This window comes from Miniopterus natalensis, chromosome 9 (assembly GCF_054644295.1).
Source record: "Miniopterus natalensis isolate mMinNat1 chromosome 9, mMinNat1.hap1, whole genome shotgun sequence".
Taxonomy (NCBI): Eukaryota; Metazoa; Chordata; class Mammalia; order Chiroptera; family Miniopteridae; genus Miniopterus; species Miniopterus natalensis.
Window position 1 is genome coordinate 11,207,469 of NC_142089.1, and position 125,797 is coordinate 11,333,265.

The 125,797-nt window shown below is 48.0% G+C and overlaps 1 protein-coding gene across 1 annotated transcript; it reads left to right on the top strand.

Annotated features, from left to right (window-relative positions):
• The first annotated feature begins 7,317 nt into the window (after positions 1-7,317).
• On the top strand, positions 7,318-120,663 carry CAPZB (capping actin protein of muscle Z-line subunit beta). The gene is made up of 9 exons (XM_016214617.2): positions 7,318-7,407; positions 53,916-54,005; positions 81,148-81,269; positions 86,093-86,206; positions 104,209-104,350; positions 104,740-104,856; positions 114,673-114,738; positions 115,466-115,542; positions 119,825-120,663. Exons 1-9 carry the CDS (start codon positions 7,318-7,320, stop codon positions 119,910-119,912), a joined length of 906 nt encoding a protein of 301 aa, XP_016070103.2. The 3' UTR covers positions 119,913-120,663.
• Positions 120,664-125,797: the final 5,134 nt, after the last annotated feature.

The following is a 125,797-nucleotide window of genomic DNA, read 5'->3' on the forward strand; positions in this document are numbered from 1 at the left end:
TCTTTCAAAAAATTTTAAAGTCCTATGTGAGTTTAAATAATACTTTATGGCTCTGAAATTGTTATCTTGGGAAAAGCAGACTTTTGTTATTTTAATCAAATCCAATGCATTGATTTCTTTTTTAGCTACAGCTTTTGTATCCTGTCTAAGAAACCTATGTCTACCCAATATCATGAAGATTTTTTTTCTCATGTTTTGTTCTAGAAGTTTTATAATTTTAGCTTTTATGTTTAGGTCTACGATCTATTTAGAGTTAATGTTTATAGATGACATGAGGTAAGGGTCAAGATTCATTTTTTTTCTAAATGGACCTTCAGTTGTTCTAGCACCATTTGTTGAAAATACTGTTCATTGAATTACATTGACACCTTTGTCAAAACTTACGTGACTGTACATATGTGGGTCTATTTTGGACTAATCTGATCCATTGATCTATGTGTCTATCCTTATGCCAATGCCGCACTGTTTTAATTTCTGCAGCTTAATTGTAAGTCTTGAAATCAGGTAGTGTAGGTCCTCTGACTTTTTTCCTTCTTTTTAAAGATCTTAAGATCTTTGCATTTCCATACATATTTTTAAATCAGCTTGTCAGTTTCTACAAAACAAACTTGCTGGGATTTTAAATTGGATTGCATTGAATCTGCAGACCATTTCAGGGAGAATGAACATCTTAATAATATTGAGTCTTCCAATCCACAAATAGGGTACATCTATTTATTTAGATCTTTAATTTTCCTCAGCAATGTTTTCTAGTTTCCAAAATATACAGGATTTGTACGTCTTTCATTAAATGTATCCCTAAGTATTTTATGCTTTTTGACTTTATGGCAAATGGTATTTTTAAACTTTTTCTAATTGTTCGTTGCTCTGATCTTTTATTATAGCCTTTCATCAGACTGGTCTCCAAGTCTTCCCACTTTTTCAGCTCCTACGTCAGTTCTGCATCTGGTTTAGTTTCATTTGGAACATTGCCATGTCTGATTGGAATGAGGGATATAGTGCTCGGGAGGAGCTGAGGATGGCCTGGGTTTGCATCCTGGATGAGTGTGCTTGGAGTGCCTCTGGCTTCATTCATAGTGCACCATATTCCAGGTACTATGCTAATTGCTTGTGATATGACGCACAGCCCCTGCCTCAAGGAGCCCAGAGAGCAGCAGGGTAAATTACAAGTGAAAAAGTGATTCCATAAGACATACTCAGTACAGGGTTTCCCTGGGAACACTGAGCAGGCCCCACATAGCTTTTGAGGGGATTGTCAGAGAATGCTCTGAGGAGGAGGCGATGCCGATTCTTCTGAGTCTGAAGGGTCACGTCAGCCTTAGACACATTGCAGAGGCCATCCTGAGCCTGGTGGGCGGTTGGCTGGCCAGCTTAATAAACTAAACATGAATTCCCCCAAATATGCATATAAAAACTCCAACAGCTGGCCCGCATGTGAGAAGCCTTTCTATAACTCTGAGCAAGACCCCACAGATGGTCAGGATACAGATACTTCTGGTCCAGCAGGAGGCAGCTGTAAGTTCTCCCAGGTACCTATTAGAAAAGCAAAAATGAAGCCATGAGACGACGGTATCTAACCTCAGACTAAAGTATCCTCTTGGCACCGAAGACTTTGGCGATGTATTAAAACAAAGTGGGTTACTAGTGGTCTGTCTACCTCCCCCTTCCTGCTACATGTTCTTTCAAGATGCTGCGGGGTGGAGAAAGTTGATCTAAGCTGTCTAGCCGAGGCTGCCTCCTCGACAAACCACAGTGTTCTGTCTTCAAAGGAAATCAGCAGTTTTTGTGCCGTGTTCATTCCTGTTCAAGGTTCCAATAACTAGAAATTTCTGAGCCCCAGGAGCCTGTGTCATTCATTCACTTGTATGAGTTTACCCAGAATGCATGCGTGTAATGACCCTGTGTTGTGGATGTTTTTTTTTTCTATTCTTCAACGTCTTTCTCCTACTTTTGGTGATAGTACCCTGATTCCCTGTATCAAGGAAATAGCTCTCCTCCCCCTTTATCAGGTCCCCATCTCTGCCAGCTCCAGGGGTGGGCTCATGACTGAGTAAATAAAATCATGAGCGTGGATGAGCTTGTCTAAGGAGAAAGCACAGAGTAAAAGGCGGCGAGTTCCCATGATGGAGCCTTAAGGAGCCCCATCGTTTAGTGGTTGTGTAGAAGAGAATGAGTCTGTAAAGGACACAGGAAAGGAGCCACCACAGAGGTAGGATTAAGACCAGGAGAGTCATGTGATGTCATGGAGTCAATGGCAGATGTTTCACGGGGGTGGGAGGGGCCAACAGTGTAACATGCTACTGGGGAGTCAAAAGAAGTGGGGATGAAAACCATCCATGTGGTTCTGGCATGGAATGGGAAGTTAGAAAGTGGGGAGAGGAAATACTGCCCATTCTGTAGCTGCAAAGGCCGGAGATGGTGGTAGGCGGTAGGCTAGAGGGGGTATGGGATTCATGTAGGCTTTTTTTTTTTTTTAACATAGGTCTGAGACACTTAGGCATGTTTAAAACCACAGTAATCATCTGGTTGAGAGGGAGTCGTTGAACAATCTGGGGAGAGACAGGGTAATTGAAGTGTAAGGATCCTGAGAAATAGATCCCCAAGAGGTAATATTGTTTACAGCATTTCCCTAACTTACTTGATGAGCCACCCTCTTCAAACAGAGTTTATTTTCATCAGTGTTCCGTAGAAAATACTATGGCCCAAATTATGTCAAGGGCCCATCCCCAAACCAATTAGTATAGCCAAAGCCATACTTCAGCTTCGGATAATCAGAATCCTCTCTCTGGAGTTGGGGTTGGGCTCAATTCCACCCAAACTATAAATAAGGATGAGGGAAGGGTTAAATTGCAGAAAAGAGAGGGTGTGCATATGTGGGAGATACCCCAGAAGTGACCTCTGAACCAGCTGAATGATGGGGAAGATGGCATTACCAGGTGGTGTTCTTTCCCTCCTGGTCTAGGGAGGGGTTAAAAGCTGGCTAATTCTAGAGTTCTCGTGTCTCCAAAGACAAAATAAAACATCTAAAACCACTGTTAGTAATCCGAGATCCACAACTCAGGAAGCAGTCCCAGGCCTTTAAGTCAGAGGTGATTTAGGAGCTAAGCAATCCCCAGCCCTTGGACACTTGTGCATTTATTAATCCAACAGTTGCAGCTGCGGGGACTTAATTGAAGAAGGAAGGATAGGAACCATGTTGGGTGAACTTCTGGGTAAGGCCTGCTTTAACGTGTCCTATAGTAGCTGATGAGCATCACAAAAAAATTAATACTTAGTGGAAGGCTGTTTCACCAAGGTTCTGGAGATTGTTTCTTTTCTCAGGTCGTGGTCCTATTTGGCTCTGGGCTCCCCTGCCACCCTGCCTCAATTCAGCAAACACATATGGGCACCTACTGTGTGCAAGTTGTTGTTATATGCTGGAATGTAGTATCATCTTTTGACATTTAAAAAGCATTTTCCTACATATGATCTCAATTTGAACAAGTCTTCCTTTCAATCTTATTTCTTCAAGTAAATAGTTTAAGTGTTGTTTCTTTCACAAAACTTTCCTGTGTGCCCCGATTTATCCCTTGGCTTCCAGAAGGGACACCACCTTCTCTGGTCCTCCTTCTTGGTTGCCTTGCTGGCTCCTCTTTACCTTCTTGACCTTTCTCTTTTACATTCACCTCTTACATGAGCTCACCTAGTTGTCTTGTGCTGTTTTTCTTGTTAAATATATCTTTATTGATTTCAGAGAGAGGAAGGGAGAGGGAGAGAGAGAGAGAAACATCAATGATGAGTCATTGATCGGCTGCCTCCTGTACACGCCCCCACTGGGGATCGAGTCTGCAACCCGGGCATGCGCCCCGAGGTGGAATCGAACCTTGATCTCCTGGATCATAGGTCGATGCTCAACTGCTGAGCCACACCTGGCTGGGCTGACTTGTACTCTTAAGTACCTTAAACTATCATTTATTAGCTGATAGTTCTCCTAAGTTTATCACCAACTCCAGCTTCTTCTCCCAACTCCAGGCTTCCATGTCTGATTATTTGGCATCTCCATGTATATCTCCAATAGGCAATTTCAAATATAACTTGCCCCAAACTGACCCTTATGCCACCCCCAAATCCCTGTTCCTCCTATAATCTTCCACAGATCAATAAATGGCAAGTCATTCCAATGTTGATCAGGCTAAAAATCTTAGAATTATCCTTGACTCTTTTCTTCTTCTCATGACCACTACCAATCCATCAGCAAAAATCCAGAATGTGATCTCTCCTTGAGACCTCAATGTTACCGCCCCGAGGGAGACACCTTCATCTTTCTTTGCTGTGTGACCCTGGGTTACCTCTTCGGGTCTCTGTTATGAGGATTAAATGACTTACTATTTGTAAAGCGGTCAACAGTGTCTATCACATAGGAAGCCCCAAATACTGTAAGTGCTTTTTAAATAAAAAATGCCTTGAATACAGAACTAGCTTTCTAACAGCCCTAGTCCCCCTACAGTCCATTCAGAACACAGCAGCCTCCCGATCCTTTTAAAGCACAGGCCAGAGAGATCCTGTTACTGCTCTGCACCTCTCTGACCTCAGCTCCCACCAGTCTCCCTCTGCTCAATCTAGGGCAGCCACCTTGTTCCATGAACACACCAGGGACTGTCCCCACCAGGCCTTTGCCATTGCTTATGCCTCCTTCTGATGAAATGTTACTTAGTTAGGCCTTCTCTGGCCTCATTTTGCTAACCGGCTGCCTGCCTATTCCCTCTCTCTGATTTTTCTCCACATCTCCAATCACCACCTGACACTCTGTCTACTTAGTAGCTGATTGTCTCCCCTCCAAAGTTCAAGATCTGCAATAACATGGACTGTCTTGTTCATTGCTTTATCCTTAGATCCTTATGCTTGTATACAGTAGGTGCTCAATAAATACTTACCAAGTGAAAAGAATCTGTAAGGACCATTCCATAATACAGGTCTGAGTCATTCTTGGGGAACCTACTTAGATCACCTTTGACACCAGTGGCAGGTTTTACTCCACTATGAGTTTTCCGGGGTGAGGGTGGGGGGGTGCTAGGACATGGCCTACCTCCCGGTAATCATCCCTGTCATTTATGCAACACTCCAGCTTACAGCCCCCTCATAGGTGACCTGGTTTGATTCTCCCAAGAGAGCGAGCAAGCTAGGGAGGGCAGGGCTAGCATCCCAGGTCTCCTGCCTTCCAAAACAAGCTCCACAAATATTTACTGAATGACGAGGAATAAAGAAAAAAGAATTTGAGTCATTCTGCGGAGTGGGGAAGCCCCACTGGACAAATGGGTTAGTTCTCTGTGGCAGGTGTACAAATACACCGCCTAGCATTTACTGAGCCCAGTTTTCTGATCACTGCCTGTGTCGCCCTCACAGCTACCCCGCAGTAGGTGGCTCAGGCGACATCTTGACGTCTTGTCCACCTGTTCTCTTTCGGCGCCTCCAACAAGGCCTGGTAGGTAGTAAGCGCTCAATAAGTGGTGTGGCCCAAGGCTCTTTTTTAAGAGATCGGGCGCGGGCGCAGCCACTAGCTCCATCCAGGTCGCACCCGAAGCGGCACCGGGTCCCGGTCCAGGCTCGCTCCCCGCGCGCTCTCCGAGTCCGGCAGGGCCCGCGGGCCGCACCAGTTCCGGGTCCGGGTCCGCCGCGGGAGTGCGCGCGAGCCCCGGGCGGGGCGGGGCGGGGCTGACCCCTCCCAGTCCCAGTGCCTTCCGCGTCCCCGCCCCGGAGGCCCGCGGGCACAGTTCCTCCCGCTACCCGCTTCTGCAGCCCCAGCGCCCACGGCTGGGTCTGGGTGCGGGAGAAAGTCCTCCCCGGCTGTCAGCCCCGGTGCGGGCCCAGCAGCCACGCGGGCCCCGGCCGCCGGGCCCGCCCACCCCGCCGGCCGCCGCGCCCCTGCCCGCCCCTCACTTCCCTGATCGGCGCCCCGCCCCCCCGCGCGGCTCTCCATACTTGGCGATCGCCGCGGCCCTGCGCGCTCATTGGCCGAGAGCCGGCTGCGTGGGGGGCGGGCCCGGGCCCGGCCGGGGCGGGGAAGGAAGGTGGCGGCGGCTCGGCGCGGGGGGAGGGGGGCGCTGACCCGGATGTTCACTCCTGGGCACCCGGGGAAGTGGAAGCGCCGGGCCCTGCTGCTGGGGGGAGAGCCACAGACGCCGGGACCGGGACCGCCGCCGACGCCGCCACCATGGTAAAAGCCCGGCGTCACCCTCCCTCAGCCCCCGGGACCCCCGCCGGAGCTCACGTCCGCCTCCCTCCGCCGACCCCCGGCCCGTGAAGGGTGGGTGCCCCCGGGTGGGGGAGGGGCGGGGCCCGGGACCTCAGGTAGACACCAACCCCGCGGGCTCTGGAGGGGGCGGCCGGCTCGGGCGGCTTGGGTGGGCAGCGACCCCTCCACCCCTTTGCAGTCCCCGCCCTTGGTTCAAGCCGGAGTCCCACTCTCCACCTCGGGGTGCAGGCTGGACTCCTCCCTAGTCCAGGCTGCACCCTGACCCTGCTGGACCGAGGGGCCAGGCACCCCCTCGGGTAACCCAGGAGTGGTCGCCCCTCCTCCTCCCCAAGGCCTGGGCTGGGCCCCCTGTCCTCGTCCCTACAGCCCCAGCTAGGCCGTCGTTTCTCCCTCCCGTGGCCCGGGCTAGGCCTCTGTCGCCATCCTCCGTGGCCTCAGCCCGGACCCCGTCAACTCCTCCCGTGGCCTCAGTCTAGATTTGTTTCCCCTCCTCCAGGGCTTCAGCCTGAATCTCCTCTTCCCTCCCTGGTCATTAGCCTGGACCTCCCCCTCCTCCGCCCATGCCTCCGCCTGGACGTCCCCTCACGCCACCCCCCGTGACCCCCTTCCCTGGACTTCCCGCTACTCTCGAGAGTTGCCTGCGCCGCCCCCTTCTGTCCTGGGCTTTACCCTCCCTCCAGGACCCTGCTCTCTGCTGGGCCCCCGACCCGGGGGGGGGGGTCCCCTCCACTTACCTTCTTTGCCCGTCTCTAGGAAGCGAGGGCACCTCTCCAGCCCGGAGTGGGGAGCGGGGTGGTGTCGGGGTTGTGCCTCCTCAGGTCTGAGGGTCGCCCCTTCTGGGGAGGCCGTCTGGGAGCGAGAAGGAAGGGCGGGCATCTGGGCCCGGCAGGCAGCGCGGCGCTGTGCGGGCCCTTCCGCGGGTGCGGTGCTTGCGGGGCGTCCTGCCGACGGCCAGGCCTGAGTGAGAGCGGAGGCACCAGGGTGGGGGAGCCCGCAGGGCGGGGATGAACGCACAATCGCCCTTGTGAGGCCGCAGCCCTTGGCGGGGCCGGGCGACCCCCGGGCCAACATACGGCCTGAACACGATGCACCCCAGCAGGCGCAGCCTCCCTTTCCCCCTGAACTGTCAGCTCGTGAGGGTTGGAACTGCTGATTATGGAGGTGTCTTGGATCAGGTGAGCCAGTCTCGGAGGGAGAAGCTAGCCCCACGCGTGGTGTTTGTTTTGGTAATGAAGGCAGGTCCTCTCTGGGCGCTCCGGCTGGCTTGAGGTTTCACAGAGGCCGGCACGTGTGAGCCTGCTCCCCTGTCCACTTTGGAACCTTCTGCAGAGAGGCCCAGCACCTCGGTTGGAAGGGCCCGAGGGCTTCTGTTTCACATGGCCAAGGAACCTTTGGGGAGTGAACTGACAGAGCTCTGGCTGTCCACCTGCTTCTCCCACCCAGATCTGGGCAGATCTGTGCATGTGGACTTTGAGCCCCAAAGGGTTTTGAGAATCTTGGTTCCTTGTTTAATTAGGGGATGTTGCTGCTGAACTAGGGTGACTAATTCAGACTGCCCAACTTTTTTCTTGATGCCTTCCTGTATATTAATTTGAAATGCAGCCAATGGCATTTTTCATGCTATTGACTTCTCTTCATTGGCTGAGAATTGGCCCAAGGGGTGGTGGCCCAGCCCTAGGCCTGGGTGGGGAAAGACACTTGTAGACAGATTTGGGTGAGGACTTTAAAGTGGAGTGTGGTTTTGTAAATTTGTTCTTACGGTGAAAGCAGGGAGAGTGGGTGGGGTTGCCTGGTGGGGCTACTCAAGGCTGGGAGGGGCATCTTGCCTTAGCCCTGGGTGCCAGGTTCTCCAAATGTGATGGGAAAATGCCCTTAAATAACCCAGGAGGCTTCTCAAGAGGCCTGTGTTTGGTCTTGTTTGGACAATCTGAAAGGACTCTGGGAAGGTTGGAGGAAAAGGGCTGCTGTTTCTTGAGGGGCTGTGAGCTTCGCCTATGTGAGCTCATTTAATCCATACTGAGCCCTTTGAGGAAGTGCTGTTTCCATTTTACAGGTGAAGAATTCTGCTGAGGCTCAGAGGGTTGAATAACTTAATCAAGGTGTTGCTCAGTCAGTGTAAGTGCACCTGGCAGGCTCTAAACTTTGTCGTCTTTCCCATTGTCCCAGGTTGCTTAAGTGTGGGAAGATATAAAGAACACACTTAGAAAACATAATAATGGGGTACTCAGAGATGCAAGGGAGGAGCAGCATGTACAGTCCTCTAACCAACTGAGCTATTTAAGGGAAGCATAGGAACATTTATTGACTGTGGATTGTGTGCTGGGTCCTTTGCGTAGGACACCTCATTTAATAGTGAAGTAGTAGTATGGTGATGCAGGCATACTTAGCCTGTGCCAGAACGGGAGCCCTTTGAGGGTAGGGATTTTTGTCTTGTGTTTTCCATGGCTGTATACCCTGGGGCCTGGAAGAGCACCTCGCACTGAAGGAACTAGCTTGGAGTGCTCTTTTTTTGGGGTGTGTCTATGTCCATGAACTTAGCCTCTTGGAGTTCATACTCATTCTCTCAATAACTTGTTCTTAGTATCCCCTGGGTTGATAAAGTGATTTCTGACTGCTTATTGTCAAATTTATTCCCTACCAGAGTACTCTAAGAAACTGTGTAGACAGCTGGGATAGGACAGAGGTGGTGGTGTGGGGTTGCAGCATAGGTAAATGAATTGAGAACACTGTGGTTTTTATTTTCAGCAGGTTCGATGGTAGAGGAAACAGTTAGATCTTGGCTGTCCATGGAGGGAAGTAGCAGTTTGAGAATCTAAAATGCATTGGACGTTGAGTAAATTCCATGATTTTTGTTGGCATCGGCTAAGAATGCATAGGCAAATGGAATTTTTATGCATTCCCTTAGCAGGTAATAATCTTACCACTGTCTGTAAGTGCTTTACAGTTTAAAGCACTTTTCCTTACACAGCTTGAGCTTCTAACTTAGGAATTATTCTAATTTAGAGTTACGATTCTGGTGCTGGTGGTGGGGCTGTTGCAGGGAGACGAGACAGGTGAGGGCCCCCCTCATGAATTGGCTCTCCGACTAACAGATGGTTTTGCCCGACAGGAACTGATAGGTGATGCCTGTCATATTGTTACAAAGTGAAACAATATAGTTAACACTAATGTGTCATGGCTGGTCTCCTGGTGTGAGTGAGGTACAGGGCTCAGCTTGGATCCCTCATGTACATACAGCCCTGTTCATTTAAATCCAGCTGGCCTCTCTTTGGTGGAATGCTTGAAAAAGTAGCCAACGATTGATAGCTTGAGATTAAGGAGATGATAGATAAATGATACATTCGAAAGCAGATATTCCTGTTTATAGCTTGGAAGTCCTGTGTTTCACATTCTGTGGGGAAGGGAAGAGGACAGATGACAGACAGCGCAAGGAAGTGGCTGGGGAGGTACATGGACCACTGAGACTCCTGTTTCCCGGTTGGGGAAATGTTTGCTGTTAGGCAGATACAGGTTAGGCGAATGCAGAAGTGTGTTGGGGGCTACCTGAAGCTACAGGGTAACAGTAATTCACTGTACATTTGTTAACTGCCTCCTCTGTGCTGCTTTATGTGCGGAGGACACAGTGATGAGCAAGACAGGCAAGGGTCTGTGCCCTCTCAGCTTGCATTATTGGGGGTGAGGGAGGGGTCTGTTTAATATGCCTAAAGTTTAAGGAGGAAGAGCCTTATTTAATATAATTGCAAGCACATTTGTGTGAGATATGGCAGGAGACGTAAGAGAAAGTTGGCGCTTGTGCCAGGCTTCATTCCCAGACCTTGTGGAGTGTGCCTGCCCTTCTCTTTGCACACCAGAAGCTCTCCCATCCAGGAACTGCTCCACACCTTGCACTGGCTGCCTGGCGCTTGGTAAGCGCTTCATAAGCACTGAGTGAATGAAGGGTGTAAGCGGAGACGTGGCTGTGTTTTGTTTGCTGCCTGCTTCACAGAATGTGGGCTTGGCAGATTTGGGTTGGAGTCCTGTCTTTGCCACTCAGTACGTTACCTGAGTGAGGATCCTAATCTCCCTTGGCCTCAGTTTCCTTCCTTCCTTCCTTCCTTCCTTCCTTCCTTCCTTCCTTCCTTCCTTCCTTCCTTCCTTCCTTCCTTCCTTCCTTCCCTTTTTTTTTTTTTTTTAAAGAGAGAGAGAGAAAAACATCGATTTGTTGTTCCACTTATTTATGCATTTATTGGTTGTTTCTTGTATGTGCCCTGACCTAGGATCGAACCTGCAATCTTGGCTTATCGGGTCAATGCTCTAGCCAACTGAGCTACCTGGCCAGGGCCTCAGTTTCTTGAGGATAACGTCTTATAGGGGTAGCAGGAGAAAGAAATTAAATGTGTAATATACTTAATCTGGTGCTTAGCACACAGTAAGTGGTAGCTATGATTACCATTTTCCTTATTCTGCTTTCCATAGAGGAAGGGACACAGATAGAAGCCATAATCTCCTTTTTCTAATCCACAGGGGGAGGCAAGATGCATCCAGGAAATTAAGTGCAACAGGGAGGAAGTGGTACTAGAAAAGACTTAAAAGCACCTTGTCTGCCATCCCTGCAGGCTTGGCTTGCATTCTACCTCCTCCAGGAAGCCCTGCAGCCCACTCCAGCCAATATTCAGCATGAAGCCTCTGGAGACCTGGCCCAGGCAGAGAGAATGGGGTAGAGGGCAGTCAAGGAGAGGCCATTCTAGGCAGGGGCCTGGGACAAAAGCAAAGGTCAGGAGGATGGTCAGCCTTGTGAATTTGGGGACCAGTCATGGAGTAGAGAGAGTGCGTTTGGGTGCCTCAGTCTAGGAGGGAGTTGTGGAGCGCCTGAGTTTCTAAGCTAAGGAGTTTGCATTTGATCTGAGACATGAGACAGTGTGGAGCCAGTTACATTTTTGACAGGGCAGGTAGAAATTTGAGGAGGCTGGCATAGTAGCGGTATTTTAGGAAGAGTCATTTGGCCATGGTGTGCAGGAAGGACTGGGGAAGTCACAGAGCATTTGCAGGCATCAGCTGTGAGGCTACGAAGGACCTGACACTGTGCGGCTGAGGATATGGAAAGGAAGGAATGGTTGAGAAAGATAGGAAGGCAGAGTGAGATGTTGTGATTTACCACCTCTGGGGCTGAGGGTGATGCTTCTGTCCCCAGAGCTCCCCCTTGAAGGCATTCTGATAGGATGGTTTATCATAGACCCAACAACTATTTCTGGTCAGTTTAAATCCTAGATAGTGGTGTTTGTAAAGCCTTGATATCCTATTAACAACTGACTGGGGATTTCATTCTGGATAGCCCAGTGATCCATCTAGGCAGCCATTCTGTGTCCACTGTGGCTCCAAGTTTTGCTCAATTTGCATGGCAGTAGGCTCTGGTCAAATAGACGCCTAAGCTGCCCAGTCTGCTGAGGGGGCAGAGACCAGAGCTGCAGGGTGAGGTGCTGCATGGTGACTTTAACAGTGACAGGAGCTCTTTTTAATGAACCACTTTTACATACCCAGAGCACCCCTGTGCAGCAGGTTCTCACGTCACCCTCAGTCCACAGACGAGGAAACCAAGTCCTTCCTGGGTAGTGACCCTCAGGTACTTCTGCCTCTAGTGTTCTTTCCGTTAGGTCACTCATTCACGGACGCTCTCTGAGTGGTCAGAGAGGCCTGCTAGAATGTGAGTCTTAAATCGAGGAGGCAGGTGGAAGCAGGTATTTCTGAGATTCTAACCGACTTTATCATACGTGCAGAGCCAGGGTGGCGGAAGTCCACGACACAGTGGGCTTAGGGGCCTGCTCACTTCTGGACATTTGTGAAAAGGAGCCTTCACTTACAGCTTCCTAGTGATAAATGTCCAGTCCAGCAGTCGTATTTCTTTCAAGGCAGCTACCTTAGTGGTTACCATCCACTTGCCCTATAGGGGTTATCGTGAGGATTAAGTGAGTTTGTATGTGGAAGGTATAGACCATGCCTGGCACTTTGTAAGTATGGCAGGAGTGTTGGTCATTACATGGTTATTTTATCAATATGGATGGTTGATAGGTGGTGTTTCATTTTGCCTCCCAGCCAACCTGGAAGGCAAGTGATAGCCCCTTGTTCTGCTGAGACCCCAAAGAGGTAGAGTCCCATGCCCAAGGCTGGCAATCTTAAGGGTTTCCTGGTCAGTGTTTTCTGGCTGAAAAGTTCTTACCATGCTGCAGATAAAGCTGTCCTTACCACTGGCTCAGACCCTGAACTCCACCCACTGCTTATAGTGCCCTGTGAAGCTTCCTCTTTTTGCAGTCAACTCAGCATGACCCTTCTGAGTTAGCATCATTTGATCTGAAACCATTATGCTATTTAGCATTATTTGGACTTACTGTCCGTAGAAGATTTAGGCATAGGACTCACTATATTTATTTACCAAGTGAAATATCATGAAAACATGCTTTTGTACATACCCTTCTTCTGGGGTATGTGAATAACGAGCAGCCTCCTGTTGGAATTGAGCATTTCCTGGTGATGCCAAATGCCCCCTTCCTTTCCCAGCCATAGCTGTGATTGGTAGGTAAGTGGAGAGTTCAGGTCTGGATTGCTCACATCTGATGTTGCTACTCAAGGCTTCTCCATTGTGAGGCTTTGGCCCTGATGGTGTACATCTGGCTTCACTTGGATGGGCTTCCAGCATGCAATCTTGTGCTGGGAAGCTGAGAAGAGGAGCTTTTTATCCACTGCACACTCCTGGTGAAGTCTGACTTCAGGCCACTATGGCCACTGAAGGAGGTGCCCATGTTCCCCTGTCTTATCTCTGGCTTGGTTTTGCTGAGCATAGCTTACTGGTGACTTCTGGTCAATGTGTGGTTCCTGGGGCTGGATTCGGACCTGTCACTGAGGAACACAGACCCCGGCACAGTAGTGGCCAGGCTTGGCAACTTAGGAGCTTTCCGCTGCTGACGATTTCTGAAGTGCACTGTCCTTGCTTCCTTGTGTATCCTCCAGACAGCTTCCGTTTTGAAATCTCTTTCAGCCACAGTGGGTCTGGACCCTTGGTAGTCCTGAGGTTTGATGTCTCTGACCTGGTATTAAGGAGTGCGCTCATGGACCAGAGGTTGGAAGTGCTCCGAGATAGCAGTCTTCATCCCCTAAGTTATTAAGTAGTCCCTCCTGGATTCTCGGTTAGTCACAGCAATACCACCTTCCTTCTGCCAGTGTTTCTGCTGGATACTCAGTCACTGTCTCATTAACTCTCAACTCCAGCCCCATGAAGATGTTTCCTCATTGTGCAGTTCAGGAAACGGGCTCAGAAAGATTTAGTGACTTGCCTACCCCAGCTAGTTAGTGGCAGCTAGTTAGAGGATCCGGGTCCATCTCACTCAAAAGTTCATGCTTATTCAGCTCTGCTCTCCTGCTCTCATATGTGTGGACTCACCAGGACGCCTATTTTATGGATGAGGAAACTGAGGTTGAGAGAGGTTCACCTATAGGTCCGACTGCAGTGGCTGAAGTCGGTTTAGGTTAGAAGTTAAAGTTTTTTTGGTTCAGGTTGTTGAAATGAAAGCAGTTGGAACTTGCTGAGCTATGGTCTCTTTTTAGAAAGAAATCTACTAAATTTTCAAATATTAGATATGTCTTAGGCTGACATCGGTAGGGGCTTGCCTTGGTTTTTGGCACAGAACAGTTGTTTTTTTGTGCACATTCTTATCATTGTGACAACTTATTGACAACTGTTGGTTGTCAAGTGAAGGAATGTATGAGTGAATGAATGTGTGTATGTCTGTCTGTCTGTCTAGTAGGGCCTTAATAAATGGAAGAGCTTGCCCTAGCTGGTTTGGCTCAGTGGTTAGAGCATCGGCCCGCGGACTGAGGGGTCATGGGTTCGATTCCGGCCAAAGGCACATATCTTGGTTGCAGGCTTGATCCCCAGCCCAAGTCAGGGCGCGTGTGGGAGGCAACCAGTCGATATGTCTCTCTCACATCAATGTCCGTCCATCCGTCCTTCCTCCCTTCTCTCTCTCGCTCTCGTTCTTGCCCTCGCCTCTTCCTGCCCCTCCCTCCCACTCTCTCTGAAAGCAGTGGGTGATGATTAAGAATAAATACATAAATAAATGTAAGGATTCCTCCCCCATTAGATTGAACCTCGTGAAATTGCTGTTTTTCTACTTCAGAAGTGGTTAAATATCAGCATTTCATGCAGTTCAGCCTAAAACAGACTAAACACTAGGGAGGGATGATTCTGGTGTGAGACTTTCTAGCCGTGTCCAGATCTCCCTTTGGGCTTGAGCCCTGGGCCACATGTGGCTTCTCATAAAGTCAGTATGGGCTTCTAGTCAGTCACTGTCACTTCAGGTGAGGACACGAACAGAAGAAGCTGAGTGAGTCTGCCTACGAGATGAGGTCAGCACATTCTTTGTCTGTTCAGGCTTCTCCTGGCATTGAAGACTGTCTGGAGGTGCTGGCAGTAGCAGGCTCAGGGCTTGGGGAACAGTGATCCTTATTACACTGGCATTCACTGGTGGCTCTCTACATGGTGGGCACTGGGCCCTTGGCCCAAAGTCATACAACTGTCCATCCTGGGAGCTTCTGGAAGATCCTAGGCAGCTTTGATTCCAGAGTCCAGGAGCAGTGAAGGGCAGGTTCTGGAGCCAGATTCCCTGCACACTCAGGCAGCTTCCTTCACACTCTGCTTCAGTTTCCTTGTGTCACAGTGAAGTGATGAGAATAAAAGTATCTATTTCTGATAGATTTTATGAGGATTAAGTGAGTTAATACATGTAAATCCAGGTACCTGGATGGTAACATTAACTATTATTATTAACATCAGTAATAACACTATGTGATTATCAGTGACATGGACTCTTAGCATGTTATGAGAGCTGAAAGAGACCTCAGGTGTGGAAACTGTTGGAGGGAGTTTGGACCCTTTGATGCTTTATCTCACAGGGGAGGCATTGCCTTTCCCACAGCTCAGTGGAAAGCCTCGTTGGTTATGGGCCTCATAGAGCATACACCTGTGTCTCCAGGAACACGTTGTTTGAAATGGTGCTTTTGTTCCAGGTTATAATAAAAGTTACTCTTCTGGAAAATGGCTTAGTGTTGTTTTTTATTTTGGCATGAGTGGCCAACCCTGGAGTGCCAGTTACATTTGGTACCCAGGGCTTTTGAGGGGAGCAGGGCATGGTGCTAATCAGTGACCCTCATCTCAACCCCCATGGCCCCAGGTCCTGTGCTTATTTTCTGATCCATTTTCTGAAGGTGGCAAGTTGGCTTAGGTACTCTGTCACCTTCCAGAGACTGCAAGACTTTGCTACCTCAGGGGCTTAATGTTTTATTTTGAGGGTATGTGTTTGATTTTAAGGCATCTAGAGTGTTGGGGTTTAGGGGTATATGGAGGAGGAAAGGTAAAGGAAATGGTAAAAAAAACGAAATGCAAAACACTTGTTGGAAGTATCCAAACACTTGTTAGATACTTTATACAAAGTATCCACTTGTATAGGATAGTGGAAGGAGACTGTGGATCTGAATCCCACCATGGCTGCTTCTGTACTGTGTGAGCTTGAACTAGTTACATCATCTCTCTGAGCCTCACTTTCCTGATCAGTAAAATGGACATAATATCCTCCTCTTCACAGGGTAGTCGAGGGGATTAAATAAGAGTAATGTACCCGGCCCAGCTGGGTGTGGCTCAGCGGTTGAGCATTGACCTAGGATCCAGGAGATCGGGGTTCGATTCCCGGTCAGGGCATATGCCCGGGCTGCGGGCTGCAGCCGGTCAATGATTCTCTCATCATTGATGTTTCTATCTCTCCCTCTCCCTCTCCTTTCCTCTCTCTGAAATCAATAAAGATATATTAAAAAAAACACACACAAAAAAACCTTTAAAAAAAAAAAAAGTAATGTACCCGGCCTGGCTGGCCGTGGCTCAGCGGTTGAACATTGACCTAGAATCCAGGAGATCGTGGTTCGATTCCTGGTCAGAGCACACATACCCAGGTTGCGGGCTTGATCCCCAGTAGGGAGCGTGCAGGAGGCAGCTGATCAATGACTCTCTCATCATTGATGTTTCTATCTCTCTCTCCCTCTCCCTTCCTCTCTCTGAAATCAATAAAAGATATATTTAAAAAGAAAAGAGTAATGTACCTGAAGTGCTGTAACTCAGGCACGTGTGGGCACTTAATACAGGCTCATTATTTGTAGGAATTTCATCATTTGTCAGGCAAATGAGCACCATTATACAGGGAGGAAAACTGGATTGAATCTAAAAAAATCCTTGTAGTAAGGACTACCATAAATATAAAAATGTAGGTGTAATGCTCACTCTAAGGAGATGCCCTGACTTTCTCACTTCTGAGGTGGTTGTTCTTGGGCCACTGCACATTTGCTCGGGATTTATCACAATAGAGGACTTGGACTACGCCAGCCCCTGTGTGATGAACATTGTGGACGCTGTCTCATGGAATCTTTACCATAGCCCTGGTCGTGCCCCGGTTTTGCAGATGTAGAAATGGAGCCGAAGAGGTTCAGAGGTATCTTGTATAGAGGTGACCTTTAAACTGGTCCTTCTGATTCCAAAATCTAGCTCTTAATACACACTGGAGGCTGGTCCAAAGATGTTTTTATGTACAGAGGAAAGTGATTTATGTTGATGGTTCTAACAAATGTTCTGTAGCATTTTTTTTAAGTCCTCACCTGAGGATATTTATAATAATTCCTTTCAGAGTGAGTGGAAGGGAGAGGGGGTACGGCAGGGGGGAGGGAGAAAGAAACATTGATGTGAGGGAGACACATTGATTGGTTGCACCCCGAGTGGGCCTGGGAATTGAACCTGCAAGCAAGGTACATACCCTTGACCGAAATTGAACCCAAGACCCTTTAGTCTGTGGGCCAACTCTCTAACCACTGAGCCAAACCAATTAGGGCATGCAGCATTTTTTTTTTTAACTTTCACAGCTCAACACAGACTATTAAGTGGCTGCCCCTAGTTTTGCTTTTGACTTGGAGCCCATGTTAAAATGTGTCAAAAATGAGCTTGCAGCTTCTCATTTAAAAGGAAGCCTTGAGTGCCATCCCATACACTGAAAGGTTGTGGGTTTTATCCCCCGGTCGGGGTGTGCGCAGGAGGCAACCAATCATTGTTCCTCTATCACATTAATGTTTCTCTCTTCCCCCCTTCCTCCTCTAAAATCAATAAAACACATCCTTGGGTGAGGATTAAAAGTAATAGTAATAATAGTAAATAAAAGGGAGCTTCATATCCCACATAGTAACTCAAACCCACAGTCGGGGTTTGGAATCACTTTGGAGGCCCTGAGTACTGTAGAGTCTTTCCTTCTCTGCCCTGCTTCCTCTTCTCTGTACATCCAGGTGGACTCAAATAACAAGCGTAGTATGGAGGTAATAGTTGTCAGTGACCATGGTAGCATTTGAACTCGGGGCCAACTTACTTCTTCGCCTGGCTGTGTCACACTTGCAGCTAGGGCCAGAAATAAGAGGCCATAATTAACTGCCTACCTAGATAGCCAACAGAAAACTAATTAGTTCAACCCCAGGAGGTGCAGCAGCCACACAGCGGTTTTTGACCTCAGAGTTTAGAGTGCTGGGCTGTGGATGCCAACACCTGCTTACAAGATGGGCAGGATCTCCACATCCTAAGTTCATGGCAGCCTGTATTGCTTTTCATCTTATTTGACAATAGGTGAGATTCCTGGGAAACGGGTCCATTATTCACATTTCCTTAACCACTTTGATGTCTTCATTCCTTCCTTTAAATAACTTCCTCCGGAGCTGTTTATTGGACAGGGAGAATTCCCTTGTCTTTTGCCTACTATAAGACTGGCTGGATAGGTTTCTTTTCTTCCCATGTTGATGGACTATGGGTTCTGAGCTTGCCGAATTCCAGGTGGAGAACACACAGAAGCATTGTGGGAATTTCCCCCAGGATCCTGTTTTTATTTTGATTCCACGGTATCTGTTTGGTACATATTGATTGTTGAGGAAGCATTTCTTGAGATAACAGACTAGAACTGGTTGTCATGGTCCCTAAGGAAGGGCCCTCCCATCATGTGACTAACTGGCAGAACATGGACACATGAATGGTGTTGCACCTTTCTGGGATGCGCTTAGAGTGCTTTGTGAGGCTTGACTGTTACTCTGGCACCCTTGTGAGGCATTAGATTAACAAATAAAATTCTGTGAGTTGAATTCCATTACATGCCAGATTCTCTAAGGAAAGGAAACATTATTTCCAAGCCTTAGGTGATGGTCTATGTGTTGGAACAAATAAAACCAGATTCCAAACCATCTGAAGCATTCAGTAGGCCCTCAATTAATAAGAAAAGGAAGGCAGTAGTATCCATTACTGCATACTTTTTATAAGTTGGCACTTCACATGCATTATCCTATAGTAGCCCCCTGTCCGCTGGGGATACGTTTCAAGACATCCAGTGGACATGTGAAACGGGATGGTACTGAATCATATATATATGCCTGTTTTTTTCCTACACATGCCTTTTCACTTAAAGGAAACACTCTGTGGCTTCTCTTTGGCATATCTGAATTACTAGCATCCCTACTCTTGTGTTTTGGGGTCATTATTACTTTATTAAGTAAAATAAGGGTGACCTGAACTTAAGCACTGTGATACTTCTACAGTTGATCTGATAATCGAGGTAGCTACTAAGTGACTGATGGGCGGGTAGCATATATAGTGAGGAGATGCTAGACAAAGGGATGATTCACGTCCAGGCAGAGGGTTTCATCATACTACTCAGAACAGTGGGCCATTTAAAACTTATGAATTGTTTATTTCTGGAATTTTCCATTCAATATTTTTGGATCATGGTTGACTGCAGGTAACTGAAACCATGGAAAGTAAAACTGTGGATAAGGAAGCACTACTGTATTTTTAGTAGTTTAGTTCCCAGAGTTCTCCTAGCATGGCATCTTACGAATTTAGGATCTCGTGACCCTGTGACCTTATGTAAATTATAAATTATATATTTAGAAGCTTATGTAAATTGTTAGTAAGTCACAGAGCCAGTTGCTCTGACTTTAAACCTTATGCCTTTGACCTCTGTTGTGCCATGGAATTTTACTGCTCAAGCAGGGCCTGTGGCTTGTCCGGATCCCACAGTAAACCGCCAGGCAACTGGGACGAGGGTCCTATGCTTAACACTTTAGAATCTGGACTCTACACTCTGAAGTAGGCCAATGTCTCATCTCCACATAAACTTAGGCCCATTTGGAAACATCTTTGAAATACTTCTCCAGGGATGCATGGCAAGACTGCACTTCCAACATGACGTTGTGAAAGAACTTCCTGGTGATTGGAATCTTTCTGGTTGATCAATCCAGAAAGCCAGTACTCTGAGTACGGACAGGTCTGGATTCAAACCCAGGTCCCTTTGACCTATAGCTCCTATTTTGTTACAATGTACATAGGAGACATGAGTCGCAGTAGCAAGTATTCACTGAGGAAGTGGATGTTAACTAGTAGGTTGAAAATTGATGGTATATTGAGTTGTATTGCAGCTCTTAAGATGTGAAATATGAAGACTGTAACAGTGTGGAAAAGGTTTGTTGAATAAAGCAGAGTCCTCTTGGCTCTGTAAAATATTCATATTAGAACATCTACCTCATGGGGTTGCTGTGAGGACTAAGCAAGCGAACAGTTTATAAGCTCTTTACTCTTTGTTGGTGGCAGTGGATACCTGTATCTATCTATGTCTGTTTATCTGTGCACACACATAGGTTTGTATATGTGTTTCCCTTCTTTTGAGATACTTTCTTTTCTTTTTTATTTTTAGGGAGATTGGAGCAGAGGGAGGAGGGGGACAGAGGGAGAGAAACATTGATGTGAGAGAGAGGCATCAGCTGGTTGCCTCTGCATGCACCTCAACTGGGCCAGGGATTGAGCCCACGACCGAGGTGCGTGCTCTTGACCAGGAATCAAGCCTGCAGCCCTTTGGTCTGTGGGCCGACGCTGTAACCACTGAGCCACGCCAGCCGGGCCCATGCTTATATTTTTAATAAATGGTTCCACCCGCATGGATGGTTATCTGCCTTTTCTGGCCTCATATTTGTTTTCTGGGCACAAGGAATCGGGACCATGTTGCATAAAATGAGCCTTGTCCTGAAGAAAAGGGAAGCGACCATTCTCTGAGGTGCTGGCCTTGAAAAGGTGGGGCCTGGTCGAAGATGGAGGAGGCCTTTGGAAGGACGGGCAGAAGGGAGGGGGAACCCAGGAGGGGTGACACTTCTCCCCACCACGTGCTCTTACAGAAACCGTCCAGTGTCTCACCCTACATCCTGACTTTCGTGACCTGGCTTTCTGCCCTGTGAATCTATAACGTAGGAGAGCCATCTCCATGTAGTAGTGGGGGAGAGCCTGCCTGCCGTTCAGAATTGGGCTCTGAACATGGTGGAACTGACTTTCATTGGCTGTTTTCTTCTTAGCTGTTTCACATGCTCGTAGAAGGATCTCTACTTTTTTGGATTACAGATTTCTAAAGATTGGCTTTTAGACTGATTGGCTTGTTTGCTCACATGTGTGCCATGTTTCTTTATATCAGAGAGTAGTGGGTGGTAGTATAGATTAAGGACAAATGCTGTGAATGCCTGAAGTACTTAAAACTTATTCTAATTATAATACTACAAGGTTGAACCATACGAAATTGCCGTGTTTGTAGGCCAAAATAGTTGATCATTGTCAGTTTTATATGGTTTAACTTCATATTCATTGTGCGAAGTTTGGATCATAGAAGGAAGAAATCACTAGTCACAGTTTCATTTTTTTATAAGTCCTTTTATTTTATACATGTAATTTTTAAATTAGTTAAGGCATAGGCTGCCTATAATTTATCTTCCTTTTTAAAGATTCATATGACCAAACAATGAGATACCACTACACACCTATTAGAATGACCAGAATCTGGAACACTGACAGCACCAAATGCTGAACAGGGTGTGGAGCACTGGGAACTTGCATTCTTTGCTGGTGGAAATGAAAAATGGTCTAGCCATTTTGGAAGATAGTTTGGCAGTTTCTTTGAAAACTAAACATTTTATCATATGATCCAGCAATTGCACTCCTTGGTATATACCTAAATGAGCTGAAAACTTCCACACAAGACCTGCACACAATGTTTATAGCAGCTTTATTCATAATTGCCAAAATTTGAAATTAGCCAAGATGCCCCTCAGTAGGTGAATGGATAAACAAACTAGTACATCCAAAAAGAAATAAGCTGTCGCCCGGCCGGGCGTGGCTCAGCAGTTGAGTGTCGACTTGGGATCGATTGAGTGTCGATCAGGGTTCAATTTCCGGTCAGGGCATATGCCTGGGTTGCAGGCTCGATCAATGACTCTCTCATCATTGATGTTTTTCTCTCTCTCTCTCTCTCCCTCTCCCTTCCTCTCTCTGAAATCAATAAAGATATATTTAAAAAAGGAAAAAAAGAAAAAAAAGAAATAAACTGTTAAACCATGAAAAGACATGGAGGAAACTTAAATGTGTAGTACTGAGTGAAAGAAACCAATCTGAAAAGGCTACATACTGTGTGATTCTAACTCTATGAGATCTGGAAGAGGCAAAATTATGGAGACAGTAAAAAGACTAGTGGTTGTCAGAGGTTAGGGGAGAGGGAGGGATGAATAGGCAGAGCGCAGGGAGTTTTTATGGCAGTAAAACCGTTCTGTGTGATACTCTGTATGGTGGATACACGTCACTATGTATACATTTGTCCAGATCCATAGATTGTAGCCAGGAGTGGACCTTAATATAAACTTTGTACTTTAGTTGATAGTGGTGTGTCTATAGGTTCATCAGTTGTAGGCAACTGATGGGGCATGCTGATAGTGAAGGAGGCTGTGCATGAGTGAGGGTGGGAGTTAATGGGAAATCTCTGTCCCTTCAACTCAGTTTTGCTGTGAACCTATAACTGCTCTAATAAAGTCTATTAAAAATAATTTATGTGGCCCTGTCTGGTTTGACTCAGTGGCTAGAGCATTGGTCCTCGGACTGAAAGTCCCTGGTTCGATTCCAGCCAAGGGCACGAACCTCGGTTTCAGGCTTGGTCATGTGTGTGGGGTGTGCGGGAAGCAATCAGTCCATGTGTCTCTTTTACATTGATGTTTCTCCCGCCCCCTCCCCCTCTGAAAATCAATGGAAAAAACATCCTGCAGTAAGGATGAAAAATAACAATAATTAAAAATAATTTCTATGCCCTAAGACTTCTGAGAAGCCTTCCATCATTCCTTAATGGCTGCCTGATACTCCTTAGAGAAGGTGATAGACGCAGCATTAACTTCCCCAATGTTCCATCTTTAGGTTACTTCCAGTTTTTTGCATTATAAACAATGTCAAAATGACTGTTCTTTGTGCAGTTTTCCATGTATTCAGATTCTTTTGTAGGATGGACTCAGAGCATGAACACTCTTATACCTCTTGACAAATATTGCCAAATTGTTTTTCTTTTCTTTTTAAAAAAATTTATCTTTATTGTTGAAAGTATTACAAATGTCTCCTTTTTTCTGCCAAATTGTTTGTCCAAAGTGTCATGCCATGTCATAATGCCACCAGCAATACAAGTGTGCTTTTAATGCTCCCATGTCAACCTTGAGTGTTTATCCCTTGATTTCTAATAGTATAATAGGTTATAAACAGGACCTTGTTTTTCGTAGGTTAACAGAGTTAAATATTTTTGCCCACATACGTGTTTGCCAGTTTCACTTTGTCATTTCTCCCCACCTTTGAGCTGTGTGTGTGTATATGTGCTTTTAACAAATTAGAGAATTATCAGTAAGTAGTATTGTAAGAACAGAGCTCTCCAAGTGTATGTGGTGGATTACACAGTGCCCTCTGAGCCATTGTTTGGGGAATTAGGGGTGTCTAATTAGTGCGGATCAAGGCAGGAAGCAAGTGCTATGGGCCTTGTCTGCAGTCCCCCGGGCCCAGGGGTGATTTCTGTGCCATCTTCTTCCTTCAGCTGTTCCCTGAACTTAGCTGAAATTCGATCACATTACAGTATGGTTAAGGGGCCTAATTAGCCATAAACCTCAGAAATTTGAAAATTAAAGAGTCCATTAATCCCAAGGCCCCTCCTTTTGTGAATAGCTCTAATTCCCCTTGGTTTGCTTGATTTTCCTGCTGTGCTTTAGTTCCAACAAGACTTGGATAGAATGACAGCCTTTTTGCTGGAACTTCCTGCCTTTCTGGGGTTAAGTGTAGCCTTTAAACTGCCCCTTCCCTCCTTCCCCCCACCCATAGTGCTAATCTCTAAGTAATAACATGGAATGTTGGTCATTGTTCCATTTCCTGGATAAAAGTTCTCAAGCATGCTTTAAAGTGAGCATAATGACCCTTGTTAGTGCCTCTTACCACCTTGTGACCTAGAGGAACAAAGATGACCCGTGCAGTTGCACCTCTCACTGAAGTTGCCTTTTAGATTAAGCACTCCTGTTCCTTTTCCCTTTAAAGTGTTAGTGGTCTTGGGTTGTGTCTTTGATGCCTGTAGTCTGAGCAGTTCTCGTCCTACCTAGATTGTTGGGTTCCCCTTCCCAAGGAGACCAGGGGGCAGCCCAGTGAAATACCCAAGGTTTGAGGATGACATAAGGATGGAGGGCTGTGAGCTGGAGTCCCTCTTTCTATCCAGTGTAGTGGTGCATGGGTAGGGGTGATTCTGCATTCTACCTAAGGCCATTTATTTATGAACGTTTAAGGGAACTCAAGACTGGGACCTTGGAAAGATGTTACTGTATGCCGGCTTTTGTGTGAAACTGGAGATGTATCTTGCATGTGAGTTTTTCCTCCCTGTGGAATACTTAGTCCTGCCTTAGATTTGCAACTGACCCTCTTCTGAGAGGTTTTAATAGTATTCAGATTATTTTTGTATTTCTTTATGTTTCAGAGTTTTTCTTCAACTTATTTCACTTACTATAGCAGCAGATTATTGGTTGCTCTTAAGATTATGAGCCTCGCATATAAAACCATATAAGATGCAGGAAGTTGGTCTTCTCATGCAGATAACTTGCTCAGAGATTGTGACGTCTTCATGGCTTGGAAAGAAAGCATGTGGTAGCCTTTGTGGTGCCAGACAAATGGCAAGTGGCAAATAGATGATATGAGTGAACTGGCTAGGCCAGAGAGACCAGGCTGTGGCAGGGCTGTGGCAGACAGGAGGGCACGTGCCGTGGGTGCCCTGCTTGTCCTGAGCTGTTCATGTGTTACAGGGTCAGTTAAATCACTTATGTCGAAGACTAACTGTCCCAAACCATAACGTGTGGATCATTGAGGGTGTCTTGCTTGCCTGGACTCCCATCACCTGCTGGGCAGACCCATCTGGTGTCACAAAGAAGTCCTCTCAGATCGGCCTGTTTCAGCAAGAAAGTTTATTTATTGAGGTAAAACATAGAAATGGAAACAGCCCATCCCTGAGTCTTTGATGCTGAGAGCCCTTGGGGGTCCCAGGCATCCTGGTTAGCAGTTGCTGGTGTTGAATGCTTTCGTTACCACCTCCAATCTCGTTGGCATGTACTCAGCACAAATACGGCTTTTCATATTTCTTAGATGGCCGGCCACCTTTGTTTCCTCGTCACGGGGCCACCAGACAGGAGGTGTTAATTGCCTCCATCTGCCCTCAGTCCTGGGAGCCCGCCTGCTCCTTCCTCTGGGCCAGGCTGGGGGCTGTCAGCCCCTCTGGGCCCTCTGCTTCCTGGCTGCTTGTTCTGCAGTTTGGCTTCCTCTTTTCAGTGAAGTTCCCTGAATTCACATTTGAACTCACCACTCAGCCCCTCCTCCTTCCCTTTACTGAGACTATCTTTTTCGCTAGGGTACCTGCTGACTTGTGCAGTTTTCTTGCCAGAGGAGCTTTAAGCAGTGGTGGGCACTTTAAAACACCACTGCAAAGAACAGTACTTTCCCCCAGTTGCCTTGGCCTCCAGCCTCGAAGCTCACTTCTTGAAGGAGTACTTTTAAGTCATTTGGAGAAAATTGTGGCAACTTTCTGAAATGCATTATTGAGGCTTTTGCCATTGTGATGAAGAGTGAAGTTTGCAGTCAGCCAGCCTGGTTTTCCTGCCTAGCTGCTGTGTGGCCTTGGACAAGTTCCCTCAAATCAGTGAACCTCACGCAGCTGGTGTGGCTCCATGGTTGAGTGTTGACCCATGAGCCAGGAGATCAGGGTTTGATTCCCAGTCAGGGTACATGCCCAAGTTGCAGGCTCGATCCCCAGTTGGGGGCGTGCAGGGGACAGCTTATCATTGATGTTTCTCTCTCTCTCCCCCTCTCCCTTCTTCTCTTTGGAATCAATAACAACATATTTAAAAAAAATCAGTGAGCCTCCTTATCAATTGGGATGATCATGCGAGCCTCACAAAGGTTGGAAGGATTGAAGGAAGATAGTGTGTAAATGTGTAACATACAGGAAACAACAAAGTTCTTAGTGATTGTGTATAACTTTCTGAAAAAAGCAGTAGGGAACCCCCTCCAAATGTCATTTGCTTAACTTCCTGTGGAAGTTTTTTTAAAATGAGGGTATAGCTCTTTATTATAGGGTGACATAGGTGGGTGACCTTATGGGATGGACTTGCTCTTTGGGGGTATATCTTACGTGGCCAGCACTTCGGTCCTCCTTCTACCTGTGAGTGTGGATGTGCATTGTAAACACACAGGTGGGTTGCCAGTCTTGCTTGTATTTTATACAGCTTTCCTCTCCAGGGCTTCCCTGATTCCTTCCTTCTAAGCTTTTATCCAGGACCTCCTATGAGAGCCTTACCCTGGGGAAACCAGTGCCACTAAATGTGGTGCCTGCTCTCCAGGAGTCCCTGCCCACTGTTAGAGACAAATCTGTAATCCAGTAAAGCTGCAAGAGGCAGCACATCTCCTGGTCAGCAGTGCAGATGTTGGAGCTGGCTGCCTGGATTTGAATCCCCATGTCCTGTTGTCCTGTTTCTCACTTTCCTCACCTGTAAATGGGAATAGGCTTGTTGTTTGGGGGATGAGTTGATGCATCTCATGTGCTGCTTTGGTTGCCTGGTTCCTGCGGGGGGGGGGGGTGCTCAGTAATTGTTTTCTATTAACATTATAAGGCATTGATTCAGCAAATATTCACCCATTTGGTGAATGATACAAACTCCCTGCTTTCTTGGAATGAGACAGATCATAAACAGACCCGAGCATTTCCAGTAATAAGTGCTATGAAGAAACAAAGCAGGGTGATGTGCCAGGATCTGAGAGGAGGGGAAGGTCCCCGGGATAGGGCGTTCCAGGTTCAGTGAGACTGCTGAGAGGGAGTCAGTGCGGGGAGATCTGAGGAGGGACAGCTGGTGCTAGGCCTTCAGGTGGAGGAATAGACAGAAGGGTCTGCTAGTGACAAGGTGCCGGGTCAAGCTGCCAGGGTCAGCATGGCCAGATGATGCCTGTGCATCAGGTTTTGTTCTGGCAACAAGAAGCCCTAAGGGTTTTAAGCAGGGGATACTGTGGTCTTATGTTAATAAAAAAAGGTATTCCAACTGCTCTGCAGGTAAAGGATTGCGAGAGGCTAGGGTGGAGGCAGCTGGGAGTAGTCGGGACATGTAGTGGGAGAGGGTGGTGTAAGGAGTGGACAGAATTGGGGTGTGCTCACTCAGAGGACTTGCGTGTTCAGTACTGATTCCAGCCACAAGGTGCCTGGGGTCTGTGTGGTTGAGTGGCGTTCACCCACAGGAACAGTCACCATCAGGCCTCCTGATTTGGACGTGCTGACCCCACTTCCAGTGCTCTTCCCATACCTCCTCGAGACCTCTCGCCATCCTTGCTGTTCATGTGATGGGAGAAGGCCCACCTAGGACTGGGAGCCAGCTTGCAGCCCCCTTTCTTCTCTGTTTGTTCCATGAATAGTTATTCCCTGCCCATGACATAAACACTGTGCCATGGCAGGCCCTGGTAATACAGAGGTGACCAAGGAGAACATCATCCTTGCTCTCCTGGAGCCTGCAGGAGATGGATACTAAACAGATGATCATGGTTCCCAGAGGTAGGTATGCTGCCACAGAGGCCAGAACAGGGGCTTTGACATAGGGATGGTCAGGAAGGGCTAGGCTTTAGCTGAGGGAATAGCAATCCAGGTAGAGGAACAGCATGTGCAAAGCCCTGCTGCAAGGAGCTCAGTGATATGAGGGGCTGAAAGAAGACAGTGGGGTCAGAGATCAGAGTGGGAAATAAAAATGAAGAGGTGAGTGGGACCTTCCTGTTAGGCTCCAGTGCGTTTTGTTTTGTTTTGTTTTGTTTTTATCCTAGGAGCCTTTGAAGGTGTAAGCAATGAGGGAGTGATCAGGTTTGCATCTTGAAAAGCTTGCTCTGACCCATGTGTGGAGAAGGGAGGAGGCTGGGACAGGTGTGGGTCAATGAGAAGATAACTCTGGTAGACCAGGTGAGACATGATGGTGGCTTGACAAGGAGGGAAGGTTGGTATTGGGGTGGAGAGAGATAATAAAATCATAAATTAAGATGCTTTATAGCTTCACTACTGGCAGAGAGTAAATGCTCAGTAAATGTTAGCTATTATCTACATATAATTGATAGGTTTGGTGGGAGAAAACCCTAAGGTTGATTTTGAATATGTTGAGGCCTAGGTACTCTGGAGGAGTGGACACAATAATAACTAGATGATTTGGGTTCAGACTGACCTGTGCAGAAGTGTGCTCACCCAGTAGTCCCAGCCTTGTCACTGAGTAGCCATCTGACACTGGGAGCACTACTCTCCCAGAGCCTCTGCTTCCTCTTCTGTATAGTGGGGATGGCATTATCTACCTTACCCTCTGTCTGAGGGTCCAGAAACTGAGGTAGAAGCACTTTGCAGGCTCTTAGGTGCTACACACATACATGAAGGGTGATATTAGTATTATTTTATCTGTTACTATATGTTCCTCTCCTTCCTCCACCACATATTAGTTGGAATCAAGAAAAAGGCTTTTCTGTTTTGCCAGTTACAGGATTCTACACTGCCACTCTTACAGGCTTGTGTGCCACCTGTGGCAATGCGCTCTTTTTCTCTCACCCTGTCTTTCCCTGCTCCTCTCCTGTTTCTGTCCTCTGCCCCCACCACTCCCCTTCCTTGTGCCAGCATCTGTGGGAACTCATGCTGACTCTGTAGGCATTTCTGAGCCATTCAACTGCTGAGGTTGATGAGTTCTTGCATCATCATGTCGTTAAGGCCTTACAGTAAAATAGCAACAGCTGGTAATAATGAGAGGAACAATAACAGTCCCTCCCCAGAGCTGATTTGGTGCCTATCAGTTTGCCCTGCAGTGTGACACTTATCGGGCAGTGATAACTTTTGCAGACTTTCTAATTTAGCAGTCGTTCTTTGGCACCAGAAGAGAGCAATCCTAGCATGCAGGAATGAGTCACGTAATAGCAGAGATAATTCTTACAAATAATAAACATCCCCTTCTATTATTCCAAAAACAAACATTGGTGGTGGTACCATGGGGGGTTTTCGTGACTTTTTGTGGCCTCTGGGCCGGTTTTGTCTTTTCTAAAGCAAACGTGGTGTGTTCCTGCACTTTAGATCCTTTCCCTCCCCTGCCCCTTTATCCTTCAGAAGGGCAAGAGTTTTCCAACACAAGGCTTGAAGGTCAGCTGATGTTGAAAACCTGTAAAAGGATAGTTTTATAGGTTTTAGCTTCCAAGGGTTCTTGTGCAAGTTCCTCAGTTTTCTTGTTTGTGAAATGCTGGGGTGAGCCTTGATCATCTCCAAGTTCGCCGTCCCCTGCTGCTTCAGGATGGGTCCAGTCGAGGTAGCTTTTGCTCTTAGACTCTAGAGACACTGCTGCAGTGTGTAGTAAGTAAAACAGATATTTTGTGTATCAGGTCCACACCCTGAGGGACCATATGATGAACTTGTTTAAAATTTTAAAAGTAAAACATTCTCCTGATTAACCCTTGCAGGAAGTCTGTTTGGGAAGTTGGGAAGTGACGAGAATGCTCATATGATTGGTCTAAAGCAGGGCCCACCTCTGACAGTGAGTCAGGTTGCATCACTGAAGCTTGGTTCTGCTTCAAGATGGCTTACCGCCGGCCTTTGAGAACCTCTTTGGAAGTGCCCCAGTGTCCACTGTTGTCCAGCTGTAAACCACAACGATGCCATCTGAGCCTCCTGAGGTTGAGCTTTTTGTCCCCTTTGAGACAACTGGCAGAGTGCATATTTAGAGACCACCTTACCACTCTCTCACCCAGAATCAAATATACCAAGATGGCAACCACAGTCTTTTTCTCTTGAATTCAGTGCTGTAAAGTAGACTGTTGCTATGCATGGCTTTAGGATAGGAGGCCTGAAGCTTGTTCCCAAGACTGTTGGAGAGTTAGAAAGAGTTGACTCAGTATGTGTTACATGCCTAGTAGGGCATCAAAAAGTGGTAGTTGTTGTTATTATGAATAATATCTGGAGCCCCTGGAAAGGATGTAATTATTTTGATGCCAGATTTTGTGCCAGGAGCTCCACTTCTGCTCCCATTCCATCCTAACACGTCCCTGAGGTAGGGCGGTGGAATTCCCATTTCACAGGTTAAGAACCGTGGGTGGTGGTGGTGGTGGTGGTGGTGATGGGATTTAAGTAACTTGTGTGACAGTTTCACTAGAACTGCCAGGGACTAATTACTGGGACTCCACTTCCACACTGAATATCTTTCTTAGATGAGGACTTGAAAATGCTAATAGTCATGGTCTACTGATTTGGTAAATTGTAGAAAATTAGCAAAGTATAAAAAGAGCAATTACCTTAATCCCACTACTTAAAACAGTTGTTATGTTGAAGTATTTCTCTCTGATCTTTTATTATTATAATTTAATTTTATGGTGGATGAATACATAGATGCTGTCATGTATGTATTATGTTGTTATGTATATGTTATGTTGTGTTATATTGCATTGATTCATATATTATGCGTGGCGGTATTGCATGGCAGTTCAAAACATGGCTCTGGGTTCATACTCCAGCTCTACCACTTACTAGCTTTGTGATCTTTGATAAGTTCCTTAACCTCTCTGTATCCCAGTCCTCTCATCTGTCTTTTAGGCATATTATGAGGATTGAATGAGATCACACATGTAAAGCAGTTAGAGCAGCATCTGGCACACAGAAAACCCTTTGTCGGCATAACTTTATTATAACCTAATCACCGTTTTTGTATGTTATTACTGTTTTCTTTATAAACCTGATCCTAGCTGTTTCATAATATTACGCTGGCTCAGACATATCATAACTCACATTGATGACCTGCCTGTTCTTTCATTATCTTGAGTGTGCTAGCAAGTGACTTGGAGGTAAGGTCCGGTATACTGGCGTCTTCAGTGTGAGACAGATTGCAGGACATGTAAGAATCCTCTCCCTGTTTCCTCTGCTCCAGTGCCAGGGTTTGATTCACATCTTGTCAGACCAGTGCATTTCTTTTTCTTGGCTGTCATCAGCTTTTCAAGCATCAAGACCCCACTTTCTTCTTTTACCCTTGGTTCCGGCTTTGGAAAGTGTGGCCTTTCAGTCCTGCTCAGTGATACAAGTGCACTTTGTGCCTGTCAGCCATACATCGACTCCAGGGTCAGGAGATTTGTGGCCGTGAAGCTGCTAGTGTTTCATCTGCAAATGAAAACCACCTGGCCAGCTGCTCAGGTCAGATGGAAGCCAGATGGGAGAAGTCAGGAGGGGGCACTGGGCAGCCTGGAGCAGCATCCAAGTGTCATGTCATCTTCGCATGTCCCCGGGCCTCTTCAGCCTTTACCCATCATCTCCAGTGTCCACATAGTTCCAGGATATAGAGTTCTCCCACTCAGGCCATGGCCTGGTGAAAAGAAGTGACCCAGAACCTAGAGAGGTGACATGCATGTCAGATCTGACGGAAGAAGAGGAGCAGCAGGTGGCTAAGTGGCCATCAGAGTGGAAACTTTATGGTGAGGGGAAATGGTAGGGAAAGTAACTTACAAAGTTAGTTGGATCCACATGGCACACAGTAGAAGTTTTTGGATGTGAGCAAGGCCAGTGATTAAACTGACAGAAAACAGTCCCCCCTCCCCATTGTCTTGGCTAAGTGACAACTTGTTGCAAACTAAGGATTAAAATTGAGTAGGTCACCAGGCAACTTCTAAAGTGAATCATTTGCAGTTGAATGAAGGAAACAAAATTATCATAGGTAAGAGGTGGCAAGATATACTTACTGTTTTTCTTTGGTCCAAATTGTCACAACTGCCACCAGGTTTTGATTGTGGTTCAGAGAGGGAAAAGTTTGGGAGTGTTTACCTCTGGGCTCTGTAGATGAAGGATGTCACTGGAGTGTGAAGTAATGTATTCATTTCAGTCTCTAAACACTTCAGCTTGGGGCAATGAAAGTAGAAAAATATTAATCAAATACCCGATAGAGTGGGAGGGAGAAGGGAGGAGATGCCCACGCAAATTGATTTACAACCTAGAGTAAAAGTTCTGCTTTGAAAAGGAAAAACCCTCTCACAGGTGGAAAGTGCCAGGAGAGAAAATCGACATTCTGGATATTTACTTTCGCTGTTGGAGCTGCCCCAGTGTCCCGTTCCATACCAATGGCACACTGCCCACACTGTGTAAGCGACAGGCTCTGCCTCCCCAGATTGGCCCTGCCTTTGATTCCTTGGAGGGTATTTGTCTTCCATCTCTGTGGGCCATGCCCCACCCTGTAACACTTACTTGATTGGCTGACAGGTTGACTTCCTGTTAGTCCTCCAAAGGCACCCCCCAATCAGTGCCTGGGAAGCACTGGGGTGCCCACTCCATGGCTGAGGAGTTTACATAGCTCCCTCTGTTAGCTGTCTCCACCCTTTTTCTCACATTTAACAAAGCTTATTAGAATGCAGGTGTGAACATCATAATTAGCATCGAATCTGTTCTAATTCTTAAATATAAAATAGGCTTTCTCCGTCAACTACAGTTAGTTGCAAATAGCTTAGTGGCACAAGCTTATTGGAGTGGCATAGTGTTCTAGTAGCGCCCACTAAGCACAGGAACAGAGGGCTTGTGAGGTCCTGCGGCCAGTTGGCTGTGTGCCCTCCTCCACCAGTTCTCAGCTGAGCTCTGGCTGGACTGCTCTGACCCTGGACTTGGGGTGGTATCCCTGGGGCATGTTTGTTAAATTAACCTCTAGCTACAAATCATTTAGCTGGATTGCTGCATCCACAAAGTACTCTGAGGGAGGCACAAACAAAGGTCTTGTGGTTCCAGCTTCATTCTAGGTGATACTGGGTTGCCTCAAGGATTAGGTCTGCTCTGGCTCAGTGACTCTGTCTAGGGTAAGTTTTAAATTCATCAGTATTTTTCTTTTCCTTTTTTTTTTTATTCCTCACCCAAGGAAATGTCGTCTTTATTGATTTTGGGGGGGGGGGGAAGAGAGAAACATCAGTTGGTTGCCTCCCATATGCCCCGACAGGGAATCGAACCCACAACATTTTTGGTGTAGGAGATGACACTCCAGCCAACTGAGCCACCCAGCCAGGGCCATCAGTATAATTTTTTCCCACGTTAAAACAAAGCAACATCAAACAACTACAAAGTCCTTATTGCCCAAAGCCTGATAGATGAACATGCTCCCAGCAGAGATTATTCAGTAAGGGCTGGGAGAGGTGGCACGCCTCCTGGGGCTGCTGTGATCTTGTGTGTGGTGCTGTCTTTTTTTAAAAATTGATTTTAGAGAAGGAGAGGAAGGAACACAGAGAGGGAGAGAAAGAGAGAGATTTGTTGTTCCACGTATTTATGCATTCGTTGGCTGATTCTCCTATGTACCTGCAACTGTAGGGTATTGGGATGACGCTCTAACCACCGGAGCTACCTGGCCAAGGCACAGCTGTCAGTTTTTGATTGGTGGAGTTGTAATTTGAGAAAGCCTATTCAGAATTAGAATTTTATGTCTGGGAAATGAAGTAAAGCCTAGTTTCTACATAATACAAATCCTAGAGGTTCAAGTTAAAATCCAGTTGGCAGACAGATTTTTAGAGATTGAGAAATGATTTTATAAAAAATTTGGAGAGTTCAAGACAATTGATAAAAGGAGAAAAAGAATCACTTAATCATTGTACTCAAAAGAAAACACTCTTTACATTTTGTATATTGTTTCTCTTCAGGATCTTGGCATTTTTTTCTTAGTTGAGATTAAAATTTTATCTCCAAGTTCGCTAATTTAACATAAAATAGATAACTTTCCCATGCTTTTAAGGACATAGCAAACATTGTGATGGTTACAAACTATCAGTTGCCAATTACTTTCTAAGAGACTTATACAGTTGCAGACATCTTAACTGCTTTTCTATTCTATAGTCATTGTGCTTCCAGATGGCTTATTGCCATATGGTTCACTTTAACTCTGGCTCGTTTTTTTCCACCTTTGAGTACCTCCAGGGAGTAACATCTTGCCACCGGCAGCTTTAAAGTTTCTGTTGAATGAGAGCCTCCTTCTAGGTTTTCCTGCCCACAGCGCATCCTGGGCACTTGGGCCAGTGTTCTGTTTCCACCACTTGTCTTTGAGGCAAGCCTGGCCAGTGCTTTCCTGTGTCCTGTCTCCACTGGAACTGCCCCCCTCATTACCGGGTGAACCTCTTCATGAAGGCAGCATGTCCAGTGATTCCTGCAAGGCCTCTAGCTTCCTCTGTTCCTACCACATGGTCTTGCCATGTACTCTTGAGAAAAGCAGGACCAGAGCCCAGGGCTGCCTCCCTTACCCTGCCAGGTTGAGCTGCCCAGCACTGTCGGTGCCTCTAGTCCTGGCAGTGTTGTGTTTGGGCCTTTCAGCCGCTTTATAGAGGTATAATTTACATGCCATAAAAATCCCTGGTTTCAAGTGTATGATTCAATTTTATAATTTTTTTAGTAAATTTAAAGAGTTGTGGAACCATCTCCACAGCCCCATCTAACAGCATTTTCCTCACCCCAAATAGATCCCTTGCATCCATTTGCACCCCTGCAACCACTGATCTTTCTTCTTTCTGGATATTTCCTATATATGGAATCATATGGATTGGTTTTTAAGGAAATTATTTGATTCTAAGAGAATGCTTGTTGGAACACAGCTGGAAGACTGGGAGCCAAATTAGTAGTAGTAGTTACCTTTGGGGAGTAATTACCTCTGGGTGGTGGGATTATAGGAGAACCTTTTGTTTCTTTAATACTGTCATTCTCTGGGGAGAGGATCTGCAGCTTTCATCGCTTTTTCCCCAGCCTACAGGGTAGGAACCATGAACTTCCCCTAGAGGGTTTTGTGTCTTCCTTAAGAGGAAGGCCACATGGGGCACACATCCCATGTTGCAGCTGCCACACACCTGCTTTGTACTCTGCACCCCAGTTTCCTCATTGGTGAAGTGCTAGACACTCAGGAGGCACTCAGGTTCACGTCAGAGTTATTTGAATTTTGGCTCATGAAGCTTTTAAAGGCAGCCGTGGATCAGAAACTGACCTGAGCATCCTTGTATCTCCTTACAGCTGGGCCCTGAGTAGGTGTGGTTTTTTTATACAGTATCTTATTTTGAAATAGGAACAGATTTTTAAAAATCCTTTTGTAAAAGTAAGCAGTGCTTGTAGAGGAGAGTTAATTATTTTAAATGTTTTGGGGGAGTGGGGGTAGGGGGGAAGGTATGAGATCAAACCAGTGCTAGACATTTGCACATGAACCTCTGCACCCCGAGAGAGTGAATGCAGGTGATGAAGCCCTTTTCAGTGCAGTTAGTGTAGATTTCCGCAGCACAAAGGAGCTGTATCTTTATGGTGTGTAGAAGGCAGCCAAGCTAAAGCCAGAGCAGCAGGCCTTACCTAAAAACAAACCAGAGCTTTATGAGAAAACCAATGAAAGCAAAGCTTTCCAAGTTGGGGTTTTGGTGATTTCTGAGGACCCTGTGTTTTTCAGTCCTTTAAGCACCTGGCTGCTGCGAAGCTTCACTTAGGCTTTCCTTTTGCTCCCCTTCCCTTAGAGGGGCTTCCCTGGACCGAGTGCAAGTGAGAGAACATTTCCTGATGTCCGGTAAACATTAGACTTACACAGGCCTTGAAGCCTGCAGCAGCTTGGCTTAGATGGGGCTTAATTAAAGCAAGGGAGTGTTGATGTAAATTTTTTTAAAAGTTTATGGAAAATTTCAAACAGGTAACATAACGAGCCCCCAATTTACCTCTCAGCACGGCCAGTCACCTTTCACCTGCACCCACCCACTCCATCCTGTCCTAGCTTAAATGAGTCTGAATCAGATCCTCTGGTTGAATTTTAGTGAGTGGCCTGGGCCTCTCCATTCTGAGAATGGAATTCTACCCTGTACTGAGATCTAAACAAGTGCGATTGCTGCCTGCCCATTGTCATTGGAAATCCCAGACAAAGTTCAAAGACTAAAGCCCCCCTGTAATTCCAGCACCTGGAGATGTCTGCGTCTGCTATGGTGAGTTTGAAGGCCCCTATGGATACTTCCCATGTGCTCTTGTGCAATTGGGGGTACTGTCTTCTCCTATGTTCTGGGTCCTCCCACATCAAGCCACCCCTCACCCAGCATCACCGTGTCCTCTGCCACTTTGGAGCCCGAGGAGGGTCTGAAGTGGTTCTCTCTTTAGTTCTAGAGTTCTGAATGTGTTGGTAACATACTGTTGCATATTGTGAAAAGGGGCGACCATCTCCATCACCACCCTCCAATCAGTGGCTTGCTCTTTATAGACACGCTGGGTGTTCAGTGAGTTAAATGAATGTGCTCTGCCCACTCCCAACGGGGCCTTCTCTTTCTGCCTTGAAATGCTTCTCTCCCCGGGCTGGTTGGGCAACAAAGCTGAGTCCCAGAGAAAATGCAGTGCTCCTGAGTACACCTCCCACTCTCACTTTACTCCCAAGGAAAGTTCTGAAGCAAATGAACTCCTGTGTGCTCAGGCCACCAGTGTGCCATGTGTCCCCACCCTCTGAGTGCCAGGAGGGGAAGAGACCCCAAGCTGTGGCTGGGACTCAAGCTGCACAGCCAGAAAATGCAGGGGGAACTAACTGGGATTCACTCTTTTAGAGTTTTCATTCCTGCTTATTAGTATATTATGTATATTTTCTAATTGCATTAACTATTCTTGGAAAGCGTGGTTTTTAATGTAATAGTCTGTCTTAAGGATGAATTAGAGTAAATTAGTAGAGTTGGATGCAGATACCAATGCAGAGACTAAGTCACTGCGCTTAGGGGACCTCAGTGTGGCTGTCAACCAGTTTCTCCTCACGTTGCTCATTGGTGCTCATACCATATGCTCTAGCAGTGTGGCTGCTCCTTGCTTTGGATCCAGTGGTTGCCATCCAGAACAGTTGGCATTAGGCTGGACTCTGAGGAAAGGTTGGCTGAGCTGCCAGGGTTGGATTTCAGAAGAAATGCTTAATCTACATAAGAGAGCAGATTGTTTTTACTTCATCTCTCCCAGCATCTATTTCTAACGCATATTCATTACAAATGTATCCTTTACTAAAGTGTTTCCTGAATGATTATGCCTGGAAGTACTTTCTGAGCAGTTTATTGGACTTGTCATTAATACATGTATGTTTTACTTCAACTGTTGGCAAAATGGGTAGCAACCCCCTGCCTGGTTGTGCTCTGGCTCTGTCCTGCTTTCTTATTCCTGGGCAAAGGATGTGATGGCAGCTGGAGGAGCTGCTGAAGTGCTAGATGTTAGGACCTTGATTCCCTCAAAAACAAAACAAAAGCCTGACTCCAAGGGCTGAATCTAACAGTAATAAGACAGACAAGAGCTGCATAATAAGCTCCTGTCAAGTCAGTGGACTTAACCCCAGGAGCACCCTGATGGCGAGTGGTCTCGGAACTGTGTCCTGGGCAGGACTTGGACTGTTAACCAGGAGGTAAACTGCCTCGTGAGGAAGGATGCCATGACTTGCCTCGGGTATTTGAAGGGATGTTGCGTGACCAAGAGCTTGCACATCTTTGGGTTGGCTCTAGAGGATAGAAGGCCTGTCAGCGGGTAGAAGTCGAAGGTGTAACGAGGAGCACTTCACAGCCAGTGCTGTGGAAACAGCTGCCTTGGGCCTGGAGAGTTTTCCTCCTCTGGTAATGACCAAACAGAGGCTAAAGGACACAGGGCTGCCCTGGCTGGCGTGTGCGGTGGTTAGAGCACCGGCCCTCGGACTGCAGGGCCTCTGGTTCATTTCCAGTCAAGGGCACGCACCTGGGTTGCAGGTTCTATCCCCAGTCTCGTCGGGGTGCGAGCGGGAAGCAATCGATGTGTGTCTCTCTATAGTCTATGCCCCCCCCCCAAAAAAAAGCAATGGAAAAAATATATTTGGATAAGGATTGAAAAAAAAGACAAAAGCTGTAGGGAATGTGTAAGGGGGAAGTGGATTCTGAGGTCGCTAAACTCTGAGATTCCCTGATGGCTCAGACTTCACTAGCTGGTACCATCCTTTCCCACGTGAATGCAGATGTGTGCTGTTGTGCAGTCCAGGAAGGAGTTGCAGTTGTCTAGGGTGGTGTCACGACTTCTGTTCACGTCAGCATAGAACATTTACGTGAATGAGGCAGCTCTGTACTTGATCTCACCTCTCCATGTGGGAGGGTTTGGAACACCTGCCAGGAGGCGTATTGTTCCGGTCTCTCTAACGGGCTAGTCCAAGGCCAGGAGACTTCCTTCCCACAGGCATCTCTTCTCCAGGGTGTGCCACCACCCTCCATACCTCCTTGAACTTTTGTGGTCTTGTGTGGAACTTTCTGATTTTTATATCCTGCAAGAATGAATCCTGGCTGATGAGTAAATCTGTTTTCCATCATCGATTGGAAACGGATGCCTACCTCTCCTCCCTTGCTCTGGATTTAATCTTCCTACGAGAATCAGCTAAGCCATTTTCCCCAGTCAGAAGATGTCCGACTTTGTCCAGTTGCCCGCTGTTGGTTATAAGGGAAACCAAACAAAAGAGAGTGGTCAACCCTTGCTAATGACCTTGAAGGCTGTTCAGGGCCTGCCAGCCTCTGGTGGGGAGTCAGGCACACGTCTGTGCTGTTACTTCCTTTGGACAACTTGATGTATTTGAGAGCTGAAATCCTAGTCCTTTAGGTGGCAGGTTCCTCCTATGCAGAGTGTCACTAGTGAAGCAGCACAGGAAGCCGGGAAAGAGAACAGACCTGGGTTCAGATTCTATTTCCACATGTCAGCTCAGGAGAGCCCCGTGGCCTCAGCCGTGGGAAGCTCCAGTCATCATTTTTCAGATACCTTGGTGTGCTGCTCGCACGGAGACGCTTGGGAAAGCCTCCTCCTTCCACTCAGCACACTCTGGGTTTCCTTAGATTTACTTCCTAATTGAATTTTCTCATTAAAACCTGCTTTCCCAGAGCTGTAGGCCAGCAGTACACTTCTGAGGTGGGAGGAGACTGGCCAGCTCTCTTTTCTCTTTTCTCAATTTTATTTTTGTAATCAAAGTCCACGAAGCGGCACATTTAAAGTGGACATCTTGATCGGTTTTGTTTGTTTCATGATAACGTGTAACATCTGCCTTGCCACGCTCCCATTCCTCCTGTGTCTGATCTGCACTCCCCAGCTCTCCAGCCTCAGTCAGCAGCGGTTCCAGCTGGCAGGGCTGTCATAAGTGTTTCCATTAGCATTCCCACGATCCTCTGAGTGAGGAGCGTGACCTCGGAACCATGTGCCCGGTCCCCTCCCTGACGTAGGAGGAGGTGGGAGGTAAGAACAATACTTGGATGGATGGATTCCCTGTCTGGGGCACTGCCGGAAAGCTGAGCATTTGTAGGCCATCCAAACATTGACGTTCTCCTGGGATTCAAGGGTTAGGAGGGGAAAGTGAATTGATTTCTACCTTCACATTAGAGGAACTTGCCTAGCAAAACAGCCCCTCTGCTTTTCTAAGCTCTCCTGTGGTGCCTCGCATTCGTTTTGGTCATGGAACTTATGAGCTCAGTATAAGAAAATTGGCAAACTAAAGCAAAGATGTTTTCTCTTTGTGTCCTGACGCTCTCCCACTGGTGAGTTTGGAGGCTGGCTCTGCTGAGGACCCTGGTAAACAGCTTACTTCCTCTCCCCGGGCTGGTGGGAATATGGGGAGAATGCATCGCTGGTTTTGGAATCCTAGAGAAGTATCTTGCTCTGACAGCACTGGGAATAAGTCCCACTGCCCATTGTGTTTTGTCCCTGATTACTTCCAGTGGTAGAGATTCTCCATTTCAGATCAAGTCTTTCATACTGTGCAGAAGGCGCACAGCTTCTTAGGCTGGCTGATTTTGCATTCCATATTCACATGACCACAAGATAGGAAAGGAGTCGATGTTACCCTTTATTTCCTTTATTGGAAATTAGCAGCATTCCACTAAAAAACATACTTGGCGCCCAGCCAGCATGGCTCAGCGGTTGAGCATCAACCTATGATCCAGGAGATCGCGGTTCGATTCCCAGCCAGGACACATGCCTGGGTTTTGGGCTCGATTCCCAGCAGGGGGGGTGCAGGAGGCAGCCTATCAATGACTCTCTTATCATTGATGTTTCTTTCTCTCTTTCCCCCCTCCTCTCTCTGAAATCAATAAAGACATATTTAAAAAACATACCAAAAAACGTACTTAGGGAAGTGTGTCTCCTGGGGCTTAGTTGTATCCTATGTGGCTCAGACTGTAGTGCAGGTGAGGAACTTAATGTGGTGATTAGGGTAATGAGATGCCAGCCTGGAGTCGGTCAGCAGCATGTCCTCAGATTTCTCCCTGTCAAGCTTTCAGAAGCAAGCTGAGAGGGCCAGAGTGACATTTCTTATATTCCTGGAATACCTTACTGACTAAAGGTCCCATATTACAGGACTCTTTGCTTTTAATAACAGTCATTAGAGAATTTATATGCCTGGATGAGAAACAGTTTCATCTACCATGGAACGGGAAAATACTGTTCTGAGAAATTGAGCATTCAGATTGATAAAGAATCATCATGTAAACCATCCTTGGATTTCTGCTTTGTGGAGGTATGTGCTGAAACAGGCCCAGCCCAGATCATGGAGCCTAATGTAGCCCTCCTTTGATCCAGCAGTCACACTGGACGTCAGGCTCTGCAGGCCCTGAGGACTTCCTGGTGCTCAGTTGCCGCCGTGCTGTGGATGCACAAAGTCCAGCACTGTTTTTCTAGAGGTTGGCGGAAGGCCAGAGGCCTTTGTTTTGAAATTTTAGATTATATCCTACCTTTTTTTCCTTCTTCTTCTCTGTTGACTTAACATGCAAAATTTATGGAGCATTGACTATGTCCTAGGTATGTGCTCAGGGCTGTGGAAGGATTACCCCCACTTGATCCTTAAAATAACAGTATGAAGTATGTGCTCTTACTGCCCTCATTTTATAGATTGGGAAACCTGAGGTCAGAAGAGTTTAGGAACTTGTCCAGGCTCATACCGCTAGAACTGGTAGAGTCAGGATTTCAGTGCAGACAACCTCTCAGACCTGTACCCTTATCTAGAGAGCCACACCACTCCCTCACCTGCCACTCAGCTGGGCGAAAGTGGATGCTAAATAACTAGCTTCTCTTCTTTTGGGGAATTGTAAACAGAGGTGGCTGTGGTTCTTAGAACAAGAAGGAGAGCAGTGGGCTGGTTGCCAGGCAGAGCAGGGTAGTGATTAGGTACATAGGCTTTGGGGGCAGGTAGACCTGCCTTCAGTGCCACCTCCACTGCTGATGACACATGTAACCTCACCACACTGTGTGCGTCAGTCTCCATACCTGACAGAATACCAGTACTTACCTCCTAGCATTGTTTTTAAGATTAAAGGAGATGTTGGCATATAAAGCTTTTAGACCAATGCCTTAACAAGCTTTAGTTATTATTTATATTAATACATTTTAAGCCCTTATGTCTGAGCCTGCAGTGGAGTAACAACTCAGTAGAAGTTGTATTGTTGTTGGGCACAGCCTGCTTTAAGGTGGCAGTGTGAGAGATGGTAGTAGTAATACTGTTCAGTGTTTGGGTGTAGTTCCTGGTTATCAAAAAGATATTTTAGAACCAGAACTTGTTGCTTCCCTTTCTTTAATTCTTTTTGCTCACTGGAGGACTTTACGCCCCTTACTCAGCCACAAACTTCTTGAGACGCAGCACTCAGCATTCAATTGAGGATGGAAGGAAAGAAGGCTTTGAGCTTGAGAAAAGATGTTCACTAACTCTTAAGGAAACTTGTCTGTTGATGGAGGAATAGTGCTATTGCTTGTAAAGATCACTTTTGTCCAGTCCAAAAGTACTACAAAGGAGTGGCCTTGACTGATTTGACTTTCAGCCTCTGGTTCCATGGCTGTCCACTTGCATGCCTTCAGGCAACGTTAACCACATAAGTGTAGGTGTGTATGTGTTTTCATTCTATTTAGGAATTAGAATCTTGTGGCCTCTGGAACTACACTCTGTAAGAGCATGGTGATCATACCTATTTTTATTGAACTCAATGTTTTAGGAACTGTGCTGGTTGTTTATTATTTTTTTACATACATGTACTTTATGCTGTTTTCCTCAAAACAACACTGCAGGATAGGTGGTATTATTATTATTCCCTTTTAACAAATGAAGGAATTGAGGCTCGGGAAGGTAAAAATCTTGTCCATATCTCCATTGTTAGGAAGTGGCAGATGAGGGATTTAAACCTCTTGTCTGCCCTACTTCCAATGTTTTTTTTTTTTGGTTTCGTTTTTGCCACCATAGACTGGCAAGGTGGCCTGTGTTAGGTCTTAGATATAGAAGGACTTCATTTTTAGGCATCACCCTACCTAGTGGGCCCTGACACCTGGAAGTGGGGGAGCTTTGTGACAGGTCTCAGGTTCAATTTACAAATTTATCACAGACTATAAATGTGGCATTGTGCTTTTCTGTCACCATCATGTATTAAAGCTTTGGTGTTATATTTGGGAGTGCCTGAGGGCTGGTGCTTGTTGCAGGAGTCTGTTGTATCTGATGTGCACCCAAGGTTGACAGTGTGGACTGTGATACCATAATACACAGCAGCCCTTGAGCTGGATAGGGCAAGCAGAAACTGAGGGAGTCTCCACATTCATAGGCATCTGAAACAGGAGCTCTGGACCTGAGGAAAGAGATGGGCCAAATGCTTTGCTTGATGCATAAACAGTGTGTTCTTTTCCTCAAGCCTCCCTTTGGATATAAGTCACAGGCAGAGCTTCCGCCTTCCAGGTGAAATACTGTACTTGGCTTGCTGGAGCCTTTATTTCCCCTCCTCCATCCTTTAAATACTGCTGCTTTCCCATCAAGACTTGTCCATTTGCGCTGTTTGTAGGTGGGACCCAAGGTCTCCCCCGCAGCTTTCGAGGCCACGTGCGGGGTGTGATTGGTGTGAACCGATGGCCAAATGATACAGATTTCATCCAGGCCATCTTATAAATCAGTTTGGGGAAGGTTTATGTGAATTGACTTCTATTAGGAAAAAGGGAATTTACTTTTCTTAGCTGTTGTCAGTGAACATGTGGATGATGTTTTTTCCAAACTTTATTTTTAACTCTTATTTGGAGTCTGGGGACACTCTGCTTTCATCATCTTTGTCTTTCGTGAAGGGCTTCTTGAATTTCCTGTGCCATCGAGGTAGACATGGGCAACATGTGTCACATCCATTGAAGACATCTCAGGATTGCCCCTAATTATGGGTCTGACTACCAGTTGACAAAGTGGAGGCATTAGTCACTTGTTACATGAAACCAGCCAGGACCATGCAGAGGCAGCAGCCGTAGATGTCTGCAAAACATTAATGATCAGACCATAGGTAATGGCACCTTGCTGATCATTTGAAAGGGTCGGGGAAGCTGTCAACCAGAGAAACTGTCTAAAAAGGGCTGTAGTGTTTTTGAGAAATCTACCCATCAGTAGTAGTGTTTGTGAGAATAGAGTCTGTAATTCAAGGTGACAGGAGATTTCAGAATTTGGGAGTCAACAGAATTTTTCGTAGTTTGCCCAGCCTGGGGGAAGAGGCTCACTTCTCCTTTCTGATTTTGTGAGCTATCAAGTTGTTCTCCAGAAGTTATTTGAAATTAGTTTTATTTTAGTTTCTCTAGGGACTGTTTGGTCATAGGAGACAGACCTTTGTATTTGTCCTGTGTCCTTCTCTGTCATTCAGTGTCCAGGATCTGGGACCAGTCGGTTAACTTTTCTGAGCTGTGGTTTACTTATCTGTAAAACCGGGATAATAGTGCCCATTTCATGGAGCTGTGGTGAGGCTCTCCCAGAGCCACACATGTATGCCTGGTTTATGGTGTGCCCTTGGCAAATGTTAGTTTTCTTTACTTTCTCTTTGGAAATGCGTTTGCATTTTGGATACTTAGTATTCTTGATAAAGAACAATTAACTTGGAAAATAAAATTATGTAGACAATATATAGTATACTTTAAAATGCCAGTGTTAACTATAATACAGACTGTTATTTAAAATACTGTTTGTTTTTTTAATCCAGTTCTATTCTTAAAATTTTGACTTGATTACACTGTAAGCAGATGGAAAGCACCAAGCTGTATGATCAAGAAGCTTGTTTTTGCGTCCTAGTTCATTTGCTATTTAGTGATATGATAAATCTGAGTTATTGTTAAGTCTAGCCTCAGTTTTCTTCATTTTAAAAAGGAGTTGCCGAGTAGATGGTTCCTAAGGTCCCTTTTAGCTTAACATTTCTATAATTCTGTGTTTTAAAGTCTGGAGAGGTAGAGGGAGGCACACCCAAGATAAAATGCTCATTCACCCAGCTGGCTCCGTAGCAGAGCCAAGAACAGTGCGTGAGAAATCTGGCAGGCAGCATCCGGAGCAGTGGCCTTGTCAGTTGTCATCTGACCTGGGTGTTTCCCTGCGTAAAGTCATCCCCTCTGCTGTGCGCGGCAGAATCATAAAGAACAGCAGAAGTTGCCTTTAGATTGAGTTCTGACTGGGAAGCAGGTTTCAGGGCCTGGGACGGGGCAGCACGCTTTCTGAGGTGTCATTGTGGGGGACGAGTGGGGGCTGCAGGAGAAAAGGGCACCTGCTTATGGGGAGGCAGAAGAGCGCCAGGTGCACGTGCTTCCTGCTTCCTCCCTTGCTGACCAGTGGTGACTCTGCGTTCCCATTTAGAGGTGCTCGCACAGTCACGTCTCCTTCGTTACCCCGATTCCTAACCCCTTTAGAGAATGTTTGCTGTTCCATCCAGTTTACTAGCAAAACCGATCCCAGAACACAGAGAAACAGCTCTGTGTTCTGCAGAGTGTTTTGGGCCATAAACGTTGAATCTTTTATCCAGAACCTTTTTCTAACCCACACTAAAGCAAAGAGCTCTACCTCCTGAGAGTGATTCATTTTGGGTCTTTCACTCCTTGAAGGGATGTGTAAGGGAAAAATCAGCTGATGGCTGTTGTAGTACTCAACACAGAGCCTGTATGTAGTTGCTAAGTTTTACTCTGGGATAAATATACCAGGAAGAGAGGTGGTTGGAAATTCTCATTGCTGGGTGGGGAGTTGAGGTAGTTTGGGGACTCTGCTACGGCTGTCCCATTTGTCTGGTTTCATTGGCCTCAGATGGGCTTGGCACCACCAGTAAGTAGGAAGGTGAAAGAGTGGAAATATTTCTTGGTGCTGTCCTGGGCTAGAGAGATGGGTCAGAGGGCTTCCCAAAGAAAGCTCAACAAGGTGAGAACAGTATAGAACAGAACAGAAACACAAAGCGAAGATCTTTTGTGGGTCAATGTGGAACTTGGTGTCAGCTCTTACTGTTTTCTGCTCAGAAGGTCCTCTCCTTTCCTCTCACTTTGGCTTTGGGGCACCATTAGTCCCATGCATCCCCTTGTGAGCAGGGCAGGGGCACTGTGTGCGGTGAGAGGTGTGGAAGTCTGCCCTTCTTTGTTGGTGCTTAATGACTTGGAAACTGAAATAACACCCCGCCTACCTTTCTAGAGACTCCTGGCAGCCTAAATGGAAAACCTGCGTCAAATGAGCAAATATCAGGGAGGAAAGGGCCCTTGAGCACCCAACATGGTTTATGTGAACAGCCCAGCAGATAAGCCATGTGCTTTTCACTCAGGGAGAGTCCTACCATTTATGGAGGTTGGACTGTAGGGACCCCTTTTGGGCCAGACACTGTGCCAGACATATTACCTCATCCTCAGTGGCCCAGCGAGGTGGAGTGTGTTGTTAGGCCTGTGTTTTAGTTTTCAAAACAGGCTCCAACGGATTAAGGAGCGACTTGCATAGTCCCACCCTGCAGGGGAAGTGGGCAAATAAGAATTTTTATTATTAGATCACATCCATGCCTTTAGAGTTTCAGACTTTGAAAAAGGAATGAAAGCTGTGGGCCCTTAGTCTTGAATAAACATGTGCTTGCCGTCACCTTCACACACTGTCAGGGCATTGACACTGTGGCTGTGATACTGGTCCCCAAGTTAGGTTAGGAACCTGCAATCTGTTCCTTCTCTCAAAGCCCCCTTTTTTTGGAATAGTTTCTAATTTCAGAACTCATAGTAGATTAGAAGCAACATTTTAGGTGAGGAGTGTAAGCTGACGGCCTGACAGAGAGGCAGAAAAATTTAAGAAGCAGACACAGGGCCATGTTCCAGGAGTGCTTGCTCTTAACGGTGTTCCTTGGCGAAAGAAAAATGCTTTGACCTTGTAAAACATTTTAGAGCGATTACCATCTTGTGAGATTTAAAGAAGATTGGTACTTTGGTTATCTGGAAAAGTCCCTGGGAGGAATTCCCAGTTCCTCAGTGATAATGGAATAAGTGGCATGTCGGTTGTACTGAGTGCAGAGTGCATGGCATTGCCCTTTTTTCCTGCTGTTATTTTCTGGCTGTCTTCTTCCTGAGGTCACAAGCCCCTTCAGGGCCGGGACTGTGACTGACCAGCTCCTCTGTGTCCCCAGTGCCTATGCTGTCTCTCACACAGTTGCTCAGTGTCTGAATCAAGCAGAAAGATAGAATGGGGTATAATAGAAAACCTCTCAACACGAAGATGTGGGTTCAAGTGCTGATTTTGCCACGGACTGTGTGACTGTGCACAGTTTTCTCTGAACCCCATTACTCATCCGTAAGATGAGGAGTGAGGGGGCAAGGTTTGGATGAACTTGAAAAGTCCATTCAGATCTAAACTTCTGTGACCCTGGCAGAATTTTTTTTAAAAGCAAAACGAATACGTTTAAAAGTAAAGTGAATATGTTTTCATGGTGATCAAAACATTGACTCAGCCACTGAATTGTATACTGTAAAATGGTTAGCCTTATGTTGAGTGGTTTTCACCTCAGTTTTTCAAAGATGACATTGGCCCAGCTATGAGCTATGATGATGTACAGTAGACCCCAAAAGGTTAAAGGAGACTTGACCAGCCAAATGGGCTTTCACTGTGGCTTTGATTCACTGGCTGTAGGATATTGAATTTTCCCATGGGAATGAAGTCATCCAAAAGGAATGCTTGTGTTTGTGCTTGGTGAGCCATCTCCTTCCCGTGTGTGGCTGTCATCCCCGTGATCCTCCCAGAAGATTCAGTCAGAGGGCATTCTGTGGAAGGAACACTGTCTTTTCATTAGGACAAACTGCAGTTTTCCTAATGAAAACTGCAGAGTGACCTACAGATGTGGTTGGCTGGGCTGGCCAGTGAATCTCCAAATCGCCCCCAGCACAAATTGTTCCTGAGCCACATGGCAGAAAACATATTCAATTTTTAAACAAAGTTGCTTGTTGGGTCACAGATTACACAAGGCAAACCATGGTTAAATTAGACTCCATAAATTTGTAATAAATCAGCCTGGGCTCCAGGGAAGTTTACCTTTGTGTTGTCTGTGAAGTATTTGCTAAGCCTTTGGGGAATGTAAACGAGTAGAAGTCTGGTGAACTTGAGAACAAAACTGTAAGGGGCCTTGAAGCTTTAGTTGGTTGTTTATGTGTAGACAGATGCTATTAAGCACAAATTTGCCACAACCAGTCACTAGAGCAGGCCAGAGCAGGACTTTTGCCCTGAAATCCGAGCAGTTGGAGTTACTGCTTGTCCTTGAAATTACGAACACTTGGGGGAGGGGGGAAGCACACTCAGACCATATACATGCTAATGAGACTGTGGCCTTATCTTCCAGCAGGGGGTCCACGCTGGAGCGCTTAGTTACCTCAGAATTTTTGGGCTGCCTCGCATTTTCAGGAGGTCGCCTTGTCCTCTCTGTCTTGCCTCTTAAAGTCTTTGACCCTCCTGTCCTCTCCAACCATACAGCCAGAGCCCTGGTTGCTGGGGAGGCTCTTCTGCTGGCCCTCCCACCCCTAGTTCCACATCTGGTCAGACTGTCTCCCTCAGTCACCAGACGCATCCTTCTGTATCAGTTACTATTGCCATCTAACAAAATCAGCCCAAAACCTAGTCACTTAAAATAACAATAATCATTTCACTATCTCAAATGGTTTCTTGGGTCAAAAATTCAGGAGGGCCCTGGCTGGGTGGGTGGTCTGGCTTCAGGTCTCGTGCTGTTGGAGTCATACAGCTAAAGCTGGAACAGTGGGTGCCTGGAGCACTTGGGGGCTGGCCAGGTATCTCACTTCGGGAGTCTCAGGGTGGCTTCTTGTGGCCTTTCTGCACAGGCTGGGTTGTGTTTCCTCACAGTATGGTGGCCTTAGGGCAGTTGAACTGTTTACATTGCAGCTTGGTGCTCCAAGCAGGAGTGCTTAGCAGGCAAGATAGAAGATGAGTTATCTTTTATGGCTTGGCCTCAGAAATCACAGAGCATCAGTTCTGCTGTTCTCTGTGCTAAAAACAATCACCAAAAAAACTCTCCCCATTCAAGGGGAGGAGACATGAACACCGTCCCACAATAGGAAAACCGTCAGAGTCCCATTGTAAGAGGGCATATTGGGTGGGAGAGCTTGATGTGGCCATTTTATGGAAAATGTCTGCTTCACCTTCTGAGATACAACAATATTCCTGTCATTTCTCTGGAAAAATTTTAGGGGCTCTCATCCCCTGGAGAAGTAGATTTTAGAGTGTGAACAGCCAGACAGCATGGCACAGGAGTCTTCCATAAAGTAGACAAAAGCAAAATGCTGGGTAAAGTGAAGTTGAGCTGGGGCCTGGAACTCAGAAAAGCACTGCCCTCTAAGCAGTTTGGGCACAATCTGGCCTTAGGACAGATCCCTCATGACAAGGGCCACACTCCAGTTTTGCCCTTCCTCCTGAGCACCTCGCTCGCGGAGCGCGTCAGCATGCTCTGCCCCTCCATACCTCTCCCTCTATCTCACTGCACTTGTCTGGAAAGGCCCCTCTGTGCCTGTCTGGGTGCTCCTGCTCAGCTAGTGGTAACCAGTTCATGTACCCCCTCTTCGGAAAATCTTTTGAGGTTCCCTGTACCTTTACTATGGAACTGTTGTTCATTTTTGTGAATCGGTGTGTTCGTCCGGTTAAACCTGGAGCTTAGTTGGGACATGTCCCAGTCTTTGCATCCTCACCTAGAGGGCTGAATAAATTTTATTGGATGATAATTTCCAAATGTGTCTTTGTGCTCTTAGTTCATTTAGTAGGCCAAGTTATACTGTATGCAAATGATGAAACACTATCAGGTGTCTGAAAATTCCTTAGTAGATTTTTTAAGCTATGCTGTTTTATTTGCCTATTCTGAAAAACTGTTCTAGTTTGTATTAACAGTTTTTTTCTTTGTTGTCGGGTGATTTAAGCAGTTTGTGTTTTTCTTTGAGTCATGTGAAAACCAGCAGAAAGTGAAACATTCCCTTGTTCTGTTTATATACTTAAAAAACACACACAGCCAAACATCTAAACCGACCCCTTGGAGCCTCAGCGGCTTACAGTGGGGTAGCTGTTTCTTCCTTATGCTTTGCCATCCTAACAAGAACTTGCTTTTTATTTTTTGGGCCATATGAATTTTGACTACACCATAAGTTCCTGAAGACAGCAACTTTGTTGTGTTCACTATTCAGCATCCAAAACAGTGCTTGTTACCTAGTAAACACTCCAATAATCATCGAATGACTAATTGAATGGGCAGAGAGTTCTGGAGAGTGACCTGAAATGGTCATTCTTTTACTATTTACCTTTCAACCTGGAAACCACCACGAGTGGAAGGTGGAACTGGTAAAGCTCATTTTCTGAAGGAAGTGTCTGGGATCAGTGAGGATTTTGAAGGAGCCATCACGTGGAGAGCCCTTAGTCACAGGATGACAGTATACAAAATAAATAGGAAGCCACTGGTTAAAAGTAACCAAGGCGGGAAATCCTAGGTAAAAATGGACTCCCGAAGAAGTGCAAAACCAGTGTACTATGAGCTCTGCTTTGTCTCTGTACCTCTGTGTCCCCATTCTTGTACACAGCACACAGCCTTGTGATTATGTGCTATTTTGTGGATGGTTCTTTGAGGGTTGGAACTAGGTTGCAGTCATTGGGCCTAGTTCAGGGCCTGGCCCACAGGGCCTGGCACTCAAAGAATGGTTGTTCAATTGAAACCTAGTTGCAGGCCTGCAGGGGGCTGTTGAAGGATAGGGCAGGTGGGACCCTGTGGGTGCATCTGCCCTTGCTGTAGGATACAGGCCCAATCTAGAAGGAATCGTAGAGGCCGTCTATCCCAATCCCAGGCCACAAGGATAAGTGAGCAGCCCAAGTCTCACAGACATCAAGTGATAGGGTAGACCTTGGACTGAGCTTGTCCTTGTTTTTATTTTTTTAATTACCTTTAAAAATATTTAATAAAGTGAAACAATGACAGTGAGACAGAGTAGAGCCTGGAAATAAACCCATGCATAGATGGTCAATTAATTTATAACAAAGGAGCCAAGACTACACCATGGGGAAAGGATGGTCTCTTCAATAAATGATGTTGGGAAAATGGGATTCCATGTGCAAAAGCATGAAACTGTACCCCAATCTTCTACCATACACAGAAATCAACTTAAATTTTTTTTAGCTATCTGACCCCCTAAAGGAACATATTAACATATATGTAAGATTTAGCTTTGTGATATTATGAAGACCCTCGAACCCACCATTTTACACAAGATCTACATGAATATCAACATTCGTTTTCCCCTAGTGCCTTTTCCCCTTAAAATTACTTTTTTCTCCCTCTTCTATTTATCATTCCCTTGTCTTGGCTAATAAGAAAAAAAGCCTTGCTGTATTAGCTTAAAATACACACACGTGTACGCACACACGTGTGTTTTTCCTAAATTCTAGTTCAGTGTTTCCTGTTTCTTAGCTTTGTAACAGCGGCAGCACCCTGGGTAGAGCCCTGGCCGGGTACTTACTTCCTCACTCCCACCATCGTTCTGTTTCTGGGGTCACTCATGTTGCATGGAGCTTAGGTCACCCATGTTTTCCTCATTTGCTGTGCCATTTCCTGTTCAGACCCCTCGGGATTTGGGACGACTCCCACGCATAGGGTTCCAGTTAACTCTAATTTTAACTTTTTACAAGCTGTCATTAAGTTTTCCCATGTTGCTTGGCTTATGGGAAGCTTTTAGTCATTTACTAATTTAATGAAAATGAGATATCCTTAGCCTTAGAAATTTGTAGTGAAATATGTCTAAGATGAATTGGGATTAATGCAAAATGTGAGCTAAGCCATTTTTACAGCAGTATTTTAGTACTTGCAGCTAGTTACAGAGGACCATCGGGAAGGAAGCCTTCATGCTGCCCACACCCTTGTGGGGTGAGGCTGAGATCAGCATATTGAGCTTGGGGGTGTGGACAGGCTCCGTGGAAGGGTTAGAGCAGTGCCTTGTTGACCTCCTGTCAAGTTATGGCACTGCTTTTCCTAGATAATACAGTGCTAGGATTCTAGTCGATCCCTTCTAGATCCCAGCATGTTCTGGATTAAAGCTTCACTGTAGCTAGGCTTTCTTATGCCTATATATTTTTTTGTAGTTCTCAGGAAGATTGTTAATATCCAAGTTGAGAATATTTCCAAAGACTAGAAGTTTTTAGGGGTTGTGAGTGGTCTGTGAATTAGAATTATATGTGCAATTATTTGGGGCCTTAGCTTTGATTAGAGCCTGGGAGTCTTAATCCCCAGAACTCATTGTTTTAAGCTAGGGTTTCTCAAACTTGACTCTACTGACATTTTGGGCCAGGTTGTTGAGATCTGTCCTGTGCATTGTAGGATGTTCAGAAGCATCCCTGGTCCCTACTCATTAGATGCCAGTAGCTTCCCCTGTCCCAAAATGGTCTTCAAACATTGCCAAATGTCTTGTGGGGCTTTGTGGCAGGGGCAAAATCAGCTCCAGTGGAGAAACGCTAGTTCATACCTTCTAAAAAAGTTTTAGGTTCATAGCAAAATTGAGCAGAAGGTACAGAGGCTGCCCCTGTAACTCCTGTCCTCACACATGCATATAGCCTCCCCCACTATCAGCATCCCCCACCAGAGTTATAATTGATGAACCTACACTGACCCATCATCGTAATAACTTAAAATACGTATTTTCCACTAAGGTTCACTCTTAGTATTGTACAGCCTGTGGGTTTGGATAAATTAATAATGACACATAACCACCATTTATAGTATCATACAGAGTATTTTCACTGCCCTGAAAATCCTCTGTGCTCTGCCTATGTATCCTTCCCTCTCCTCCAACCCTTGGCAACTACTGATCTTTTTACTATCTTTATAGTTTTGTCTGTTCCAGAATGTCATATAGTTGGAATCTGACAGTATGTAGTCTTTTCAGGTTAATATATTAGTATATTAATATTCTAATAATAGTTTACATTTTAAGGTTCCTCCATGTCTTTTCATGGCTCAGTAGCTCATTTTTCTTATTTTTAAGTTTTATTTTCAGTTACAGTTTTCGTTCAATATTATTTTGTATTAGTTTCAGGTGTACAGCATAGCCATTAGACAATCGTATACTTTACGAAGTATATGATTTTGGAGTTTGAACACCTGGCTCCAATTTAGAGCAACAGGAAGAGAAGACTTCAGGGTTGGGTTGAAAGGGACGAATGTTATAAAATATTTATATTTAAAAATATTTAAAACATGTATTTGCATACATGTAGAAAATACTCCCAATTAAATACATACCTCTATGAATTAAACAGTTTACAGGTATTAACTAAATGCAATACGCTATGAAGTAGATACTCTCCATTTTCAGTAGAGGCTTGTAGAGGCTAACAACTCTGCCCAAGACCATAAGTTAATGAATGGCAGAACTGAGAAAGGAGTATGTCTCTCTAGTGTCAAATCAGCTGATCTGTGTTCTGGACCTTAGAAGCGGTGTTAAAATGTCTTCCTGTGCCAGTGGGCCAGACCCATGTCACTGTGGCCTTGGCTGGCATAGAAAGCATGGCACAAGTAGGGAATTCATGGTTGCTACAGTGTTTCACTAAGCTAAACAAGTGCTACAAAGTTTCTGGTATGTGTGTGTGTTTCTTTGCAGGTAGCCAGTTGGTTGTGTGTCCTAGAAAAAATTGTCACAATCATCTTAAGCAGGAGACAAGTATTTTTTTTTCTTTTTAAAAAACAGCCTGCTGTATATGCCATATTAGTTATGAGATTGCTTCCAGTTAATGTGTTATGTCTTTGATGAATATAAAGTGGATCCTTGTCTCTGAGCATGTTTAAGTTAATATATTGGGATTGTAGATTGCCATAGTCAAAGGTCATATTCATTACAGCCAGATGTTGCATTTCCAGGTTTACTTTGTGTATTTTATGATTCTTTAGCTTCTTTACTTAGGGCTTTTAAAAATCCTGAGATTGGTCTGGCCAGAATGGAATCGGGATGCAGATCAGATGGTGCTCCTGACTGGTTGTTTTGGGGCCTCCACCTGCCTTTTGTGCACTTCTTAGAGTCCTCACCATTTTACCTGGCCTGCCTTTCCCACCTTACTTCTTGTTGGTCCTCCTGAGGTCTGGCCGTCTCTGTTAGAGCCCACTTTGCGCTGAATTCACTTTGCACTTGAACAGTCTTGCCCCCACTTAGTTCCTTCCTTCACCCTCCATCATTCATTACATATTTATGGTGCCTGGAACCGGGTGGTCTCAGTAAACATTTGCGTCATGAAATTAAATGAGGAGGATGTTGTGAGGCACACAGGGCTGGAAGAAGGCTCCCTGTAAAACAAGATCTTTACCCTCCCAGGCCCCTGCTGCAGCAGTGATGCCAGCGTATTGCCTCGTGGTCCACTTGGCCAGCTAAAGTGAGCTCTTGTCTGTAAGTGGTTCGGTTCAGGTCCTCGTCTATTTTGCAAGGGCCTGGCACCATGGAAAATGTACCCAGCTGTAGTGGAATAACTGGAGCACTTAACCTTTGCGCACATTTTGTCACTTGTTCTTTGCCTGGCTTTTTCCCTGGCTTGGAGCTCACCAAGGAACCTGGCCTGGTGATGCTATCTGATGTTACCTGTTTAAATCCAGGTTATAGCAGAAGACAAAGCTTAATCTGCTATTCAAGCATGCTCACTACAGAACCAATTGGGAGTTAATACATCTGCATCTCCCATGGTCTGCTGAGTTGGAGAAGGGAAGCCCATAGGCTTTGAGATGTGGATAGAACAGGGTCACTTTCTGAACTATATGGCCTGCTTCCTACTTCTCTGATTATCTTTTGGATGATTATCTTTTATCTGTCTTTGAGACAGATGCTGCTATCAAAGAGACCAGCAGCCACCCTCCAGGAGATGGGGTGGAGGACCTACTGCAGGCCTTCTTGGTCTTAGAATACCCTGGGAAAGCTGAAACTGCAAAAATGCTTGTTAAAAGAGGTTTTTTGGTGTTTCTATGGGCAAAATGACTTAGACACTTTTATTTCTCTTTTCACAGAGTGATCAGCAGCTGGACTGTGCCTTGGACTTAATGAGGCGCCTGCCTCCACAACAAATCGAGAAAAACCTCAGCGACCTGATCGACCTGGTACGTACCTTGTTCATGTGCTTTCATTTGGGGCTGTGGCTCATACTTGGTCACTTTCGTGTACCCTTTTCCATGCATAATTCAAAACACACAGGAAATCTCTCTCTCCAGCCAGACACCACCACTGGGCTATGAGATTCCTCCAGACAGAGAGAGGATGAGTTTCATATGGTTGTCTTAATTTCAGCACCACCTGTGTTAATAGAGCCTGACACAGGAGTTCTAAAGTTGATTACATCTTTCTCCTCCCCCCACTGGCTTGTTTTCAGTTTCTAGAAGCTCACCTGTAGGCACGAAGGGACAGCCACACATCCAGCAGGTGGTTAGCAGTGGGTGGTGCCAGGCTTTCGTAGTCTCTCTGCCACTGTGGAAGTTTCTCCCTCGAAAGCAGTATGAAAACCGACCCTATGAAATGCTTCAGTGGCTTCATTTCTAGTTTGAAACACAAAAGTCGGCTTTTGGAGCTGATCACATTAAAAAATATATATTATTTTTTTTAAGATTCAAAATCATTGGTCTCAAAACAATGCCTCAGATTAACTGGCACCATATTATTATTTGAAAATGCCAAAAATATTCGAAAATATCTATAAAGCTATGGGAAATATTGAGAAAAGAGGTAAAATAAAATAAAATCAGGCCTCCAGAGGCCAACTTAGTTACTGCATCACTTGGCCAGTGAGCTCTGGTTCTGGAACCTGGGCCCTCTCAGTCCAGGTCCTCTGTCCGTTTCCTGTGTCCCATGTCTTCTTAGATATAATTATTCGTTGACAACGCTGGTTCATCGGTGAGGTTTCTTTTTAAATGGTGGTTTGAAAACTTGTTCATGTACTGTAGTGACATACTTGATATTGTATGAATTCCAGAACAGTTTTACTAGGAAAGAAAACATGACTGCAGGACACCCATGTCATTTACAGATCAAACTCTTCATAGCAGTCTGGAGGGTCCAGAGTGCAGCTATTTTATGTTTATAGGGATACAAATTCTTAGTTGAGAGGCAGTTATGACACAGAGTGGAGCCCTTTGAAGGAGCTTTGAACTTGCTATCCTTTACGTGTAATAATGGAGGAAGTGGGAGGAAAGAGGTTTCTGGAGGTAAATGGCCTGGCCAAGAGCGCCAGCTACAGGTGCTTGTGCTGGAAGTGAAGAGGAGAATGGAAAATGTGATGGTTCCTGGCTAGACAAATACATACTTTAGATGCGTATTAAAGAAAGAAGGTTGAATTATGATGCTCAGAATCCAGGATCATAAACCAAGAGCCAAGGAGGTGACATACATCACTGAAGTGGACATGGTGTAAACAAGGGCTCTGGCTGACAGGCTCATCTGAGAGGGCAGTGGCCCCTCTGCTCCAGTCACTCAGTGCCCTCTGGGAATATGGTATCTGTTGCTTGTTTTCACATTTTTCTGGAGGAGCTGTACATTTGGAGTTGGATGTGAAATACCCTGATTTTTAAACATTGGATTGGTTAGATCTGATTTTGTGTCAAATTTGGGTATGTCCCTGGGAAATGTGAGTTGTGGGGATGGGGTCAGTGAAAACAGTCTTTGTTGGGAAATAATGAGATATAAAGTTGGATAGGTAGGAAGTGTCCCTGAAAGTCAGAAGAAGGGCTTGAATTTGATGTGCTAATTGCTACCATCAACCCCCTTACTAAGCTTTGTAGCAACACTTGTGCTAAGCAGTTTACGTGTGTGTGTGTGTGTGTGTGTGTGTGTGTGTGTGTGTGTATTTAACCCTCAACAGCCCTGTAAGGCAGCATTACAAGGTGCAGTCTGGAAGTGCTGCATGTCTGCGTTTTTCTCGGCCGGAGGGTTTTGATGGGTCATGTGTAGACGAGGTGGGCGAAGGTCGAAGGTACGATCAGATCCCTAATTCGGTCAGCTGCAGAGGCTTTTTCTTTTAAACTCTGCATGAAAACGTGGTTGGCTGAGTTTCAGTTTAGTTTGCCAATGTAGTTATTACTGTGTTTTATGAATAAACCCAACATAGAATGAATGACGAGCAAATTGTTCTCAGTAGACCCTGTTGGTGTTTCAACAGGTTATTTCGTCCTTATGGAAACTGAAGAGTTGTACGACAGCTGTGTGCTTTCTCTGGATTCCCTCGCCATCCTTTGTTTCAGAGATGTGTGCTGCTTTTATGGAAACCTGGTTGGCTTGTTCTTTTGCTGCTTATGCCCAGTATACTTGGGCTCAGCAGGGAAACTGCAGCAGTGATGGTGAATGAAGGAACCCAGTATTGGGTGGGAGAGATCATCTCTGAGGTTGAGCTTGCAGGAGGTTGCTCAGACCCAGGTTGAAGTGTCATAGTATGTCTGTCCCCGATAAGTGATGTCGTATGTGGTACCCCATAGATTACTGTGAGTGTGCACTGCTTTTCCACATTTAGCTTCATCTTCTGTAGAATGTGGCTAGAAAGGAGGTGGAGGCAGGTGTAGATTGAGGGACTGAGCTGGGTGCTTACTCCCTCGACTTTCCATAATGTATATATAACCACTTCACTTTTTTTAGGTGATTGACACTTGGAGGAAGAAGCCAGGGTGCTGGTGTGGCTAAGCAGCACCAGGAATCCCAATTTCTTCTGCTGGGGTAACTGCTGGGTACCTTTGGGTCCGATCACTTACACTCAGCAACAGGTTAAATATGGTGCGTCTTCCTGATGATGTGTCAGTCTTACCTGTTTGGGGAAAAAATGTTAAATATATTTAACTCATTAGTATTATAAAATATTAAAATAGATGTATTATGGAGAATAATTTAAAATTCACATAATTAAAATAAAAACACCTAGAGACTTGAAAGATATCCCCTTTTCAGGGACAGGCCACTTAGTGTTATCAGTTCACTTTTGCCCATTGCTTCACCGGGAGGCTGGAGGGGCACCGACTTCCCCTCATTGGTTGTCTGGAGGCCAGCCTCGGGGCCCATATACCTGCCAAGGCTGAACAAGAGGCCATAATAGGTTTCCATCATCCAGAATGGCCTGGGGAATTGGCGTTCTCATTAATTTTTTTCAATTTGAAGTATGATGTGTGTCACAATGCAAATGAAGCATGGCTTGTCAGTGAATTAGGATCTGGTAAAGCACGCCTCATTAAAACTGTATTGACACGCTTCAGAAGCCACTTGTGATTGATGGTCAGCTTCAGGGTTCTCGCTTTGCACTGAGTTGTGTAGGGGGCATTTAGGCTGGTTTTGTACTGGATCTTATGGCTAGTCCTAGAAGTTACTTCTTTGAATGTTTTTCTTTAAGCGCTGCTATTTTTCTTCTGTTTTCCTGGAGAATGACTCTTTTTTCCTTAACTAGATTTGGAAAATTCTCTTCTTCTTGTAAGAGTTGGTCCTTGCTGAGTGTACTGCTGTGGCTCCGAAGTTCACTTGCAGTTTTAGTTTCTTCCCAAAGCTGTAATTTCAGAAAACTCATAGTTACAGGTCTGTCTAAAAGCAATGTATCCGGGCCTTTGTTTCATGTAATCTGGGATCAGTCAGGTGCTTTCGAAGCCGCTAATGCACTGCTCGGTGTGCAAATTGCAGTCATTCCTCCCATGCTCACCTGCCTAAAATAATGAAGGGGAGGTGGTTGTTTTCAAGACAAGTCTCCAGTTTTAAGGCTGACAAGAACGTTGGGATTTGCCAGCATTCCCCATGAAGGGAATGGCCTCTTAGATGTCGGAGCCAGAGAGCTGTAGGCAAATGTGCCCGGTCTGCCAGTGGTCCGATTACAGAGTAGTATTAAAGAGAAATGTGGCGTATGCTTGGCAGCTAGGCCTCCGCAGCCCAATTTATCATGCCAGATCAGCTTGCTTTTCTTCTTTTCTCTTTCCAGCATTGGAGCTTTTGCTGCCTTGGGATTATAGTGCATACTCTGATTGGTGGGAAATGACCTTCTTTTGCAGATGGCCAAGACATCATTTTATTACATATTAATCCCATTGTACTAGAGTAAAGCCAGCCAAAATCCATTGTTAAGCTGTTTCAAAAATACCCACAGGTCCATGCTGGCCAAGAATCCTGTGATGTTAAGATGCTCCCTTGGCTTCCTAAACTTTGACCTTCTATGGCTTTGCTCTGCAAACTGGCAGCAATAGCTGGGGTGTATTTTGAGCCCTGAGCTGAGGAAGGAGTTTGTTTCTGCAAATTGGCACCCAGCGGGCCCTCCATCCTTTGCCTTTTTAAGAGCAAACCAAAAATAGCCCTAAATCTGTTTAACCAGGCAGAAAAGTCTCTGCTCGCACTGATCACTTTATTTTTTAATTCCTTTTCTTTTATTTGCTATAGTCACCCAAAGGTCCAGCTCTTGAGTGTCCCCAAACTTAAACCAAGCAGGGGTAAGACATCAGAGCTGGGAAAAGCACCTAAGCCACCCGACCAGGCTTGTGGCCAGGCTTGTGTGCTGGAGGTGAAAGAAACATCCTGATGCTCTGACCAGGGAGGGAGTTAACAACTTGATCAGTTTTCATTTCTGCATATTCCTCTTTTAGCAGCTTGAGTTGCCCTCCAGAAATAGAAAGGGCCCACTTAGTGCAGGGCTTGCACTGGCAGCCTCAGCAGTACCTTTACTTTGAACAGCTCTAGGAAATTGCCCTCCTCTAGTCCGGGTAATGTGATGTCAGCAAAGGAGCAGGAAGCCTTGACAGATTAGAAGGCTGGAGTGCACGGGGTGCACTTAGGCTAGGGGCTCAGTGAGCAAGTGAGTGGAGACACAGCTTACGCTTCTAAAAACCTGCTCATCATGAATATGCTTATGGAGCCAAGCTCCCACTCATTGTGACTGGTAAAATTAAGGCTAGTATTATATTTAGTAGTTCATTAAGATTACTGATTGTCTGAGTTCTGTTAAGCATTGGTACTCAATTTCAGTCTCTTAATAGTTGAACCAATGAAATCTGGAAATTATTTTTCCCATCAGCTCTGTGCAATGTGGCATCAAACTCAGTTCTCTGTCCCTAGGTGAAGATGTGCTGGCCCTTGGGGGTCTGAAGGCCAGATGTGATGTGGTTTAGCTGTGTTCAAGAGTGAACAGGCTTGTGTTTTCTTGCCTGGCTTCCCCATTATCATCTCCATTTAAAATAGTCTCATACCAGCAATTTTTCCTGCTTAATTTCAGAGGCAACATCTAAAATGTCTTCTCCTTTCCAAAGGGGTCTTAGCTGAAGAAGGTGAAAAGTTCATGGGTTCAGTCGACATTTACTGTGAATGAGGCACTGTGCTCACCCTGAGAAGAAATGCACTTTATTCCTTGACTCCCCTTTCACAGGGGGCAAAAAATCAGGCACCCTAACCACTTGCTCCCTGATAGGATGGCTTTGGTTGGACTCTCAGCCCATGGTCTTCCTGATGACTGTCAATCTGTAGAACCAAGTTATTCTTTCTGTATTTGACATCATGTGCCAGACACCGTTCTAGGTGTTGGGGGTGCAAGATGAAAGGTCTTGCTCCATAGTGCTTCCAGTTAGTGGGGAATTCAGAGAAGATTAAAAAAAAAGTCCTCACCTGAGGATATTTTTTCCTTTGCTTTTCAGAGAGGGGGTGGGGGGGGGGAGAAACACCGATGTGAGAGAGAGACATTGATTGCTTGCTTCCTTACCCTGACGGGGGCTGGGGATTGAGTCTGCAACTGAGGCACACGCCCTTGTCCGGAATCGAACCCGGGGCCCTTCCATTTGCAGGCCAACACTAAGCACCGAGCCAAACCGGCCAGGGCAGGGAAGATTTTTCTGGAAGAAGGAAGACTTGGCCATGGTTATGCACTGTGTTATATATTGAACACATACATAGCAGGTGTATTTATTAGGGAAGACTTGGCCATGGTTATGCACTGTGTTATATATTGAACACATACATAGCAGGTGTATTTATTTGTCTTTGTCTTTGAGTAAAGGTATTCCAGGCCCTTTAATGATTGTGTCCAGCTAGCAACGAGTTTTGCTGTCTCTTCTGACTTGTTACTGGCCGCCTTTCACCTGGCCTCTTAATGCTTCTCAGATCCTTTCCCCAAAGTATTCCTAACAGTAGAGGGGAACAAATACATGTTCGGAGTTTTGTGGACGAATCCAAAAGTGGCTGCCTCAAGTAGAGAATTTTGTTCAGACTTTTTTAAAAATTGTATTCCAATTCATAACATGTTCATATGCAAGACATTTTAATATAAAAAGAATGCTTTTCCACCACAGTCAAGTTGATGTTCCAGGAAGCAGGGCCCTGTCCCCCTGGGGACATGGCTTTGCTGAGGCTCATGACGCATACCAGTGATGCACACGGCTGGTGCCTGTGGAGCCGGGGCCTGCTCTGTATCCCTGCCAGGCCAGGAGGGGTTTGTGCTGCACCCCACTCGCTATACCTAGGGAAGTGGCCTGTGGATTTCTTTTGGGGGTAGGGGAACTTGGCTTCCCTTTTCCCGTTTGTCAGAGTTTCCCGGGAAGTGTTCTGTCCTAGGCTGGATACTGTCTCTGGAGCAGGAGCAGGGGAATGGGTTGAATAATTGGTAATTATGCAACAATCCCAGCAGTCTCTGTTGGACTGGTGTTCCTGAGCTTTCCTGCAGGCGACACTGTGTTGCAGTCCCCTTTTACAAGGGAAAAAGCATTCTAGCCAAGGGCCTCCAGCAGTACTTTAATGAACTCCATTCCTTGGAAAGTTGTGGTGAGCTTTTTCATGCAAGCCTTTGCTCTCTGAATGGACTGCAGCTGTGGTGACTAAAGCAAGGAGAGCCAGAAAGCAGACCCATGGACTCGGGGTGCTGAACTGGCCCTCTGCTGCCTGCTCAGGGCTGCCTCTCCGAGGGTGGGGCCTTTCATGACCCCACCTTGTTGCTGAGGCGAGTACCCTGCCACCTAATGGTGCAGCTTCTGATTTGTGTCAAGGTGGCAGCTAGGTAGCCCTTCTAAACTAGGACGGGATGCCGTGATTTGCTTAGAGGAAATGGGCTTCCTGGGTGCCCTCACCTGACCTGCTCCCCTAGGGATATGGCCTGAAGTTACTTGAAGTTCTTATGAGTTCTGTTACAGCAGAATAATACCCTCATTTGAATCCATTAAGAATGAGATGAATCGCCTCCTGCGCAAGCAGTTCAGAAAATTAAAACCTGAACCCAAATGAAGGAAGAAGTACAGGGGCCATTTGCTTTGTGTGTGTGATGTTCCATGGGGAGCAAGGCTGTTTCCAGGAGACTAATGAGATGTGCACTAGTCCTGAACAGGTCTAGAACAGTAAGCTTCCCAAGGGCGAGAGGGCTGTCTGTGAAGATACCGCAGAGCTCTGAACGGAGGGCGGAAGGAATGGAGTCGGATGGCTCAGAAACAGGCCCAGTGATGTCATGATTCAGGATAGAGTACAAGTGATATTCAAATTTCACTGTGAGAACATAATTGATTATTGAATAAAACGGCTGAAACAACTAATAACTTTGAAGGAAAACAAGCTAAATATCTATTGCACAGCCTGTACCCATGCTCCTAGTGGGCTAAAGAAACTAGTATTAAACGAATGAAGGAGCCAAAGGGAAAACATGTCAATCTGGGGGAGACTTTTGTATGGCATAGACGCTAATATCAAAAGGATGGCTTTGGTATATGCAAATTTAACTTACAAGTTTAAATGAAATAAAATTCGAAGGCAAAGAACAAACTCTGAAAAAACATTTGCAGCTCATGGCAAAGAACGTATCTCCTAAAACCTTCAGAAAACACCTTTTGAGGTTGTTAGTGTCATTGTCCCCACTTTTAGTTCTGAACTAACAGGAGAAGGGGCTTTTGCAGCTTGTCCAAGGTCACCAGGTAGTGGTGGAGCTGCTTTAAACCTAAGCGCTCTGACACCAGGCTCCCAACCACTGTGTGCAGTTGCCTCCACTGATAAAGTAGGAATATGCTGTGGGAACAAAGAGCTAGGTACACAGACAGGTGACTCACAGAGGAGGCAGTGCACACAAACCTTTTGTCTTTACTAGTTAGGGAAGTGCACAGGGAAATGAGAGGATGGTGGGGAGCGTCCTTCACCGATGCCCCTTTCTGCTCAATGGACAGATTGCATCTGCTCCTGGAGGTAGCCTACCCTGTTCCTGGCTTTCATAAAATTTGTCACTCACCTTGATATGGAGTCTCTTGAGGAACAAAGACAGTGAGCAGCTGAGGAAACACGGCACTCTAATTGCTCTCCAGGAGCTTCACCATCCAGATTGTCACATTAAAGGTTCTGAGAAGTCCTGCATTTGAGAGAAAAGAAACTGTTCTCCCTTACCTTAGCATTTTTCTAAGTTATTTTCATGGAATCCACTTTGGAAAACATTGGTTCCTGGAAAGGTTCATAACCTACACGTCAGATGACCTGGATTCTAGACCCTTTTTGGCAGTAGCCTTAAGTGTGGTGTTAGCCAGGTTTTAAATTTTCATAATTGTTTGGTAAAACGGCATAAAGAGAAACATAGCTTTTCTTATTGTGTGGTTTCCAAAAGAGAACTGTTTCAGAAAACTTGAAGCTCCTTCAGTAGGAGAGAAAAGGTGGGTGGTAAAAAGCACTGCGTGCATTAAGCAAATCTCACTGGAAGTCGGGAAACTTGGGTTGTAGTTTTGGGTCTGCCACTCAGTGGCTGTGTGATCAGCAGGTCTCTCTGGGTCTCTGTGAAGTGAGGGCCAGATGGTCTCAGTATCTGAGTTCTTTTACTTAGAACTAAAACAGCATCACCTTGGATACCCTTAGGTTGATTCAGGATTCCCTTTTGCTGGCAGAAGAGACATTGGTTTCTCTCATGTCTGTGACCATATAACTGCCCCATAGGGCAGAGTTGAGCAGGGTGGGGACTCTGGCAGGTTTCCTCTGGTCAGTCTCCAGTCACCTTCCAGCTTTGAGACCTCAGGCAGGTCAGTGTACCTCCCAGAATTTCCTCCGATATATAGGATTGGGATAAGAAAATGGTATTCTGGGAGCAGTTGCCACGATTTGGGAGTGTGTAGAAAGTGCCAACATGTACGTGTAAGACAGGTGCTTAATAAATGCTAGCTGGTGCTTTCATTAATTACCTTCACAGGCTTCCTAGGACCTGTTTGTTAACCCCTGGGTTCTGCCTGCCCAGGGGTTGTGCCCTGACGCCACAGGCAGCCTTCCAGGCTGTGTTTTCACAGGTGGACACAGCCCCAGCCTTCACTTGCACAGGATGGAGTTTATAACCCAGTACAGGATTGTAAGGACTTGGCTTATTTAACCTGGAAGGGGGGAGATTAGAAGGCTGTGCATTGAGGCATTTTAGATGGTCATAGAAACTGTCCCCCTGCCTTCCCTGAACTATCAAGGTTGGGAAACGCCAATGCCTACCAACCCAGAGTGAATAGAGGAGGTCAGTCAGACTGGCTGACTGGTTTCATGGCTAGTAAGGACGGTTGTCATTTCAAAGAGATATCTAATATCATGCTTTGTGTCCTGCCCTTGCAGGGGGTGGGTTGGGCTCCCTGGATGGGGTGGGTCTTCCCCGCCCCTCGCTGATTGCTTCAGCAGGTACTCTTCCCCCTGCCTCAGTTCCCTGAATGCATCACTGCTCCCAGACTCACCTCTCATCTTCACCATGGCTTAGCTGTGTGACCTCCGAGCCTCAATTTCCTCATCTAGGAGCTCGGAGTGATGACACTAATCTTGAGTTCTAGCATAAACGTCTAGTGTAGTACCTGACTTGTAGTAGCTGTGTGCATGGGGTTCTGAGGCCACCTAAGACTTGCACGAACTTGATGTAACCATTGTGCAAATGAATAAAAACCCTACCGGCCTCCTGGTTTTTCAGTGATAACTGTCAAATGCCAGATACTGTTCTAGACCCTTTACATACTTACTTTATTCAAACGGGACACCACAAACCAAGTCTTCTACCGCCACTTTACAGATGAGGCAACTGAGAGAGGTTTACTGAGTTGGTCACAGCCTCACAGCTAATTAGTAAGTAGCCAAATCAGGATCATCCCCAGGCGTATCTGACTCAGACTGAGCCTTTTCTCCCACCATGCTGTTGGTACCCACAGCTTCTGCAAGAACAGCTCTCTCCTTGTCACTTGAGGCTACCAAGCAGATGGCTGACTCTGAATGCAAATATCGTCACAATAATTAGTACCAGTAAGAAGTTACTCAGTTTCCTAGAGTGTAGCTTTCCCCTTTCCATGTTGAAAATGTGTCCTGTTCTGGCCTTCCATTGCTAAAGATGAAATGCTGATGGAGACAGAAGCGGCCATGGTAATAATCATGTGGCCCCAGGTCCGAGGCTGCTACCACCAAGCAGCAGCACTGTCCTTGTTCTTTTTATATTGGGAGATTGGAGGTGGGGATGCCTTCCAGTACACCCAGAAGCTCCCATGCCTTACATGGAGGCAGAGCTTTCGAAGGGTGCAGGGCTGAGGAGGGATTCATTCTCCTCTGTTTTGGGGTCATTGGCCCTTATTATGCCAGTCACTTTTTAGTTGTTAGATGGTTTGCGGTTGTCCCTATGCCACTTGTGTTGCTGCCTTCCTGGACCTGTGGCACTTACAATTAAGATTCATTAGAGGCCTTGTTAATCACAGCATGCACAGGACCTGCCCGTGGGAGGCCTCATGAAGGGGCAGTCCAGCCCGTGCCTCTCCCCGCCCCCTGTGTGCCCCAACAGGTGATCACCGTCCAAATTCTAGGTGCTTGAGATGAGCAGCACCTGTGAAATCCAGATTTTCAGGTCCTGTCGGGCCTGTTACCTTTTATGTAATTGAAACCTTCGAGTTAAGTCCAGAGTTGGTGTTACAGATTGTGGTGGTGTTTTTTCAGGTAGAGGCTTTGGAATAAGTGTCTGACAGCAGGCCCCTTGGAGGAGAGACTCAAATGCAGAGGAGATTTAATTACCACTAATCTTCCTCTCTGCTCTTTCTGGAGTGTATGGGCACCTTAATTACTATTGACCGGAAGCTGGAACACTCCTGATTCAGAATGAAACCCCGGAGGAGATCTGCCCCAGGCTGAAAACAATTATCCTCCACACTAGCGGACTTCCCTTTCTGTCTGTGCGCTGAACTAAGGTGGGAGCAGAGAGGTAGAGAGGTGTGCCAGGCACTTCACAATTGCTTACCACCTCTTCCCCGGTGTGTCCACACCTGTGTCATTGACCTTCCTACTTCTGAACACCCTATGAAGCCACGTCTCCAGGTTGTGTCACTCAGCAGGGTTTGCTTAAAGCATTTCCTGTTCATTGTGTGCCATTATTTAGTATTATTGTCACCAAAGAGCCCTCTGGCTTCCAAGCACCTTTGGAATGAAATAATGCTCATCCATATCCTGGAGTCCATACAGTGGTCACATTGTTGATGCTAAATAAGTATTAATGACCCCATAAACCCATCCATCCCCAAATTCTGAGAGGACTCTCATGTTATACCTTCTAAGCCGTGTGATCTGAGGCAGAGAGATGAAACAGGGCTGAGATGTTAACTCAGGAGACCTCAATCCCACGTCTTCAGAGCTGGTAGCCCCAGCAGGTGGCAGTGCATGGAATAGCAGTAAGTCATTGTGAATCTTCAAGATCACCTGAGCTGGGCATGGGAGTGCCCTGAGTAAGCTTCTTAGGTTCTCTCTGCCTCAGTTTCCTCATCTATACAATGAAGAGAATTATGAATTTACCTCATTCTCAAAGAGGGCAGTTAGGAGGAGTAAAGGAGGTCATGTGGGTGAAGTGCTTTAGTGCAGTGTTGGGTACAGACAAGTGCCCAATGGATCAGTGTTAACCACTGTGTTGAAGGAAAAGATGATGGTGGTGAACTTGCCTTATGGGCTTTATGACAACATGCAGCTTGAATTCCTTGCCATTTCCATTATAGTTCAGCTGTTCTTTTCAGGAGGAACATGCCCTGTGTTTTCCTCTTTGGCCATTTGGGTGGGTGAATGTTTCCTGATCAGGCTCTAGGAGATGGTGCTGTCTTCCAGCCAGGAGTGGGGCAGTGAGTCTGCTCAGGTCTTCTTGCAATACCAAGTGAACCTTACCTCTTGGGTCTTGACAGTGAAGGCATTAAGCCAGGCATGTGACATGTAGAAGAACTGCATGTGGGAGTCCAGGAGAAAGGCAGGCCCCAGGGGCATTGGGTGCAGCACAGGCTGTTGGAGGCCAGTGGAGACATGGTTGCACACGCCCAGTGTGGTGACGTTTAGAGTGCTGTCCACCCGCATCCAGCCTGTCAGGGGAAGGTGCATTCATCCTCATTTTAGAGCAAGTCAGTGAGCATTTATTGCTCTTCCCCTCCCTGGGTTATTGGATTATTCTAACAGCCTCTGGACCTCCCTGCCTGTAGTCCCCACCTACCCATCTCCCTCTCTGCAGCCAGAGTAACCTTTCCAAAATGTTGTCCTGATCATGACCCTTTGTGGCCCTTCATGACTCCACTTTGTCATATGGATCAAGCCCAGAGAACATCCTGGGTTTAAGAAATCTTGCTCTGGACTTGTCTACCCTTCCTGCCTCCACAGTGTCCCTTTACTCCAGCCATACTGGCCTGCTATAGGGTCTCCCAAAGACCCTGTGCCCTGTCCTGTTGCATCTTTGTACATGCTGTCCCCTGTGCTAGGAGCACATCTCCACACCAGCTCTGCTGATTTTCATGCCTCTGCTTGGACCTCATTTTCCACCCTGTCCCACTTCATCACCCAGGCCATGGCACTCGCCTCTACTCTCTGTTGGAATTGCTTGATTACACAACTCTTTCCCTGCCTGTTAAGCTCTCTGAGGCAGGGATCCTGTCTACTTTGTTCATGTTCCTATTCCCAGTGTGTGGCATGTAGTGGGCACTCCTGAAGACATTCTCTAGCCCTTCTGAGTGCTGGAGCCTGAGCTGGGGCACTGGGTCAGAGCGCTAAGCAAGGTAATGTTTGTGTCTTTAAAGAACTCATAGGCACAGGAGAGATACCCAGGTGGCCGTAATACCAGGATTCCAGTGGAGAGGAACACAGCACTATGGAAGTACCACGCACCAAGCCCACACTGGTGGGTGGGTTTCAGGGAAAGCTGCTTGGAGTAGGTGAAGCCTGAGATGTCCCCTAATAGGGTAATAGGAAGGGAGTTAGCTGGGCAAAGATTGAGTAGCAGCAGTGTGTTCCTGTCCAGATTACAACCTGTGAATTGATGCCTAGTAAGCTTTGGGCATTGGTTCAGACTGCAGGGGTCCCTTGCCAAGAAGCAGGTGCTGGGCACACACTCCAGTTTGCTGAGGATCAGCTACTCGTTGCCGGTCAGACTTTCTAAATGGATAAGGGAAGGGACAGAGGTCAATTGATTATCTGCAATTTTAAGATTAGAACTGGGAAATGTGCCTTTTTCCTAGATTATTCCATGTATGCACGTGCCTTGGGAAAAGCCCATATCTGTCCTTTCCTGGGAAGCCATGACCTGCTGGCTCTGTGGAAACCAAGTGCTTTATGGAGCTGTTGGTGCCACCTGCCTTTATCTTGTCTGATCTCACAGGGACCTAGGACTTTCCAAATCAGATCATCCAGGCGCTCTGTGAAGTCCTGGTGCCTCTTTCACAGCTCTGGTCTGTAATAGCCGTGGCTCCCAAGGGAATCCAAAGTAAACTCCTGACTTTTTATTTTGCCTAAACTCTTAGAATTTGGTGGAAGAAAGGGCTGCAGGGTCTGTGCCTAATCTTTGTTATCCCTAGAAATAACTTAAAATTTGGCAACTCTTCTCTTAACTGCTAGGCGACCCAGGGTATCCTCCATAGTAGAGTTAAGTTGCCTGTTTAAAAAGACTGTGCCCCAGTGCTGCCCTGATGTCCCACAAAGAAGAGCATCCCTGTGGTGTAGGCTCTTTGGGGAAAACCACTGATTGCTTATGCTTCCACCACTTGGGAGTCAAATAGACAAGTGTTCCCTCTGGATGGATCAGGAGAATATCATTTCTCTTTTAGTACAGGTCACCTGCCCAAGTGCAGAATGATTCTCTTGGAAATACTTGTGCAAGTGCTGTATAATACATGTAAATGAAAAATACAGTCCCTAGGTCTGAGGGGGTATTTCGTTTTCCCCTGAATTATGTTTCTGCCTCAAACACCTTCACAGCAGAGCTTTCCTGCATGCTGTCTGTGGGAAGACCCTTAGAAAGGAGAAAATCCGGCCTGTCTTCTCCCAGGTGGTCCTCTTCTGTTGCTTTAAGGGATCACCAGGAGTACTGAAAAGGTAGCAAGGGACAAGACCACGTGTTTCATTCTTGGTGAGAGCAGAATTCCCACCTGTTGATTACCCATAGGTTTCCACATTCTTTCCATTCTTGAGACCACAGGGAGATTTGCTGATGCTCCACGGGCTCTGCAAATCTTTCCCCAATTAAAGGGCCTCCCAGCAGTGTGCATAGCTCTTCTGCTTCCAATCTCTGCCCTTTTGTGTTTGTATTTAAAATTCCTTCTTTCCAAAATGTTTGCCACTCGGCAAGTCTACTTGAAAGCCTCACTTTTGTTTGGGGAAGTTTTTTTCCTTTTCATTTTGTATTCTGTCTGTGTCCAGGAAATTTAAGTCTCTTTGGACTTATTTGTGCAGATGCTCTTTGGTCATTTTTTTGTTACCCTTGATGTGTGTATCTTGCCACAGCATTGGGAGATGGCAGTGGGTGCTCCTGGTGTCGGTGCTGTTGCAGTTTCTAGGTGGATGAGGGACTAGAGGATCATTTGGATTTCATTCTGGGTAAAGTGAACAGAAGAGCTTAGTCTTCCCATGGTTCTGTTTAGTGGTAGGGAGTACTTCAAGGTCAGGGAAGTACTTTACAAGGAATCTGACCTTGAAGGATCAGAGTACTGCAGCAGGAGGCTAAGCTCTGGAGATGAAGAGGATACTTGGCTCTTGTCAGCTGTAGCCGGAGACGTAATTCATCTGAAATGCACAAAGACCCCCTTCCTTGGCTTTGCCCTAATAGAATTTTCTAGTAGGAGGTCTGTCTAGCTCCTGCATTTCAGGAACTGTATGGCAGCCTGTTGCTGGTGGACCCTATGAAAGCTTGGAGGTCAAGAATATCTCAGTTAGATCCTTCCTTCTGGTTGATGAGAAATGTGAGACATCAGAGTGAATTGGAGAGAGAGTCCACTTCCCCAGAGCTGCCTGGTGCAGGTTGGTAGGCCCTGACCCTGGATGAGGAAACACTTGAGCAGAGGGTGGTTTGCTCAGCCTGCTCTCCCTGACATTTGAAATAGGCCAGAAATGTGGACTGGGACCTAGAGGAGCCTGTGAAGCCTGCAGGGTTTTCTGGTTGAGGCTGTCTGGCAGGCCCTGGGGTTTCTGATGCCTGCCTATCGCCAACCACTTTAGAAGCTGATGGCGTGCTAACTGCCATTGGTATTTCAGATAAATGAGGCGGGCACTGAAGTTGATGGAGATCTATGCTTTGGGTAATAGGAAAGACTGGGCTTCCTGTCAGTGAATAGAATTGGGGGTGGGGGCTTTGAGGGGTAGGAGATCACTCTTGGAAGAGAGAAGAGGTAATCCGGGTTCTTTAGATAAATAAAGAAATTTCCTAAGAACTTTACATTTGAACATGGAATTCAGGGAGAAGCTCGTGCAGTCACAGGCCTTTCATTCTTTCTCGTGTTGTGGGTAATTCGCTTCTGCCGCTGTGTGTGTCCATGTCCTCGACTGTGCACCTTCCAGGCAGGCCCAGGTTTTGGTCAGTTTGGGATCTCACACAGACTTTGCTCAGCATGTTTCATTTTGCTTTGTTTTAGGAAGAACTCCACAAAGTTTTGATTAGCTTGGAAAGCCATTTACTGGATGGTGATAAGAATAATAAGTATTTTTTTAAATTTACAGTTTGCATTCAGCACTGTTTTGTATTAGTTTCAAGTGTGCAGCACAGCAGATAGACATTCACATAGGTGACAAAGTGTCCCTTTCAATGCTTCGGGTGCCCACCTGGTACCATAGATAGCTATTACAGTATTATTGACTGTAAGATTCCCTATGCTTTACCTTACCTTTACCCTATGCCTGTTTTGTGACTACCAATTAGTACTTCTTATTTCCATCACCTTTTTTCACCCTGCTCCCAGTGACCCCCCCTCTGTTTCCACTGCATCCAGTACTTGCCTGTCCTTAGCACATAGCACATTGGTATTTCATTTGTGCCCCTCTCTCCCCTTAGACTTTGAGCTCCTTGACAGTGGGGCACTCTATTTAATCCCTCAGACATGTAGGTGGATTTTATCTGGAGCCACAACTTTGTTTTGTTTTGTTTTTAATCTTCACCAGAGGATATTTTTCCCCTTGCTTTTCAGAGAGACTGGAGGGAGGGAGGGGGAGGTTGGGGAGAGAGAGACATCGATGTGAGAGAGACACATAGATTGGTTGCCTCCTACACTCACCCCAACCTGGTGGTCGAGTCTGCAACCAAGGTACGTGCCCTTGGCCAGAAACAAATTCTAGATCCTTTAGTCCACAGGCCAACGCTCTAATCACTGAGCCAAACTGGCTAAGTCTGGAGCCACAACTTTGAGTTTTTGCTTCCTAATGTGCCAAAGTGGAGAAACAGAGGCACACTCGGTAATGAAAGACCCAGACAACCCAGGGGATACACTGCTTGCTTCGGAGGAGAGCTGACTGCTTCCCCAGTAGGAAGAACTTCAGCTTTTTTTGTCCACGCATGGTCATTTTCTCTGGATGATTCAGTGAAATTAAAACAGCCTGATGAGACATCCATTCAGTGGAAGGAATTCATTGTGAAACATTGCGGCCTGCAAATCAGGATGATTTCTGTGCCAAGGGGGGAAAAAGCCACTGGCTTGTTCTGGGTGCACCTCACATAACGTGGCGAGCAGCGCTGGCCCCATCTCCACTCAGACACACACTCACACGGCACCCACAACGCCACTTGAAAGGCACAGCAGCATCACTGGAATTTTGGTGGACTCTTGGGCTGTTCAGAAGTTTGTGGTCTTGAGAGTCTGGGGAGAGCATGTGGTGGAAAGAGCCAGGACTCTGGTTTGTGACTCAGTGGCTGTGTGGCTCTGAGCCTCTGCTGCTGCTTCACAAGGTCATTGGCCTCCTGGGATGGCTATCAGAACCCCTAGTGTGAGGTGTACCCAGCCTGCCCTGGTGTCAGCCTGCTCACCATGAAGCCTCAGAAGTGGTGGTGAGATTGCTTATTTCTGTGGACACTTGCTGACTTTGGAAACCTCCTCCCTTGTCTTGGGATCTGGGAAAACCCTCTTGTACTTCCGGGTGTTTTGTAGGCTTTCAAAATCCAGAATGCTTCCTGAGTTGCCATTGCCCATGTTTGGCCTGGCTTTGCGATTCCTTGTCACTTTTTGCCATGCTGTTCCTTTACTGCCAACTGAACACATGGTTATCCTGGAGTGTCCCCTCCACTGTGACGCATGAATAATGTCAGGTGTCTGTCCTCCTCAGCATGAGGAGCCCTCCTCGGTCAGTGGTATAGAGCGGTTGTTTCTGCATCCCCTTGTCAGAGAGTTCCCGATCAGAATCTTTCTTACATATTTCCATGGTAGCAGTTCATTCCAGCTGTGAGGGAGGCTTAACTGTGGTTTTACATGTTTTATAAAGCCTGAGGCCGGCCCTACACCTGAGCGCCAGTGATGAAATGGACCGGTTTTTCCATTACTGGCGGTTTTTAGGAGGTTCACACTGACCTAATCATGAGAACCCCCCTTTGCCAAGTACTCCTCTCTGCCACCATTCAGTTAGTTGATGGTTCTTTCAGCTTAAATATTTTTGTCTCTGGGTTACTTGCCAGGCAACATGCTAGAGGTGGGCCCGGCTGAGTGCTTGAGGGCTCCTGCTCTGGGGGATTGCCATTGAATCTGGCACAGAGATACAGGGTGGAGATCCTGTCTGCCCATGAAATTACAGTGTCTTAGCCAAAAGACTGTGTTATAAGTGAGCTGTTCTCACGCATTTTTACCTGGCCTTTTTCCCTGCAAAATTTGAGGTGACATAAGAATGCAGCCAATGCAATGATACAGCATCCTAGACTGAGAAAGCAGGCCCTAGGGCCATCCAGGAAAGGGGATCGATCGGGGCTCTGTCCCCGCTCTCACAGGAAAAGCTGCCACTGGACTTCAGGTGGCACCACGAGGAGTGTGAGGACAAGGCCATTCCACAGGCTGCAGCAGAGTGGGTGCCCATGCCCCTAGGGTACGAGAGCTTGAGTCTCCCTCCAACTTGGGGGCCTGGACTGGTTGGTCATCGTGCTGCAGCTCCATCCCAAGACATTGGTTGTGTCTGTCTGCCTGTCTGTCTCTCCCCCCCCCACCTCCCCGTGTCTCTTTTTCTCCCCTCTCTCACCCACCCAGCCAGTCTGCAGTGCCATCTCTAGAAGAGGCACTGGAGAATATTTGGGGAGCTTGCTTCCCTCTGGACAGGCACGAGCTTCAAAAGGTCAGAACTTAACCTGAGCGACCCTACTTTTGCACAAGTCAACATGATTTCTCCAACAGTTAGGAGGCCCTACCCATACTAGGCCTAAGGTGGTCCAGGTAGCTCACCCCTTCCCTGAGGAAAGACACCCTTCTTGGATCTGTATAGAGCTGCAGGAGCTTAGGTGAGAGGGAATTGCCTCCTTTTAGGCAGCTTTGAAACGAGTGGAAGAGGCAGACCTTGAAGGACACTGAGGGTCATTGGGTGGTGTTGGGGGAAGAACAGATGTTCCTGGTGGAGAGAGAGGCCATGGTGTGGAGAGACTGTCCAGACTATTGGGTGGAGGGACAGGGGTGAGACTGTTAGACTGCAGAGAGGGGCATAAGCCCAGTCTGTGAGCCTCCCTGCTTGCTGCCCTTAGGCTGAGGCGATTGCCTGTCTAATATGTGGCAACTTCTAATATCAGCCTGGTGGCTACGTGCAGTTCTCAGCACCGAGTCCAAAATAGTGTATCCGGTGAACGTACCGCCTCTGGCTTCTGAAATCGTTTGTGTATTGTGCTCTAACCCTCAGGGACCAGCCCTTAATTAAGAGGAGCAGGAGTTTAGCAAGATCCTTACGTCTCTCTGCAGACACAGGTGATGAGCTGTGCTTCTGGCCAGGGCATGGTTAATTTAATTAGGCTCCCAGCCCTAGTTCATCCCTTCAACGAAGCATAAGGTTACATGTGGACAACAGAGCCTTGTGTGTGCCTGTGGTTGCCTCACATATAGTGATTTTAATTTCTCCTTTCAATTTGTCTTCTTTGTTCTGCCCCTTCCGGCCCCTTCCTTTAGAAAGCTTCTGGCCTCTTACTCCAGGCTGCGAACTTCCAAAGGGCAGATAACTTTTGAGTCTTGAGTATGAATGCCTGAAACCTAGCCCAGGAAGTTTGCCTTTGTTTATTATTTATCTCTGGGGTGGTTTGGGGCACCTGCCTAGGAAAAGAAAGGGAGAGGTGGGTTTATTGTTTCTTGAGAAAGTTCTTTGTATTTAATGGCATGTGAAAATTGATTTCTAAGTAGAATAAAACAATTTCCTGATACCGGCATTGTTGTGTTGGCCAGCTTCCTTTGTGTTAGACCCGCAGTAACTGCAATCCCAGCTCCTGTTGGAAACGAGAGCTCAGTCTGCTGGATATACATCAGGTGCCAGCACCTCCAGTCTGAGGTGTGCAGCCCACTCATTTTAATGTTTCCGAAACTGGGAAATTGCCCTTTACACTTAATGTGCACATTAATGATGTTCTCATTAGTGGTACATCTTACAGTTTATAGTCTTCAAGTGAAGACTGCAGTCTGTACCTAAAGAATATTGTTCTCAGAGTCTGCTGATAGCTTAACTAGAATAGAGGCTGGGTCTCATATCTTAGGACTCCCCTGGCATGTACATCTGTAATAAACATTGTACATTTTCTCCTGTTAAAAAATGGGGGGCTGGATCTGAAAAAGGGCCCCTCCTTGTGTGTGTTGTTGAGGGTGGAGGCCAGGAGGCCTTCGGTCCAGTAGGGCCAAAGTGCCCGTTTCTTGCCAGGCTCTGTGCTGGGTGGTGGGCACAGGTCCCTGCCTGCAGTTCCAGAGTGGCTGCAGTGCAGCCCCTTCCTGGTGCCAGCTCCCTGTGTCTGCTCTGGCCTGGCACCTGGAGGGAGAGGCTTTGGTCCATGTAAACCTGGAGTTCTCCCCCACTGGCTTCTTTTCTCACCCCTCTCCTCTGAGCCTGACTGGATGAAGGGAGTTTTGTTGACCTGGTGGATCCCAGCTTTGGAAGAGCTGGGTTGGAGTTTTGAATTAGATTCCAGTTCCACTCCACCCCTCGGTAGCTGTGTTGACCAACCAGGTCCTGGGTCGTGCTCCAGTCTTACCTCAGAGCAAGGTCCTCAATAACATTAGCTTATGTGGCTTTTATCCTGTGGTGACATGAGTTGATGCCTCTGGCTCCTGTTTCCTGTCCGTAGGGGCTGGACCCTGCTTTGTGAGAGCCAGGGCCGTGTGTGTCTATCTTGTCGGCGGCTGACTCTGCTGAACAGGTGCCTGGCGTGGGCACTCTGCATTTATTGAGTGGAATGAATTCTCTTTGAGATGGGTGTTGTAGCTCCCAGTTCTGAGATTTGGGAAGTTTGCACTCAGCCAGGAAGTGACAAGCCAAGGATTTTAACACACATTTGACTTCAAGGTTGGTGTTTTCCAGAATGTCACACTGTAGATTGTTTCTGACACTAGCACATGTATGTTGCTGAAAGCAAAACACTGTTTTCCAAAAGGCAAAAGTTTTGGGCCTTGGAAAAAATAAAAGGAACAGATTGTAAGCAGAGACCTCTGCTGGCCACCGGGAGGGAGTTCCAGTACCCCGATCCTTTGCTGCCTCCAGGGAGTGGGCTGTTGTGACTGACTGGGGGGAGTGGAGCCGGCCAGGACTGCCCAGCCATGATTTCACCAACATTACTCATCTGAGTGTGCGACCCGGGGAACAGCGCCTGGTTTTGATTCTTATCTCTCTGGTGGCGGGCTCTCAGCCAGCGGGCAGATCAAAAGATGGAATGTGTTCATTTGGCCATTTTTTAAAAAACCGAGGTACAAGGGTGCACTTCTTAAAGACGGGGCGCCGTGGATTAGATTATCTGTGGAGTTGGACTGGTCTGGCTTGTGTGCTTTTTTTAAGGGTTCGTCTCAAGTTTCTTTTTCTGGTTGAACAATTTTTTTCAACATTAATAACTAATGGAGAAGGGAAGAGGCAAAGTAGAACCATATGGCGGCACAAACACAAACCCCACTTGTGGCCGGAAACGTCTGATTTGTATCTCTTTTCATGTGATCAGCTGTTGGGTTAGATAGTAGAAAAGTATTCAGTTCTGGGGCAACAGCAAGATTTGATTTTTATTTTATTTTTAAACCTAACTGTACTGTGTCTCACATGGCCTTTCTTAGACATTGGCTAGAGGCTCTGGGGGCAAGTTATTTCTCTAAGGCCCTGCTTCCCCCTCCTTAAAATAGGAATGGTAACTGACTCTATATCTAGGGCTTTGTTAGGGACTGAAGGAGGGCTGCAGGTAGAGTTTATAGTGCCACAGTGCCTGGCATACACTGCCAGCTGTTGGCTATGACACCCTCCTCATCTTTGTCCTCATTATGATTAAAGTGTCACTGAGGCCTTTGCTAATGGCATCCCAACTTCTTCTTACTTCTGGGATTTTTCTTTTCCTGCCCACGTTCACTTTATTTCCCTTTCCCTCTAATATCTTTCCAGTGGCCCCCTGGGTGCAAGTGACCCAGGTAAGGGTATCAGTGAGGAAGGGCGTGGTGGTTCCTGCTCCCTGGGATGTTGTGGCAGCAGAGAAGTTGATGGAGCCCTGAACCCCACCACCAGACCCGACGGCAGAAACACCGTCCTGACCAATGCAGCATTGTTTATTATTCCTTGTCACTTGGAATTAAGTTTAAAATCCCCCAACAGCCTGAATTGGTTTGACACCTTTGGTGTTATCTGAACACTCCTTACAAAGGTTGTTAAGCAGTTCAGATGAGGAGTTTGGACAGAAACCGTTCGCTCTGGGGTGTTCGCACCAACCACGTGTCCTTGCTAGAGGCCCTCCTTGGCTTGGGAGGCAGTGAAGCTGATGATACAAGCACCCCAGAGTGCTTGGACTTGTCCTTTCTTTTAAATTGCTGTGCAAACTCATGACCCATGAGTCTTAATGTGATTTCTTCCACTGCTCTAAGCATTTGACGTGACCAGGAGGCAGGGGTAGGGTTGGGGATGAGTGTAGGGAAGGGGTCATTCAGTAATTTACTAGATTACAGAGGTAAATGCCTTTATTCTGGATCTATAATGTGACCTCAGGCCACAAGATTAATACTCACTTCCTCAGAAGTCTGCAAACATACTGGAGCACCTACTCCGTGTTGGGGTCGCTGGCTGGGTTTAGGGGTCCAGTCTCGGCCTCTGTAGAGAAGGTTAAATAGTGAGGAAGTAGTAGAATAGTAGCTGATAATATTAGAACAGCATTCCCCAAAGCACTTGGAGTTCAGCTGGCATCAGCATTACTGCAGCAATTCCAAAGAATGTGACATCTTGATAAAGAAATTAGAGTTTGGGCTGGGCCCTAATGGATGGTAGTATTTGAGAGAGGAATGGGGGATGGGGTGCCAGATTTAGCAAAGAAAATATAGGTTCCATGTAACATTTGAGACATACTTACACTAAATGTTATTCATTGTATATCTGAAATTAAAATTTAACAGGCCAGTCCATTTTATCCAGCAACCCTAAATGGAGATGACTTTTAATGGAAGAATGTATGTGCAAGTGAGTGTTCAGGGACCAGTGAGTAGAGCAGTGTGGTAGTTTGAGAGGGCTCAGGCAGAAGTGGAGGGGTGGGGGGGGAGGGGTGAGATGGGGGGTGAGTAAGATCATCAGGTGCCAGGCCATGACTAATACACCCTTGGGCAGCTGCTGCTCTGGTGCACAAATCTGTAAGCACATCATGTAGTCCATACTTTGTATTCCTTTTGATTATAGTAAGATTATTCCTCCAGGGCATTTTATCTTTGATCAGAGAAACAGGACTGATGGAGGGAAATAGAATACAAAAATATGGCCCACCTTCCGAATTTATCCAAAAGGTCAAAATTGTACCTGTTTGGATGAAGAATCATTCATCCTTATATTCCAGGTGCTTTGTACAGTAGGGCAACTCATACTCCATCATGAGTTCTAAGTGTTTTTCTGTGCACTGCCATATTTTTTTGAGCAATAGTTAAGGTGTATGTTTTTCTGAAGCTGATAGTACCTGGCCATGAACTTTGAAAAGTCCAGTGACAGATCTTCAAGGGTGGCTGGATCTTCAGGTAATATCTCTGGGCCTCCCCATTGCTCAGAAGCTCAGGTGCTCTCCTGATGCCTGGTGCAGCCCTGGACCCTCACCTCCACCTCAGCTTCCCTGGAGAGAGAAGGAAAGCCATACACCTTCCCACAGCCCCTGGAGAAAACTTTGAGAGCTCCTTCCTTGAATAGGCCCAGGTGTTTGAGGGTGTGGAGCTATTGGTGGCCCGTGGCGGGTGGTGGAGTGGAGATCAGCCTTGTCCAAACTATATGGAATGAGGAGCTCTGTGACTAGAAAAGGAAAGGCAGGCTGAGCAGGTGACAAGCATGGCTATTGATGACAGCTGGTATCACAAATCAGCTCTTTGCAGTGTTGCCTTAGCTTGTCTGATTTGAAGGACATGAGTTACCAAGTGGGAGGAGTGGAATCCCTTCTGTCCTTTATGCTGATCTGATCTCCTTGGCCATGTGGGGCCGGCTGGATCCCATTTTCTAGACCAATGGCTGCCACATTTTTGTGTTTTAGTTTCACAGGTGAGAAACATTAAAAAAAAAAAAAAGAGTAGGTCATTGGGTTGCCAACCTTTAAAACAAAAACCAAATAAGCCTCTGATAAAATTAAGGACATCTTATAAACAAAGATGGGGCATTCTCTGAAAAAGGATGAGTACTTTTAACCATATGGAGAAGTTAATGCCATTTAGGATTTTCCTGAAGTGTTTTCACTGATGTAGGGTCTCTGGTGTGACCCGCCTACTGTGTTTGTTGTGTGGCTAGTCAGCAGCAGGGTGCAGGCTAGAACATAGGCCTCTTGGTTCTCAGGTTGGCCCTCCAGGTCAGATATTAATAAAAATGCCAGAATTTTAATGAAAACTCCAGTGCATTTATTTATTTATTTATTTAATTTTATTATTTAATTTAATTTTTCTAAATATATCTTTATTGATTTCAGAGAGGGGAAAGGAGAGGGAGAGAGAGAGATAGAAACATCAATGATGAGAGAGTCACTGATCGAGCCCACAACCTGGGCATGTGCCCTGACCGGGAATCGAACCCCGATCGCCTGGATCCTAGGTCCACTCCCAACCGCTGAGCCACGCCCGGCTGGGCAAAACTCCAGTGCATTTAATCTAGAGCTTTTGTATGACATCTCGGTTCATATTTGTGAATCACAAGTGAAAGTGGTCATTGGTGCCATCAAAGTTTAGTTCTTTACAATAAATTCTTAAAGTTGATTGGCGTTTGGGAGCCTCCATGTTGTAAAACTGCCCCCTCCTTCCCAATAGATTGAGCACTTACTGTGTGTCGAGCACTGCCATGAGCACTAGGGATGCAGCCACTAACAAAACTGGAGTCTCTGCCTGGTAAAGTCTACATTCTAGTGAGGGAGACAGACAACAAATAGAGAAAAAAATATAATTCAGTTTGTGCAAGTTCCAGGAAGATGTTTTTCAAATACTTTGATCTATGGATTAACCTTTTGGATAGGAGTGAAGTCATACCCATTTTATACCAAATCCCATTATTTTGTAGGCTTTCCTGTGTTGGGGGACTTATCTGCAAGCAACATGACTGGTGGGAAAGGGGAAGCAGGTGGCCCCAGGCACAACTGGGGTTAAGAAAACCTGGGTTCTCAAGGGTCCATTTTTATCCCACGCCTGAAACTGTGGTGAATTCAGGTGTCATCTAGGCTGGTGTGACCTTCTAAGATTAACAGATCACAGAACGCACTGAGCACAAAGAGAGAGCGGGGGCATAAATATGTCAGCTACTAATGTGCGTGCTTTCCCCTGTGCTGGGCACTGTACTGAACGCCGATGCAGTAGCTCAGGTGATCCTCCCAATCACAGTTGGTTGGTTTTTCTTGTCCCCACTTTACAGGTGAGGAAATCCAGTCTTAGTGGAGAAGTAAAGTGACTTATCCAAGGTCTTAAGGCCAGTGAGCAGTGGAGTAAGGAAGTTAGCTGCAGAGCCTGTTTGCTTAGTCTCCACCATAACCAGGATAAATTGGGCCAGTAGTGTCAGTGCCCAATAGGTAAGCCAGGCAGCAGCCAATGGAAAAAATAGTGATACTTCGGGAAGGGCTGTGGTGTGATAGGCAGGCACATGGGTGCCCAGGGTTGTTTCACTGGGCCAACAACAGGAAACTAGTTCCAGACCCCAGCTGCTTTGGGCGGAAGCTGTTAAAATCTCCCTTGCCTAGGCCAGGACTTTCTTCCAGGCTCTGTGGCTGTCATACCTGAGTGGGGTGGGGTGGGGTGGGAAGGAGTTGTTTGCTACCAGAGTGTGCCTTGGTGTGTGCACTTTCTTTCCTCTTAGCTGTCTGTTAGGCCAGAGTTACGGTCAGAAGGGGATATTTCTGTTTCTGCTGCTTGCTTCTTGTGTGGGCCTTGGGCAGCTTAATGACTCTAGGCCCCAATTCTCAAACCTGTAAATGGGGATAACGTTTAACTACTTCACAGGATGAGAGTGAGCTTGAAGTGGATAAGTGGTAGACACTTTGGATGGCAGTGGGGTTGATATGATCAACACCAAAACTAACTTTGAAAATAGCCCCATTTGAGGGTGGAAAAAGTTCTCTATTTTTGTCTGTCTGTTTAGTGGAGAGGGGTACACAGGTGGGTGGTGCATGGAGAAGAGATTCTGAAAATAAGCAGGCTGTTTCCAGGGGTTAATGGTATGCATACCTCTTGGGGGCTAGATGACATGCTGCTCCTTGTATAAGAAATGGTCCATTTCACTGAGGCCAGAATTGATGTGAGCTACAAGGCTGGGCAATCGTCTTCTAGTTGTGCCAGACAGAGCCTTACAGGCTGAGTTCTGAAGCACCCTGGGGTCAGCAGAGGTGCCCTGAGAGGCCCACAGAGGCTGGGCGGTCTCTGAGGTAGTGGCGGTCTCTGTCCCCATCGCTCTGATGGTGGAAAGGTCTTCCTTTGGGAGGAACACAGGCACTGGTGTAGCTGTCGGCCCCTCTGCTGAGCTGCTCTTCTGGGTGTCCTTGCCACATGATTTAACTTTTCCATTTGGAAGGGCTGTTGGTGCAGTTGGCAGCCACTTGCCTGGTAAACGATATGGTGGGGCCTCCATAAACCCAGGCCCATGAAACGAATAAGTCAGCACATTGAAAATACAGCGTGGAAGTGACTCAAGCTTGAAGGAATCCATCTCTGAAAGTGCTGCCATCCCTTACTGGAATATTTTGGTGGAAATTGATGCTTGAGTTGGGAAGAAGAGGCCAGTGGCCTGGTTACTAGCAGGGCCATGTGTCACATTCAGCACCATTTGCCCCGAGATTCAGCCCTACCTGCCCCAGACCTTGGAGCCCTCTTTGTCATTGAGGTGGCCCCAGGCAGGTCAACCTGATAGAAGCCCGCTGGAACCCCGGGCTGTGAGAAGCTGGTGTGACCCTGTCTTTGCAGCAGGTAAGGTTGACTCTACAAGTCAACCTGGTAATGCTTGGCCAGGGACCTGGAAAATATTGGAAACTGCACCCAGCATGGGAGCCTGTGGGAGTTCTCTGCCGTGGATGGGTTACTCTTCTCAGAGTTCTGTGCATTCCTGTGTATTTGAAATGTTTACATTCTTCTCGGGACTTCAGCTTGTACTTTGCCCACCAGAGACCAATACTGAGCATATACATACTTAAATGTACTAGACCACCCTGGCGACCAGGTAATTAAAGCTGAATGCAGATTTGGAAGGAAGGCTGTATTGGAAATCATGCTCTGCTGTAATTCAAGAACAGGTTTCTTTATAGAGGGACACAGTTGGTGTCAGACACATGTGGAAAAGAAAAGAACAGGCCCATAATTCTGGCAGAGTACCAAGGGCCAGATGTTAAACATGCTGACGGTGATCTGGCTGCAGTTGTCGTTAGCCAGCCTGGATCTGATGTGTTATTTTAACCCCTGTTTCTGCCTTTTCCTTTCTCTCTGCCAGGTCCCCAGTCTATGTGAAGATCTCCTGTCTTCTGTTGACCAGCCACTGAAAATCGCCAGAGACAAGGTGGTGGGAAAGGATTACCTTTTGTGTGACTACAACAGAGATGGAGACTCCTATAGGTGAGCTCCTGCCTCTAGAGTTCAGCAGGCACGCCAGGCTGCACCGTGGGCACCCAGTACCATGTGGCAGCACCTGGACCACTGAACAGGACAGACATTTGTCTTTCTGCTAGTTCTTCCTCCCTGTCTCCCTCCTTTCTTCCCGTCTTTCCATCTATCCTTCCATGCAATCAACCAGTAGATGTTGTGGAGTGCCTCTAATGAGTATCGGAGATGCAGCATGAACAAAAGGCCTCTGCCCTGGTGGAGTTTACAGTCTAAAGGGAGAGGGATGTTGTTACAGAACAATGAGCAGTTTCATTGTAATTAAGTAATGCAAGGTTAAGATACAGGGTGTGGACGTGATGGAGGTCCTGAGCACGGAGAGGGCCTATGTATATTTAAGGAACATTTGAATGCAGCTTTGTCAAACAAATATGCAACTCTTCTTTCTCTTTTCCATCACCATGCTGAGTGTAATAAATAAGGTGACATGAGTCCCTATCCTGGTGATCAATGGTCTAGAACCAGACATGATTACCTGTACGACATGATTCATGTAGACAGTGCCAAGCTTATTCAGGGTTTGAGGGTAACATAGAGGAGACCATGGTTGAGTCCAGGAAGACTTTCTGAAGGAGGTGATGTCTGACCTAGGTTTTTAAGGGTGTCTAGGAGTTCTTCCTATTAAAGATTGGGAACCCTAAACGAGTCCAGTATTTCTGTGATGGACCGCTATAGCCAGTGCCTTGGGGAATGTGGAGGAACACATCTGCTTTAGGCTTATTTGGAGCCCACAGAACCTGGGCTGTCTTGAAGCTTCATCCTATTGCTCTTTTTGGGGAGTAGAGGGTCAGGGTCAGAGAAAAAACTAGCTAGAGCCAGCTGACCTGGCCCCAAACCGGCACTGCCCCCTATAGCAATGGGGACTTTGACCAGTTGCTTGTTATCCTTTGTCTTTAGTTTTCTCGCATAGAAAAAGGAAATAATAGTATTTGTTCTTTCAGCATCCTACTTATAACATCTCTCTGTAAGCATGTACTGTATGTGTCAGGCACTATTCGAAGTCACTCTTCAGTGGAGCTTATATCCTAGTGAGGAAGCCAGATAGTAAGCAAATGTGTAAATAATATAGACTGAAAACTGAATAAAGAACATAAAAAGGACAAGAGAGAGGCGGGACGGGTAGACAGGGAAGGCTCTTGTTAGTGTAATGTTTGAAGTGAGATTTAAGGATGAAAGAGTTCAGCCCAGCACAGGTCTGGGAGAAGAGCATGCTGGGAGTGGTGGCCCTGGGAGAAGCTGCGCTGGTCAGGATCAAACCTGAAGGAAGGCCGGAGTGCGAGGAGGCAGTGAGGAGGGTGGGAGATGAGTCAGAGGCGTGGTGGGGACAGGTTGTGCAGGGCCTTCGAGGCTAGGGTGAGGGTAATAGGACAGGGCTACTGGAGGAATTAAAAGAAATAACATATGCAGAAGTACTGAGGAGCACAGAAGTTACCATTAAATGTCAAAGATTTAATGAATACTGACTTTCAAGAGACTAGACAATTGTTTTATAGTCATGTTCGTTTTCTAGCTTCAGGTAGAAGTTAGGTAGAGAATGTGTTTTAGCCTAATCCAAGCCAGACCAGAGACTAGAGTGGAGATATTTCAGTGAATAGTAGTTACTTTTAAAAAATAGAGCCAGCAGAGTTTGCGGGTGGGTGCGGTGTGAAGGGCAGTTGTGGGGCTTTGGGCCTGAGCAGCTGGAAGGTGGGGTCATTGTTTATTGAGGTGAGGAAGACTCTGGGATTTGCTGGTTTGGGGGCATTTTAAGCTCGAGATGCCCATTGGGCGAAAGTGAAGGTGTCTGGTAGGCTGTAGGTAGTCTAGTCGTCTGGGTGGAAAGGAGATGCAGGTGTGGGAGTCCCCAGCTGAGAGGTGTTGCAAGCCCTGAGGCAGAGCAGGTTCAGCTTCAAGGGCCAGTCACTGTATAGGGTTTGAGCATAGGTCCACGTCCAGCCTCCTAGGAAAGGGTGGACCAGCCCTTTGAGACAGAGGTCTGTGAGGTGCTAAGTGGTCCAACAGACCAGGGAGCTCATCACCAAAGGATGGGGTTCAGCTTTGCCAGGTATGGGGTTCAGAGGAGGCTTCCTGGAAGAGGGGATCCTTGAGCTGAGGTCATTATGTTTCTTTTTCCACCTGAAAACTCCAGCTTGCTGTTTGAGGCAGCTGTTCCCCAGCAGCCTGTGGAAGGCTGGGATCATTTCCACATCCATGTTGAGGCCGGGCTACCCCTGGGCCTTGGTACTTGCTTTCCCTCCTAGTCTCCCTGCCAACTCCCACTTTCCTTCCTCAGGCACTGCAGAGAGGCATAGGGGACCTTAGCCGAAGAGGAGCCCGGGGTGTCAGGGCCCAGGACTTTGCTTCCCTTTTTCCTCTTCTCGATATAAAACACTTCAAGGTCTTCTGATTTTCTCCACACATTTCCATCCTAACTGTTTGATCGTTTGCTTAAATAAGATCCTTATGGTGTGACCGTTGCCAGCAGCACTGTTTGAAACCTGTTAGCTGAAACAAAAAGCATTCTCTGAGGGAAATGAAAGGCCTGACTTTTGAAATCTAAGTGTTCCTGTCCATCTGTCTTTTTTCAAATGGCCTCCATTTAAGCTCTTAAATGTGTTCTGAGTGCCCCTTCCACTAAGAATATTCTGGGTAATGTTATGATTTTTCCCCCAGCTACAATTACCCCGGCTCCAGGACTAACGGCTTGAAATGCTGTCGTCTGTGAGCCAGGAGAAATGTGAGTTACAGGCTTCTTGAAAATTCCAGGCCCCCAGCCTGCAAGAGAGATGGGCTCTTGCCTCTCATCAGGTCGTCTTGTAATGAAAGCCAGTTGGGGCGGGTCTTCCAGGCACACAGGAGGGCGATGGCCCTTTAACTAGGGAAACGCAGGTCAGAGCACAAGTGTGTCAAGGAGGAGACTCAAAGAAAGCACATAAGGGAAGGGGGGTTCAGATTCTCGCTCTCTGGCTGTTTCCTACACCCACTGGTGAGGGAGGTACCAAGCCTAGTTTACAATAGGGGAGGCGACTGCGCCCTTCGAGGCCTCAGCAGAAAATGCAGAAAGTTGCTCCATCTCTGTTGGTTTGCAGGACCACCAGCAGACAGTATTCCTGGGTCCTTCCTCCCCACCCCATGCTGTCCATCACCAGCCCTTACTGCACACAGACTCAGTGCTGGGAGCTTGGGCGTGGAGGCAAACAGCACAGGCTCCCTTCACCATGTTCTCAGGCTCAGGAAGGGTAGGGCTATGGTAAGAATTGTCATTGTATGGGAGCGAGGGGACAGAGAGGGGCAGTAGCTACTTCTACTTCGGAGGGTGGTGTACAAGAATTGATTGATCCTTTGAACAGCTTTTTTTATATGGGCACGTGACTGAGTGCCAGGCACTGTTCTAGGTGCTGAGCAAACGGAGAAGACAAATCCCGCCCTGTTGGAGCTTAGGTTCTAGAGTTGGCTAGCTAAATTTAAATTAATTCAAATTAAGTTAACTGCAAATTTCAGTCCCTCAGATTGCACTGGCTACAAGTACTCAGTAGCCACATGAAGCTCATGGCTGCCGCTTTGCACAGCATAGAAACAGAACATTGCTGCTGCTGTGGAGAGTCCCGTCAGGCAGCACTGTTTTGAGGGATGAACCAGCCATGTCTGCGGCCCTTGGGAAGGGAGAGGTCTTCCCTGTTCGCTGAGTAGGTGCCTCATAGGGTAGCCGTTACCAAGACGAAAAATATTTGTGCACAGAGTTTGTTAAAACGGGTTCAGAAGACGGTGGTACCTTTTTTCCTTAACATCCATCCCAAATCGAAAGGTTCTCTTGTGTCCTCAGTAGTGTGGGGTTTGTTGCCAGAAGGAGAAACGGGAAATCAATGTGGGTTTCTTACAGTGGACACATTGAGGTGTTTATGCCCAAGAGTGTAAAGGGCTTTGTCTGAATCTCATATTGTCTTTTCCTTTTCATTCCTCTCACCTTTTTAATTCTCTTTCCTTCTGTGAACCCCCAGCTGCCTGGACTCCACCTGCAGGATTTAATGAGTAGATACTTCCCTTATAACCTCCTTTCCCGTACTCTGTGTGATTAAATGCTTTCCTGACGTCGCAAATACATTTTAAATAATGTGGAAAGTCTTTGGGCTGGCTAAAGAGACTGGTTCTCATTACTTAGCAGTCTTTATACATGTATGGCTCTTGGTGTTGGGAAAGCTGTCCTCTTTTCACGTGGAGAACTTGATTGCTCAGATTTTCTTATGTGTAATCAGTGTCCCCATGGGGCTGAGTCTCTTGCCCACTTCCCTAACGACAGCTCTCTTTTTAATTGTTATTTGTGTAAGGTCTTTGGAGTAAAAGTTTCTCCTGAGCTGCAGCAGATCAGGGCGGGGAGAGGGGCATCTGCTGATCAATGCAGTGGTGAAAACAAAGGAACATTCAAAAAAGGGTAGGAAAGAAAGCACAGTTGTTGAACACTCACTATATGCCCGGCTCTGGCCCAAGCACTTCTGATGTATTTTCTCCTTTGCTTGTCACAACAGCCCTATGGGTAGCAGATGGCAGCCTCATTTTACAAAGACATCAAGCCACTTGCCAGAAGTACGCAGCTGGTGAGAGGTGGAGTGCGGGGCTCATATCCATGTCCACTTGCTGCTGAACCTCAAAAAAGCTGGATTTGTTGCCAGGGCTTAGAATCTTTGCTGTGGGGAGTGGCCTTTTCTCTGAAATTTTGGGCAGCTGAGGCTTGGACTCATGAGTCACAGGCTATGTCTCTCCAAAGTGATACATGTCACCTCCTTCTCCTTCCTCCCCTCCAGGTCACCATGGAGTAACAAGTATGACCCTCCCTTGGAAGATGGGGCCATGCCTTCTGCTCGGCTGAGAAAGCTGGAGGTGGAAGCCAACAATGCCTTTGACCAGTATCGAGACCTGTGAGTTACTTGCTGCCTGTGCACTTTAGCCCTCACGGTTTTGACGAGTCAGTTATAAATGAGAGTGGGGCCAGGCCAATTAAGTCTCCCTTGAACCTGTTACCTCGCTCTCCTGGCTAATTAAAATTTTCTGCACCAAGAGCAGATGCGGGGCTCTAGTTTCCCAGTTGGGTCAGTTAGGAGATGACTTGGTAATAGACCCTGCTGTGAGCAGATTCACCTGTGTGTTACTCCGCATTGTGGTTCATAATAACAGCAGGTGCCATTGGGATAGGACCTAGTGTATGTAAGACACAGTGCCAGGTATTCCTTGCACATCATCTCAGATCCCCACAAACAAAATAGCTGTTTTAGTTCCCATTTTTCAGATGAAGAAATTAAGGCTCAGATAAAGTTGTTTGTCAAAGGCAAGAGTCAGAGCCAGGAATCCAACCCAAGTCTGTCTGTGTCCAAAGGCCACTCTGTTCTTTACTGTACTGCTTGTCCGACCCGGTTATTACCTGGTGCTTAGGGGTCTCTACTTCCAGACCAGTCACCAGGGCAGGATGGGTGGAGGTCCTTAACACAGCGGGAGCTGACATTTTGCTGGCTCTGGTTAGAGTCTTACTCTTCTTCCTTCTCCCGTTCAATCCTGCCTCCCACTATTCCACCAAAGACAGCTGCCACTTAATCGGTCACCTTTGCAAGGAAAAGCTCCAGAAAAGCCATCCTCTGCGTATTCATTATTAATCAGCAGAACCTCATTTTAGATTAAGTTCTATACTGATAATATTACCAAGACTGCACAAATTCAATCATTTAGAGAGGGATTGGCAAACTTTTCTATAAAAGGCCAGATAGTAAAAATGTTAAGCTCTGCAGGCTGCAGGAGTCCCTGCTGCTTATTCTTCTCTTTTCATTTTATATTAGTTTAAAGGTATAAAAGCTACCTCTCAAGCTTAATTAAGGTGGGTGGAATTTGGCCCTCAGTTTGTCTGCCCACCCTGATGTAGGATATAAGCAGGGTAATGAAAATGAAATAGCCTCAGAGCAGCTGAAACAGACGCTGCTCTAGAGCTGTTGGTCTCACTTGGGGTGAGAATATCAGGTCTCCAGAGACACTTGGAATGTTCTTCTAGTTCATTGCAGATTTCATGTAACGCATTTAATAAAGAATTTCTTTTAGAAGTTGGTTCAGGAGGAAAAATGACATCTCAATATGATATACAAACAACCCCACAACATTTAAGCAGATGAATGAAGTTCAGAGGTACAGCCATGAACAGTGGCCCTCACATTTCATTCCCCTGAACGTGTCGCTGTGTAACCAGCTTTATCTACATTATCTTGATCCTCACTGGAACCTCTGGGGAAGATACTTTTGTCCCTTTTTGATAGATAAGGAGACTGAGGCTCTGAGAGGTGAAAATGACTCACACTAGGCCACAGGAAGTAGAAGTGAAATGCTAGGGTTTAAATTTGTATTTGTCTCAAGTTTCCACAGATGATTGATTTTCATGTTAAAATCAACTTTCGTGTTTGAAGAGCTTTTACATCTAGAACTTTGCCCTGTAGTAGGATAGCTCTTTCTCCAGTGGTGCTGAGAAGTTGACTCATTGTTCTCATGGATTATTTGTCATTGTTTTTTACTATCTTTTACCCAGCCATTTGGCAAGAAGCAAATCCTGTTACAAAGAATTTCCAAGTGGAATTGAGTTTTATATTATAGTGATGATTTGATAATGAAATAACAGTGATGATAACAGCAGTTACCAGCCGGTGACTGCAAACACTGTGCTAGCTGCCTCACAATCTTCTTTATATTGTTTAATCTTCCAAACGGCTTTTGAGAGAGGATTCTCCCTGTTTTACAAATGAGTTGACAGATTCAGAGGTGAAGTAACCTACCCAAGTTCATGCAGCCAGTAGTTCATGGAAGTGGTCTATAAAGCCATCCTTACCCAGCTCCAGGGTCCAAAATGTATTCATTTACTCGACTGACATTTGAGTGCTTGCCACGAGCCAGGTATTGCTAAGCACTGGGGGTACGGCCTTGAACACGGCAGACCAAGTCCCTGCCCTCGTGGCACATCCACTGTGGAAAGACAAACAGTAGAGTGTGAACAAGTGCTGTGATGGGGTAGGGAGTGACTCACAGCTGTAAGGGGAGCAGCAGAGAAGGCCTCTGCAGGAGGTGACCTTGCAGCTGAGGCCTGATGCCCAGAGGGCTGGCTGTGCCTGGGCTGGAAAGAGCAGTCCAGGCAGAGGGCTGCTTGTGCAGACATCTCTTGGAATCCGGATAAGGATAGTTCTGGTTTCTTACAGACTTAAACATTTGGGTTGTAACTTCCTGCGTAAGGTGATTGAGACATGTTGCTTTGGGCTGGACCTGGAGAAGAGCCCAAGTTTTGTCGTTGACTTTCCCTCTCTTTTTTCTCCCTCTTGTCTTGCTGATGCATATACAGATGCCCCTCGATTTACGGTGGGGTTATGTCCTGATAAATGTATTTAATAAGTCGAAAATGTACTTAATACACCTGCTGAACATTATTGCTTAGTGGAGTTTCCCTTAACTGTGCTCAGAACACTCACAATAACCTACAGTTGGGCATTACCCTGAGTTTTGTCTCAAGAGCAACAGCCTTGCTCTCCTCATCAGAAGCAGACACACAGATGGGCATTTTGTAGGCATGATAGGATGCAAAAATACCAGCAATATCCCAGAAATGCTGGCGCAACAGTACACTATAGAGTATCAGTTATGTACCCTCGTGATTACATGTCTGAGTGGGAGCTCACAGTCACTGCCCAGTGAGCGTCACGAGAGAGTGTCATACTGCATGTAGCTAGCCCAGGAAAAGATCACACTTTGAAGTTCGGTTTCTGCTGGATGTGTATCCCTTTCACAAAACAGTAACATCAAATCACAAGTGGGGGAAGGCCTGTATAACGATACATGGTCAATCTTAGATGTGTACCTTCTGGGGGATCTTGATTGGCCTATTAGTGTGAACATTTCCCCTTTATCATTAAAAGATCTTCATAGTAATGCCTTAATCCTTACAATGATCCTGTGGGATATGTGGGAGTTATCCCATTTACTTACTAGATGATGAGACCGAGATGTCCTTGAGGTGGCTCACACACCAGAACACGGCCAGAGCTGGGGTCCACAGCTGGGTCCGACTCCGCACAGCGCCTCCTGAAGAGGCCTCCCCTTCCTGGGCAAATGCCCACTTTTCTGGTGGCTTTTAAGCTTTAATGACTGTATTTCTGTGTGCCTTTGAGTGTGCCTGCACTCTCCTGAGAGTGAGCTGACCTGCTGGTGAGATTGAGAGGGGTGACAGGACAGCTTCCTGTACTCACAGTGGAGGCTGAACTGGACAAGCCAGACCCTGAAGTTCTGTGGCAGTTCGTGTTGGTGGAATCCCAGCCTGGAGGGTGCTGCTCTGTCCCCAGCAGCATCAGTGTGTTGTTTTGGAGGGGCACCCACAGAGGGGAGCAGAGAGGCCTGTTTCTCCCATGTGACAGCAGCCACAGGCCACTGGAGGGATAGTGGTTAGAGCTGCCATTGGGGACCCAGATTCATCAGTTTTAACTTCCCAGTGTTACCAAGTGCACTGGGGAGCACTCTCCTGAGACTGCATGTGAAGAACATTTTCCAGCTGGACCACACATGAGGAGCCAAAACATTTCTGGGTTGTGAGTTGTTGGTGGTCACATTGGTGGCCATGGTGGGGTTGGAGCATGAGCTCTTTTCCCTGTGGTTTTAGAGCACACGGAAGTCAGCCAGGGGCTAGGAGGCCTGTCTCTGCCTTGAGCAGCACAGGCCAGTGGTTACTCTGGGTTTTCTAGAAACCACACTGTTCCATGGCTGATATGGATTTGTCCATCTATCTCCCTTGCATGTTGGCAAGCGGGCTCAGGCAAAGGTCACTCTGAGGGGAGGCATGCCCTCCCACCCCACCCCATGACAACACCTTGAGTCTGTTGGCTTTGGTCACTCTGAACTGCTGCATGAGGGGCCAGGACATGGCATGTGTCCTGGGTCTGGTGAGAGGAGCTCAGAGCCTCAGGCAGACCCCACCTCTGCCAGAAAGAAAAGGGAGTCATTTGAAAAGCCACTGCCCCGACAGCAGGACTGGCACAGCATTGTACCCAGGAGGGCCGGGCAAGTAGAGCCCCACTCCAAACTGGAGCTTGGCCTGCACCCCAGAGGGATGGAGAGATGTGAAGAGCAGACCTGTCCCCCATGCTGAGTCCTGACAACCCATGCTAACTGAGTCCTGACAACCCAGGTGTTTCTGAATCTTGAATCCTGATGAATGGCAGTTAGGACTGGGTTTATGCTCTGGCCACTTGACCTCTCACCACTCAATGGCTGAATGCTGTCAGATCCCAGCCACAGTGGGGCTCCAAGTCCTTTTGTGGTGAGCATTGTGCTTTAAGGAGCCTTCAAGGGGCTGATTGTCCTGTGGATCACTCGCGGGAAGGGCCTCACTCTGTCCTGGGAGGCTGCACTGAATTCAACTAACATGGGAGCCTGGGAGGCCGGCGGTGCTCTCTCCTGCTACTCCCCCAAGCCCCCACAATCCCTGTGCTTTAAGACTGAATGCGCTGGAATTTTTGTTGTCATCCAGTAAATAGGCAGACACAGCTTCTGCCAGCACTGGCAGTGTGTGTGTGTATGTGCACCCGCGTGGGTGCGTACACGCACAGTGGTGACATGGCATCCTGGTTCCCTTTCCTCTCTGCTGCTTTTTTTTTTTTTTTTTTTAATGTTTCTAACGTTTCTATTGATTTCAGAGAGAGAAAGGGAGAGAGATAGAAGCATCAGTAATAAGAGAGCATCATCAGTCGGCTGCTTCCTGCGCGCCCCCTACTGGGGATCAAGCCCTCAACCTGGGCATGTGCCCTCACTGGGAATGGAACTGTGACCTTCCAGGTTCATGGGTGGATGCTCAACCACTGAGCTACTCTGAGCCGCCCCTGCTGGGCTTCTTCCTGCTTCTTGTGGGTCCATTAACCTTGCTTACTCTTGATGTTTTCCTTAAGATGATGAGGGGAAGGAGACCTCAGTGAACGTGCAGAAATTTAGATCTGAAACATGTAGGCCAGGCATCCTGCTGGAGCTGCGCCAGCTCTTTCCAGGGAGGGGGTGCTCGCTGTCCCCCAAAGGCTTCTCTCTGCCATGAGCATCCTGAGGGAAAGCCTTGGATCCTGTCCTGGGCTCTGGGCCTTGCTCCCAGGTCTGTAAAGGCTTTGACTTTGCAGGGAATTAGAACTAATTGTCAACACATGGAGTTGGTATGGTCAGGGTGAGGGAGCGGGGCCAGGGATGGATTGACGAGCGGGCCCTCTGGCTTGTAACTTCTGTGGGGATGTGACACCCTTCTTCCTTGCCTATACACAGCATTTCTCCATTATGGAGTAAATGTGCCAGCAGTCGGGAGCATGACTTTCCCAAGGTGAGCAAGACGAGTATGGACTTGGATATCATCTGTGTGTCCTGCGTGATCCTTTGAAGCCATTCATTCCTTGTTTACCCTCCTGCCCAGAGCTCTCTGCCACATACTCAGCCACATACCTTCCACTCCCCTCCCACATTTATCGGGTTTTTTTGTTTGGTGTCATCAATGGCGGAAAGGACCCATGGTAGTAGCTTCCCCCCAGGAAGATAACTGTCAAGCAACTGTTAGCATTACCCAGACAACCCTGTTTTTCAATTAAAATAGCCAGTTTGCTGAGGACAAGCATGTTTTGCTGGGGCTGGATGAGGTCATTATCTATTCTGAAGTCATCTTGAATTTCATCACTTCCCTCTCCTAAGCCCTCCCACCCTGGTCCCCAACATCTAGGCTACTCTCATTGTTCTCTGTCAAGCCCCAAGGTGGTTTTCCACCTCATTCTCGGGCCTGGCTCAGTCCAGGAAATGCCATTAGAGCGCAGCACTGGGGAGGGTCAAGGAAGGGCACACTCTTGGGTGGCCGGCTCATAGGATCACTTCTTTCTTGGAAGAATTGACTCTACTTTTTTAGGCCCAAGTCTAGGATAGTTCATCAGTTATAAAACCTCATCACTTGACCTAAGTGATCTATCTTTCTTGAGGGGCTTGGCCATGGAGCCCTCAGTGTGGGGTAGGTACTTGAAGCTGCCAGAGGAACATCTCACTTGTCGTGTGAGGCACCAGCACCAGCCATGAACCCCAAGATCGGTGCTTTGGTTTTTCAGGTTCCCAGAGAAGACGGGAACCTTCGCTGCTTCGGCTTTCACATTGCTTCTTGCCGTTGCCTCTCTCGGCATGGGCTTTGCTGAGACCAGATGTTCTAACCGAAGGGGTTGGCACTGCTTTCTTCCAAAGATGATTATTCCCATCTGTGCCAGACATCTTGCCCATGCTCTGTGCTCCTTGGCTCTTGGCTTGCAGCAGATAATACCTTCAAACATGCGGTTGCAATTTATTGGCCTTATAAGTTAATTTTAGTGGGTGTGCAATTGATTGAAATCAAAGCTTAATGAAGGCCAGAGTCCGGGTGGGGGCTGGAGGAGCAGAGCAGGAAGGCATATTGTGTTCTTGCTTTAGGTCTGAGATAATCTTCAAAAGCTTTAATTAGCTTTTCTAATCAGCCCTTCTTGTCTGGAAGAAGTTTACAGAATGAGACAAGGCTGGCACCCCGTGGCAGTCCCAGAAGCCCATGAGCCTTCCTGGAAGTAGCAAGCGTACTTAGTAGATGCCCCCCTCCCCCGCCTCCTCTCCCCTTCCTGGGGCCATGTTAGAATTGTGGTTATTTCTACTCCTTCCTTCCATCTTCTGTTCCTATGTCATTTAACATTTGAGCAACACTGGCTCAGGAAGGGCAGGGCATCCATATTTGTGTGTGGAAAAAGTTCACTCCTTGGTTTCCTGGGCCCCTGAAACTCCTTGTTCTCAGCTGCCTTCTGAGACCTTGGGCTCTGGGCTCGTAGGGCTGTGCCTTCTCTGGATGGGAACATTGGGCCTGGGGAGTCAGTGTTTCCATCCTTGTGGGAATTGTAGAAGGCAGCACAAGATATTGTCTACTCTGAGATGAAATGGAAGTCGCAGAGGTCCGGGAAGCAGGTAACTGATGGTGGGTGGGGGCACCCAGGCAGGAGGTGCAGGCATCTCCCTCAGACACTCACACTGTGTCCGGGCTGGAGTGTAGAGTAGGGAAGATTCAGGCTTTGAAAGAAACTTGGACTTGATTCTCTGTTCTGCTTTTACTCGCTGACTGACTTGGGGTAAGTAAACTTTCTGAGCCTCTGTTTCTTTATCTGTTTTCAAGAGCACCACTGCCCATTTTAGGGCCTGAGGGAGGCATTCGGTGAGGCGCTGTCCCTAAGGCTCCCATGCACTGACTCACCCTGTCCACTTGGTGATTTAAATTTTATTTCTCAGTTACAGTTTATATTCAGTATTATTTTGTGTTAGTTTCAGGTGTGCAGCATTGTAGCAGTTACCTTATGGACATCTCGTATTCTGTGCATTTTTTATTTTGTCTGTGGGGTTGTTGGGTGTGGATGTGACGAGATACAGGCTGTGTATGTATGTTGCTGGCAACATTAGAAGGTTGTAGGTTCTAGTGGGGCTCTGCCACCAGCCCACAGTGAGACTTCCAGTAAATGGCCTTCTTGAAAATGAAGTAAAGTAGTTCCCATCAGTGGTGATGGGAGAGAGAGAACTTAAGATCATTTCACAAATATTATAGAGAATCTGCTGTGCTCTGAGTACTTGGAATCTTGCATCTGGTTTCCTTGTGACTTCCCACGCTATCTCCCTTCCCCATGTGCCTTTTCCTTTGGTGGCTTCTGCCCTATCTCCTTTCACTGCAGTAACTCCATAAGCAGTCTGGAGGCTGGCTGGAGAGGCTGGGAGTGGAAGGACCCTGACTCACACTTCCCTGAGTCTGGCTACTTGGTCTCAACCACTCTCCCTGGCCTGAGTGAGATCGTATTTAAGATTACCTAGTGCTTCCTGAGGCACTGCCAGAAACAGCCAGGCCAATACCTTTCTAGCCTCAGAGCCCCGCTGGGAAGTGGGCGAGAGCCCTGAGCAGAGTAAGCATGAGGTAATGGGAGGGTTGTTCGGGAAAGCTCTGGAGCTGGATGAAACCTGGACCATTTGGTTTGGCACATTCCCCCTCACTCCCTGGCCCTTCGGATAGGTCTCAGTGGCTCACAATGCATAAACCTTTCCCCTCGCCCAGGGCATCTGTCCTGACTTAAAGGTTTCCAGAAGGATCCTGTGATGGGCACCGCTTGCTGTGCACCTTATGCTCCAGGGCAGGCGGGGTGAAGACAGAAGTGCTGGCTGGCTTTCAGCGTGTTGGCAGTGCAGTTAATATTTGGGTTTTCACATACACTATTGTATCTTCAGCCATACTTACAGAGGGCCTCTTGAGAACCCCTTCTCGCCACAGCCTTGGGCTTGTGTGAAAGTGCTGGAAGCAGTGAACGGGGAAGCCCAGGTCCTCCTTGGTTGTGTTGTTATTATTGAACAGAGACAGGCCGACAGGGCCCCTGTCAGCTTTTGGGGGGAGTTGAGTAGGCTTCCTGCTCTCATAGTGTGAGTTTCAGCTCTCTTGTAACTGCTATTCTTAAGCAGAGCTATCTCTTCCAGTTACAAGAGCCCATAAAGAGTGTAGACAAGCCTGTGTGTCACCCCTCAACCTAGAGGGAGTGTCTGCTGCAGTCCCCTTCACCTCGCATCCTGAGGCTGCCGTCCAGGCCTGGTTGTCTTTGCATGCACTGTCTGATTTTATCTGCTAAAAAAAAAGTTAAATGGAAAACAGGAGTGTGCAGAAAACAAGTTTGTTTACAAACATGGTCCCCAAGTCAGCATCAGGGACTATGATTTTTCCAGAATTCTCAGAACAGTCACACTTTGGGTTGTGCAGTTCCACATATCGGGGTGAAGACACCACCTGGAAGCAAGGACCAGCTTCCTCCAATGACCAGGCTCCCGCCAGAGACCCTGGGCTCCCTGGCTGCTGGCAGGTCCCTCTTTCGGGGGAGGCTGCTTTTGGAAGTATACAGGATGGGTGGTTGTCCAGAGGCTCAGCGCACAGGCCCCAGCTACCTTAGTGAGGCAGAGGAGCCTCCTTTTCAGTTTCCAGTGCAGGATACTCAGCATCATGCCCCAGGTTCCCGCCACTCCTTTCTTTCTGAGTTTCTCCTCTACCTGAGGTAGCACTGTGTGCAGGGGCCTGGTTGCATGTGTGTATTTAACTCACCTAAATTTAACTTCACAGGCTCAACCAGGGCCACATGGGGCCGGCCGCACCCCAGGTCAACAGTCAGCCTCCCACTCCTCAGCTGTGTGACTTGGGTGCATTCCTGTCCTCTCTGGGTTTCTGTCTTCCTGACTGTAAAGTAACATGCAAAGCCCTTGGCCCAGAGTGGATCCTCAGAAACGGCAGCTCTTGGCCAATAGTGATGGCTTTGAAAGACCTTGACTGTCCACGTTCCCCTGACCTGGGCTGAGTGGGACTGGCATTGATTTCACAGGTAGTCCAAAGAGGCAGAAGTTGGTCGTGGTGGCGCTGAGCGTAGATGGTTTGGTCAGGTCCCAGAGCCAGATTGGCGGCCCCTGCAGCAGCACCATTGTTTCCAGAGAGGCCTTCATTATTTCTCTTCAAGTAAAAAAAATAAAAGCCTTATAAAGAGAGGCTGTAAAGTGCTGCAGCCTCAGTCCAGATGTGCACTTCTAAGTGCAACTGGCATTAAAGTCGCACATGCCTAAGCCCACTGGTATGTGTGCTCAGGGATTGTTGCACCTGTGTGTCCTGGAAGGAATTTCCGCAGAATACCTGTCCTGTGTCCATGGGCAGACTCTAGGACAGTTCCACAAATTGTGGTGAAAACAGCTGGTCTTAGTACACAAACAAGGGTGATTGGCTTTCAGCGGTGGATCTGGACGTGGCCAGCCCAGAGCCAAGTGTTGCTCTTTCTCCATTTTGTGCTGTGGGTGTGGGGCTATGTGCACAGAACAAGCAGAACCTTGGTTCCTGGTTAGTTCAGAATGGGCCACGTTTAGGAGAAGGGAGATCAGCCCTTCTCAGCCCAGAGAGGAAGGCCCTTAGGAAAGTGAACGGCCACCAGTGGTTGCGTGCCTGCTCTGTGCCAGGCTCCATGGCCAGGCCTTCCCAGCCACTATTTCTGTGCTCTTCCTAGTGCATCTGTGAGGTGGGGGAGAGCCCACTTGCCTCAGCCCCTCGTAGCTGTGGCTGTCAGCCTGCCTTCTGGCATTGTCAGTGGGTTTTCCAGAAACCGTACCCATCGGGCAGCACCCACATCCTCTGTTGGACAGGGGATACGTGTAGCTTCTCAACAGTGGCCAATTTGGAGCCAACGAAAAAGGAATGTTGGTCTACACTGCAAGGAAGGGAGCCAGGTTTTAGATGCCTCTCCGAGCAAATTGGAGATTTTTCTTTTTTCCTGGAGTGGAATTGAATTGTTCTCACTTGTGGGTACCAGGTGCCTTTGTATGTTATAAGGATGATCAGAAAACCAAACTACTGCTAGTAGCTGGGGACATTATTTTCTTTTTTAGCTGGGAGGAAACAAAAAGGTATTGTCTTGGAGCAGAACCTCAGCCGCTGGTGGAAAGGTTCTGCCTCTAGGCTTTAACCCGTCTCTGTCATCAAGCAGGGGAGTTGCTGTTCGAACGAGGACCCATAGGACCTGGTTATTGTCATGACTATGTGCCCGTTACAGTAAAGAGTGTCCATCATGACCATTTATCACAAATCTTGCTACTACTATTTATGAGAGCTTAGAAGCAGAACAGACTGTGTATGTGACAGAAGGACATAGAGACAGAGAAGTAAGAATCTCGTGGAATGTTACAGCTTTGGAGCTTATAAGGGCCCGTGTTCCTAGCTTGGCACTGGAGAATAGAGGGATTCACTTGTTTCATTGCACTGACATTAAAATTTTTAGTCTGAATGTGGGCATTTTGGCCAAGTCCACCCCTCTCTCTCCCTCATTCACCCTAGCAGGTCCCTTCATCTCCAGCCAGAATTGAGGTTGTGGGTATTTCCCATCTTTGTACTATCCCCCAGGGTGAAAGAAGTGTTCAAACCAGAGCCATCCTTCCCAGTTGACCACCAGCTGCCCACAGAAGCCTCGGTCCGGCCACAGTACTCTTTAAAGGTTCAGAGAGCTGGTCCACACAGAAAATACATTGAAATGATGGAGGCCATGTCTATGAGGATTAAATAAAACAGATTCAAGTGGAAGTGATATACTTGGGTCCAGTATGCCCAGTTCTTAAAGGTATAGGACGTGGGAGATAATTTCATGACAACACACAGGGAAAAAGTATTTTGTTTGAGATGAGTGCAAGCTCAGGGTGTGTCAGTGTACGTGTGATTGCCGAGAAAGCTGATTCAGACCTGCATCCCTCGAGGAAAGGCAGCGTCCACTTGGAGAGTTGTGCTGGTTTCTGCATTGGCTCACGCATAGCCCCAGCATCGATTTCTGCTCTCATATCCTGAGGAGGAGGATGATAACTAAGGTTTGGGGCGTTAAAATCATGTCTTCTGAGGAGTGGTGTCAGAACGAGGATCAGGAAAAAGAAATATTGGGGTTTATATAAGCCGTCTTCAGATATTTAAAAGGACTGCATGGCGTTCTCCTTTTGCATGGCTCCTGAAGGCAGAAGGTGGGAGTTTTCACTCAGGTCCAGCGAGAACTGTTTGAATTGTTCAAAAGTGAAATGGTTGCCTTGGGAAAGTAGTGAGTTCCTTGTCACTAGACGCATGTAAACAGAGTTTTGATATAGCTTGATTAAGCTGTTAGGAATGTGCGCTGTGGTGCTGAGTCTACCTCCTGCAGGCCCGGTGCACCCACCAAATCCTGGACAGTCTGCTGGGGAAGACCCTAGTGAGCAGCTGATCCAGCTCTTTCATTTCATGAATGGGAATACAGTCTTTGGCACCACATCAATACCAAATAAATATTCCTTGCCTTCCTCTTGGCTTTATTTAATGAAGCGACTGTAGAAGAAAGCCCCCCTGCACTCCAGCATCTAGGGGCTTACCTTACAATGCTCCCTGACTTGGCTGAGTTTGGGGGCGACTGCCTGTGTCTGCACATTGCAGATGTCATTGCATCACTACAGGTCCTAGCCTCCTGTCTCAGTCCTGTGACAGTGGCCCAGCCCACTTGTGGCTAAAAGACCTTGTCTGAGTGAACCCAAGAAAGGCCTGCTCCCATCCCAGCAGGTCTGTCCTGGCTTTGGTTCTTTTGTGGGGGGTCATGGCCTGTGAGTCATTAGCTGTTGGGGACCTCTGTATTAGAAGCACAAATTTGGCTACTCTCCCAGGAGACGATTTGAAAAGAAGGACTGAAGGCCAACATCTACGTTCATTCCAGCCCATCTTTCCTGTTCCACTCGCAGCCCAGTGTTGGCCGAGACTGGGAATTGGCTAATTCATAGCTACAGCTCAGATTCCCGAAACAAGTTTCCATCCTAGGTCTCCTCGCATTCCTCAGCTTCAAACACTCCATAAAGCTTTGGGAGCCGACATATTTTCTTTTTTCTTTTGTGAAGTAGGTCATTTTGAGTGTGAAGTATTATGTTTTCCCCTTTTTTCTCCTTCCCCCCAGAAGTCCTGTGGTTGAAGAGTTATGGACTTAGAATCTGTACATGTGACTGTGACATTATTCAAGTGGAAGAGTGATTTTCAGGGAGACACAACATAGAACCCTGAGAATTACTGGCACATTAGGCTTTTAGTTGGTTCAAGTTCAGGGATCTGATTGATGACAGAGAATAAACTCAACCAGATGCCTAATTGTGATTGTGCTGATAAATCTTCAGCCCCACCTGAGGGTCTTGCCTTTGGCTCCTGGCTCATCCAACACGGAGGTGTTCCCTTGCAGCCCGATTTTTTGGAGTTTATGGAACCTGTATCTGCCTGTTGTAATTGACATACTATTTTTCACATGGCGGGACTTATAGAACTAACCTAGAGTGGCCCCATCTCCTTAGTCCCAACTGTCAAGTTCCCTGTAGTTCCATTTGCCTTGGGAAATATTAGTGTTTCCTGGGAAAGCCTGGAAAGCCACTAAGACTGTGTGTAGAACCAGTGTCACTCTGTTGAAGTTCTCTCTCTGCTGGACCTCAGCACAGTTTTATTCCAGTTGTTCCTGGGTTGATCTGTCATCTCTCCACTCCTGATGCTCCTGGAGCTTTCATGGTTCAAGACTTTCCATGGTGGCTTCTCCACAGTATCCCTGAAGATTGTCTCTATGTTGTCCAGTTAATAGGTGACTCACCCTGTTCACCGAGTGTATGGATTTCGGGCCTGAGAAAAGTCTGTGCTTTCTGGTTTGAGCCTATACTTTTTTTTGGTTTGTTTCTTTTGTGTGTGTGGTTTTCTTAAAAAATATGTCTTTATTGATTTCAGAGAGAGAAAGGGAGAGGGAGAGGGAGAGTGAGTCACTGATCGGCAGAGTCATTGATCGGCTACCTTCTGCACGGCCCCAGCTAGGGATTGAGCCGAAACCCGGGCATGTGCCCTGACTGGGAACCGAATAGTGGTCACCTGGATCATAGGTGGATGCTCAGCCGCTGAGCCACACTGGCCGAGCAGGCCTCCACATTTTAAAGACGTTCTCTGAGCTGCCTAGAGCTTGACCAGAGACCTCACTGCATTAAGAGGGCCTTCCCTCTTGAGCCTATCAGCTGAGCCTGCCTCCCTCCCTCCTGGAGAGCTGGGGTTTTGAAATGATAGAGCCAGGGCTGAGCCCAGGGCAGGGCCAGGTTAATTCCTCTGTAGTCTGCTCTCATCGCTAGGCCACATTTGATCATTCATTCACATTGACGTGCGAGGCCCAAGAGCAAGTTGCTGGCGATGGTAGAGCCACCTTATTGAAATAGCATGTTAGCATTTAAACAATATTAATACTATTTGACTCATTAAATATACAAAGGCCAGTTAAAGTGCTTCCATGTGTGTGCTGTTAGTTCTGGCGGGCGGCTCCTCAGATGGCTTTATGTGGTTTCAGACAACATTTTAGCACATTCTTAAAATACCCACAAAAGCCTTTATGTAAAAACTCATAAATGTGAACCACATAAAAATTATTTTTTTTCCTGTTTCATGTCATTATGATCAAAGTACAGTAGGTAAGAATAAATTTTCAAAAACTTGTTGAGGTCCCTCTTTAATTAATGCTTCACGCGCAGAGCAAAGCCGTAAACCATGTAATGGCGGGCTGTCTGTGTGTCTTGCAGTCGCCTCACCACCGACTGTGCACAGCAGTCCTGACAGCACTTGTCAGAGAGGCAGGTCTTTCTGGGCGACTCTGAAACGGCCCTTCCTGATCACTTGACCCTCTGCTCCCTTTGTCCTGGAACCTCAGGTTGAGACTTGGCAGCTCACAGCCACTCAAGTCACTGGAGATCCCTTCTAGTGGGAGGAATGCAAGTCTGTTCTTGAATTGTTGTGGTGTTGGGGCCATACCTGTGGAGGCTGCGTTTCAGCATGTCTGCCTCACCTCCATGAGGGAAGAGGGAGCAGTCACAGCGAGATCCACAGTGTCGCCTCTGACTCTGCTGCCGTCATTTCTGTATTAAAAGTCAAATTGACTATAAATTAGGATACTGCCCAATGGAATACTATCCCAGCTATTAAAAACAATTATGGAGGTGATGTAGCTCCATAGAGAAGCACTAATAGTTCCGTGCCAAGTGAGAAAAACCTAACTCAACGCAGTACCATTGCCGGGCTTATAGTTACATAAAAGTTGTGCATCTGGACAAAGACTGGAAGGGAATTTGGAAAAATCAGATTTATGGGATAAGTTGATATATGGTACTATGGGCTAATTTTTAAATTTCCTTTTTTTATGATGTTCTTGCAGTAATTTTTTTTTAAATTTTCGGGAATAGTAACCCACATGGAGGTTAGAATTGAGGTTGCATTCTTATCTCCTTTGTGTCCAGCATTTTGAAACGTTGGGCCTGGTTGGTGTGTCCCACAGGGGAGCTGAGCAAGCCAAGAAGAAGCTGCCCAGCGTGGGAGCTGGGCCATAGGAGGGACATTGGACTGGAAACGGCCAGTTCCACCTTATAAAACATTCTTGCCGCATTTTTATTTTTCTGGAAGAAAACAAATCTAAGGGATGGGACCGAGGGGGATCATCTGTAGGCCACCTGGCGTTTTTGAACTGGTCACCAGGTGGTGTCAGCTAGGACTGTCGAGGCCTGACCCGCTCTCCCCAGTCTCCCAGTACACAGGGCGCGAGCTTTTGACAAGAACAACACTGCTCTCTGGTTTGGGGAGGTGCAGAGGATCCGGGCCATCGCTGTAGGGGCGGAAGGATGAAAGTGCCCACTGGGCTTCGAGCCTTCATTCCAGGATGGCCAACGGAAGAAGGAATTATCGGCCCATCCTTTTTGTCAGCACAGGAAAAGCCAATTTTTTCACGTTGTTTTTTCCCTTTTGATGTGGGGCTGCTCTCCCTACAAACAGACTGAAAGGGAAAACCAGGTGGGAGAACCCATCCGTCACCAAAAGGATGGGTGTTCACAGGTCTGCTGTGGGCTGCTCCTCTCCTCCCTTGGTAGAGTTGGGGTGCCTCCTGGTGAACTCTGAACCGAGGGAGCCACCAAAACCCAGGAGAACGAGCCAGAAAGGCTTGCTGAGTCCCTGCTGTGAGCTCACCTGAGCACTCAGGCTCCAGCTAGAAGTGATGGATACATCTCCACATGTCCCAGGAGCATTCTAGTTCAGCCTTCGAGTGCCACTCCCTGCAGGGCTGGTCCCAGACCAAACACTTAGCTGCTTTCCTCCTCCCATCCCAGGGTGTGTGTGTGTGGGGGGGGGGGTTGTTGAAAATGAGATTTGGAATAAGAGAAAGAACCTTCCTGAGTGGGGTCCCTGAGTGTCCAGCATTGGCCGATTTCCTGGAGGTCACCTGGGATGGCACTGAGCTCTGGGCCCCCATGTGTGTGTCTGTTTGTTCCCCTCACAGCACTGCACTTGCTGGAGCCAACCCCCTTCCCATCCTTCATTGTTTGACTGACATTTAGCTCGGGGCAGGCTCTCCTTTCCGCATCTCCTAGCCCTAGCAGACCTGCCCTCACCTGCCTCCTAGGACTTGCTGGGAGTGGCAGAGTTGTGAATTTCTTTTGACAGCTTAATCACAGTGGATGGTGTGGGGATGGAGCAGCGTGGGGACAGAATGTGGTGGTGGCAGCAGCAGTGGGCCATCAGTCTGCCTAAGGAATCCTGGTGGGGAGGGGCAAGGGCAGCAACCTTGGCTGAGGACCCTTAGCCAGCTGGCAGCAGGTTAGAGCAGGAGGATAAAGCTGAGCCACCGCCTCGCAGCTCACAGGCTGGGGGCCCTCTTCCGTGAGGAGGGTCTGCTTCCTGGGTCCCATTGTCCCCTGGTCACACGCTGCTGTATGTCACGTACTGACCTCTGCACAGAAAGTGCAAAGAGTTCTCATTTCCTCATCTACAGTCTCTAAGTATTAACATATACCAGGTATATTTTATCTCACAGCTTTATTGAGCTGTAATTCACAAATGTGCTTCCTCGTAGTACTTGTTTTTTCACCCCTCATTCGAGGACATTTTTTTCCCATTGCTTTTCAGAGGAGTGGAAGTTGAGGGTGGGGAGAGAAACATCAGTGTGAGAGAGACACATCGATTGGTTGCCTCCCACTCGTGCGCTAACCAGGCCCAGAGATTGAACCTGCAGCAGAGGTACCTGCCCTTGGTACCCTTTGGAATTGAACCTGGGACCCTCAGTCCACGGGCCGATGCTCTAACCATTGAGCCAAACTGGCTGGCTAGGGCAGTACTTTTTTTGTTATTAAAATTAATTGTAATCTTTGGTTAGGTATCTCCTTTCCTATATTATTTCTGTCTCTCAGCAGTTCTAAGGCCCAGTTCACACAGATGGTACCTGGTAACCCCTAATAAATAGTTGTTGGGTGGGTAAGCACATGAATAGAGCTGGTAACTGGAGGGGCTGGGGCTGGGACCCATGCCTGCCTGACCTGAGCCAATGCTTGCCACAGCTGTGCTACCTGCTCACTGTTCACGGCTGAGGGCTGTTCATGTCTGAGATCTCTTCACATCTGAGGTCCACTCACGTCTGAGGTTGCAGTCCTGGCTGGTCCCAGAGTGTACCTGCTGGACCATTGAGTGGGGGTTAATTGAGGTCAGAGAGGCCTCTGGTAAAGAACATGTTAGCCGCCAGATGAGATTCAGCAGAATTTGAGGCACTGCGCATGAGCAGTGATCCATCCACCGGTGCTTTCTGAGTTCCTTGGCCTGCACAGCAGCCTGACTCCATCCCAGGTGTTGCCTTTGGTCTCTTGGATTTGGGAGCCTAGCCTTTTCTTTCCTTCGTGCATTTGATCTTAATGGGGAATTTTTCCATATTGGCTCAGGCCTGAGGAGGAAGCTGCATCCCAAGCTTAGCCCTTTATTCCTGGCTAGAGGGTTGTAGCTCTGAAAGACTACAGAAGCCCTGGTGTACCCAGGCCCTGGAGGGCTGTGAGTGAGGAAGTGTTCATTGCTCTATTTTTTTCTCTTTGTCTCTCCTGTAAAATAGCGATGTCAAAAGATAGGAGAATCAGACAGTAATGATGACTCAGTAATAATGATCCCAGTGTGTGTCTGTCATGTCACACACTTTGCTGTACTCCTTACCTGGGAGGAATCTGAAGCCGGGAGAAGTTTGGTAAACTTGCCAAATACCACAAAGCTGGCAGAGCTCAGACTCAGATTCACCTTGAGGACTCCTAAGCTGTGTTCTTTCTGTGACCCTAAAGGATTCTGTGTCCCCACCCCTGACCAGTGGTTGTTCAGAACACATGCAAGAATCAACCCTGGAACCATTGCAGGGAGGATCCTTAATTCCAGACAGACACTTAGATGAATCTTTGCCGAATGACAGACAACCCCTGGGATCTGGGCTGATGGTCTGTAATTTGACGGGCTTAACATCTAATGGACACATGGGCCTGTTTCCTGCAGGTATTTTGAAGGCGGTGTCTCATCTGTCTACCTCTGGGATCTGGATCATGGCTTTGCTGGAGTGATCCTCATAAAGAAGGCTGGGGACGGATCAAAGAAGATCAAAGGCTGCTGGGATTCCATCCATGTGGTGGAGGTGCAGGTACAGCTCCCCAGCAGCTGGCGGCCCAGGGCTCCAGTGCAGATGCCACGCCCAGCAGGGTTGCCCCAGTCTCTGGCAGATGCTCCTTGAAGAGGAGGGGTATTGTGATACATAAACCTGCTAATTCTTAAAAGTGCCTGAGCCATTTGGATAAAGATAAATCAGGATTATAGTAGTCATTGGTGATAAAGATCCCAGAAGAACTGAATACACACGATTGTGATTCGGTCCCTTTAAAAACCATTTGGGATTTTATAAGAATGGTAGTGTTGTGGTAATGTCTTAGGAAGGGGCACATTAGGATGTCCCTGGATTCAGGAGCCACCTCAGGCTCTCGTCAGCTTGGGGTTATGCATAAGGTTCTGATCTCTGTGTCCCCCTCCCCCCAGGAGAAATCCAGTGGCCGCACCGCCCATTACAAGCTGACCTCCACGGTGATGCTGTGGCTGCAAACCAACAAGTCTGGCTCTGGCACCATGAACCTCGGAGGCAGCCTTACCAGACAGGTAGAGTTACCAGTACCCATAGGTGCCAGCCTCAGAACTGACTACATGGTGATGAGTGAGCAGTTGTCCTGCAGAGGGATCCTGAGCCAGCCTCTGTGCCTAACTTGATCTCACTGCAGTCCTGTCAGTGATCCCGAGATCCAGTCATGGCATGTGTTCTGTTCAGATCAAGGTGTTTATGTTAAAGTGCTCCTGTGATGTTTAAGACATATGCCAATAACATTTTAGAATGAATTAATTTCTCAGTTATGACTTAGATCAGGTATTCAGACTCTTGGTTGCAAGTGACAGGAAGTACAACTCTGACTTAAGCAAAAAATGGGAACAAATCAGCTCATATAACCGAGCAATTCAGGCTTTATTCATCCTTGCTGGGTCTAGGATGCCCATGATGCCTCAGGACCTCATACCTCCACATGGTGGCCCCTGGCAGTGTTGGGGGAAAGAGCTTCTCTTTCAGAATAAGTCTTCTGTACCCCAGAACTATCTTACCCGCTGATATGGTTGCTGGTCAATCACAGAATCATTTCCTGAGGCCACGGGAGGAAATAATCTGGCCAGATGTGGGTCATGTGACTGCCCCTGGTATTGTAGATGGAAAAAGGGGTGTTGATTTCCTAGAATAAAGCCTGGCTACTTCTCACAGTGTAGGGAAGGGTGGCTGTGGGCTGGCAGCAGACATCAGACACTGGTGGGAAGGCACTTTCTGCAGAGAGAACTGAGGTACATTATCATGTAGGTGGAGCGGACGGTCCTGAAGAGTGACAGCAGAGCCAGAGGGTTAACCCAGATAGTTGGCAACAGGCTGCTGGGGACCATAGTCAGGGTCCCCCAAAAGGAGAGAAAAGGCTGAAATAACAGCATAAAAGGAGTGCCTGCTGTAAGCATCTAAGCGAGTTTAGTGGCTTCCCCATGCAGGTGTCTGGTAGTGATGAGCAACCTACAAGCACTGTGGCGAGCCCGCTCTCTGCTCGGCTCTGTGCCGCCCCCCCCTCCCCCCCAGCAGCGCTCCAAGGATGGAGCTGAATGACATTCACCAGAATCCTCCAGTATAGGCCCAAGCAGGGTACTCTTCAGAGCTCAGAACACTCATTCACCTCATAAAGAATGAGTACATTTGGTCAAAGCAATCAAAAGGCTACCTGAGTCACAAGACCTTGATGTTGGAAGAGTTCAGAGGTCACTCACAACCTGACAGGACACCTGCTCCTGCCCTCCCTGGGTAGGAGCAGGGAGCCTGCTGCTTTGGGAGACAGCCTCCTCTTATGTCAGCCTCCATAAAAAAAAGGCAGCCGGGCTGTGGCCGGTGTGGCTCAATGGTTGGAACACTGGCCCACACGCTGAAAGGGTTGTGGGTTTGATTCCTGGTCAAGGGCACGTACCAGGGTTGTAGGTTTGATCCCCAGCCCTAGTCAGGGCACCTACAGGAGGCAACCAATCTAATCCATGTGTGTCCCTCCCTCCCCCTCCTCTCCCCCTCCCCTCCCCCTCCCTCCCTCCCTCCCTCCCTCCCTCCCTCCCTCCCTCCCTCCCTCCCTCCCTCCCAAGCCATGGGAAGAGTATCCTCGGGTGATGATTAACAAACAAAGGCAGCCGGAATAGGACCTGTCTGCTAAAATATCCCCAGGGTTGCTTTGGCTGGTACCTCATGAGCATGTAGTCAACTAAACAGCCACCCACTGGCACCCCCACCCATCGCTTTGTTTCATGAACCACTGAGGGTCCAGGGATTTCCATTCTGTTCTTGTGCAGTAAATCTTTCTTTAGATGAGATTTTACATTTATCCTCACATTTTGTTTTTTAGCCCCTTTGCCGTGTCAGTTATGTTGAAGCTTGGTTTCAGCGATCCGGGTGTTAGCTGCACCTCCTGGCTTTGTTACTTGCACATTAACTGACTTTGTGTCTGATATTAATTAGCTCTGTAATTAGCTCAAGGCCAAGTTCAGAGCCCTCTGGCATGGCTACCAGAGACTTCCTTAGAGGAGATATCAGTCTGATAACCATTTTTGTTAGGGTACTTTTCTTTAATTCAGGCTTACTTAGCCAGCTGTAAATCCATTGTCATTTATTTTCAAATAAATGCCCTTTGAGCTGTCTGTGGTTGAACACTGCTTGCTGACTCCCAGCTAGGTTCCTGCAGGCCTGGCCATGGTTTCTTCCTCCTCACCCTCGCCAGGTTCACCCCACATTGGTATCTCAGGCTCCTTCTGTGCTGTGAGAAGCAGTGTTTTGCTTGTTTCCCATCTCTGTGGTCATGAGCAGCCCTGTTGGGCAGGTCAGCAAATGCTATTCTTTTGGGTTCTGTACCCAGTTGCATTGTGGAGAGGGGCACAGTTCCCATCCCACCAGCAAGCACTTCAGACACCAGTAGGGTGTCTTACAGTTCAACTTATTGACACTCCATGGAGACAGCATCAGATCCCACAGGTTAAGGGCTCAGTTCTGCAAGACTGCCCCCATCCCCAACACCTTCAGGCACCAGTTGCAAGTGCAGATTGTCACCTGACCAGCTATAAATCAGAGGCTCTCACAGCGCCTTCTGGCCTGGTGGCATTTGGGAGCCATCTGGTTCCCCATTCTGGAAGTTCTCTGGACCCCATCCTTCGTGGATTTTTATGGAGGCTTTGTTACACAGACATAATTGATTAATTCGTTGGCCGTTGGTGATTGATTCAGCCTCTAGCCCTTCTCCACTCGCTGGAATTGGGTGGGATTGGAAGTCCACTCCTCTATTCATGGTTGGTTCCCATGTTGTAAGTGTTCTAAGTTGAAGTGGGAGCTTGGACTGGAAGGTGCTGCCTCCCTGGGGCAGACGTGTCTTAACTTCTACTTCAGATGCTACTTTAGATACTAAGCAGGTTTAAGGGTCCAAGTTTAGGATCCTTGACTGCCCTGTCCCAGGAGAGGCCTTGTGCCATGTGGTGGGGTGCTTTGTGTAAAGGGAAGAGAGAGTACAGACAAGTGACACTTGGCCTCAGAGAGGTCAGGGTTGGCCAAAACTCAGCCTCCTTGACAACACCCTCGGGGGAGCCCCTTTCTGCCAAGATCATCTTTCCAATTCCCCATTCTAGTAGTTCTCAACTTAGTAAGGATTCCTTTTAACTTCAAAAATTTATTTCAATAAAATAATAAATAAACTTTTAATAGCCATTGATAGAAAATGTACATGCCAGAAAGGATACATTTAGTAACTTCTTTTAAGTGAATTTGTGTTTTAGTCACAAAAGCGTCTTCATGCATTTGGAAATCGTAGTGCAAGGCAAATGTGTTGTCAGCCACAAACCTGGGGTGCTTATTGGATGGAGCTCCATGCAAAACCTCCACTGCCTGTGCTGTGTCACAGGGTTTGAAGCTGCAAGGGATCCTGGGGGTCCCCTGCTCTGGCCTCTGGGCAGGGCTGTCCACACGCCATCCCAGAACCCAGGCTAGTGCTCCCTGGGGCAGAGCCCATCCTTTTGCGTGGAAATGATCCCCTGTCTTCCAGGAACCGTTGACTGGGGAGTGGCCGCCGAACCCCCAGGCAGCCAGCTCTACCACAGCTTGACTCCCCACACCCTGCCACCTGGGCAATGGTGGAAAATCCTAAATTTGTATCCGGAGACTGTTTCCTGCATCACTTACCGCTCTGAACTGTTTATAATTCCACCCGGTTTACAGTGACCTGGACAAATATTTAATCCTCAGCCTTCCTAATAGCTTAAATCAGAGCTGTCAGCCCACGGCAGGCCTGGTTCCGGCTTGCCGCGAGCAGTGCCTCCTGCCAAGCCAAACAGGCCTGATGAGTGGCTGTCCTCAGCACACCGGGCCGGGCCACGGGCCTTGTTTGGATTGCCTGTGCTCTTGGGCTTTAATGAGGAAATTCATGCTTCTGTCATCATCCTAACGGCCGGTCCCATAACTCATCTGAGGTGCATTAAAGCTGGGGCTGGTTTCCAATGTAAGTAACTGTAAAAGGAGGGGCAGGGAAGCAGCGAGGGAGACAAGTCTAAGTTAATGATGCGCAGCTTCTGAGCAAATGGGAAATGCGGGCTGTGGCTTTAGCTGTGTGTTCCCTATGAGCCTTGGAGAAATGGCCATAGTTACCTTGGATGGGAGACGAAGGGGCTCCAGTGATGAGAAGTGAACACACATGGTTGTGCTGGCTACCTCCTTTGGTAAGATTGTAAATGAGAGTTATCATTCCCATTTAACAGGTGAGAAAACTGAGGTTCAAGCTGTTACGTAATTTTCCTATGGTGATTTATCTTACAGAAAGAAGTTAGGATTTGAACCCAGATTTGTCTGCCTAGAAAAATAGGCTACTTTCTGCCATGCTGTATTTTTTTGTCCTAATCTTTCCACTGTGCTTGGCATTCAGTAGATTGCTCCCTCTGCACCCCATCTCCTCCAGTTTGGCCTTTTCTTCCCCCACCTCCAACAAAAGATGTCTCTTAGGGATGTCAGCTGGAAAGTGAAGCAAATAGATAAAGTGTTTTGGCAAATCCCTGCAGCTATGGGAGGAAAAGTGAGTAGCAGTCCTTGGGGAAGCTTATCACAGCCAGATGGTTGGCACCATCCTTCCAGGGGAGAAGGGCAGAAGGTGCCCTCTGGCAGACTGCCACCTAGGCCCCACTGGGAAGGCTTGTTGCACGCCAGGTACCAACCTGTTGAAAAGGACGTTGCACTAAGAGGTCACTTGGTGTGACAGCTGGAGACATGGGAAAGAGGCGAGACCATAAATCTCTGGAAAGATGCAAGGTTTCCGATCGTGGACAGGCCCTGCAGATGTTCGTTTGATATTTTTTTCACATTCTAAATATTTAGAAATGAAGGTGGAATGTTTTGCTGAGTGAGGAGGTTAGGCCAGTCGTTTGCAAGCCAAGCTCTTCCTGCTCAGCAGTAGGTGCCCCGTGGTGTATCTTCAAGCAGTAAAACTCCAGCAGAGGCACCTGCCTGAGAGTCACGCAGGGAAATCCTCCTTGACTCACACTTGGCAGTTAGGCAGGGTGCTAGGTTTCAGCAGGGGGAGAGGCCGGTGGCCTTCCTTTCAGGTGTAGGGGAACATAGGGGGGCCAGGCCAGACATGGTACTTCAAGGAATGCTTGCTCACTGTGGGAAGCACAACTACCGCTGCAGCATGCTCGTGTTCCAGGACAGGGCTCAGGTGGAGCTGCTTCAGCAGCGTGGCCTCTAAGGTAGGTTTGGTACTGGTTGGATGACCTTGGGTGGAGTGACCCAGTGCCTGGTTGAGAAGGAAAGCTGGCATCAAACTGCCTCCCTGTGACCCATCCACTGTGCAGAGTGACAGGAGAGGAAGGGACCAGAGTTCCCAGGGGTTGGGGGGCGGCGGGGAGGCAGATGAGATGAGAATGGACCCTGCCTGGAGTTTCCGAGCTCTGGGCTGTGGCTTGCCTTTGATTTTCCTGGTGAAGAATGTGGATGAAGTTAAGCAGAGCAGTCTCATGGGAGAACCAGGTTTTAGAATCATCCAGACCATGGCTCAGATCCAGCTGTGCGACCTGGACAGACCGCTTCCCTTCTCTGAAACTCAGCATCTTCACTGTAGAGCAAATAAAGCCTATTTGGAGAGATTGTTATAGATTAGAAATACAGAACCATTCTGACACATGGTTTATGGTCAGTGACTAATGGCTACTACTGCTGCACTTACCTTGCAAGCGAGACTTTTCCATCTTCTAGAATGTACACAGTTTTAGGCTCAATTAAAATTGTCCAAAACCAGGCAGACTGAACCTTCCTTGAGAGCCTGTCTGACTGCTGTTTTCTGGCTTGACAGTGTTCAGTGCTGGCCTGCAGTACAGCTCAGTAACCAGGAGGACACGGCTGGCTTCTGCCCAAGAGCTAGGACCAGACAGTCCTGGGAATGAAGCTGCCATTCTGCCAGGCACAGTTCTGGGCATTGTGCATATATTAGCTCACTTAGTGCGAGGCAGGGGCAAGGAAATGGAGGCCTAGACAGGCCAAGGCCCTTACCCCTTGGGCCTCCAGATGAGCTTTGGAGCTGGGTGGGGCCGGCTTTCTTCAAGGCCCCACCCTTCAGGTTGTACTCACTGAAAAATGCTACAGGACAGCGGAGGAAAACAGCCTGCTTTCCAGATACTTGCCCATGTCCTTCCTGTATCCAAGCCACGGAGAGGAGAGGAGCTTGATAGAGCCAGCGGGCTGGCCTCTGACTTCAGCTTCAGTTGGAATCACCTCGTGGAACATCTGTGCGACCACAGCACATAAAAATGTTTTCTTCTGGCAGCCACTTTCACGAGGATGTAATAATATATGCATTGCACAAATAGTTCTATTTTGGGTGGGTCAGCTTTGCCAGAAAGCTGACCCTGACCAGGTGTGGAGGGAGAGGCAGGGCTGTGAGCAAGGGGGCTGTGGGAACCTGTCTATGTGCCAAGGCCTGTGTCCCCCGCCCCCAGTCCACCTTCTTCCTTCTGTCCTGGTCCCTGCTGGGCCTTTTCCTTGGGCTCAAATTCCCTGCCACAACTTAGGAGTCAGTCTGCTCCTGGGAGCGACCAAGCCTCTGATTTTCCACCTCCCCTGGACCCCTCCCACCTGTTTTACCTTTGAGTGTCCAGTGACTTCAGCCTTTCCTCTCCAAGAGGTTTGATAGGCCATGTGGCTTTACTTACCCTGGTGGCCCAGAGCCCTTTGCCCACTGTCCTGGCCTCACTTTGCACTCTTGGTGCTCATTTAAAATGGGACTCTCAGTGAACTCAAGGTCTCGTCACTTCTCTGTGGTTGCCAGGATCTGCCCTCAGTGAGGAGCTGGGGAGGGAGCATGACACTAATTTGTGAAAGGACAGAATTCATGTGGGGGAGAGGACACATAGTCCCAGGGTGTTAGCATCCAAAAATCCCCCTTAAAAATGGGGTAGACAGAGCTCCCCTCCCTCCTCCGGAGTGCTCTCCTGACTCCATTCAACATGCACACGCTCCAGTTGTCTTGGGATGGGGTTTTACTGAGGGCAGATAATATTCCAGCAAACAGGCTCTGCTGGGTGGGGTATTTGTTAGATGAAATGGTGGGAAGTGGCTATCACTTTTAAGTTCATAGGTTCTCTCACTTCTCCTGTTTTGTGGGGACCCTTGGAGTCTCTGAGGATTGAAATTCCCAGGATCATTGGCCAGAGTGCCTGGAACAGGTCAGGGCCCAGTGCTAGGGGACAGAGAGACCAATCATTCTAGCACATCCCTTCCTCTCTTCCATTTGGCCGTCCTCTCCAAAAATCTTGCCAGGACAGACATCTCTGCTCTGCAAATATTTGTCTCATACCTTTACAAGAGCCTTGTGAGGCCATGGGTTCTAGACTTCACTACCTCTCCTGTAGTGTCTTTGACAAGGTCCCCATTTCTCCTCAGACGCCTCCAGTGGCCTGGGGCTCGTTGCTTTGTGAACAGATGCTTTTGCAGACAGCTCTGTCCTCCCTTGATGCTCCCTTGCTGGCCTTGTCAGTGACTTGGATTGGATCTGCTCCCCCTGCCCACTGCTAGGATCTCCTGAGTCCCTCCCAGTCTGAACTATCCCCACTTCTTTCTCATTTCTTGGGTTCAAGGTGTTTAAAAGTTTTAAGCAAAAGAACCCCAACTTGTCCTTGGCTCTCTTAAAGCCCAGTGTCCCAAACAATCTAGTCCTGCAGATGTGGCGGGGCCAGGACAGAACAGAGGGGACTGTTGCCCCCTGAGTGAGTCCTGGAGCCCCTCGCAGCTGCAGCTTCTGACCTGGCCACCAGTAATAGTTTCATTTATGTGCCTAAAGTTGCATGAAAGCTGTCGTAGCAGCCACATTATAGTGTTATCAAGCTTGAAATAATCTAAAACCATGAGTTTCTTCATAGGCCTATCCCCCGTTTCGTAGTTAGTGAGATTAATATTTGAGCTGAAGTATCTGGTTTGCATTTGCCCAGGTACATGTGATCAGCCTACTGAGGCAGGAAGAGCAAAGCCCTTGGAGTCTAACCATGCTGTGATATGGGCGGATCTTGACATCTTTAAACCTCAATATTCTTGGGTTCAAAATAGGTTTTTTTGTGAGGACTAAATGGAATAAGATGGCTGCTGCCTGGGGAGCACTTTGTGCTTGGAGGTTACTGTGTTCAGTAGCTGACCCTTGTTTCTGGGTTCTGGAGTGATCCTCTGATCATCTCAACCCCTGATGCCATTGATAGGACGTCGACGAACCCTCTCAGTTATGCCTTTCTTTAAATCCTGGACAAACAGGTTAACCCCGGGGCCAGGTAGGAGCATCCCTGGAACATGGCGTTGGACCCCTGTTGGCAGAGGCTCCATCTGAGTGGCCAGCAGCTAGCCCCACACCTCAACCTTGGCCACAGGATATCGATGGGAACCTGCCACAGTACTGCGCTCTTATTAGAGGAGTTCTCTGTTCTTCCAGCTCAGCATCCCCATCAATATAGGAAATAGAGATTCTTGGGGTGGAGCTTGCTTGGAGCGATTTTAAAATGTGCCAACTGATGATTTTTAGCAGTCCCATCAAAAATGCCTGGATCAGTGTCAAACTAGTGTTTCATTCCCAACTCTGATCTTTTATGGGAGTGAAGTTGGCCTCTGCCTCCTCTAGTGTCTGGCATCTCTGAAGTGCACTGTGATGTTTCAAGGATGGCCTCGCCACAGAACAGATTCGTCTGGCCTGGAGGAACAGGAAACTGGATGAGAGGTCGCAGAGGCTCCGACCTCTGAGCAACCTCCCCCCCCCCCCCTACCGTGTCTGCCCTGTTCTTCTAGTGCTGAAATAGTGAGCTCCCTGCCTTTGCTTTGCTTTTGTACTAATCTGAATTCATTCTGAGCTCTAGCCTTCCTGATTCTGTTCTTATGTTTCCCCCCGTTTCTTGATGACCTATCTCAGCTTCCATGTTTTATATCAACAGTGGTAGTGGTAGCTACGTGTTCTTATTTTCAGTTTAGTAACAGTGTTCATGTGCTTGCACCCTATGAGGTATAAAACCGGTAAAGCTCTCCTTAAGGAATTTATAATCTTGTGAGGAAAATAAGCCTTAAACATAGGAAGAAAGTGGGAAGAAATCCACAGTTCATGAGTAAGTGCTCATGTCAGGAATCCTCAGTTCTTTCTTCCCTCCCTACCTCCTTCCCTTTTAATACTCCTAGTTTTGATTATTGGGCCAGAGCGGATTCTGCCAGAGATTCAAATTCCTCCTCCCAATTCTCACTCCACGGTGTCCCTAGGATATACCCTAGGAATCTGGGTTGAGATTCTCTTGCTCAAATTCCCCACATCACTCACCTTCATGGAACAGAAAAAAAGGGTTGGATTCAGGTTCTGTCCTTACTACTTCTGTGACATTGGGCAGGTCACATCATCTGTCTGGGCCCAGGAGTCTCCTGTTGCTCAGGGTTGTCCCCCTCCCTCTGTGACTGCCATTGTAGGGGTTTTGGGAGCTCAGGACTGGGGACAGGAAGCCTTTGGTGTGCCTGCACCTGCTTTCGAGCAATGGAATGGAGACAGCCCGAGTGCATCTCTGGTGGGCCCTGAATGAGCCAGTCAGTGCCTGACGGGGTGTCACCTTTGCCCTCTCTGCTGTGGGCTTCATGGGGTGACTGTCCCACCAAGGGCGGCAGCACAACTCTCCTTGGAAATAGGGACTCTGGGCTTTTGTCGGCTGAGCTGTTTGTGACCTGAAACCTAGGTCATTTTGTGCTTGGGTCCCCCTCTCGGGAAGTGGCCTTGTGCCACCTGCTGCTGGCTCCAAGCTGCCAGCAGGGATAACAAGGTCTTTGCGAACAGTGGGGGGTCGGCTCTCTAACCCTCCTGACAGAGGAATGTCTGTCGTTTGCAGATGGAGAAAGATGAAACTGTGAGTGACTCCTCGCCACACATAGCCAATATCGGGCGCCTGGTAGAGGTGAGTGGGCCTTTGGGGCTTGGGCTCGCTCCTGTGGCTGTGGTTTGCTTCCACAACGTCTGACATTTTGCCCCTGGAGCCTGTTTGTCAGCTTGCTGGCCTTCTCCCTCACTGTTTCTAATTCCGTGGCAGCCAGTGGCACATCTCTCATGTTTTGCCCTCGCCTCGTGTTTTCTGAGCTTGTGATCTGGGTGCAAGCAGGGCACAGCTAGGGTGTCCCCTCCACCATCACCCAAACACATGCTCCCAGAAGGCTGTGCTTGGGAAGCCCTAAGCTCTGTCTACTCCAGCGAGCGGAGACCTGAGCCTACAAGGAAGCAGGTCCCTGGAACTCCAGTGGCTCTGGAGGAACTTCACTTGCCGCTGGGTCCCCTTTGCCACGCTGTTTGGAAGAAGGGGTGGTGGTGCTCTCTGGTTTCACAGAATTGTTCACAAAATTGGTGGAAGGCCGAGGAGATGATGATGTGGTTTAGACCAGCTCCCAGTAATGGCCAGTGTTGGCCACAGTACCTGGGTATTGGCTTCCTATGTGCCTGTGGACGGAAAAGCGCACAAATGGTAGGTGGGGTCTTGGTCGCTGCCAGAGGCTTACTCACCAGGCTTCTGTGCAGTCGTGTGCCTCCCCCCTGTGGTCACAGCGGAGACTGCCGGGGTGAGCTGGTGGGAGGGTGTGGACCTCGGGACTCCCAACTGTTTGTGGTCATGTCTGACTGACCTCCCTCCCCAGGACATGGAAAACAAAATCAGAAGTACGCTGAATGAGATCTACTTTGGAAAAACAAAGGACATCGTCAATGGGCTGAGGTAATGTACCCAAAAGTACAAGCTTTGGAAACCAAAGGGATACATGGCTGTGTGCCTCAGCCTCATTTGTGAACTGGCGCTAAAGTACCCACCTTGCAGAACTGTTGTGCAGGCTTGGAAAGGGAAGGCACCTTGCACATGTTTTATTCTCAGTAAGGCTGGTTCCTACCTCCACTTGGGCATATGGGGGATGTTCCCCTTAACAGCCACCAATGCCCTCATCCAGGAAGTCGGCCTCCTCGGCTCTCAGGTGTCAGTCTCATGTAAAGAACATGCCCAGCCTCTTTAGCTCAGGACTGCAGGTACCTCGAAACCAGACCCCAAGACACGTGAGAGGGTACAGCCCTCCAGGTGGCCTGGCCTCTCGTTGGCTGGGTTTCTGGGCTGCAGAGAGTGTCCCACAGAAAGGGCCTCTTCACCCTGCTGCTTTCCAGAGAGGGTCCCCAGCCACTCTGATGTCCAATGCCAGGGCTCTGTAGGCTGTCGCCAGGGTCCTGAGCTGCCCTCCCACCCATCTGGGCCCTTGGTTCTGCATGTCTGCCAAGTGAAGGCTGAGGGCTCTGGGTCCCTGAGGACTGCAGTGGCAGAGCAGGAGACCAGAGCCCTGTGGGGGGCAGTGGAGGCTGGGATCTCATCATACTCTGTCACCCAGAGCCGTGCAGCCTTGGACGAGCCACTCCTCTTTGGGGCCCTGACCAGTCAGAGAGGCAGGGCTGCTGAAGGGATCGGATGAGAGGGAGTCTGTGCTCTGCAGCCCAGCCTGCCATTGAGTCCAAGGGATCATGTTCCCCCTTGACTTCCAGCCCTCTAATCCCCCATACAAATCTCTCCATTTGGGCCACTCTGGGGGCTGCTCTGGTTTGTGAATTGGTCCAGCAGATAGATTTTTAGTCTACTACTCATACAGTTTCGAAATAGCGAGGATTCCCCTTTGCCCCCCCCCCCCCCGTGGGGAACTTGGTCTGGCCCCTGGTACATTTCATTCCCCCATCTCCCTTTCAGGCAACATTGCCTTCCTCTCCCCCATCCACACCAAGCACACCCAGTCAACCCAGGCAATGGCTGGAAAATACATGCAGAGAGCCTGTGGGGGGGGGGGGTGAGCCCGGGATGCCGTGACTACCCCAGCGCAGGGCTCTACACTGTGACCTCCACACCGCAGCCCAGAGTGGCAGTGGCCTTGATGACATTCCCCTCTTTCTTCTGCCCTGTGTGTCCCCTGTATCTCCTCTCAGCTGTACCCCCGTGTGCTCCTGGATCTGTGTTGTCCTCCCCCTCCCGCTGCATTCATCTCTGAATACTCTCTGTAGATCTGTTGACGTTATCCCTGACAACCCAAAGTTTCAGCAGCTGCAGAGGGAGCTTTCCCAGGTGCTGACCCAGCGGCAGATCCACATCCAGCCTGATAATTAGGCCGATCAGGTACCCTGCCTGAGAGGGCGATAGCTCTCCCACTAAACAGGACTCACCAACCCGCCAAGCCCCACTGGTTTGGCTGTTGCCGCCACTTAAACCACCACTAACCCCCATATCCACTCATGGCCATGAGCAGTCACATTAACATGTAGACTTGGCCCCATGTAACATGGACCCGTAGGTGTGTACGATGTGCGTGTGTGTTGCACTCTGGGTGGGGTTTGAGTGTGGGCGGATGGGTGGTTGGCTTTGGCTCCTGTAGAAGTCAGGCCAGGTGACCAGCTCTGCCTCCCACAGAAACCTCAGGTCTGCGCAGCTTTGATGGCCACAAAGCCAGGGTCCCTGTCCTGCCTTCTGTTCACCCATTCGCTTCAGGACAGTCTCCCAGAATCTGCTCTGTGTGCAACCAGGCCCTCCCTAATTTTCCACCAAGGATCCTTGAAGCCCAATTAGTCCCCTTCTTGTGGGAAATGGACTGTTGGGGCTAGCTGCCGTGAAAGGGGTTATTGCTCTGAGTCTGAGGACGGAGCACAGGGGGGCTGTAGTCCTCCTGACCGGCCCGATGCACCGAGGCCGGTTGCTGCTGGAGCCGCCTGGGCCATAACCTTCCGCCCCTAACGAGCTGCAGCTGTCCTCTAAACGCCTTACGCTGACGGAAAAGCAAACAGCCTTGCTTGTTGATAATGGCCGAGAACCATGACTTGAGCTTGTGACAAATATGAAAGCAGCCAGCATCCCTGGAGAGGAGGAGGGACGCTGGTTTTCACATAAGGCATCTGAAAACCCAGCCAGGCAGAGCCCCAGGGCCGGGGCTTAAGGGCTCAGCCCCAGGCTGGGGACTGGACACTAAAGGCCCAACCCAGAAGAGGCTCAGTGGGATCTCCGGGGTGGGGTGGAGCGGGGCACTTACATAACCAGGCGGAGCCACTCTTCTGTGTCTGTGGGGCTGCAGTGTGGTGATCTGGACTGTGTGCGCAGCAGCTCCAGGCCAAGGCCTCTGTCAGCCTCCCAGCCTCACGTTGGGACCATCCTGTTCCCACCACAGCGCTGAGAGAACCCCTTTTTAATGTGTTCCATGATAGTGCAGTTTTTCGCCCCGGCCATCAGCTCTTAGGGTGGGTCTAGAATTTTCTGGGTCCCTGGCCTTGGTGTCCACTGGAGGATCCCCAGCATTGAAGCTCTCTGCAGTGGTGGGCAACCTGACACCCACTGTCTGTCCAGGAGACACACTCCTTCCCACACTGTTAGTGGTCCCTCCAGGCATTGGTTCGAGGTTGCTTGGCAGTGACCTTCCCAAGCTCTATTCCCTGAATGAATGCCCTGCTCCTTACACCTCCAGCTGTTCCAAGCCTAACCTGTCTCTTACCTGGTTCTAACTCTGGTTCTAACTGAAACTTTCTTTGTGGGGTGGGGCTTGGCGTGCTTGGCTCCTTCCCAGAAGAGCTGGCACCCGGCAGGCTGGGGACCGTGTGAGCCGCTGCTTCGCCCCCTGCATCCTCCTGTTAACCTGATGGTCGTGTTAACCTCCGTTGGGAGCTTTTCCAGAAGCCCGTGGTGTACCGGCTGAGACTGGAGCCTGAGGGCCGCCATGGCTGCTGTCTGATCCTCCCTTTGTCGGCGCAGAGACGGGCAGTCTAGGGCAAATAATCAGAAATGTGTATTTTGGCAGCATCAACCAAAAATGCCGGCATTTCTCATGGACCTGTTTTCAGTTGTACACAGATCCTTTAAAAATCTTGCCGTTCCAGTCCGCGCTCTCACCGATGCGAGCATACTGCCCGTGGTTTTTCCGGGATTCAGAGCCAGCATTCACCTCAGGATGCTGCTCTTTCTCCTGGGCTGTACTTCATCTCCCTTCAACCATTTCAGGCCTTTGGGGTATTTTGGTCCCGCCTTCCGTCATTTTCCCCGGGGGCACACGCCGTCCACAGTGATCCTGAGAGGCAGCGCCCGCCCTTTCCACTGCTTCGAAACGATTAAGTTTATCAGTAAAACAAGTTCTTGGTTAACCAACACATTGGGTAAACTGGACAGGGCGACCATTCGGGTCATTGCCAAGGGCATTTCTCTGAGCCTCAGTTTCTGTATCTATAAACTGGGGGTAGTAACACTAGGTCTCCTCCAGGATGCTGTGGGCGTTACAGGAGAGAAGTGTGTGGAAGCACTTTGTCAGTGTTACTGCTGTGCGTGAGTGCTCTCCTGGTACCATTCTCACAAACCCAGGACTTGACAGCAGGGCCCAGGGCCACTTGCCTCAGTTTCATGCTGCCTCTCGAGATCCAGGCTGAGGGGCTCCCTTGGCCAAGTTAACAGCTGGTGGAGCCTCATAGCAAAAGCCTAAAAGCACCCGTCCTTCATATCCTACCATGGCCGTGGCCCCAGTGTGCTCAGATGTCCGGGCTGCTGATTCTTAAACCCTCACTGCGCGTGGGGTGCTGGGCACCCTGCACTCATGGGTGAGCAGCGAGCCTCTGCTGGGCAGGGCGCAGTGAGGGTGAAGCTTTGTAGCGGGGTCCTCATGGCCCAGAGTCGTTGCCTCAGCTCTGACCTGAATTGACAGCTGGTCTGAAGCACTGAGGGTGTTTGCTGCGTTGGGACCTGTGCCCAGAGGAGTGGACTAGGGTCCTGACAGCTGTGGCCGAGTCACCCAGCCCGGTGCAGAGCCGAGCATTTGTCCAGGTGGGCCATGTGCCTCCCGAGGTGCCCGGCGCTGTGCTGAGGGTATGGGTCTTGGGCTCTGTGCTCTCTCCAAGCCTCGCTGGCACTGCCCTCACCTCGAGGGAGGCCTGGCGCCGCCCCGCCCAGTGACCCAGACCCTCACCCCTTCCTGTGAAACCTGCTAATAAATTCTTTCCCTCCCTGGCAGGTCTGTGCAGACTTTTGCAGACAAATCAAAACAAGAAGCTCTTAAGAACGACCTGGTGGAGGCTTTGAAGAGAAAGCAGCAATGTTAAACCTCTGCTTCACGCTACCCGGACATGCCATGCACTCGTTAGGTTCCTTTCTTAGAAAACTCGTTTTCTGCTCCCCTCCCCTCTCCCTTCCCTCCCCAACAGGTCACAACAACTTGCGTCACCGACCTGCACAGCACCATCACACCCTGAGAATAAAGCCGCTAAACACCCTTCTCCGTCTCCAAGGCCTGCTTCCCACCACGTTTTGCTATCAAAACTCAGTGTTTCCATAGAGACCATGTGTGTTTTGTTTGCCCAGCCCCGTCCCTCCACCCACCCATTTATAGGCATAAAATACACTGTCTGTCTGCCTCCCCTTCCTTCCCACCTTTTTGTTACATTGGTGTAAAAAATGTAAAACAAAAAAATTTTATGAAATAACTGTGGTGTGTGAAAGATAGAAGAAAAACTGGAAATCCGATTCCACGTGTGTTTGGGAGTTGCTTGGGGTTGGGGTGGGGGGCAGGGGACAGCTCTGGGAGAAAGGAGAGGTGGCCCTCAGCATGGTCCTCGCCGGCTGGCCCCTGTCCCACGGAGACCACGTTGTGGGGTGCAGGGGTGGGGCCTGCCCACCGTTCTGCTCTCTGGCCAGGTGCTTTTCTGTCAATTTTTATGGAATGCAAAAGGAGTTTTTTGTTTTATTTTGTTTTTTTTGTAAAGCTTAAAAAAAAATCTACATCTTATACTTGAGCTTCCATACTTAAAAAAAAGGAAAAAAAGAACAAAAAAATAAATAAAAGAAACTGGGACACAGTTAGCACTGGCCTCGTGTTCTTTCCCGGCTGCCTCACTCCCCTGGCGTGCGCGGCCTTGGCTGTGAGAAGGGCTCGGTCCTCCCTCCACGGGGACCCCAGCGCCACCCTCCCGAGGCGCCAGGCCGTGAAGTGGGAGGTCCCCGGGCTGCCCTCTGCCCCCGGCTTTCCCTCCAGCTTAGCACGCGCCTGCCTTGGGAGGCTCCACGGCGCTTGGCGATGTGAGGAAACGGGTAACGCGCCTAAGGCCTCAGAGCTGCAGAGGCCATGGGCCAGTAAGCAGGGCCCACATCCTGGCTGTCCCCTCTGGCTTGAGGTGCCTGGGTCCTTGACACCCCTGACCCGGGCTCCTGGTCCTGGCTTTGCTCTGCTTGGTCTGAAGAGAAAGTTCCAGATGGGGCGTCTTTATTGAGGTGGAAATAGGAGAAACTCCTGCACTTCGTCTCTTTCGAGTGCCCGGTGGGGAAAACGAGTCTGGAGAGAAGGAAGGCTCTGGACATACACCTCGGCGTGTCGCAGCTGTGTGACCCTGGGTGGGGTGGGCCCAGAGGCACTTCCTTATGTGGGGATGGGGGTGACAACCTCATGGGGGGTGGTAGACTGCCTGGCATACACAAGGTGCCGAGTGAATGATTTTCGTTTTGATTAGGTGTTCAGTCCTGTGACCAGAAATAACACTTGAAACCCAGAAATTGTGACTGCAGTGTATGCCAGGCCTGATCTTACTCTGCTTTCTAGAATCTTCCATGGGAGCCATCGCTGCTCATTTTTTGGTGCTGTCAGGCTGGTGAGATTGGGAACAATGGGCTCTGATGCCAGGATTCTTAGGTGAGGGGAAAAGCAAGTGGCAAAAGGATTGTAGGCTGGCTCAAGGCCACCTCCCAGCCACTCCTCTCTGCCTGGAGGCAGGCAGGCAGGGCCCCTCTCGCACTCCTAAGGAGGGAAGGGAGACAAAGGAAATGGCACAAAGGAGCACTGGATGGTTGACTAGCCCTCTGGGTCCACAAGCTGCAGATGGCAGACTCGGGGTTCGGCAGCATTAGGGCATCCCCCCCACCCCCATGGGCTCACTAGATGCTGCTTGAGGTGCCCGTTAACAGGAGGCAGCCTTGGTGAGGTGGGGTGGCAGGAGCCCTGGTCTGGAAAGGAGCTGGCCTTCTGGTCTGGACTCTGCACAAACTCCCCTGGCGCCCTGGGACTAGCGATGGTCTTCATCTCTCCAGGTGTGAGGGCTCAGGTGGGTAACCCCAGCATTCCCTGTCTCCCCAAGGCCCTTCCATTGTCCCCCTGCTGTGGTCTTGACAAGTCAGCCCCTGGAGTTCTTCCTGAGGTCCCTCTGGGGCCCCAAATTCCAAGATTCCATCTCCAAACTCTCATTCATTCACAGCATTGACCTAGCAGCCGCTGTGTGGCAGGGCAGCCAGTGGGACCCTTCGCCAACGGTGGGGTGGAGCAGGCATTGTGGACTTGGCCCCAAGGCCCGCCCTTCTGCTTGGTGCCACCCCTCCTTGCAGCCCGGTGCCCGGCAGTCATGGCCTTCCCTCTCCCCCTTGCATGGCCCACGCTAAGCCAATTCAGATACTCTTTCTCGAGACTGATCGGAACTGTTTCATTGCCGCTTCGAAGGTTTCCTGCTCCTGAGAGCCCTGGAGCAGCCTGGCGCTGTCCCAGATGCCCACGGTTCACCTTTTCCCTCCTTCAGAGCCCCACAGCCTGCCTGTGGCTTACTGAGTGCACTTCGGCTCTTGGTAACCAGTGGGCCCTAAAGTGGCCGGAGGGGAGAGGGAGCCTGTGCTGAGCACCAGTCGCTAGGGCTGGGGGTCGGCACTGGCACTGAACCCTCACAAGCCAACGAGGCAGACAACGTCTCCTCCACTTAACAGTAAGCAGGCGGCCAAGAGAGAATCTGTTCCTTGGCAAGTGTTTGTTTTTAAGCCTCTATAGCAAGATCTTTTAAAATTTAGTAAGAAAGTATCTCATTCCAAACACTGTAAGTTAAATGAATGTTACAAATTACATATTCTAGAATTTAAATGTTAAAAATCTCTATTTTGTCAATAGAACTAAAATGTGTAAAACCTTCAGTAGGAAAACCAGGTTACTCACACCTTGTTACTTCAATCAAAGCATCTGCTTCCTACAAATACTTTGAGAGCTTTGTCACTGACTTTGCAATTCATTTGTCAGCCCTTTAGGAAGCAGGTGAGTCATTCAACAGGTTCCTTTTTATAACTAGTTGGTGTTTTTCTTTATAAAAAGTTTCATTATAATTTGTATCACTTCTCAGATTGTTCAATTAGCTTTTTAAAAAAGGCATAATCGAGACTATAAACGTTTTATATAAACTCACAAAGAAATTAAATTTCTGAAACATTTAGAAGCAGTACAGTATTTTTAAGGTTTTATTTTCTGTTCTTAGTTATTTCCTAATTTCCTGTCTTTAAAAATACTACTCCATAGACACTTGCTTTGTGAAAGGGTCGGCTTGGAGTAAGTGGAATGAAGCCACATCACATAGGCCGCTGTCTCCCTCTGGTCTAGGGCAGCGACTTTCACCTGGTGGCCGCAAGGACTCTGAACACATGCGATTCCGGATTGTTTAGTCGGGGCACTGGCGTCTTTTCCCTTAGGCTGTCAAATAAAAACATGGCAGCAGCCGACACAATAGCCGTCCCATGTCAATGAATCGAAATTTACCTGTTTTTTTTTTTTTTTGTCAGATAGGCAAAAAATATGTTTTTTGGTGTGCCCCAGAATTCTAGTGACTAGTTTCCGTGCCATGAGATGAGGAAGGTCGAGACCGCGGTCTGGTGAATGGAATCCTCTACTCCCCTCCCCCTCCGACCACCAGTTCTCATGCCCATTAGGCATTCAGAGGACTTGGTAGTGACAGCCTGAGAAGTGCTGCAAGACAGTAATACATCCTTACTGCCTACGACTTCCCAGTTGTTTTTTCAGCTAGCCTTATTGAGCGATAACCCTCAGCCAGTGCGCCGCTCAGAGCGTACGAATCCAAGTCCCGCGCTTGGGGTTCCATGCTGTCTCCCTGGCTGACGAGGGTTCCTGCAGGGACAGTGCTCCAGGCATTCACCTCACTCGCTCCCCCTTCACCAGACATTTGTGGAGCACCTTGTGTGTCCTGGGGACATGATGGTGACCAGGAGAGAAGTCACTGCCCATACTGCCTGGTGTGGGTGGGGGAGTACTCCTTAATTACATGTGCTGGGGGGTGGCTGTGTCCTCGGCTGTCACAGGGCCGGGGACCTGGTCAGTAGTTGTTAGCTGAATTGAGTTAATCTGAAGCAAAAGGCCATCCCCACTCCCCGCCACAGGGCTGACACTGAGCTGACTGGGTTAGTGCTGGGACATCTGGGACTCGGCCCCTGGCTCTTTACCAGGGACCTCTGGGGTCCTGCCATGTGGCCCTGGTGAAAGCCAAGTCAGACAGGAGAAGGGGTGAAGAGAGGGCCAAGTTGTGTATTCCTCCCCTTTCTCAGCTTTGGGCACTGAAGGCCATGTTGTCCAAGCTGTGGCTTCGGAAATCTCAGGTTCCCTAAATAACCAAGGGGAATCCCAGGCTGGGAGGGGCCGGGGCCGGGTGCTGGAGATGGGGCCACGGGATCGGTCCTTCTGCTTTCTGCAGAATGCCACCTGCCTGCCAGCAAGCTGTTCCTGTCCCCTTCACTCCCCAAGACGTGGGACCATGGGGCCGGGTACTGTGCAAGGCATTTTCATACCCAGCATCTCATTCAAGAGTTAGCCACACCCGGAGACGCAGCCTACCACCCCCGCCCGCAGCAAGAGGCAGGAGGCGTGAGCCCAGGTGAGAGGAAATCCAGCTGCGGACGTTCACCCAGGGGCCCCACCCCCAGCAAGCGTGGAGCCCATCAGACTGGCCCTTCCGCAGGGGGGAGGAACCTGGGGGGGTGCTGGGCCCGAGCCTGCAAGCGCATCTCGTGCCCAGAATGTAACCATGTTCTCCATCAGCCGGGCGCCCCCCAGGGCAGGGGCCGCGCCTCCCCGTCGACGGGCTTCCTGAGGGAGGGGCGCTATCGCCCGTCCGAGAAGGGTTTCCCAGGGCAGAGCTCTGATCCTTCATCTCCCCCCCCCCCAGCTCTTTCAGGGGTTCGTGCTGCCATACTGAGCCCCAGGTCTTCAGGCTGGGAGGGCGCCACCTCCCAGATAACTAGCATCACCGAGCGAGGACACTACCCTGGGAGCCAGACAGCTGGCTGGCAAAGGGCCCTGGAACCAGGCCTGGGCCAGAGCCAGCTGGGACCTGGGGCACCTTTCATTGGCCAGACCAGCGGCTCGCGGAAGTCACTGCTCAGGATAGTGGGAAGGGGGCCTGGGCCCAGCAGGGTGGGGCTGCCCCCGAGCCCCGAGGCAGGGAGGGAGGGTACTGTGAAGGCCCCCAACCCCCACCAGGGGTGGGACGACCCCTGCAGCTGAGGACCTAATGTGGTTAAAACAGCTGGGCGACCTTAGGAAGTTACTAAATTCCTCAAAGCCTGTTTTTCCATCTGTTAAATGGCCATAATTGCACCTACCTCAGGGGCTTCAGCCCAGCCCTGCACACAGCAAGTGCTCAACAAACGTCAGATGCACGCCAGGTTACTCACGGCTTCACGGGCACACCCCAGGCAGGGCTGGGTGAGACTGGCCCTTCTTGCCCTCACTGCCCACCTGAGCCTTAAGGTGCCCTGTCCCTGGTCTTCCCAGCCCCAACTCCCTTTCTCTTCTCCCAACCAAACCCAGCCTCCTCCTGTGAGCCACCAGGCTGGCCCTGCCCCAACCCGGCCTCGGGAGCAGCCCAGACTCCCACTCCAGGACTCTGCACACTCCCTTCCCTCTGCTTTCAACATTCAGCTCCAGGGCCCCGCCTCCGTGAAGCCTTCCCTGGTTGAGTCTCCTCATTCCAATGACACTTTGTACCTTCTGGTAACACCCCTTTCCACCAAGGCCCGGCAAGTTCTGCCCTTAAGGGCATGGACCAGAGCTGGTTCACCCTATCCCATACTCCCAGCACAGCAAGGGCCAAGTGTGTAGGACCGCGCTCCATAAATGCCTGTGGCACCAAACTGGGCCATGCCCCCCCCCCCAACCCCCGACCCGCACTAGGGAGGCTTGTGT

Excerpts from the sequence above, each read along its gene's own strand:
- CAPZB (XM_016214617.2), top strand. The coding sequence starts at position 7,318 with ATGCACCCCAGCAGGCGCAGCCTCCCTTTCCCCCTGAACTGTCAGCTC. Across the intron at positions 7,408-53,915 it reads ATGGAGGTGTCTTGGATCAG|AGTGATCAGCAGCTGGACTG; the intron begins GTGAGCCAGTCT and ends CTCTTTTCACAG. Across the intron at positions 114,739-115,465 it reads ATATCGGGCGCCTGGTAGAG|GACATGGAAAACAAAATCAG; the intron begins GTGAGTGGGCCT and ends CTCCCTCCCCAG.